Source organism: Dromiciops gliroides, chromosome 3 (genome assembly GCF_019393635.1).
Source record: "Dromiciops gliroides isolate mDroGli1 chromosome 3, mDroGli1.pri, whole genome shotgun sequence".
Lineage (NCBI taxonomy): Eukaryota > Metazoa > Chordata > Mammalia > Microbiotheria > Microbiotheriidae > Dromiciops > Dromiciops gliroides.
The window spans coordinates 385885354-386029532 of record NC_057863.1 but is presented as its reverse complement, the minus strand read 5'-3'; the positions used below and the strand labels follow the sequence as shown (position 1 = coordinate 386029532).

Below are 144179 nucleotides of genomic sequence, written 5' to 3'. Positions count from 1 at the left end.
TAAGTGTGCAGTAATCCCTTTTCCATCTGACAATCTTTCAATGATTTGAAGATAGCAATCATTGAGAATCATTGAATCATAAGAGATCATAGGTCTACAGGACAGGACCTCACAGAGCATCTAGACCAAAATCTCTCATTTTACAGATTAGGAAATTGAGGCTCAGGGAGGAAGAGTGATTTGCCTAGGGTTCCACAGGTAGCAAGTGGAAGCAATGGGACTGACCTGAGCTACAGAGGCTTCAAAGTTGGGCACCCTTTTCACAGTGTCATATTCTCCTTTATAGATATGTCCAGTTCCTTTAACTGATTTTCATATATTTGCATTCCTTATGTGACTTGTTTATAGGAGGTGCTTAATAAATGCTTGTTGATTGGTTTTGATATAAGAAGGTTTTGAGTCCCTTTGAGTCCCTGATTATCTACCTCTGTAAATGTACAGCCCAATATGTTGTGTCTAATACTGAACACATGAAATCCAACCAGTGAAGAATCTTGTGTGACTAACACTTGTTTTGTTCTATCAAGGAAGTCCAAGACTACGTTTCTCTTTTTGCTAGGCACTTAACACTAATTATTTATACTGAGCTTGGGATCAATTAAAGAACACTGGTCTCTCTCTCTCTCTCTCTCTCTCTCTCTCTCTCTCACACACACACACACACACACACACACACATGCTACCACACCCATGAACCACCAGACACATAAACTGCTTTCTAGTCATAATTCCCCAATTCTAGGCTTACATAGCCGATTTTTTGAACCTCGGCATAAGGCTTTACATTTTTTCCAGTGCTCTGTCAGGGTCAGTGGAGTTCTAATTCTTGTTTTTTTCTTTTGTTTTTGCGGGGCAATGAGGGTTAAGTGACTTGCCCAGGGTCACACAGCTAGTAAGTGTCAAGTGTCTGAGGCCAAATTTGAACTCAGGTCCTCCTGACTCCAGGGCTGGTGCTCTATCCACTGCACCACCTAGCTGCCCCCTAATAGAGTTCTAATTCTATTAGTCATGCTATACCAATAAGACTTTTATTTGAAGTCTAGAGAAATCCATACTCAACACTCAATTATTAAGGATATTTATTGTCAAGAATATTAGATTAGAACATGTGTATTTTTACTATAATCATCTCCAGGCTCCAAATTCCTGAACAAACTAACAATTTTCGGGAAAGTAGCAGAATGTTTTATTAGTCAATAAACATTTATTAAGTGCCTACCATGAGCTAAGCATTGTGCTAAACACCAGGGATTCAAATACAAATAAAAAAGATAGTCCTTGCCCTCAAGAAGTTTACAATCTAATTGAGGAAGACAACACACAAAGGGAAGTTGAAAAGAGAGGGGGCAGGAAGATGAGTCTTGGTATGGGGGCATGATGGAGAAATCCAAAAAAGTTCAAAGCAACATAAGGTGGTGGGAGATGGGAAGAAGATGGTACAGGGTCTCTTCCTTAAATGGAATTTTTGGAGCTCATAGCCCTGCCCTCTAGTTAGAGGGTCCAATCAGAGATTAATTAGATGGATGACCAACCATAGTATGATATCCATAAGCAATGTTTACAGTTCAATGGTGATTTAGAGTTCTAGGAAATGCTTCAGTTTGCTTTGAAGTGCCCTGCTCTTTTTTATACCCAGTTTGGGAATCTACTGTCTGGGTTTAATGAATGTAGTGGTTTAGCTAATTGTGCAGGATTTTATATAGTTTCTAATAGTATGAGTAAGGAAAGGTTATAGTCCTGAGTCAAACAGATCTTATCATTACAATGTTATTTCTTTGTGTGTGTGTGTGTGGGGGGGGACAATAAGGGTTAAGTGACTTGCCCAGGGTCACACAGTTAGTAAGTGTCAAGTGTCTGAGGCTGGATTTGAACTCAGGTCCTCCTGAATCCAGGGCTGGTGCTTTATTCACTGTACCACCTAGCTGCCCAATTAGAATGTTATTTCTAATAAAAGCATTATAGAAATTCTGATAAAGAGGCAAGTATTAGAGAATTAGTCAATGAGGTCATGCTATTATCATCATGTTACACACAAGCTAACCACGGTATAAAGAATATAGACCATTTAGTAGCACTTATCTACTGACATGTTGGATCTCTTAGACATAGTTACCACAGGCTCAAGGTACTTTATGAGTCTTTATTGTTGTACAGTCATTCAGTTGTATCCAATTCTTCATGACCCCATTGGGCCATACAGTCTTAGCAAAGATACTGGTGTAGTTTGCCATTTCCTTCTCCAGTGGATTAAGGCAAACAGAGGTTAAGTGACTTGCCCAGAGTCATATAGCTAGTAAGTATCTACAGCTGGATTTGAACTCAGGTCTTCCTGACTTAAGCCCATTGCTCTTTGCACTGAGCTGCCTAGTTTCCTCATCCACTCAAAAACATACCTCACAAGTGTGCACCAATGTGTTTATTTTTTACTTGTCCATCAGAAAGTAAAATTAATCCAAAGAAAAGGCATAGGAGCATAATAAGAAAAGTAGCAATAAAATATTTTTGCCATAAATTCAGGGCAGACACTATCAATAAGAACAAGAGAAGCACATAAAAAACATGTAGAGAGGCATACGTGTGTGGGACACCTCTGATGTTACAGGGTTGCTGATGTCTTCTGGTAAAGTCATGCTGCTCCTGCCAAATCTGTTCCTTATTGTCCTTGTATGGCACGTGGTTTCTTCTAGATGTATAGTATCTAGCAGGTAGGTGTATAGTGTGTGTGTGTGTGTGTGTGTGTGTGTGTGTGTATATATATATATATATATATATATATATATATATATATATATATATATATATACACACACACACACATATATGTATATATACCTATGTGTGTATGTGTGTGTGTGTGTGTATAGTCTCTGCCAGCATTGCTCCCTATTGATCTCATATTGCAGCTCTTCAGCTTTGCTGTGCTGGCTTCATAGTCACTTTCAGGTATAGCTCCATGGAGGTCAAGGTTGTGGAACTTCTCTCAGTTTCCAGTTTTTCGTTTCAGGTAAAGTCCCCAGATGAGAAGGATGAGTTAGCTCTATCATGCTCTTTTAGTTTAAAGCCCTAAAATTCCCTTGCTTCACATCTTTTAGAAAAAGACAAAAACCCTAATACCCAATCATTGGGCAAGGGGGAAACAACTTTTTGAGGGGGAAAAAACCTTCATGATTCCCCCCACCCCCACAAAGAGTAGACAAGTTTTCAGACCCTTGGATAGAAAGGGCTTTTCTCTCTAGGTGAGAGTCCTTTGTGCCAGATGCCAAGCTCTTTGAAACACAGAGCACTAGTGCACTGTAGGTGGAGCTATGAATCAGTACAGCCATTTCATTAAGCAATTTGGAATTGTGCAGATAAAGTGACTAAAATATCCATTCCCTTTGCCAAGAGCTTCCATTACTATAATTTTACAGCAAGGCAGCCACTGATAAGAAGAAAGTCCACATATACACCAAAATATCTCAACAGAATTTATTATGGTAACAAAGAATTAGAAACAAAGTAAATGCCCATCAATTGCGAAATGGCTAAACAAATTGTGGTACATGAATGTAATAGAATATTACCATGCTGTAAGAAATAATAGATGTAATGAATACAGAGAAGCATGGAAAGACATACATGAACTGATGTACAGTAAAGTTAGTAGAGGCAAGAAGACAACATACACAATAACTACAAGTAAATGGAAAGAACAACCACAGGAAAAAATCAAATGTGAAAAATCATAAAGAAAAAGCATGGCTTTAAAGAAGAAATATGAGAAAATACTCTCATCCTACCTCATTGCAGAAGTGGGAAGTCCATAAGTGTGGTGCATTGCATATGTTTTCCAAATGTCTGTTTTAGCATGTTTATCAGTTATACTGATTTTCCCCCTTTCTCTTCATTTTTGCCATTTTTATTTTAAAAATACCACCTGTTATATGGGAGGACTCTTTGGGAGGGAGAAGAGGGATAGTGAGGGAAATTATGGTGGTGTATAAAAACAAAACATCAATAAAAACTTATTTAAAACAAACAAAATAGCATATTACCAACATCTGCAATGGTATATTACCATGAACTACAAAATTTCTATAAAATCTTTTATCTAATTAGATTCAACTCATTATTCTAGCTATTAAGACCTTTTGGGATCTCATTACAATAAAATTTATTTGCTGATATCCAGTTTTGTGTCTACTACAAATTTGTTAAGTGTTATATAGACAGAAATATTAAGCGGGACGACAATTTTGTAGCATATCATTAGGAACCACCCTCCAAGTTGATAACAGCCCATCAACAAGTACTCCTTGGGATCACCATTTCAACAACCTTTGAATCTAACTATAATTATATCCAACCCAGATTTCTTTAGCTTATTCACAAAAAATACCACAAAAGACTTGGTCATATCCCCTCTGAAACATGTACTATGCCTGTGGCATTTCCTGATCTACCAGTTAGATAACTCAATCAAAAAGAGAAATGAGGTTACACTGCTGTGACTTTTTCTTTAGTGAATCCCTGCTGATTTCTAATGATTACCTTTTTCCTGTGTTCACAAATCATCTCTTTAATAACCCATAATAATAGTAAGCATTTATATAGTGCTTTAAGGTTGGCAAAGCGCTATTCATGTTATCTCATTTGATCCTGGCAACAACTCTGTGATATAGGTGCTATTAAGATCCTTATTTTATAGATGCAAAAACTGAGGCTGAGAGGGTAAGTGACTTGCCCAAGATCACACAGCTAGTAAGTATCTGAGGTAGGATTTGAATTCAGGTCTTCCTGATTCCAAGTTCATCAGCTGTATTAGTTGCCTATATTGGTGGTAGAGAATCAGTGTAAATTTCAACAGCTTGAAGAATTCACATTTATTTCAGAAAGTCATGTTAACTAGCCTATTTTCTATGATTCCTTAAAGGTCACCATTGATGGTTCATCAGTCATAATGGCTCTTTCAGCATCTTAGGAAGTAATTTATCTTGGCTATTTATCTTGAATTTACTCTGTGCAGTCAGGTGCTCTCCTTCCACTCCCTCACCCTTCTTGGGCTTCACTTCCCTCCTGACCATACTGATTTTACTTCTTTCTGTCATACACACAATATTGTACTAAGTGCTGGGACAATTGATTGTATCTGTGTACCTTTGGTGCCAGGGGAGGTTAAGGTGAGAGAAGAGGGAAACTTATTATCTAAAAGAGGGATGAGTGGCTATAAAGCAATAAAGTTTCCTCAAGCCATGTATACAAATCAGTTTATTCACTTTATAGTCACAGATCATCTCCACCATTCAGAATGAAATAGTTTTATTTCCATAAAATCTTCCCCATTGCCCTCACTCTCAGATCTCTCCATTCTCTGAATTTCATGAGCACATAGTCTATACCACACATAGCACTTGAGAGTAATGTGATCTTTAATTCTTCACATGTATGAGATCAGTCTTATCTTTATAAACTTGTAAGCTTCTTTAGGCTGGAGACTATGTCTTCTAATTATCCATATCTCTCATAGTACCTACTACAGTGCTAAAGTACAGACCACAATGAACACCTGTTAGGTGATTGAAAAAGAAAAGCAGCCTAGTGTGGTGGAAAGCATACTGAATTGGGAATCAGGAGCCTTGGGCTCTAGTCTCAGGTCTGCCATTACATTAGCTATGTGATTTTGGGTAAATGATTTCATGTCTCTGGACATCAACTTCCTTATCTGCAAAATGAGGCAGGTACACTTGATCATCTCTGAGGTCCCTCTGAGACCTAATAGTCTAGGAGAAGGGATTATATTATCAAAGAAAACTAATTTGAAAGCTACCTAGTACATAGCTATGAATATGGTAGGTATGCACTATGAAACTGTTGACTAATTGGTGAAAGATCTCCAAGTAGAAATATAGGTAAGTCCCCACTTTATTGTGGTGTTGCATTATGCTGGTGCTCTCATTTGGCATGCTTAATAAAGATCTATACTTCACTTCTCACTTTACCCATTCATTCAACCATTTCTGCTGATGTCCAAAAGCAACAGTGCATGTACAGTCAAGATACAGTGAGTGAGCACTCAGGATATAGATGTCAGTGTCCTACAATCTGAACACAAGGGTCCCACAACCTCTGACATAAGTGTAGAAGGTGTTGATTAGGAAAGTTCCATGATCAATTTGATCCCAAAAGAGTATGGACACATCTATTGGAACCTTGTAAAGAGGACAAAAGATAGCCCCTGAGTTCAGTTACTGGGGTTGCCTGCCATTTTTAGTGATGACTCTGAGAATGTTAAACTTCTATTACAGGAAGCTACTCTTCTACACTTGCCTGCAAAAAGAGTTGACAAACAGTTGTATTTTTCTTCCCTCTGAACAAGATGCCAGCAGAATGTCTATATGTTATGGCAAGAAAACCATGATCATCAAATTGATCAAGACCTCCCCATATCACCTCCATCACCTCGTTACATAGACGTGTGAAAGAACAGGGAATGGTTCAGAAGGTATGGTCAAGGCCACAGCTGCTACTGAATATGTAACACAGTCATCACTGCCCAAACCTTTTGGTATTCTCTGGGCTCAAATGAGAGCTCACACAGCGTTAATTAAAGCCCAATATACAAGATGAAAATCAACCAAGAGAAACACAGAAGCACACAACCAGGGACAATCGAACCCTACATTTAAATCTCGTTTCCCATAAGAATATCTCAATTAGCTCACTACTTCTTTTTCCTTCAAATATACGTTTCTATATAGCGATAGTAGGATGAGCATTCCAAATAGACAACATCCAAGAAATTTTTCTCCTTAATTTTCTCTGCTGCTAATAGGCAGTATTAGAGTTAGAGAGAACTTGGTGCAGTCATCAGGTCTACTGCCTGCACATGCTGTTTGGCACCTGAATAGCTCATCTGCTCTGGTCAGTGCTATAACAATAAGGAATGAGCAGTCAGGACATAGGGAGTACAAAGATAATAAGAAACCACTTAGTCATCTTAAATGAGCTCAAGTTAACAGGCCAAGACAAAGACAAACTACACTGGCTGATGTAAAGGATTTTTAAATATGGAGAATGGGAAAGACACTACTAGGAAGAACTAGAATCAGACAAAAATCTTCTCCAATTTTCAAAATAAGGAAAAGGTTGCTTCTTTAAACTATAGAGTCATGAGCTTACTTTTTTCTAGTGTAATGAGGGTCTGTCACATATAAGGACCCCATCGACTTGCTAGAATGGTGTGTTCACATGGAGTACACTAAGTAGCTCCTGCTTGCTAGAGAGAACTGTGATAACTGGGACATGCATGGACATTCAGTAATTGGTTCTTGTTGGCCTACCATGTGGTTTGGGAGGAGCTTTCATCCATTGACTGTGTAGCTGGAACTGTCACTGTTTTCAGAAGGGTCTGAGTCAGCTTCAACCTTCTCTTTACTATATTTGCACATGGGGCAATAACTCTTCTACATGGCTCCAGTGAGAGAAACATGCTATGATAAGGTAAAGGCTGTGGGGCCTTCCTTTCCTGAAGTCATATGGCCCCCAAGAAATGAACCTGGGTCCCAGCCTTTTCATTCATTTTTCCCCATTCTAGATGCTTTGGGAGTTCCAAAGACCAGAAAAGTGAACCACAGGAATCTGGATGTCAGAAACCAAGTTGAGTTTTTACAGTCAATGCAGCACTGATGCTGAGAAGCCAGCGTTTATAAGCCATCTATGCCAGCCCAACAGCAGCACTCATCTGGCATCTTTGGACAATAATTTGGTGAGCCCAAGCTGTATACAAACTGATCTAAACTGTGGTATAGGGGAAATTATTTGATATATTAGTTTGTTCTTGCTATGTGTGCAAAGTAAAAATCCCTATGTAAAAGCAACTCAGTATTAAATATAACTGGGGTGTTAGTCATTGTTCCCTCAAATTAGGTGAACATAACCAGTGGGAGCTGGAGGCAATGGCAGACGAAAGAGACACCTGACAATCCTCTCAAGAGACCCTAGAACCCTGAGAAGAAATGGAGCCTGCACAGCCCCTCCGAGATCCGGGCCAGAGCACACGTATTAGACTGGTATTTTCTGAGTCTTCATCCTCCTGGATCCTTCTGCAGTTTGCGGCCACCCTTCATAACTCTTCCAGTATTTCCAGTCTTCTTACACTTTACTCCCCCGCCATGAACTCTACAATCCATTTATACTGGTCTCCTTGCTGTTCCTCACACACAACACTCCTATCCCCACCTCCATTAATTCTCACTGGCTGTACCTCCTCATATCTGCCCACTGATTTCAAGATTCAGATAAATTCTATCTTTTGCAGGAAGTTTTTCCTGTTCTCCCCCCCACCTTGCCCTGTAGGTTCTTTCCAATATTATCTTCCATTTATACTTTTTTTTTTGGTGGGGTAATAGGGATTAAGTGACTTGCCCAGGGTCACACAGCTATTAAGTGTCAAGTGTCTGACGCTGAATTTCAGGTCTTCCTAAATCCACGGCCAGTGCTTTATCCACTGCACCACCTAGCTGCCCCCATTTATACTCTATATAACTTGTATGTACATATTATTTATATGTTGTCTTCCCCACTGGAATATAACCTCCTTGACTATGGTTGTTGACTCACTGACTGCCTGACTACATCACCCACCTAGACACTCTTCAGTTTCTTTGACCCTGCTTTCTTTCTGGTTTTCCTTCTATCTCTCTCGAATTCTCCACTCTTCTTTGTTGGTTCATCATCCATTTCTGACATTTTAAGTGTGGATTATCCCCCAAGGGTTTGTCCTGGGGCCAAACCTGGGTCTTCTCTACCTCTTAGTGGTCTCATAAGCACCCATGACTCATTCATCTCCTCCATGCAGAAGCCTCCCAAATCCAGATATCTGGACCTACTCTTCCCTTGAATCTTATCCTGCAACTTCTGGCTGCTAGAACATCACTTGAATATACTGCAAGAACACCAGCCACAACATGTCTAAAATTAAACTAATTATCTTTCTCACCTAAACCTGTCCTTCCTGCCAACTTCCCTATTTCTGTTGAGTACACCATTATCCTCTCATTCACCCAGGTTCAAAACCTCATAGTTATCTTTGAGCTTTCATTTTCCTTCATGCCCCTGCTTCCCTCCCCACATCCAATCAGTTGACATTTTCTGTCACCTACCTCTGTAACATCTCTTACAGGCTAGTCCAGGTCCATATCACTTCATTCATCCCGTCACCTGAATTTTTAATAGCTTCATAATTAGTTTTCCAGCTTCCATTTTCTCCCTTTCTTCCAGTCCATTCTCCATATGCCTACCAAAATAATCATAGAGTAAGAATTGGAAGCAACCATATAGGCCATCTTTTCCAAATCTTCATTTTACAGAACAAACTGACTGAGGTGGTTACTTGCTCACGGCTACATAGGTAATAATGAAGTGAAGATCTGACCTCAAGGCCTCTGACTCAAATCTAGTAGCTTTTCTATTATACTATGTCACACCCCTTTTCCTAAGTTGGGGGTTTAACCATATCACTGGACTGAAAAATCTTCAATGTCTCCCTATTACCCCTAGGATAAAATACAAACACCTTGGCCTGGTGTTTAAGGCCCTCCACAGTTTGGGTCCAATTTACCTTTAACAGCAAGTCCCATTTTACATTACTTCTTTTCAACCCCATTCGACTAATAACATCTGTTTCCTAAACTAAATATGCTATCTCCTACTTCCATGCATTTGCATAGCTCGCCCTCTGTAAAGAATTAATTTTGGTCCCCATACCTCCATGTCTGACACATACTGTCTTCCAATTTCTCCCCCTTCAGAATCCTTATCTTTCCTCAAAGCTCAACTTGGATGCTATCACTTCTATATATATATATTTCCTTCATCTCCTGAGATGTATTTCTAATAGCAATATGAATGGTCTCTTCTTTGACACTACTCTTGTATTATTCTTATCTGTACATGAACTGAACTGAAAATTCTAAAATACATCAATAAACAATAATTTATATTTAAATAATAATTTAATATGATAAAGGGATGGTTTGAGAGCATTTAGAAAGGAGAGTGATCAGTTAAAAAGGGCAAAAATTCATAAAGAACAGGTTATATCAGACAAATGTAATGAGGAAATTCTGCAGACCATGGTGTTCCTAGACTCCAGCATGACATCTGACAAGGTCAGTCCATGTCCATGTCCATTATCCAGTGACCATGATAGAGAGATGAGAGTGCCATAAGGGAATTTGGTACTAGATGACTGATTGAATTCAACCAGTAGTGATTAATGAAGTAGTAATAAATGTCAACCTGGATAGAGGTCTTTAGTGAAGTACCCCAGGAATTTGTCCTTGGCCCTGTTATGTTCAATCAATCAATGATTATATATAGATAGATCTGTATATAGATATAGATATGTTTATATGCAAATATACGTATATATGTATATATATACATATATAAAATCAATGTCTGGTAAATTCAAAGGCAGCATGCTTATCAAAGTTGCAAATGGCATAAAGCTGGGAGGGGGTAGCTAAGAGGTTGAATGACAAAATCAGAATACAAAAAGATCTTGACAGGATAGTAAGATGAACTGACTATTAAGATAAAATTCAAGGAGGCTATTAACTGCATAAGTACAAAATGAAGGAAGCATGTCTATATGACGATTCGGGTGAAAGAAATCTGGAGTTTTTAGTAGACTCCAACTTCGATGAATCAACAGTGTAACATTTTAGTTCTACAAAACGATTCAATTGTAACCTGCCTTAAGAAAAGCAAGAAAATAATATATACAATGACTACAAGATAAATGGAAAGAACAACATAAAAAGAAAGTGAATAGTCCAATTGTAATGACTTACAAAATTTGGCGTAGTAGAAAAATTGAAAAAGTATACCTCTTTTCCTTTGCGGGGGGAGAGGTGTGGATTATAAACTATTAGATTCAACAGATGTATCAGTTTATTTTGCTGATCTGCCTTTTTTTCTTTCTATTTTTATTTTCTGTTACCAAGGATGGCTAGCTAAGAAAGAGAGAGGAAAGGCATGTATTTGAAAATCAGAATAATGTCAAACCAAATAGCAATTATACTTTTTTTTTTAATAGAGACACAATGTTTAGACCGGAAGGCAATAGTCCTTTGTTCTCTACCCTGGTCAGATCAGATGTGGTGTACTGTTTTTGGTTCTAGCATGACACTTTAAGGACCATGGTAAATTGAAGACCTCAGAAAGGAGGGTGGACAAAATAGGGGGAGGGGCAGAGGCCATATGATATGAAAATAAGTTCTAAACAAATTATGATATAAAGATGTACTAGAATATCATTGTGCCATGAGAACTGATGAAAGAGATGGTTTGCAAAGATACCTGGGAAGATTTATCCGAATTGATAGAGTGAAGTGAGTGGAACCCGAACAACTTATTCTGTAAGAACAACATTGTAAAGATGATCAACTATGAAAGACCTGAGAGATCTGATCCAACATGGTGACCAACCACAATTCCAGAAGCATTTCTACCTACTTCCTGCTAGAGAGATAGTACATACCAGGTACAGTATAAGACATCTCTTTCTAAGAAATGGACAATATGGGGTATTTTTTTGCTTGACTATGCATATTTGTTATGTGTTTTATTTTTTATTTTTCAGTGGAGGGAAGGGTAAGGGGAGAAAGAAGATATTTAATAATTGAAAAACTTACTAAAAAATATAAGCCTGCCTTGGGAAAACAAAACTAGTTCAAAGAAATGGAGATGTTTAGCCAGAAGAAGAGACGTTTTAGGAGTAGAAGAACTTGATCACTGATTTCAAGTAAAGGAGAAGATTCATTCTTCCTTCTCCAGAGTAAATAACTAGGTATAATGAAGTCAATCTTTCAAAGAGGCAGATTTTAGTGAAGAAAACCCTTCCTCAACATTACAGTCTTTCATCAGTGTAAAGAAATCATTGTCATAGACAGTAGATTCCTTATCACTAGAGGTCTTTGAAGGAGGGACTAGATAATCACTCCCTAGATATATTTTAAAGGTATTCCTTTTTAGTTATTGTTCCTACTACTTGACCTCTGAGTGCACAGATAGGACACAGGGAGTGTGGTGTCATAATCTTGGAAGTAGATCATCACCAACTTTGGAGTCAGAAGTCTTGGATTGAAATTCTGGCTCTGCCACTTTACTATCCCATTTGACCTTGGGCAAGGCCCTTAATGGGGGCAGGTAGGTGGCACAGTGGATAGAGCACTGGATAGCGCCTGGAGTCAGGAAGACTCATCTTCCTAAATTCAAATCTAGCCTCAGAAAACTTACTAGCTATGTAACCCTGGACACTTAATCTCTGTTAGACTCTATTTCTTCATCTGCAAAAATGAACTAGAGAAGGAAATGGCAAACCACTACAGTATCTTTGCCAAGAAAACCCCAAATGGGGTCATGGAGAGTCAGACACGGCTGAAAACAACTGAACAATAAGAAGAAAAGACCCTTATCTCTATCTCTACACCTGTTTTCTCATCTGTAAAAGGAAAGGGTTGGACCTCTAAGAACTAGTTCAAAGATTCTATTTTGAACTCTTAAGTACATCCCCACCAAGATGTAGAGCCGTAAATCAATCAAATAATAAACAAACATTAAAATTCTAGACACTATATTAGGCTCAGGGAATTCACATTAAAAAGAATTTTATGTTCTATCAGGGGAAAAACATATATACATACATATATATACACACACATATATACATGCATATATATATACACACACATATACATACATACATATATACACACACATATACATGCATATATATATACACACACATATACATACATACATATATATACACACATACACACACTAAATACAAAATAGAAGCAGAAGAGTGGTGGGAGGCACTAGCAAATTAGTTGATTGATGATCTCAAGAAAGGCCTCATGTAAAAGGTGGCACTTGACCTGAGTGCTGAAGGAAACTAGAGATTCTGTGCAATTCTATCCCAAAAGTTGAGAATGCTTGATATTCTGTTAGTTAGGTCACCATCTTTTATCTTAAGTAAACTTGACCTAATTTTATGAGACAGTTCCATTTAATATTTCTATTAAATGCTTTTGGCTAGGATGATTTAATTACACTTACAGGATACATGGCATATGTAGTCAGGATTTTGCCCTAGAGTAATTTGCTTTAAGATGAAGTATTTAGAGGTACTATGACTAAAAATAGGGATAACAGTTGTATGTATACTTAGTTATTTAGTTTTGTCAATGTTTAAAATTAAGTGCACAATAAAGTATTTTTTAAATAAATAAACATTTAAAAATAAGAATCACTAACAATTTTTTTTTTTACTTTCACTGTAATTCTCTACTATCTAAAAGTAAAGTAGTACTTTAACAGTAAACTAGGTACTTTCTACAAGCAATTTTTTAAGCATAAAGAATAGAATTTTTGCCTTTACCTATCTTGTTTTTAGAATAAAAATGCAGATGCCATTTCTTCTTCCTAATATAGCACAATCAGCATTGAAGTATTAGAAACCAAATAAGATCATTTTACTGTCATCAGTCATGATAGTAGATCACAATAAAAATGCTAGTAGATCTGTACCATTTAACAGCTATCTGTTCTCCTTTCTTAATCCTTTGCAACCAGTGTGTTGCTCCTAAGCTTCAACTGTCTTTATAGTCTACTTGCCAATGTGTACCAACAATATTTAAAGGTATGCTTTTTAATATTGTTTTTAAACAATTTTAATATTGTTTTTAAAAGATGCTTCATAATGTTTCTTATTCTCCACAGGTATTTAAAGATTGATTTTCACCCATGAGAAAGGAAGAGGAAGGTTGTTTTCAACAATTCTCATCAGCATATTAAATGATTATGACAAATAATTTTGGCTAATATCTATCTCTCATCACTTTATCTGCATATAAATTACCATTAATCAAAATCCACCTCTGTTAATGTATCAGTAAATCTGAAGCAATGATTGCATATTCTTAGAAGGACACCTTGTGAAGAGAACCATTAAGACTATTTTTATAGCATCAATTTAAATGATTTTTTTAATCAATGTATAGGATATATCTTGTAGTCTTTGGTCAATTGGAAGATTGAGAAGATTTGGTGAAAAAGTATCTGTGAAAATGTGCCTGTATCCTCCATGTTTTTATCAAAGATATACTAGATACATGAATAGTCTGTTATAAATATTTTATAGAGATTAAAAAGTAGGTATATTGGTCAGTAATGCTGAAGTTTTTCTGGGTCACTTTTATTTGGCAATAAAACTATTCCTTTTTCTATTTTTATAGATTCTTCCCTTTCTGATATTTCTTGAAAAATCAGCCCCTGAGGACTTTTTAAATTAAGACACCTGCAATACAGATTCCCTCTCTAAGGATTTGGTTGGGCCCCAGCTATTTTTCCTGGTTTCTCCTTTGTAGATGTTTTGTTTACTCCCTTATATAGCAATTCCAAATGTAGTAGCCCTTGTTATTGAGGATAAGAACTGATCACTATTAATAAAAAACCTAACAAACCCATCCCATCTCATATCTATTTGTTGTACTTCTATTTTCCTCTATAAATGTTCTCACTTTGTAAGGTCTCACATCAAGTTTTCTGCAGGCTCATTTTCCTGGCCACTGCAGGTGATCCTGCTTTCGTTTCTCTGGAACACTCATCACCCTTGGTTGCTATATAGCCACTTGGCAAAAAAGATCTAACATTTGCTGGTTAAGATGATTTCTGGGCTCTTTTGGTCTCATTGTGGAATTGTTTTAGACTGGCTAAACTCCTCAGAGTAAGAGTTATGATTTAAATCAATATCTTTACTTTTTACTATTCAGTCAATTATCAAGTCCTGTCAATAACAACTCTTATAGCTATGCTTTCCTGTTCTTTCACACTACTGCAGTTGAGGCCATCATTACCTTTCACCTGAATTATGGTATGAGCCTCCTGGTCTCTCTGCCTCCTACTCTCACTTCTCTTTAATCTTTCCTTCACACAATTGCCAAATTAATATTTATGATGAAAAGTGACCATGTGATTCCCCTGCTTAAAAACTTTCAGTGGCATATCACATGATTAGCAATTTGGCAGACTCATTTTTCTGTATAATTTCTCAACCTAAAATATTTTTAATAGTATCTTATTTTTTCCCAGTTACAGGTAAAGATAGTTTTCAACATTCATTTTTGTACAATTTTGAGTTCCAAAATTTTCTCCTTCCTTCCTTTCCCTGCTTCCCCCCTCCCCAAGACAGAAAGCAATATGATATAGATTAAATGTGTACAATCGTGGTAACATTTCCACACTAGTCATGTTGTGAAAAAACAAAACAAAGGGAAAACCACAAGAAAGAAAAACAACAACAACAAATAAAGTGAAAATAACATATTTCAATCTGCATTCAGACTCATAGTTCTTTTTCTGGATGTGGAGAGCATTTTCCATCATAAGTCTTTTGGAATTGTCTTGGATCATTGTATTGCTGAGAAGAGCTAAGTCTATCATAGTTGATCATTGCACAGTGTTGCTGCTATTGTATACAATGTTCCCCTGGTTCTGCTTACTTCACTCAGCATCAGTTCATATAATTCTTTCCAGGTTTTTCTGAAATTTGCTCTGCTCATCACTTCTTATAGCAGAAAAGTATTCCATCACATTCATATACCACAACTTGTTCAGCCATTCCCAATTGATGGGCTCCTTTCGATTTTCAATTCTTTGACACCACAAAAAGAGCTGCTATAAATATTTTTGTACATGTGGGTCCCTTTTTATGATTTCTTTGGAATATAGACCTAGTAGTGGTATTGCTGAGTCAAAGGGTATACACAGTTTTCTAGTCCTTTGGGCACAGTTCCAAATTGCTCTCTAGAATGGTTGGATCTGTTCACAACTCCACCAACAACACATTAGTGTTCTAATTTTCTCACATATTCTCCAACATTTATCATTTTCCTTTATCATTTTGATCAATCTGATAGGTGTGGGGTGGTACTTCAGTGTTGTTTTAATTTTCATTTCTCTAATCAATAGTGATTTAGAACATTTTTTCATATGACTATAGCTTTAATTTCTTCTTCTGAATACAGAGATAGCTTTAATTTCTCCATCTGAAAACTGCCTGTTCATATCCTTCGACCATTTTGCAATTAGAGAATAAAAGGGTGTTTTTTTTAAAGAAGGAAATTTGTGCCAAATCTATAGCAACTAATGCTATAGATTATAAAAACACCACACAAGGAAAGAAAAGATACGTGAAATAACATAAGAGAACTTAAATACTCAATGCTTCCGTTTACCCCAAATGATGAGGGAAGCTGGAGTAAAATACTAGGGAAGAAGAAGAAGAAGGAGGAGGAGGAGGAGGAGAACAACAAGAACAACAAGAAGAGGAGGAGCCAAACATCTACACCCAAAAGACTGAGCATAAGACTGTTACAGTCAGATGAACCAATAGTGAGATTCATAAAGACAGAAGTGTAACCTGGGGTTCAAGCTTGGACATATGCACAAAACTTTCCTCACTAGTCAAGAGAATGATTACTTTGACACTTTGTGCCTGTGTGAGGAGCAGAGTTGATAAGAACTTGAGAGAGGTGAGCTCTTCTGGCTTCCTCCTTAGAGAAAAAAGAGAGGTTCTAGGGTGTTTTCAGGAAGAGACCCCCCGCCCCAGAGGGTGAGACATTGGGAAGGAGCTGATATGTAGAGGTGCTGCTGCCTCTAGCAGGTACCTGATATCTAACTAGCAAACCTAGAGACTTTGGAAAATGTTTCCTTGGGTGAAACTGGGAACTGTGTTTCTGAAATACCTCCCTCCTAGCGTGTGTGTGTGTGGGATCTCATTTACTCTGTACATTGCCGAGTAGATGCTTGTATGTATTCTTCTCTGATTTTCATTTAAGATTGGCTTGGATAAATGTTTTTCACTATTGTGATGGTCATTGTGAACTAGCATTTGGTGGGAAAGGAGTCAAGCCTGGGGATATAACTTAGGGCAATCATTTCCTATTAAGGGGAATCAACTTGAATATAAAAAATAATTTTCCCTAAACTAGGCATAAGGTGTGTGTGTTTGGGGGGGGGGTGTCAAGCAAGTGTGAGGGAAGCAGGGAAAGACAAATTAATCTAATCAGTGGTGTGCTGGAGCTAGCTTTTAACAGCTCCAGAGTCAATCATTAAATTTTAAGTATAAGAATTTAAACCTTGAAAATTGGTAAATGCTACAAATCAGGCATTGATTCATGATTTTGTTGATTGCCTAGACTTAAAGTGATAGTCAAAATGTTAATAATACAAATTTAAATTAAAGGTGGGTCATGCATACATTTTTTTAGAGAGCCAATTATCAAACATTTACAACATATCCCTAAATATAATTCTAGTGCAGTATTTTCTTCATGAAAGAGCAGAGCAGGCCAGACTCCTAGCCTCAATACCAACTCCCCTCAATGAAAGTTTAGATCTTTATTTAGGGAAGGGATCTTAGAAACCCATTGGCATATTCCTCCCCAAATCAATTGCCCAGTTATCTCTTCAAAATCATCAAACTAATATCAGTTAATATTTCCTCACTGACACCTCTAATTAGCACCCAATATAATTTTATCACTTAGCAATCAATTAGTTCATTATAAAGAAATATTTACTAGAAAGATATAGCAAGAACAGAAGTTACAAAGCATTTCCACTCAACATACTCTCACCTATGTCATCTTAGTACCTGTGTATATTGGGCTCCAACTTAAATGGGTTGCTACAAAACATTTGCTCCCACCAAGTTCACATCTGAATGTGGCATAGTCAATGGATGAGTCCCTTCCTCTTGGATGTCAGAGAGCCATTGTTTCACTGGGTCAAGCAGGTCAATCCTTGCCAGGCTTAATTCCTGACAGACTCTGGCACAGACTCCCATCCTGGAACTTTTGGAAGCTTGCTTTGGTGTGTGTGTGGGGGGCAATGAGGATTAAGCAACTTGCCCAGAGTCACACAGCTAGTAAGTGTCAAGTGTCTGAATTTGAACTCAGGATTTCCTGAATCCAAGGCCGGTGCTTTATCCACTGTGCCACCTAGCTGCCCCCTGGAAGCTTGCTTTTAAAGCAGGTCACGAGTACCTCTTCAGGCCTGGCTACTGGAAAATTCTAATATGGACTTCTATCCTTTTGAAGTTCACAAGGTCACGTGTTGTCTCCAATACTCCTTTACCAAGGACAGAGAAGAGTAGATCCAACAGAAAGAATCAACAGCAAGACCATGAGCTCATGGCTTCATGGTACCTCCAGGTGAGAAAGGGCAAGAGACTCCCACCACCACCCCTGTCCCACCCCCCCCAGCTCCCATGTGAAAGATTACAGCAGCTCATTTTTCTCACTCACTATCCAGAAAAAGTCCAAGTTGCCTCATTAGGGGTCTTTTGTATGGTCTCTCAGTTTCAGCTCAGCAGCCAACCAAAAGGCTCACAGTAAGTGAACTAGAAACAGTCATAAATCCTCCAAGTAGAGAACAAGCTACTCACACATACTCCCAGGACTGGACCGTGTTGCACAGAATCTAGTCTCTGTTACCAACTTTAAGAATGATTGTAGGGGCAGCTGGATGGCGCAGTGGATAAAGCACTGGCCCTGGATTCAGGAGGACCTGAGTTCAAATCTGGCCTCAGACACTTAACACTTACTAGCTGTGTGACCTTGGGCAAGTCACTTAACCCCCATTGCCTCACCAAAAAAAAAAAAAAAAAAAAAGAATGATTGTAGTTAGGACAGGAGATAGGACTGGACCACATTACTCCCAATGCAGAGTAATTCCCAGCACATTACTGCATCCTTCATATACTAATGTACTAAGCAATGAGGTACAGCAAAAATGCCTGATCATCAAAAAATAAACATAAATACATACATATGCATACATATATGGGGAAAGAGAAGTGTTATCTACACATGAACTAATATAGAAATGAGATAGAGGAAGGTAATAAATTCTATATGCTAGAAATTTTATTTCTTATAATATTCATAGAATAAACATATAAAAAGTGTTATCCATGAAGAGAACAGAATTAAGATTAGACTACAAGGGGAATTAAACTAAGGATGAAGACAAAATAAATGAAAAAAACTGGAAAATAATTCCACAAAATAATGTTAATTAAGCCAAGAGGTTTAGCAGAGGGAGAGGGAGGGAGGATTTTGAACCACACATTTATATGAGATAGGTATGGGGGATGGGGTAGTTAAAAATAAATATATTTTAGGAAGGGGAAAAAAGCTTTATAAGTGTTTGATGAGTTCAATTGAATTGAACCTTCTACATTTATTCTTGGAAACTCATCTGTCATGGTTGGCTATTGATTTCATTTCTTCTCTGGTAATGTTAATCTGTCTGATTTTACATCTTTAATTCAAAAGCAGGGAAGAAATCCATTGATCACATCATATCATTTGAGAAGACTTATAAAAATTTCTTCTTAGGAGTGAGAGTGAGAAGATTTAGCTCAATTCCTTTTCAGAATATTATTGTATCAACCATAAAATGTTTATCAGTGTTTTGAGTACAACATCATGTTAACCACTGTAGACAATTTTTTGGTGGAGCCAACGGAACTGACCATGGAGTCTAGGAATTCTAGACTAAATTCTCCTACATTTGACATTTTGGAGATTTTCAGTATGCAATCCAAGGTTTGCATTTTCTCACAATTTCCAAAATGCATGGCATCATGCTCCTTTCAGGGACTCTTGCATTATCTAGAAGCAATTACAAAGAAAAACGAATTACCTTTTCGTCATTCTGTCTATTCAGGGCCTTAGTAGTAAGGACTGACAATGAGCTGACAATTATTTGCAATCCATTCTCAGTTAATTTCACTATAAATTGAACTTTAAGACTGCTGACAAATAAAATATATTATTCATCCAAAGCTGTTCTCCTTGGGGCTAGAGATCTCTAATCTATTCCATTAGCATCCAAGATCAAGCTAAGAAGTTGGGAATTGATTTATGTAATAGTTACCCTGCTACAATAATTAATTAGACAAATAATACTTCAGTGGAGCTTTGAAAAGGAACAGTTTTCAGAGATATCTGATAAAATATAGATCTTGAAAAAGAAAATTGTGACTCAAAGTCCCAAAGGTATCCAAATATATATTCAACTTACTTATTTTCATATAAGCACTCAACTCAGGCATCTCATTATGTCTTAGATCCAGCACTTTCTTTTTAGAAAAAAAAGGCTCAGAAACATATCCTCAGCTCTTTAGCAATAGAGAGAAATGTCACGATTTTGAAATATCAAAGCCAGAAATATAATCATAGAGGGTTAGAATTGTAAGTGATATTAAGGATCACGAAATCCAAACCTTTGATTTGACAGAGGAAGAAACTGAAGCCAAGGAAGTTTGCCACCACTCATCTGGCAATATTTTCAGTTAACAGGAATTGTCAATGTCTTGACGTAGAGAAGTGAATAATGTAGACATTTCAATCCTGTGGATGAAATACTTTTGTAGCATTTCAGCCTCCTGCTTTGCTTTTGCAAAAAGTTGCCCCTCCTGTGTTTTGCCTCTTTTACTACACCTTCTCTGATGATATTAAGCCAGGTGAAGAGAATGGTGTTGAATTGTAGAGCTATTTTTGATTCTGTAGAGCATCCTAAGCAGCTAGGTGGTGCAATGGATAGAGTGCCAGGCCTGAAGTCAGGAAGACCTAAGTTCAAATCCAATCTTAGACACGTACTAGCTGTGTGACCCTGGGCAAGTCATTTAACTCTATTTGTCTCAGTTTCCTCCATTTGTAAAATGAGTTGGTGAAAGAAATAGCAAACTATTCCAGTATCTTTGTCCAGAAAATGTCAGATGGGGTCACAAAGAGTCAGACCCGACAGAACAACAGAGCATCCTAAGCATGCTTACTTTCCAGGTTTTTAATCCTCTCTGGCTCTGCCCCCTCGACCAGTTGCACTAGAAGAAACAGACTTTCCTATCAAACCCAAGTTAAATTGCCCATCAAGGACATGGGATGATTCTGGAATACTTGCCCTCTGTATGGGTCATCATCTTGGAATATAAAGGACAGACTCTTAATCACAGGATGCTAGAGTATTTAAGCTGAAAGAGACATTAGAGATCACACAGTCACAGAATCATAAAATGGTTCAGCTTTAAGGAGACTTAGAGGTTATCTAATCTAACTTCCTGATTTTTTTCCTTGTGAAAACTGGGGAGAAGTGACTTTCCCAACGTCACATAGCAAGAATATCTCTTAGTTTATAACTACATTTCATTATACCACATGGTATAATTTCTAGCATAATCTAGGCTAGTTTTTTCAAAGCATAGCATAGCCGGACTGACCATTTTACTTCTTCTAAGAATCCTTTAAAAAGCCATGTTCTAAATTAATTAATGCTATGGTGATACTGTGGGGGTGCCTCATACGCTAAAATGGTGTGTTTACAACCATGAATAAATCTGATGATGAAAAGGAAGAGTGGAAGGAAAAAACAAATAGGGGAAAAAAGAATCTGCTGAAGTTTTTGGAGATCATATTTTGAGGATGGTAGATGGGAAAATTTTTCTATAGAATCACATCTAGGGCTGGGAAAAGGACCTCAGATGCTATCTAGTTCAGCTCCCTCATTTAATAGATAAGGAAATTGAGGGCTAAGTGACCAAAGGTCCCATGGGTAGACTTGGGATTTAAACCCAGGTCTCTGACCCAAGAGACAAAGCTTGAAGTCTGTCATCTGGTAAGTTCCCCCTTGGGATCTTCATTTGAGGAAGGACCCATGTCAGTCATGCTCACTTCTAACCCAGCCCAGCTCCTGATTCTCTGGACTCTACCCCCTGCCCCAGCTAGGAACGCCTCCATCCTTGCAGCCTCCTCCCTGATTGTTGAGTTCCTCCCTGAAGAACTCCCTTTGAAGGAGTATTCCAGTCATGATTATTTATTTATTTATTTTTAAATTTTGTTTTGTTTTGGTTTTGGTGGGGCAATGGGGGTTAAGTGACTTGCCCAAAGTCACACAGCTAGTAAGTGTCAAGTGTCTGAGGCCTGATTTGAACTCAGGTCTTCCTGAATCCAGGGCCAGTGCTCTATCCACTGCTCCACCTAGCTGCCCCCAGTCATGTTTATTTCTAACCTGACTTAGCTCCTGACTTTTCTGCTTTGGCTTCCCCTTCCCTCCATCTTTTTTCAGCTTCCCCTACTAATGTATGTAAGAATCTTGAGGGTAGGGATTCTGTTTTTGCTTATACTTAAATTTTTTTTTTGGTGAGGCAATTGGGGTTAAGTGACTTGCCCAGGGTCACACAGCTAGTAAGTGTCAAGTGTCCGAGGTCACATTTGAACTCAGGTCCTTCTGAATCTAGGGCCAGTAGTACTCTATCCACTGCGCCACCTAGCTGCCCCTTGACTTAAATTCTTAATGCTTAGCACAGTGTGCCTGGCACATAGTAGGCCCTTAATAAATACCAGTTCCCTCCTGTTATTTTCATTTTCTTGATGTGGAATCATCATTATGGCCAAATGTTTATTGATCATATAATGTGAGCAGGACAGTGTATCTGACATCTGGTATATTAGATTGAAAGGCCTACCCTCAAAGTACTTACTACCCAGCTGGAGAGACAGGAAAAATATATAAAAGGGTGACTAACAATTAAATATAGCACAAGTTAAGGAGCGAATGAATAGGTCAGCTTCCTCCCCTGCCAAAAGGCTGGGGCAGTTAAAGAAGGCTTCATGGGGAAGGCAGGGTTTTATTGGAGGCCAGCACTCTCTTAGTTGAGGTTTAATTTTGGGACAAAATGAGGCATTGTTAGTCACCAAACATTTAACAAAGGAGATTTTCTTTCTATAAAATGAGGCAGTTGGATCAGGTGATTCCTAAGGTCTCTTCTAACTTTAAATGATGTGATGTAATGACAGCAAGGGTGTGCAGCGAGGATACAGTGGTGCTTATCTTCTGGTTTTGTAGGCAAGGCTGTTCAGTTGCATAGCATGGTGGGAAGAGCATTAGGCCTGAAATCAGGAAGATCTAAGCTCAGATCCAGCTACATTATTTAGTAGTTGTATGATCCTGGCCAAGTCACTTAATCTATTTGGCTCAGTTTCCTCTTCTGCAAAATGGGAGTAATAATAGCACCTACCTCCCAGGGTTGTGGGAATCAAATTCAACAATGGTTGTAAAGTGCTTAGCACTGTTCCCAGTATATAACAGGAGCTCTATAAATAACTATTATTATTATTATATATTCAGAATATAGTGACTCTCATGGTCTGAGAGGCCAAGACTCAAAGTGGCTGGGACTTCATTGAACCTCTAGATGACCAGGAAATTAGATCAGGGAAGTTAGGCTACCCAGATCGTTGGGGACAATTTTGTCTTTTAGTAATACCTCCCCATGTTGCAGGTGGGTGGAAAGAAGTTACATCAAGGAAATGCTGGTCCTATCACGGGCTTGAGTTGAGTCTTGAGGAGGGATGGAACTTTAAACTAAGCAGGGGCAGGGGCTATCTTGGGTAGAGGGAATATTCTAAGCAAATCATAAACTGCTTAGGGAGACATTAGACCGGTTTAGAAAAAGCAAAGTGAGAGAAGATACATTGGTATAGTGGAATGACTGGTGTTCAGGAGGGATGGATTTTAACCCTGTATCTATCAAAACCTCTTTGAACTTGGACAAATAATTCTCCTCTCCAGGCCTTTGTTTCTCCTATTTTGCAGAACAAAGGATGTCACCAGATTATCTTTAAGGCCCCTATTAGCTATAGCACTCTCAGGTTCTATGAGGTTGGAGACACAGAGAAAGGACAGATTATGGGCAGTGTTAATTATTTCCAGGCAATCTGACCCACTGGTTTTACTTCAATTTTTTCAATCCTAGAGACAGAGAGGATTAGACAGCTGTACCTAAATAGAAGAAGAAATTCAGATTCCCTTACAGGGAAAATGGGGGCTGATGGCTTTGGAAAAGGGTTCCCATTTTCTTAGTGCCATTAGATCACATAATTTACAGTTAGAAGAGACTGTGGTAATCATCTGATCCAAATGCTTCATTTTACAGATGAAGAAACTGCAGCCCAAAATGTGCAATGACTTACTCTGGATAACATGTATGGTAAGGGGTAGAGTCAGGATTTGAACCCAGATCAATTGACTGAAAACAGGGACTGTCTTTTTCCCTTTCTTTGTATATCCAGAGTTTTAGTATAATAAAAACCATATAAATATAATACATATAACGTATAAATAGCACATATGATAATAAATAAATTCTCAAGCACCCAAGAAGTATTTATTGGGCTGGACTGATTGACAAACACTTGAATGAAGTATTCAAACTTCTCTCAGTTCCAACAAATGTGTGCCACATTCTATTTCCATTGCTCTAGGCCGCCTAGAAATGACAAATTATGAGATAGTCTGAAATTTCCTTGGTACATTGTGGTTTTGTTCTTTTGGGGACTTACAACCTGGTCAAATATAAGATGTCCCAAAAATCTTAGTTGTTTTATGCCGTCAAAGCTTAAATACTCTGTATTCCTTCTAAAAGCAGTCAGGTCAGTTTGCCACCTAGTGGCCATTGTCATAAATAGCCAGATGTTAAAATGCTTGCACCTTTTGCTACATTTATTCATAGCCTCACATTTGTGAGAAGTCTCGAACCTCATCTGATCCCAAAACTGAAGGTCCAAGAGAATAATCTTACCTAACATTACACAAGTAGTATTGGTAGAGACTCGGATTTGAATGGAGGTTCCAACTCCAAATTCAGTGTTCTTTGTTTTATACCATGGCTTCTTAAACTTTTTCTACTTGCAACCCTTTTTTTACCTGAGAAACTTTTTGCGAGACCCCGAGTATATAAGCAAATAAAATACCTATCTTATATAGGTACTTCATATACCTTTTATTGTTGCCAAATTTTTTGCAACCCCACATTCAGTTACAGGACCCACAGTTTAAGAAGTTTTGGCCTATACCACTCTTTCACAGAGATGGGTACAGGATACATTTAGAAGACAGTGGTCTCGTCTGTCTAGAGCACAGGATGTATGGGAATGTCTCAGGTCCCACTGTATTTAGTAGCAATGGGCCTTATAATAGATAATCTATTCTGAGGAAGAATCAGGGCCAGAATCCAAGACTCCTAGCTCCTAGCCCTATCCACCTAAAGCTTTACCAAATTTCAGATAAACTGCAGGGGGTAAATAAATGTTTCCATGTTGCTAAATGAAACTCAGAAAGGAACAGAGAGTGTGGAGGGAGCCCAATTAGGCAGCCTCCCTCCATACTTCCTGCATGTACTCCATGAGATTTACTAGAAGAAAAGTAAGTGTCTCACTTATATTATAGTTTGCCTGCCTGGATATATTGCCACCTTGTTGAAGATGGGAACTGAGTATTATGTTTCTGAATGGTTAATTTGTTTAGTCTTTTTCAGTCCTGTCTGACTCCATGACTCCAGTTGGGGTTTTCTTAGCAAAGATACTGGGGAGTGGTTTTGCCATTTCTTGCTCTGGCTCATTTTACAGATGAGGAAACTGAAGCAAACAGGGTTAAGTGACTTGGCCTAGGGCACACAGCTAGTAAGTGTCCGAGGCCAAATTTGAACTTAGAAAGATGAGTCTGAATAATAGTCAAATTGAAAATTCTACATTGACACTAATTTGGAGACATATACAACATTCACTGATGATGGAGAAGATTGCCATAGCCATATTTCAGGGCAATTACTTAGCTTGTATTGCTAAGTAGGACAAGAATATGGGCTATATTACAGGAGAGAGGATACTATTGTCACAGGCTGGATGTCACTGGCCAAATGCTTTGCAAAGGCGTGCCAATATCAAATAGGAAAGGGTGTATGCCTGTATGGAGAAAATAGAGAGCCATTTGGGAATTTATGATATGGTTAGACTTCTAGAAAAATCACTTTGGTAGCTGAGTAGGATGGATTGGAGTAGGGATAGATTGGAGACAAGGAAACCAATTAGGAGTCAATTGCAACAGTTGTGGTGAGAGGGTGAAGAGGATCTGTACTGTGTAGTAGCTGTGTGTGAGTAGAGAGGTGACATATAAGAGAGATGAAGTGAAGGTAGGAACAAGACATCAGCCCTTTAGAATCATAGCTGGTCATTTCTTTGATCAGAATTCTTAAGTCTTTCAAAATTGTTTGACTTTACAATGTTGTTGTTACTGTATAAATGTTCTGATGTTGCTCATTTCATTCTGCATTAGTTCACATCTTCCCAGGTCTCTCTGAAACTATTCTTTCCATTATTTCTAGTGACACAATAATATTTCATCACATCCACATACAATCGTTTGTTCAGTCATTCCCTAAGTGATGGTCACCCTCTTAGTTTCCAGTTCTTTGCCATTATAAAAAGAGTTGCTGGGGCAGCTAGATGGCGCAGTGGTTAAAGCATCGGCCCTGGATTCAGGAGTACCTGAGTTCAAATCTGGCCTCAGACACTTGACACTTACTAGCTGTGTGACCCTGGGCAAGTCACTTAACCCCCATTGCCTGAAAAAAAGAAAAAAGAGTTGCTATAATATTTTGTAATATGGGTCCTTTTTCTCTTTCTTTGATCTCTTTGGAGTATAGCTCTATTAATGGTATTGCAAATTTGAACAGAACACTAAAAACCAGAGATATCACCTTGCCAACAAAGGTCTCTATAGTCAAAGCTATGGTTCTTCCAGTAGCAATATATGGCTGTGAAAATTGGACTATAAGGAAAGCTGAGTGCCACAGAATCTATACTTTCACATTGTGGGCCTGGAGAAAAATTTGGAGAGTCCCTTAGCAAGGAGATCAAATCAGTCAAAACTTAAAGAAATTAATTCAGGCTATTCAGTGGAAGGTCAATTGCTGAAGCTGAAGATTAAATACTTTGGCCACATAATGAGAAGATGGGACTCACTGGAAAGATCCTGATGTTGGAAAAGATTAGAGGCAAAAGGGAGAGCCGGGAATGAGATGGATAGACAGGGTCATGGAAACAATGGATATGAATGTGGACAGACTTGGAGAGATAGTGCAGGATGGAAGAGCCTGGTGTGCTATGGTCCATATATATGGTCCATGTGGATACACCTGAACAACAATGGTATTACCAGGTCTAAGGGTATGCACAGTGTAGTGACTTTGGAGGCATAGTTCCAAATTGCTTTCGAGAATGGCTGGAGCAATTCACAGTTCCACCATACTGCATTAATATCTCTGTTTTTCCACTGCCATTCTAACTTTTGTCATTTTTCCCTTTTTGCCAACTTTGCCAATCTGATGGGTGTGAAGTGGAACCTCAGAGTTGTTTTAATTTGCATTTATCTAATTATAAGTCAATCCTCTTATTTTACAGATGAGAAATCTAATTTCCCTTCCAGCTCTAACTCCTAAGACTCCCAAAACCTGTGTGGAAAGAAGAATTTACTTCTTATGATCTTAGTCCCAGCTTGGACAGAAGGAGCTAAGAGTAAAGAAGAGAAATGAGCAAACGAGATAGGAGAGAGCTAGCGGAACTATCTCTTTCTTGACATCCAGGCTGTTCCCGATAAGAACAAAATAGAATGTATTTCACCTCTTAGTATCCCTCTGCCATAAAGGCAGATAGATGCATACATGTTTTAAGGCAAAGAGGCACAGACATTAGAAAAATAGGCACATTCGTTAACTGATATTCTTTTGGAGACTGGACTCTCATTTGGAGACTAAAGATCTGTCTATCTACATGCTAACTTGTAACCCAAGAATACACAGTATAAATGTAAACTGGACAAAACATCCTAAATATATATATGATGCCAATTCTTCTGGTGTTCCCTACTCATGTGGAAGGCCCATGGTAAGGTAGGTGAGAAAAAAGGGAATGAGTGAACAGTAGCAAGCTATTATATCTTATCCCATTAGACAGACAGTCTCGATGGATAGAACACTAGATTTGGAGTCATCAGCCTCTACACACTCCGGGCCAACATCGGCCTACACCCAGGGACCTTCATTCTTACACTGTAAAAAGGAGACAGAGCTAAATGGGCATCTGTTTAGAACTAGAAGGGCTACCTTGGAGGCCAGTGGGTACAACCTCTTCTTTTTGCAGACAAAGAAACTGAGGCCCGGGGAAGTTAAGTGGTTTTGTCCACACACAGTTAGTGACTCGGGTCCCCTGACTCCAGCGCCAACACTCTTTCCAGTGCATCAGGCTTCTAGCATTCCAATCTAGGACACGTCCCGGGCACGGTTACTGCCGGCACTGGATGCCAGGTCTTCTTAACTCGATTTGATGGGAAGGGTCCCATCAAAAGTGCTTCCTCGTCAAATCAGAAAGCAGCCCTATTTTGCAAAGGGGGCAGAGGGAGGACGCTTGCTTTTTCCATGCAGTTGCCCTCTTGGACCGGGAAACCGACCCACTCCAGCAAACCCTTGGGGCCGGTGCAGCCGCCTCTTCCCGAACCCGAACTTGACGCTGGCGTTCGCCGCTCCTTCCCGGCTGCCTCGGAAACCCGGGACGGAGCGCGTTGTCCCGGGCCGCGGCTGGCGCCAACGCGCACGCGCAGGCCGGGACAGGCGGCGAGGAGGTTTGGCTGGGGGCGGAGGAAGTTTTCTCTTTGCACTCCACCCCGGTAGCAGCTCGGAACAAGGGACGACTTCCTCTGGTGGTTCCCCGCCTCGGCTTTGCTGCTGCTGCTTGCCCGGGACCTGGGTGGGTGGGTCATGGAGCCCCCCCGGGGGCAGGAGCCCCAGGCTCCGCAGGAGGTACGGAATGCGTCCCCCTCCCAGCTAGGAACCCTTCGGGGACAGTGTTTCCTGGGCGTGCCCCGTAGAGGGCTTGAGGGGGAAGGGGGGGCCCCCGGCGTGCTCGCACCCCCATGCCCAGGTGTGTTTGCAAGCGGGGGAGGGTTCTCGGGGGCAGAGGGGGGAGGCAGGCGAGAGAAGCGGGAGAGGCGGGCGCGCTGGCCCCCCTCCCCTCCTGGCGGCCCCGCCTCCGGGTTTTCTCCAAGTCTCTGGGGATCCCCCGGGCCAGTGGAAAGGTCTGGAGGGGGCTCTGGGGCTACGCTATATGCTCGGGGAAGCCCGGGCGCCAGCCCTGATCGCTGTCACGCGAGTCAGTGGTGCCGGAGCCTTGCCTTTCCTGCCCTTCTCCCTGCCTGCCGGGCCGGGTGCTTCTCCGACCCGAGGACCCGAGGCTCCTTCCCTTTATCTACGGATCACGAGACAGAACTTACTCCTCTGGGTGGCTGGGTTTAATGATTGTGCAAGGAGTGACCTTGCAGGGATCGCTGGTCTTTCTTCTCGGCTCCCGCTGCCTCTGTTGGGTGAGGGGTGGTGTCAGCCTCTCCTTTCCCCGTAGTAGATCAGAAATACCCAGATTTCCTGCTCGTGCTTGTGGCCAGGTGGGGAATTCGGCTTCACACCTGTCGTGGTGTTGTCATGAAAGGCACCTCGAATCTTGTCTTCTGTGTGCGAGGGCATCCTGTGTGCAGAGAGATAAGGATGTGGGTCTGGAGCCTGCTGAAAAGGTCTTGGGGGTAATTTGGGAGGGGAGGGAGGAGGGCGGGGAGCTTTGTTAATGGAGGCTTTATTCTTGAGATTTGGAGTCTTCTGTTTTGTTGACACAGGACTTTCTCTTGGAGGGGATGTTATTAGCTAAGGAGCTAAGTTTCTTGTTCTAGTAAGTTTCCTGTTGGCAAGCTGACACTGAGAAAAAGCAGACAGTGCCTTTAGGTCAGCCAATCAGTCAATAAACATTTAAGTGCCGGTCTAAGAGCTGGGAAGTACAAAAGAAAGGCAAAAGACAGCCCTTGCTCAATGAGCTCACAATTTAATGGGGAAAACAGGCAGGCAAACAGCTGTGTACAAACAAGCTTGCAAAACTATGTAAACTGGACGTGATCAGTGGAAGAAAGGTGGTGGTGGTTGTTTGTCCTTAGTTCTCCAGGAGGACCGTGGCAGATGTCATGACTTGCGCTGAATTGGATTTAAGTGAGGAAGGTCAGTGCAGTGACCAATCTCACTTTCACCCTGCTTCTGGAGAGAAGGCACTAGAATCATGGAGAATTAGGAAGGGCTTTTAGAAAGGGGGATTTCAGCTGGTATTTATAGAAGCCAGGAAAAGCCAGGAAGCAAAGATGAGGAGAAAAACGTTCCAGGTATGGGGACAGCCACTGAAAAGGTCTGGGATTGGGAGATCAAGTATCTTGTTCAGTGAACAGCAAGGAAGCCAGTGTCACTGAATTGAAGGATATTTGAGGGTATGGTAGCCAGTTTATAAAAGGGCTTTGAACACCAGAGATTTTATATTTAATCCTGGAGGTGATAGTGAGGCCACTGGAGTTTATTGAGTGAGGTGGTTAGATTTGTGCTTTAGGAAGGTTACTTTGACAGCTGAATGGTACTGAAGAGGGGAGAGATTTGGGGCAGGGAGACCAACCAGAAAGCAGTCTGTTGCAATAATCCAGGCCTGAGGTGATTGAGGACCTTCACTTTAGTTGGTATGTTTGAAAGCAGACCTGCTTTTTAGCAAGAGAATTGGCATAAACACAATGGCATATGCTTTTCCTTCTCATCTTGAAAGTGGTAGTTGGTGGGGTTGGGGGAGAAATATTACTCTCTGAGTTCTCAGTCAGGGAGCATTTATTAAGTGCCTACTTTGTGTCAGGAAATGTGTTAAGTGCTTTGGTTATAAATAATAATTATAATGACTAACATTTATGTAGTGCTTACTATGTGCCAGACACCGTGCTAAGAACTAGTGATTCAAAGAAAAGGCACAAAACAGTCCCTGCCCTCAAGGAGCTTACGATCTAAAAAGAAAGCCAACATGAAAACCACTTTGTGCAAGCAAAGTGCATACAAGATAAATTGGAGATAATCATCAGAAAGAAAGGTTTTGGGAAAAGCTTCTTGTAGAAGGCAGAATTTTAGCTGGGATTTGGAGGAAGCCAAGAAGTGGAAATGAGGAGGAAGAGAATTCTAGGACAGGTGTTGAAAATGCCCTCAATTTTCATTTTAATTAAGTATTCATTCTAAATCTTTAATCCATTTCTGGTATGCCTCTTTGTTTCTCTTTTGGTGTATGCTGGAGGAATCTAAACCCATTTCAGTTCTTCCATGTATCTGGTGATTGTCTTTTGGACAAGTCATTTTATCTCACTTCACCTGTGTTGCCTTATCTGTAAAATGAAGGTGTAGTATTAGATGACCTCTAAAATCCTTTTCAGCTCTCTGATTGTCTCTCTAACATATAGACTGCAAATCATCCATGCCTTTTCATCCTGTAAAAAACACTTTTTTTGTATATCCTTGCATTGGTCCCAATAAAACACAAAGATCTGGCCATTGATCATCCCTTATTGTCACTACATGACAAGGTCACCTCGTTTTCCTGTCATAGATTTCTCTGATAATATCTTTTCTGATCCTTCTCTTGTACAGTTCTCCTTTGGTAACATGCTACAAACCCATTCGTGCCTGTCTTGCCCATTGTCCTCTGGGTGACCTAAAACTTTAATTCTTTGAAAGCTGGTATCCCATATTTTACAGCCATAAAGCATCTCTGGAAGAATACTGGTATTTAAAAAAGCAAAAAAAAACCAAAAACACCAAGATGGGTTTTTGTTTTATGGAGAAGGTGGGAAGAGGGACCATTGAAAACAAACGTTGTTTAGAAAATATTTCTAAAATGCAGCTTACCCTACTGCTCTTATTCGGTTTGTTCATTTGAAGTATTTATCCAAGACCTGTATTTATGAACCAGATCAATTGGTTGTTTATCAAGAATGTCTCAGAGTATGGACTCAGGTACTTGGTTTTTTCCCAAGCCATGAGTTAGGATAAGCCCTTCTGAGTGATTATGGATCTCATTCTAGAAACTTTGCAATGACCCAGGGATTAATGCCTTCTGTAGACCCTTGCATATCTGGCAAGATATGACATGTCAGTGACAAATGCCTTATCCTAATATATATGGTCTTTGCAAGGCGGCATGTTAAAATGAAAAGGTTGCTGTATTTAGAGTTAGAGGACCCCAGCTTGGATCCTGGCTCTGCTACCTTCATGATCTTGGGCAAGTCCATGTCTCCTTCTCTCAATATTTGTCATTTCTGAAATGGAGGTGATGGATTGTATGGCCTGTAAGTTCTCTTCTAGCTCTAACTGTGTGATACTATGATTCTTGCTTTATTGCCTTAATGGATATTGATAATTAAAAGGTCATGTAAAAAGTGAGGAGTCTCATATAATTTTTTTTTTTAAGTTCACAAAAGATCAGATTTTATTACTTGGGAATTAATTAAAACAACAAAGGTGAAACTAATAAAAATCAAAGATAAGGAAATAGGAAAATAGAAATACAGGAGAAATGTTCTTAACTCTAAACTTAGCCTGTTAGGCTTTTCCGTAATTAACCTCACCAAACACCTGAACAGCCCGCCAGTCTAAGGTTGCTCCCCGAATCACTGGGACTACAGTTTGCCACACCAAGAGCATGAACACATACCGCCAGAGCACGGGCCCAGAAGGAAAAAGTCTCATATAATTTAATGTTCACAAGAGATAATTTTTGGAGAAAAACCTATAAGGCGGCATCGTCAACAAACTATAAGCAAAGTGGGATCCTACATTCTCTGCCTGTTAGTTTTGTGATTGTAATGATGTAGCTTAGTTTAGCATATCATTTGTCTCAGTCTGACAGTCACTTCTCATATCATCACTGAAGATGCTTTCAGGGTGTGGGTGACAAAAATACAGGTTTTTTCTCATAAAAGATTTCATAGAGATGAGTAAACAGCCACATAGATTATCAGTTAATAATATATTTTTAAGCACCCTCTTTTTCCTTTTTCTTTTTCTTTTTTGGTAATGAACTCGAAAGCCTTCCTTCGTATATCTTGGTAATTGATTCCTCTAGACTGAAGGCAGTAAACCATGTAGGGCATGCAACTGCAACATTCCTGAGGTGCTTGCACTGGACCAGAATAAAAGTGTAATTGGGAAGTATTTAACAAGATAAATAAAAATACAGTAGAATATGGTTGTTCAGTCATTTTTCAGTTGTGTCCAACTCTTTGGTTACCTCATTTAGAGTTTTCTTGGCAGATATAATTGAGTGGTTTGCCACTTCCTTTTCCAATTCATTTTACAGATGAGGAAACTGAGACAAACAGGGTTAAGTGAATTGTTCAGGGTCACACAACTAGGGAAGGGTCTGAGATTGGATTTGAACTAAGAAAAATGAGTCTTCCTGATTCCAGGCCAGGTACTCTATGTACTGAGCCACCTAGCTGCCCCCACGGTAGAATATAAATGTTATTGTGTCATTTTCTAAGTCAATATGTTGTAGGCAGGGAGATTCTTTTTGATTTTGGACACAAATGATTGTTGCTTCCAGCAGTGACCTCCTTTGTCTATACTTGGTCTAGCATAGCTAGAATCCAGTTGTTAGTGAGGTGAAACATAGTAGGGGCCCTTCCTAAAATAATGTTTCTAGGGATAGAGTCAATAAGCAGGAGAATGGGGCCTCAGGGTGGAGATTTCTCCTGGGGGAGGAAGCGTAAGGGGGAGGAAAAATCTGGAGAGTGAGTCAAGGCTTAAGTGAGGTATAGACAGTAACTGCTATGTGTAGGAGTTTCAAATAAGGGAGAGGTCACTGAATTGGAATGATCAGGGAAAGCCTCATTGAAAAGGGATGTTTAAGCTAAGCCTTAAAGGATTGATATCTTTTAATCAAAGCGGACTGCAAAGTCTATTCCAGACTCAACCAAGAGCGGATGAGCAAAGGTATGGTCAGGAATGAGGTAAGGCAGTCTAACTGGGACAAAGGACTCTGACAGAAGAATAGGAGATAATGACTCAATTATAAGGTATTTAGAGATTTACAAAGCAATTTCCTCAGTGGAAATATTATTCCCATTTCATATAAGAGGAAAATGAGGCTCAGGTAGGTTAAGTTGTGTCAGAGTTGGGATTTGCATCCACATCTTGTGTACTTTGCACTATAACAGAGCTAAACTGTATTCCACAGGCAGAAGGGAACCATCAGAAAATTTTGATAGAGAGTATTGAAATGATAATTTAGGAAGAGCAGTTTGGGGAACAGTATAGCTTCATTGGGAGAGGACTTGGAATCTAGGACACTAGTTAGAAGACTGTCACCATAATTTAAATATGAAGTAATCAGAGTTTCAGCTAGGGTCCTGTAGGGGAAGGAATGTAAAAGAATATTACAAAGGAATAATGAAAAATATATTAGTGACCTGCTGGATGTGGAGAGAAATGAGAGATCCAAAAGTGAGTGGACATTTGGGTGCTATATTTAAACATTCTTCTTTTTCTTCTTTTTTAAAAAATTGGATTGGAGAGGGAAAAGAGAGACAATATAATAATAATAATAAAAACAGTAAAAAATTATTTAGTGGCTTTGAACACATGGATCACGTTTTAGATACTGCACACCCATGCTTATGTTCTTGTCTCTCTGGTCCTTCTGTTCCTTGATTTCTCATTCTTCTCTGAATCCTAAGACTTAGAATGTCCCCACAAAAGTCCTTTGCTCCACATGGTGCCATGAACATAGGAGGTACTTAATGAGTGTTTATGGAATTGAATATATGTATTTCTTCCATTGTCTAGCACTGTACCTCACACATAGTAGGCACTGAGTTTATTGAGTTAATGAATAAGTTATTTGTCATTTAGATTTTTACTTATCATGTTGCCTGAAAGCAAAATACACCTTTTATATTTGCCTTAGAAATATGGAGGAAAGGGCAGCTAAGTGGCGCAACGGATAAAGCACTGGCCCTGGATTCAGGAGGACCTGAGTTCAAATTCGGCCTCAGACATTTGACACTTACTTTTGACCCTGGGCAAGTCACTTAACCCTCACCCCCCCCCCCCCAAAAAAAAATACGGAGGAAAGTACTATCAGACATGTTTTGACACATTTCTGGGTCTCAGCTCTCCTGGGACCAATCAAGCTAGTTGGTTCTGTTGTAGTCCTCTTGGTCTCCAGACATAATCAATCTCTCAAAAATTGAAAGTTAGCTATTCCTTCAAAGCCCATTTAAAAATTTGCCTCTTTTAAGAAATCATTCCTGACCAACCATACTCCATAAGGATCTTTCTCTTGCTCTGAATTCCTTAAGTATATAATCTTTGTCACTTCCATGGTTCCTTGGAATTTTTTTATAGTTGCTCCATATCTGTCTTGTTGCTCCAGCTATTGAAATTTTAAGTTCCTTGTGGACAGGTAGCAAAATCACCCATTGTATTTCTTATACCGAAGGTCTACCACTGTGCTGCATATACAATAAGAATTCAGCAAGTGGTCATTGAAGTAATTGTTAGCAAGAGTTCCATAAATAGAAGTGTCTTCTCCCTGGTTAAATCTTGACTTCAAATGAAAATAAATCATCCATCTGACTTTTTTTTTTTTTTTGGCTTCTTTAAGGTGGAGACAAGAGAAGATGAAGAACAAAATATCAAGTTGGCAGAAATTTTGGAGCTCTTGGTTGCCGCTGGATATTTCAGGGCAAGAATTAAAGGCTTGTCACCCTTTGACAAGGTAAGAAGAAAATCCTTTGGGTCAGGCTAGTGTAGTTGACATTAGGGTAGAAGATAATAGAAAGTCATTTTCCCTAAAGTTTCTTTGTTTTCTATCTGCTCCTCTGCCCCTGTCCCCCAGCACCCACCAACTGTCAGTTGTTATAGAAGTATTCAGATTGTTAATTTTCTTTACTTAACCCGATCCAGAAATATTTATTGAGCTGCTTCTGTTTTCACAGTAGTACTTAGCACTATGAAATATACAATGAATCACAAGTCATAGCTTTTTCTCTTACATAGATAAATTTGTAGACTGTTTCGACCTGGAAGAGATCTTAGTCATTGCCTAGTTCAGTGTTTCCCAACTTAAGTTATATAGTAGACTTGTAAAGGATTTAAGCTAACATTTCTGCCCTTCCTTTCCTTTCCTCTCTTCTTGGACTATCTTTCAATAAACATTTATCGAGTGCACTAAATATGTGATATTTGTGTAACTGTCCTAGTTATGTTATTGAAAATATAGATGTTTCAGTTAGATTATAACTAGCCTAAGGGACCAGCCGTGAAAAGCCAGCACTGGGAGGAGAGCCAAGGGGGAGAGTTGATTTAATAGGTGAAAGGGTACAATAGTTCTGTTGTAGGCAAACCCTTGATTGACTATTGTAGAGAGAGTAGGATGTGGCCCGTCTGTCCCACCCTCTAATTGATTGATCACACATTCCTTGGGTTTATGCTGTGGCTAACTCTGGGAGTGCATATCCCCAATTTTCAAGTCATTTGAGACAACTTGCATTTGATTTCTCCTTTTATATCATTCCCTTTTTCTTATGAACAAATCTCACCTCTGCACACAGGTTGTATGTATTCCTCCAGTGCAGACACCATGACATATATTCCTCTTTTATAGAAGTGTCCAATAATAGTTCCATAAATATATGTTGAGTGACTGATCTTAATCCATGTTTTGAATGAACTATAACTAAAGTAGTGGACTCATGTCTTCTTCAGATGCATACATAAATATACACACAGACCATATATAGGTTATACATAAATAGTTATTAATATTTCTGACTTCTCCCACCCCTGCCCTTTCCACCAAAACTGAAAAGGGAAAATTAATTTTTTTTTTTATGTTTTTCAGGTAGTAGGAGGAATGACTTGGTGTATCACTACTTGCAACTTTGATGTAGACGTTGACTTACTGTTTCAGGAAAACTCTACAATAGGGCAAAAAATGTAAGTTGCTAATTGGGTTAGCCATGAAGTTGATCTGTCCTGAATGATACTTCTTATTGATCAGAGGATGTGCAAAATTGTTTTGTGTAACTCAAAATAAAATGGGGCCTCAGATACTGAACCTTCCAAATCTTTGCGACCATCTACATAAATAACCAAGATCTCTTCAGCTGAGAGGTAAGAGACTCCTGTGGAGTTGGTTGGAGGTAATTAAGGGATTTAGACAGGACATGATTAGAAGAGTTATGAGGCAGGTATGGGGTATCTATCTCACACAGAAGATGGGAACTTTTTGTCTTCCCTGTTAGTGATCTTTGAAACGCTTTACTTTGTATTTTGACTTCCTTCTGCCCAAGAACACCTTCCCACTATCCTGCTAAGGACCTAGTTCGATCATCCTCAAATGACATAGTTGGGCCTCTGGCATTTATTGATCTGAAGACCTGGATTCTAGTCCTTTCTGTCACTTACTGTCTGTATTTCCTTAGGCAAGTCACTTCTTTCTGGGCCTCAATTTCTCCTACTGTAAAATGAGGTGCTTAAACATTGATCTATAAGGTCTCTTCCAACTCTGACATTCTATGGTTTTATTATCACTCGAAAGCTACAGATAATCCCAAAATAATCCAAAAATCAGCTCTATCTGGCTTTGGAATGCATTATGTGATTGATTAATTTATTCAACAGATTTACCTTCCTAATTATATACTGCTTAGGCTAATATTCATTCAGTCAACATTTATTAAATCTCTACAGTTCAGCTGGTAATCCTTGAGTTCATTCCCACTGATGTGAGGCTACCTTGTAAATACAGTGACTAGCATGGTGCCTCGTGTATGGTAGGCACTCAGGAAATACACTTGTCAGTTAGGCAGTGGGAAGTTAGCAAGAAGCTTATCTTGTGTGGTGACAGAAGAGCTGAGCCTGATAGTAAACATTTCCTTCTGGATCCCTCTTGGGATGGGCTTCTCACTTCCGCAATAACCTTTTCTTCCCTCCTCGCCTCCCAGCCATTTCCTGTGTGTGGGTCTGTGTTCCTTTCTACCAGGCTTTTGCCCTTTTCAGGATCAGAAAAGGATGAAGCAGTTTGTAGGTAGTATTGCTATTTAGGAATATAAAGGCCCTCCCTGTAATGCTCATATATTGGTGTTCACCTGGTAGAAGTCAGGACTCTTAGTTTTTCATCCTGGTTTTGCCATTTAGTTGTGGATAAATCATTTCTTTGGCCCTCATTTTGCTAATTTGTACAACAAAAGGGTTAGGTTAGGGAATAACTGTCTTCCAAGTATTTGGAAGGCTCTGCTATGGAAGTGGGATCAGGCTTATTCTGCTTTGTCCTAATGGGCAGAATTAAGAGCAATGGGACAATGGGAGGAATTATAGAAAAGGAAATTTAGGCACGGGTTAAGGAAACTTCATAATAATCAGACCCATCTACGTTTTTTCTTTGTTTTCATTTTAGGTTGCAGAATAAATGATGTATTATAAATGCAGTTGCTTATCTTGGTCAGACTAAGGAGCCTGCAGGCACTAGAGGGAGCTTTCCTCTTACTGAACTGCAGTGTGGTTTTTAACCAAAAATACAAAAAGAACCTACCCTACATGCATTATTATAGAAGCACACATTCAGTTGTTAAAGATGGATGTTGTCCAGTCACTGGAACCTAGAACCTCTGGTTCTAGAGATCACCCCTTTCAAAGGCTGAGAACATCTTTTCAAGGCTGCCTTTAAATTGTTGGAGAAAGACATGCATGCATACACTTCTATGCAAATATAGGTACATCTACATCTACATCTGCAAAGGTCTATATCTGTCCCACACAGGAGATGGGTGCCTATCTTTCTCCTGTCACTCACATCTGAAAAAGATCCACAAGCAGGAGATTCCTGATGTCTCATGACTCTGCCAGTATATTCTTCCCATAACTAGCTCCAAATCATCCTGCTGTAAAGTCCATTCTCCCCTATCCACTGTGGATATTACTCAGAAATTGTCTCTTCAGAGGTTTTTCAAAGGTCATTTGTTGCCTTTTCAGCCTTTTGTTGGTTTTTTTCTTCCATAGTGCCCTGACAGAAAAAATTGTGTCTGTCCTGCCAAGGATGAAGTGCCCACACCGGCTGGAGCCCCATCAGATCCAGGGGCTGGATTTCATTCATATATTTCCTGTTGTTCAGGTAGGAGCCTTCCTGTATATTAGGGGGTGGGTATGATTTCTTTGGCTTAGAAAATTACCTATATCAACAGAAGTTAGCTCCTTATCTGAAACTTATGAATGAGTATGTGAATGAATGAATTAATGAATGAAATGAGAAAGCGTTTATTAAGTTTTAACTATGTACTAAACTGCGCTGAACATTGAGGATACAAGTAGAAAAGCAAGACCATCCCTGCTCTCAAAGAGTTCAAATTCTAAAAGGGGGAGACAACACATAGAGAGGTTTCAGTTCCCAGTCAAATGAAAAGTCCCCATTGTCCTTAGGGCACAGTAGCAAAACCAATGGTAATACATCTTCTTTGATGTTATTTGAAATAATAAAAACCATATCCTTTTATGATGTTGAACCATTTGACCATGCCAAGGACTTTCATGGCATTATCTTTCTTTTCCACTGAAAGCTACAGCATCTGATGGGCCATGTCTCCACCGGGATCCCTGTTTCCTAGGGTGATGGAAGTGGGGACTGGGCTAGGAGCAGAGCACTGCTTTTCCAAGGCCTCTTGTGATTGGGGTCCTGGCCTAACTCCATCTGGGTCTGTGAGGAGGTAATGGCAGCGGTTTGATTTGTCTGGCAGATAAATCCTCTCTCTAGCTCAGGGTCCCTTGCTGCTTCACCTAAGCTGGTTTTCCTGCCCTGCAGGTAACAGTCAGTAGAGATGGTTGGCCTTTTCTACATGAGGATTGATCCTCTGGATGATGTTGGTGGGGGCTGGGCTGTCAGCAGAACTGGTGGTTTGGGGGTACTCTGATTCCCAGAGTTCTATAAACAGAGCTGTTGAGAGCATGAAGTTAAGTGACTTGTCCAGGGTGACTCAGCCATTATGTGTCAGAGGTGGGACTACAACCTAGGCTTTCCTGACTTTGAAGCTGGCTCTAGCTGCTGTGTTTCCTGAATCAGACCTATGGTGCACTGGGTGCATGATTCAGTATCTGATGGGAGCACTAAAGTCTTGTGTTAGGATGTCATGGATGTACTCCTTGATGTCGAATTTAAAAAGCTAGTGCAAACATTCTAGTAACTCTTAATAACCCGTTATGTATTTTGGGTGTTCCTGCTCAAGATGTTTGGTACATGTTGGTTTTTATTGATGATAAGGATGATGGAGATTAATGCTCCAGTTTTGAATGCTGAAAGAGTACAAAACACTTTAATAGCCTCTTAAGGAAGAGTATTGTCTGGATCAGACCTTTTCTTCTTCAAGGAGTCTCTAATCTTTTTTTTTTTTTATTAATAAAGTATTTTATTTTTTTCCGTTACATGTAAAGATAGTTCTCAACTTTTGTTTATACAAGCTTTACAATTTCAGATTTTTCTCCCTCCCTCCCCCCTCCCCCCCTCCCCTAGACAGCAGGTAATCTGATATAGGTTTTATATATATATACACATAATAACATTAATCCTATTTCTGCATTAGTCATGTTATAAGAGAAAAAAATCAGAGCAATGATGAAAAACCTCAAAATAGAAAAAAACAACAGCAAGGGAGTCTCTAATCTTACAAAAGTCAAGGTGGAGCTTTCTGCTGATGGGTTCAAGAGTGTCTTATAATCTGTGTCGTTTAAAATATCGGGGACTAGCCCCTTTCTGCCTAAATTATTGGGGAACTAGGCTGGGGTTTTTAAGATATTGCTACTTATAAATTAATGGCTATCGCACCCATTTAGGTAGTAAGCATTTATTAAATCATACTAAATGTTAGGAGAGCATTGACCGCATTTAACACAAGCCGAAAAACCCTCAGTACCATATTGTCTCTAAGAGAGAGAGAGCACATGGCTCCAAGCAGAGTTCAGGAGTCCTACATTACCTAGAGAGAGAGGAGAACTTGTGGCTCGTTCACAAGGGCCCCAGGCACAAGAGAGGGCAAGCTCTTGTGGTCCAGATGCCTCCTCCTTCGATAGAGGTGGCTCTTACACACTGCTCAAAGGGAATTGGCTAGAATCATTCAGTTCCATTGGTTGATGTGACCTGAGAGTGGTCCATATTAAAATGAACTATACTATGCTGACATCAGGGTGTGGTGCAAAGACAAATCCTCTGAGGGGAAAGGCGATTTCAAGAAGATGTGGATTTTATCTGTACTTTACCGAGTTAGTCTGATTTCTATTGTCTCTGGGCTGGCTTTGAGAAACCAGCCACAGTTCCTGGGGGAGGGGAGGTCCCTGGTCTCCCCAAAACACCATTATTAATAATTGTTTTCTCAAAATCCAAGGGAGCTTCCTGGGTATGGTGGACTTTGACTTAATTTTGAAGGAAGGAGGACCAGAGACTGATAAATGGAAATGAGTAGTTTGCATCTTTTGGAAAGTATAGGAAGAATCTCAGGGAGGAATGGAGAAAACTAGTGGTATCAGAAAACTGATAGGCTAGAATGGAAGAGTGAGAACTTATTGAACAAGCCCGTTCACCAGGTAGTTATCACCTTACCCTTGCATTGCTCTCCGAGGACAGTAAAAGCCAAGGCCTTACCAGGGATGATAAAGGAGGCCATGTAATTTTGTATGTGTACTATGGGCAGACCAGCCACTACTGAGTTTATAGAGACGAAGTTTTACATAGCTATCCATCTTTCTTTCAAGCAAATAGTAGCACAGGACCTTTCACATACTTGGTGCATAATAAATGTTTGGTGAGTGAATGAGTGTGTGTGTGTGTGTGTTCTACAGCTTATAGTTTTTAAGTATGGGAAACTGGGGGGCTCTACCATAGCACAGGAACCACTGCCAGACCTGAATCAAAGGGGCGCTCACTTGGACAGTGGGTCTTGTTCTTAACAGGAGCTACTGGTTATGCTTGACATGGGGGGGGAGGTTTCTAGTAATTTCATTCGTCAGACCAATGCACCTTGTGTTGGTCTTAGAGCCAGTATTAATGTGGTTTGTTGACTGATGCTTATTTGGCTCCAGGCACCACTCACAAAACAAAACAAAACAACAACAACAAAAAAAACAAGGAACAAATTGTTTCTTCCTCTCTTTGACCCTGGACAAGTCATTAACTCCCTTTCCACCTCCATTTCCTTATCTATAAAGTCAAGGGGTTGGACCATATGATCTCTAATGTCATTTTTAGCTGTAAGGTTCAGCAGTTTTGAATGTGCCCTAATGCCAACCTGTGTTGCCACCTGTAGTCGTAATAATAATAGTATAGTAGCAGCAGCAAGTATTTCTATTTCTCTTTAAGTTGTACAACATGGTTTGTATGTTATTTCGTTTGCAGAAAATTTCTTGCATTTTTTTTACTGTCACTCAGATAAGAAGAAACCCAAAAACTAAAGAGAAATTCTTTTATAAACCCCTAGCTCTATCCTAGAATTTATGCATTTTTTATTATTCTTCCCCACAAACAGTGGGTCATTGACCACAGTCCATCATAACTTGTGCCTGCTTCTGTGAATCCTTAAAACTATCGATGGATCAGAATTTGGCAGTTTTGCTGTTGTTTGTAACAGAACAGGTTCGTCTAGGAATTTGGAAACTCCTGTTATGGTCAAGCCAACAAGCATTTTGGGGGGGGGGTGAGGCAATTGGGGTTAAGTGACTTGCCCAGGGTCACACAGCTAGTAAGTGTTAAGTGTCTGAGGATGGATTTGAACTCAGGTCCTCCTGAATCCAGGGCCAGTGCTCTATCCACTGCGCCACCTAGCTGCCCCCCAACAAGCATTTCTTAAGGACTTAGTATATGTCAGGCTCTGTGCTCAGCACTAGTGATATAAAGAAAAACATAGTCCCTGTCCTCAGATAACTTACAATCTAATGGCTCTCTAGGGCACTTCTTCCTGTGCTGGTTTTTCCTCCCAGTTTCACTAAGATAAATAAATCTGGATATTGATGGAACTGGCCCAGCTTCTTACTAAGAAGAATATTCACAGGGAAATGCTTTTTAAAAAATGCATCTAACTAACATGTGACCTCATTAAACAGAGGGTTATTTTTCCTGGGGGTAGCTGAATACTGACCCTTGTTTTAATGAGAGAACATATAATGATTTCCTCTGACTCGGAAGTAGCGTGCAAATGGACGTCTGGCTAGCTCCACTGTGTCTGTGTTTTCCTGTTAGTGCTCAGGAGACTTGTTTCTTCAAAAGAGATTTCAGGTGATCTCTTCAAATGTTCTGGATAGATAGTCTAGACATAATAATAATGATTGATGCTTATGTAACACCATAAGGTGTCTGTTGTGCTTTGCCTATGTCATCTTTACAGCAACCCCATGAGGTGGGTGTGTGGCTCAGGTGCGTTTTCTTCATTTTGCAGGTGAGGAAGCTGGGGCCCAGAGAGGCTAATTTATTTGCTTGAGATCCCACAGGTAGTGAGTCACATAGCTGAGACTAGACCCTAGATCTTCTCCTAATTCAGTCCACTTTCGTCTGCACAATACCAAGTTAACCTAGCCTAGAGTAGAGATCTTGAGCCTTTTTTTTTTTTTTTTTTTTTTGGTGAGGCAGTTGGGGTTAAGTGACTTGCCCAGGGTCACACAGCTAGTAAGTGTTAAGTGTCTGAGGCTGGATTTAAACTCAGGTATTCCTGACTCCAGGGCCAGTGCTCTATCCACTGTGCCACCTGGCTGCCCTCTTGGGCCTTTTTTATGAGAATGTGCTAACAGTTCATTTTTCTGAGGCTTTGAGGTGATGGGAGGAACAGGATGAAAGCTAAGGATAAAGTTCCTGAGCAGGGAAGGACTTACTCTGGTGAATCCCAGCACATCTCCAAAAGTGGGACATGGTGGTCACAGTTCTCTGTGTACTCACTGACAGGTGCTGGCCAAAAGCTTGAATCTTTTGTATTGGAGTCACCAGTATTCTCTGTATTGGGGATTAGGGAGATACACATTGTAGCTCCTCCTATTTAAAATTGGCAGAAAAGGGGGCAGCTAGGTGGCGCAGTGGATAAAGCACCAGCCCTGGATTCAGGAGGACCTGAATTCAAATCTGGCCTCAGACACTTGACTCTCACTAGCTGTGTGACCCCGTGCAAGTCACTTAACCCCCATTGCTCTGGGAAAACAAAATCAAACAAACAAACAAACCAAAAAACTAAAATTGGCAGAAAAGATTGGTGTATGACCAGCTTCCTCTCTTACCACTCAATGTGAAGATAGTAAATTGCAGTATTTTCCTGGGGGAAATAGCAACCAAGTGTGTTATATGCATTTGTGCTAGAGAGTTGAGGGAGATTAAGTGAATGTTTTGAGTCTCATTGTCTCATAGACTTCATGTGAAGGGGCCTCAGGCTATCCTCTTCAATACCTTCGTGAAGGGTAGGGAAACTGAGTCCCAAGGAGGTAATTAATATGCACAAGGTCACACAGGTGGTGTGCCTCAGAAATGGAATTTAAACATGGGTGCTCTCGTTCCAGAAATCATGTTTTTCCCATGCTGTCTCACTTTCTTAAATATATATAGTGTTGATAACATTTTACAGAATTAAGTTCTTGAGTGTCTCAGAAAATCTTTGTACAGACATTCAGTCTAAGTGAACCCATCTCAGTGAATATCATGGAATGTCCAAATTGTTTTATTGTAGTGAAATGTTGTTTTGATAGGTACACTGCTAGAAATCTTGTTTCCTGTCAGACGGAAGACAAGAGATGAAACAGAGCTGATACTCAGTGTCTCTTTCAGAGAATTAGCAAGTGACAAGGAGTGCTCTAAACTCAGTGAGGGTGATGAGAGAGAACTGGCACATTGTCTCCATATTCCTTTTTATCTTCCAAGTTCCTGAATCTTTTTGTCTATTGTGTTATATATTGACCTGATGAGAAATAGTGTCATGTCATTGTAGGTGGAGAGCTGGCCTTGGAATAGGGAAGACATAGTTTCTGAAGCCCTGCCTCTGACACATACTGGCATTGGGACCCTGGGCAACCCTCTCATACCCAGACAGATGGGATGAAATGACTTGCCCATAGTCATAGAGCTAATGTAGCCTTAGAACTAGAACTCAGATCACCAATTCCCTACAACAGAACTTTGTTGTAGTGAATTAAATGTAACTGGGTCAACAAAGTTATTATTGGGGATCAACTTCAACAATATGGAAATAGCATTATTTTATAGAGGCCTTCTTTATAATGGCAACTGTTGTAATGAGATTTTAGCTGTATTGACACATTTAACACTATTTTTCTTTATTAGTGGTTGGTGAAACGTGCCATAGAAACCAGAGAAGAAATGGGTGACTACATCCGCTCCTATTCCATATCTCAGTTTCAGAAAACCTATAGTCTCCCTGAGGTCAGTGTCTGTTTTTTCCTCTCTTCTGTGTTGGAATTATAGCTCTTGAAGGAAGCAGGGAAACAGATAGAAAAGGGATGCTTAGTAACATTTAGTGAACACTTGCTTAAAGTACCATTCTTAGAGTCCTCTCCAGCTTTTTACTTTGCATGAATCTCAGACAGAAACTATATGTACATTGAATAAGTTACAGGTATATGGTATTCAATACCTTTCCCCCAAACTATTCAATCTTCATTGTCCAAACTGGGTCTCCTTGTACTTCTCTGGGTTCAGAATTCTTGAGGGTTTAGTAGACATGTAAAGCAAGGGTTTCTCAATTATTTTGTGAGAGATGCTCTGAGTTTTACCTGAAACCTTGTATCTGGGGGAGGAAGGAGAGGATAGTTTTGATGGGGGAAAGGGTAGGGAGCTGAAGAGCGTCATACTTCCCTCTTGTGAATGCCCTCACTGTACATAGAGTATAGCTGTTACGCTGGGGTGACTGGGAAGCGTCAGTACCTCCATACTAGGAGGGATCTAGCACATTCCAAAGGACTCAGCAGGAAAGCTGTCAAGTACAGGCAAGTATTAAGGGTCAGACAGGTGGAATAGGTCTAGGATCACAGGATTATGAATTTAGAGCTAGGAAGGACATTTGAGAATATTGGGCCAAGAACCATCTCATTTTATAAATGAGGAAACTCAGGCCCAAAGAGGTTAAACCAGGATCACACAGCTACTGTCTTATAGTAGATGGAATTTGGACCCAAGTCTTTGTGACAAAACAGACCAGCTGAGGCAGGGGAGGAGGTAAATAAATCTAGGTAGACAAGATGGAGACGTAAGAAGGCCAACAAGATGAGCAACAGCAGAAAGAATTAGCAGGTTTTAATCCTAGGACAGAGGCTTTCTTCTTTGGCCCGTTTTATAATGCGTGCTTAGTAGGGTGAGAAGGTGGGGTCAAATCAGGATCCACAGGTATCTCTCATGACACAAGACCTCCAGGTGACGCTTCCCCCATTATAGCAAGTTTACCTCACACTAGGGGTTCTTGACCGAACGTGTATGGCTGGATTTTGGGGAGTCTGTGAATTTAGGGTTTCCTTTGTAATCCTATGTATTTTATTTTATGCATTTAAAAACTGTTTTGAGAATGGATTCACAGACTTCACCAGGGGGTCTATGACCCATCTTCCCTCCCCCCCCCCCCAAAAAAAAAAGCTTAAAAACTTCTGCCCTACAGGATGTTGATGAATTTAAGGGTAGGTTTTAGGTAGTTACAAATGGAAAGGTAAACCTAGGGCCCAGATTAAAAAAATATATTTCCTTTCAGCTGAGCAAGGAGACTGCAAAAAGGGAATAGCATGACTTTAAACAAGAGGCTAAAATAAAGATAAAGAAATACAAGGAAGCCATTTCTCCTAACTAAAGAAAGAGCCAACGTAATTCTATCCCAACAGCTAATGACTAGTGGAGATTGAATAGTGCTTTAAACCAAGTAAAGTCAATTTAGTACCTTGAAGCCTATGTTCCTGTAACTTCCCTAATGTGTATAGGTTATACCTGAGATCCATGGACTGTATAGTTCTGTATAGAACTTTCAAGATAGGTAGATGTTTGGCAGATGTGACTACCAATCTCAAGCACACACTTCCCTGGGTGACTCATCCAGGTTGAGAACTGTTTGTGCAAATTAGCTTTTTCCCATGATGTTTTCATTTGCCATGGAAAATAGGCTTTCTTTATCAAAGGAGTAATTGGGAAGGCAGATTTATAACCTGATTTATCGGTTGAATTTTAATCATGACTTCGCATGTGTTTATTAACTATCAATTATCTTACAGGATGATGACTTCCTGCAAAGGAAAGAAAAGTCCATCAAGACAGTAACTGATATATTTGTAAGTTCTCTCTTATATGTTCTTCAGGTGATGTTTGGTTCAGAGCACTCTCTATTTCTTTAATTATAGAAAAAGAAAACCTATTTTTTATATCTTTTAGCATAAGGAAAAAATTATTTCTATTAAAAACCATATTTCTTGTTATTGAGTTTGTTCCAGAAGGGAGCCTCAGTTAGTGTGAAGACAGCTCCTGTTTTGGAAAGGGTCATAGGACTTGTGTTTCAGACACAAGGATGTACTGACTTTGTTTTTTATTTATCTCAGTTCTGGCTTTTGGGGAGAAAATGACAGCTAAAATTATTGTTTTTCTTACTGAATAGGATACTTCTTTTGCTAATAGCTGAATAGAGTGTACCCTGTCATATTGTGTATTTGAAGTTTTTATCATCTGCTTGCATTGCTAAAATTTAAGTATTTCTTTTCATAAAAAATATATTAATCTGATGAAATAGTCTTCTGAGCAAAGAGATATGAGCATGCGTAATGTGATTTGGCAGTGTACCGAATGAGACTTTATAAGATTATAGATACTGAGCTGGAAAGCACCTTAGAGATCATCTAGTCCAGTCCTCTGATTTTACAGGTGAGAAAACAGGCTCAGATAAGATGAGTTGCCTGTAGTTGCATAAATGTAACTATTAAAGATAAGATTGAAGCCCACTTCTTCCTGTCTAAGCCTCAAGCTTTTCCCACTACACCGTTCTACTGCTCTAAATGGCAGCTTCTCAGATCAACAGCTTGTCATGTCTTACATTCCTAACTAGAGTTAGCTGTGGTTAGAAATATATTCCCAATATGGAGGTCTTGGGTTGTATACTTCTATCAGTCCCTTCTGAGCTCTAGATTAAAGGGCAGGTGATTAAAAAAAAAATGCAAATTGTTCCTCTTTACACCTTCACTTTGCTTTTAGAGGAGGGTGTGCTGGCCAGATATTTTTGTAGGTTGGTACATTTGGTGTCTGCATTTTTTAGTTTCATGTAAGTTATGAACATAGCAATAACATAAAGGCATCTCCCCAGTTTTTATATATATTAGACTTTTTATTTTTACATGTTGATGCTTTTGTCTTTTCCTCTGTCTTTTTACCCTTGGCGATCCCTCTGGAAAAGCCTCTAGCTTTTTATCAAATGCCTGATACATTCTTTTTTTTTTTCTTTCTTTCTTTCTTTTTTTTTTTTAGTGAGGCAATTGGGGTTAAGTGACTTGCCCAAGGTCACACAGCTAGTAAGTGTTAAGTGTCTGAGGCTGGATTTGAACTCAGGTACTCCTGACTCCAGGGCCAGTGCTCTATCCACTGCGCCACCTAGCTGCCCCACCTGATACATTCTTACCCAAACTATTTAGCAACTCTAGAGAATTGAATAATAGAATATCCCTGCTACTTGTCATCATGGTGGCAAAAGTCAGGGCTAGTGTAAGGAGCTAAGATTCTAGCTAGTCTGTCTAAAATATCTAATAAGTGGTCGCCAATAAATTATAAGCTTTAGCAAGAGTTAAACTTTTAAGCATTTATGAAGGAGAATAAGAATTTGGTGAAGAGAGAGAGAAAGGCCTAGATTCAGCTGTCTATCTCAGGGAACCAATGTCTCCAGCGTCTCTTCCCCCTGAGGTCTTCCAAAAAGAGACCAAGAGAGCAAGCCTCACCTCTTTTATAGACAGTACCCACAAGCAAACATCACTTCCTGACGCCAAGGAAAACTGCATGGCTTGCCCTCAGATGCCTTCTCCTCATGGTGGAGCTTTCCTACTGTAGCTCTCCAGCAGGTAGTGTCATTCCAATTGTTACACTAGAAAAGTGTAGCCTGTCAGGAAGAATAGTTCGGCCATGTTGACCTAGAAGTGTATTTTTTCCCTCATTGAAAGTGACTTTAAAAAAAAATCCTGCCCGCTTAGTAATGTGATATTGAACAAAATCAGCTAGAAAGTAAAAAAGTTTTTTTTTTCTAGCTGATTAAGAAAATGAAAATAAGGTAAAGAGATAAAATTTGTTCTAGTTCATATAATTTTAGAGAGTGATTTTTGAAAATATTTATTAGTGTGAACTTAAGTCCATGTACAGACCTGGAGAGACTATTGAAAATCTTTTTGAATGTCGACTGGGGTAGATTTTCTGTTCATTTTTTCCTTCTCCTTTCCATTGAACACTTGCTTCTAGAAATCCATCTGTCTTTTGGAGCTTCTTTACTGAGTATTGGTACAGATTTTCCATGCAGTTTCTCAGTTTGTTGAAAGTAAAAGCTCCAGGGGCTTGTGTTTTATTATCTGGGCCTACTTTTGTGACATGATTAGAAGAAATGTAATTGTTCTTATTCTTTTCTTATTAATTTACTCTTCTTAGAAAGGAGGACCGGCAAGAATTTCTACTAAGCTGAATAGCCTTGGATTGAGGGGCTAATTCCAAGGACCAGAGAGGTGATCAGCCTCTTATTTATACCCCAGTATTTAGCAGCAAAGGTTCTCTAAATGGATAGATAGTATGTGGGAGGCATTATCATGGCATCATTAAAAGATGAAAGTATCTCAGATGAATAACCAATGTAGTGAAGGCAAAAACTGCCAAGGCTCCCTTGGGTACTTTCAAATGAAGAGCATGCTCTTAAATTTCTGGAAAGTTCTTGGTCCTATGCTAGCTATTGACATGATATGACAAACTCCATGATCTATGTGAGGATTGAAGGGTAAATCTCAATGAGCAATGGAATTTGAGACTGGATTGTTCTTGCTTGTATATACTACTTGTATAGACTACTTATATCAATAAAGTCTCTCTCTTTTTTTTAAATTAGCTTTGAAGTTTGGAGGTACTGCTTGGTCATTGGCTGAGCTGAGGGATAATCATTTTTGCACTCATAATGGTTCTTTCAGGAAACTTAGCCTTAGCACACATTTAGAACCCTCAGAGCTTTAGGTACAGGGAGTACTATTACTAGGCAGTTTCTCATAATTAGCCTGAAGATAACATACATTTAGTACCCTAGTAAAGCTTTAGGGCACATAGTCTGTCAAGTTAAGATACTAATAATTATCTTGAGTGCAACTTTGAGGAAGCCACCATCTAACATTTCTAGTTCCTTTAGTTATTCATAGGACATAGTTTCACTCCTCTCACCATCCTGTTCATGCTTCTCATATATCAGTGCCCCATGTAAAATGTGGTACCTCAAACTTACTGAACACAGTATTCCTAATGTCATCTGACAAACCATGGACTTATTCTCTTTGTGCTTCTATTGATTTACCCTCAATTTGTATTTTTCAGCAATTTTTTCACACATATTCAGTATGTGGCAAACCAGCTATATTAAATTTCACCTCCTTGCTTATATTAGCTGTTCCAGTTTGTGCCCTCAACAGATTGAAAAGCATGTCATCTATGTCTTCATATATGTGGTGTATAAAAATCTTACTTGGACCAGGATCAAGCAGAGCCCCACAGGATATTGCTGGAACCTCCACTTCCCATTTTCCCCTCAAGATTGACATCAAGCCATTAACTAGTTGTCTTTGGATATGGTTGTTTGACAAGTTAGTATCCATTTAACCGTCTTATCATCCAGCCCACATTTCTCTATGATCTTTGCAAGGATGTCATGGTATACTTGTACATATGTCATCTCTCTGATGTAGCCACAGGCCTAAAAACAGCATTATGGAGTGAGAGTGTAGTGGACTTAGAGTCAGGAGTCTTGACTTTAAGTAATTCCTCACTGGCACTTAATAGCTGTGTAACTGTGCACAAGTCATTTAGTTTCTCAGTACTGCAGTTTCCTAATTCATGATATAAATTCTTGGGCTGTTGTGAGCATAGCACTTGGTGGATTTTTAAGTGCTAGACATCATTATATCCTTGTAAAATCTGAGCTTTGTAGAGAGCTCCCTGTGCAGCCACATTGATTTCTTCCCTTTTTTTCTCCTCAGGAATAATTACTCACTGTTTTACCTCTCTAAAATCTCTCCTTAAACCCTATATTACTTCCCTGTGAGGCCGTATCTAGGCTCTCATTTTCCACACATTTTTCCCCTTTGGCTTCATTTTTCACAGAATAATCATCAGAGTAAGCATGGTGGAAGGTGATGTTTCAAAGGGCATAATAAAATGAAATCTGTCACCTCAGGGCAGCTTTCCCTTCATTGCTGAAGATCTTCCCTTTGTAATTATTTCCTAATCCCAGCTAGTGTACAGCCTGCCAGACAGGAACCTCCTTTCTTGAGCTGTCATCTCTAAGGAAGAATGAGGCAACTCTCTTATACTAGATATTATTTAATTCACCTGGAGTTTTCTTCCAACTGATCCCTCAACTTCCATCACTTTTTTTTTTTTTTTTTTTTTTAGTGAGGCAATTGGGGTTAAGTGACTTGCCCAGGGTCACACAGCTAGTAAGTGTTAAGTGTCTGAGGCCGGATTTGAACTCAGGTACTCCTGACTCCAGGGCCGGTGCTCTATCCACTGCGCCACCTAGCCGCCCCAACTTCCATCACTTTTAACCTTTGAATTGGAACATGTGTGAGAAATGTTACCCTGAAGGTCAGAGAATTCATCTATTCAGCAATTAGGGAATGATTATGTCATTCATAACCCTAGGATATGATCCTCTATTTCAAAGAGCCTTCAACCCACTTGGGGAAAGAGAACAATCCCAGAGCAGTAAGATAGAGAAATGATTAAGTACTTGTGTCTTTTAAGCTCATCACTTAGTATCTACCCTGTCTCATCATTGTGCTAGATGGGATGCCAAAGTTGCACAAGACAAGGTCCCAGCCTTCTAAGGGTTTGTATTCAAATTGGGAAGATGAGATGACTGTTGTTAACAAAACTGTGCAGCACAAGACAGGATATATATTATGAATCAGTGATATTTTGTGTGGCACAAACTGATAGGTCTGTAGAGTTCAGAGAGACATCCATTAGTTCTTGACTAGCTTGGATGGCCTTAAAGGAGGAGGTGGCACTTTGAAGGATAAGTAACATTGGCATTGACCTTTTTACTGCTTCATCAGTGGAGATAGGTAGCAGTAAATAAGGGTGGGAAGAAAAAGATTTGGTGACATCTGGTCATAATTCCCCCACACTGGGCAGCTTTTCTGCTGATGGATATGTTTCTTCTTGTAGAAATGACCATTACCTCCCACCTACCTTTCTCTGGTTATTTAAGGAGATTTCTTACCTAAGCACTGCTCTGACCATATGCTCCTCTATTCAAAAATTATCAGTGGCTCGCCACTGCGTACCAAGATAAAGTGGCTCCAGTCTGTTCCTAGCTTCTCACACTGCTGTCATTGACAAACTGTGTTCTAGCAAAATTAGACTAATCCTCATTCTTCTTCTATCTTACCCTTTTCCATCTACATGCCTGCCATTTTGTGGGGCCTTTTTTAAAAATGTCATTTGATATTGAAAATTTCCACTTTACTTTCAAAAAGAAAAATTTCCACCCTCAACCCTGAGCACTTATGCTTCCTCCATTAAAAAAAATACACACGCATATACACTTCAGAACCAGGAGATAGGCAGATATTATTCATGTGACTAATAGGCTGTAGATAGGCATGTATATTAGAATTATAACGTTCTTTTACCTAATGACTCTTTGGTTTCTCCAGGATAAACTCAGACTTAGATTCAACAATGAGAATGAGCCATGAAGATATATAGAGCCAGATAATAGAACATCTTCCACTTTCACACTGACTTGTTTCTGACACGAACAGGTGTCTGGGTAGGTTATGAAAAATCCAGCTTATCAGAGCATCTGTGTGTAAAATACCAAATTGATATGGGCCATTTCACTGCCTCTTGAGAGGGCTATGAAATAGATTATTAGTTAAGCCTTTTTGGATTCTTTGGAGAAAGGTGGTACATAGGTTGAAAATTGTTCCTGTGGTTATTAGAATTGTTTTTCCCCATGTAGGATCTTGAACTTTAAAGAGCTTACCTTAAAGTGAGGTTGATTCAAGTGAGGCCAGGTTTAATAAAACTGTACATTCCCAGGCAAGGAACTGATAAATTAGAGATTAATTTACTCATCAAAAAGATATTCTGTCCTTTAACAAAGGGGTCCCTTGAACTACTGATCATCCCTAGTGCTCTTTGAATTTTTCACAGATAATATTAGTTATTAGATAGAGACAGAACAACTTAAAGCCAAAATATTAGGAGTCACTGCCACAAAAATATCAATCAGAAATGGAAATAATAAAGTGTCTTAGAAAAAAAATGTTAAGTCAATAGAAAAAATAGGATTCAGTTTTTGAAAACCTATGCATGTTGAAGCTGCCAGGTCCTGAGCAATCGCCTTTTTCAAAGCACACTTTTTGAATAAAGTGATACATTTTTATATTCTCATTATGGCTTTTTGACTTTTTAAAGGCACTTGTTTTATATAACCCTATTGCTACATCATCATCTGCTTATTGAACATCTACTCTATGGCCAGAACTATGGAGAATATTTTTAAAGTACCCTCCCCCAGAAGCCCAAAACCTTGTTTTCAAGAAGCCAACAATCTGATGGAGAGATAGGACTTATTCATTAGAAACAATTAGAGGGTAATAGGAGAATGCACAGAATCTAGTTGTAGTTTGTGCAGTCCAGAAAATAAAGGCTGTAAATTCTGAAGAGAGATTACTACAGGGAAAAAATGGCTGGAAAATTCTTCATGACAAAAATGAGACTTCAGCAAGGGCTGGAAAGACAGGAAGGAATTATGTGGGTAGAGAGAAGGTGGTAGATATTCTGGATTAGGGGAATAGCATCGGAAAAGTAATAGAGGTAAAAAAGCACACACTTCAAGGCCAGAGAGAACCAACCTAGCTGGAACACAGTCACAAAGGAGTAGGAGACAGTTGTTGCTGCAGTTTTTCATTCTTTGGGTTTTTTATCCCCAGCACCAAACACAGCTCCTTATATATGGCAGGGGCTTGATAAATGTTGATTGAATTGAATTGATTTTACAAATGAGAAAATTGGCTTTTACTCATCCCAAAATATTTTTCTTTTCCCAAAATAAAGGTCACAACTTTTCAAGAATTTTTTTTTTCATTTGGCTAAGAAATCTTTGACATCTGTTTTCCAGTGGTGGATTCTTTGCCGTCAGATACTGAATTTTGCCATATTGTTGCCTCAAATGATGTAATGGCTGTTATAAATCAGTTCACCTGAAATTGCTAATGCCAGTTGGCTAGAGTAGAGTCCATGAGATCCAGGATTATAAGTTTAATGACTGTACATGCCATTGAGCCCCTTTCCCTTTCATATTTTTAGATTTCACTTTTAAAACTAACCATATATCTAATAAGTGGTGCTCATCTCATCACAAAGTGGGGCTCTTGGTTGATCACAAGGGGAAATGGGTAAAAATATAGAAATAGTTCTGAGTAGCTTTACCTTCCTTCCCCAGTCCCATGGAACAACTCAAAGCCCACTCCCTCCTGAGAGTAGATTGCTAAGATCATCATTATATAGAAAGGACAGCATTTTTACAATATGTGGTATTTTTAGGATGAAAGTTTTTGTATTGTTTTATTTTTTTTTAAAGTGATTATGCCAGTGAGTCATTGTTTTGTTGGCTCTCTTTCTTTTTTTAGAATAAAATCCAATTTCTTTTCTTGGGTGTTTGACTGCATCATTAGTAATTCAAAAGATGGCAATTTAAATTCAGTTATAAAAGAATGACCTAACATTGGGACCCAGTGGAAATTAAATCATGCACATTGGCTAAATGTCATGCATTATCTTTCTTTTAAATATACTTTTAATATACTTTAAAAAATATACTTTTAATATATTTTTAATATTTCATGAAATATTTCCTAATTACATGTAAACATTTTTTAATAATCATTTAAAAAACTTTTGAGTTTTACATTTTCTTCTTCCCTCCTTCCTCTCTCACCGCCTTAAGAAGACAAACAATCTGATAAGGATTATACATGTGAAGCCATATAAAACATTTCTATATTATTTATGTTGCTAAAGAAAACATGAACAAAATAAAACAAGAAAAATAAAGTTGGAAAAAAGTATGCTTCAATCTGCATTGAGTTAATCAATTCTCTCTTTGGAAATAGATAGCATTTTTCATCATGGGTCCTTTGTAATTGTCTTGAATCATGGTCTTCCTCAGAGTAGCCAAGACATTAACGGTGTTGTAGACACCCTTAAACAGTTGATCATCCTTAGAATATTGCTGTTAGTATGTACATTGTTCTCCTGGTTCTCCTCACTTCATTTTGCATGAGTTCATGTAAGTTTTCCCAGGTTTTTCCGAAACCATTCACCCCTCATAATTTCCTAAAGCACAATAGTATTCATCACAATCATATGCTACAATTTGTTCAGCTATTCCACAATTGATGGGCAGCCTTTAGGATTTCCAATTCTTTGCCAACACACACACACACACACACACACACACACACACACAAAACTGATATAAATATTTTGGTACAAATAGGTTCTTTTCTCATTTTCTTTGCTCTCTTTGTGCTACAGATCTAGTAGTGGTATTTCTGGGTCAAAGGGTACACGCAATTTTTGGTCATAGTTCCAAATTGTTCTCCAGAATACTTGGAGTAGTTCGCAACTCTACCAATAGCACATTAGCTGCCAATTTTTCCATATCCTTTCCAGCATTTGTCATTTCCCTTTTCTGTCATGTTAGCCAGTCTGCTAGATGTGAGGCATTATCTCAGAATTGTTTTAATTTGCATTTCTCTAAATGGTAGGGATTAAGAGCTGCTTTTTTTTTTTTTTTTAAATGAGGCAGTTGGGGTTAAGTGACTTGCCCAGGGTCACACAGCTAGTAAGTGCTAAGTGTCTGAGGCTGGATTTGAAGTCAGGTACTCCTGACTCCAGGGCCAGTGCTCTATCCACTGTGCCACCTAGCTGCCCCAAGAGCATTTGTTAATGTGATGTGATAGCTTTGATTTCTTTTGAAAACTGCCTGTTCACATCTTTTGACCATTTTATTTTTTTTTTTAATTTTTTTGTTTTGGTGAGGCAGTTCGGGTTAAGTGACTTGCCCAGGGTCACACAGCTAGTGTTGTGTCTGAGGCTGGATTTGAACTCAGGTCCTCCTGAATCCATGGCCAATGCTCTATCCACTGCGCCACCTAGCTGCCCCAGTGGCTTTTATTTTTATAAATTTGGCTTAGTTCTCAATATATTTGAGAACTGAGGTCTTCATTAGAGAAACTTGTAAAACAATTTCCCCCATTTTCCTGTTTTCCTTCTAATTTTGGCAGCATTAATTTTGTTTGTACAAAAGCTTTTTCATATTTTATTCTCTGTGATCTTCTCTATCTCTTGTTTGGTCATAAACTCTTCCTTTATTCATAGATCTGACAGGTACATTTTGCCAGGCTCCCCTAGTTTATTTATAAAATCACCTTCAATGTCTAAATCATTTATCCATTTTGACCTCATCTTAGTGTAGAGAAGGAAATGTTGTTCTATACCTAGTTTCTGCCAAACTTGTTTTCAGTTTTCCCAGCACTTTTTGTCAGATGTGTTTTTAGTTCCCAAAACTTGGATCTTTGGGTTTATAAAACACCAGATTACCATGATAAATTACTACTGTGTATTATGTACCTAATCTGTTCTGCTGATCCACCACTCTTATTTCTTAGCCAGTACAAGATTGTATTGATGATTACTGCTTTGTAATATAGTTTGAAATCTGGTACTCTTTGGCTACTTTCCTTCATGTTCTTTTTTTAAAAAAATTGATTTTTGACCTTTTGTTCTTCCAGATGAATTTTTTTGTTATTTTTTTCTAGCTGTCTATGAAATAATTCTTTGGTAGGTTGTTTGGTATGATACTAAATAAGTAAATTAATTTATATATAATTGTAATTTGTTATATTGGCTCAGCTTACCCATGAACAATGAATCTTCCTCTAGTTGTTTAGATCTCTCTTTATTTGTGTGAAAAGTATTTTGTAATGTATTCATATACTCCATGGGTTTTTCTTGACAGATAGACTCCTAATATTTTATAATGTCTGTAGTTATTTTAAGTGGAATTTCTCTTTCTATTTCTTCCTGCTGGGTTTTGTTGGAAATATATGGAAATTCTGGCAATTTCTGTAGGTTTATTTTAAATCCTGGAACTTTACTAAAGTTGTTCATTGTTTCAGCTAGTTTTTTGGTGGGTTGTCTAAGCATACCATTATATCATCTGCAGAGTGATAGTTTTGTTTCTTCATTGCTTGTTTTTATTCATTCAATTACTTTTTCTTACTTTATTGATATAGTTAGTGTTTCTAATATAGTATTGAATAATAGTGGTGATAATGGACATCCTCGCTTTTCCCCTTATCTTATTGAAAAAGTTTCTAGCTCATCCCCATTACAGGAAATGGCCTTTGGTTTTAGATAGCTACAACTTACCATTTTAAGAAAGGTTGCATATCATTCTTATACTTTGTAATTTTTTTCATGGGAATGATTGTTATATTTTGTCAAAATCTTTTTCTGCATCTATTGAGATAATCATATGATTTTTATTGTTTTAATTATTTATATGGATGATTATGCTGATAATTTTCCTAATACTGAACCAGCCCTGAATTCCTGGTATAAATCCCATTTTGTCATAGTATATGATCTTTGTGATACAATGCTGTAATCTCCTTGCTAGTAATTTCATTTAAAATTTTTGCATTGATACTCATTACAGAAATTGGCTTATAGTCTTCTTTCTCCATTTTTGCTCTCCTTGGTTTAGGTATAAGCATCATATTTGTGTCATTAAAGGAATTTGGTAGGACTTTTTCTTTTCCTGGTTTTTTTTTTTTCCAGATAGTTTATATAGTATTGGGATTAGACTAATTGTTCCTTAAATGTTTAGTAGAATTACCTTGTAAATCCATCTGGTCCTGGGGATTTTTTCTTAGGGAACTCATTGATGGCTTATTTAATTTCTTTTTCTAAGATAGGGTTATTAAGCATTGTTTTTCCTTTTTTGTTAATCTGGGCAGTTTATATTTTTGTAAATATTTATGTATATAGCATAGATCGCCAGCTTTACTGGCAAATAATTCAGCAAAACAATTCCTGATAATTGCTTTTATTTCATCTTCATTTGGTAGTATATTTGCCCTCTTCTGATACTGGTAATTTGGTTTTCTTCTTTCTTTTTTTAATTAATGATTTTATCTATTTTATTGAACTTTTACCCCATAAAAAAGCTCCTAGATTTATATAGTAGTAGTTTTTTTTTAACTTTTAATTTTATTAATCTCTCCTTTAATTTTCAGGATTTCCATTTTTGGGTTTAGCAATTTTAAATTTGTTCGTTTTCTAGCTTTTTTCTTGGTTGCATGTCCAGTTCACTGATCTGTTCATTTTCTCTTTTATTCATGTATGTGTTTAGAGATATAAATTTTCCCCTAAGTCATGATGGCCCCATCCCACAAATTTTGGAATATTTTCTCATTGTTGTCTTGTTTCTAATGATTTCATTACTGATTGTTTCTATGACTAATTCTTTGACCCACTCATTCCTTAGTATTAGATTGCTTAGTTTCCAATTAATTTTTAATATATGCTTCCACAGCCCTTTATTAAATGTTATTTTTATTGCATTATGGTCTGAAAAGAGTGCATTTAATATTTCTGCTTTTCTGCATTTGGTTGTGAGGTTTCTATGTCCTAACACATGATTGGTTTTTGTGAAAGTTCCATGTACAGCTGAGACAAAAATGTGTTTCTTTCAATTCCCACTCAGTTTGCTCTAGAGGTCTATCATATCTTTTCTAAGATTCTATTAATCTCCTTGGCTTCTTTCTTACTTATTTTATCATTAGATTTATCTAGCTCTGATAGTGGAAGGTTGAGGTCTTCTACCAGTATAGTTTAAAGTTTATTTCCTCCTGTAATTGATTTAACTTTTCCTTTAAGAATTTGGGTGCTATACCATTCAATGTCTATTTGTTTAGTATTGTTATTACTTCATTGTCTGCATCTGAGGCCATTTCCTGTCATCTTGATCTGTGTCTTGCCACTGGACTCTGATGATTCTGGAGGAGAGATTAGGCTTTGCACAGGCCTGCTTCACTTAAATTCAATTCACTTGTAAGTCAAGACATCGTTTCCTGATTTCATTGGTCCTCTTTGAGAACAAAGGACAAACAATAATACTTTATTATCTATGGCAATTTTTACCAAGATGTAGTTTCTCTGCTTATCCCTTTAAATTAGTTCTCTTTTTCCTTTGTCTGAGATCATGATAGCTATTCCTGGCTTTTTTACTTCAGCTGAAAAATAATAGATTTTGCTCCAGTATTTGTTTTTAACTTTGTAAGTGTCTCTCTGTTTCAAGTGTGTTTCTTGTAAACAATATATTGTTGCATTCTGGTTTCTAATCCAGTCATCTGTCTGCTTCCATTTTATGGGTGAGTTTATCCCATTGACAATTACAGCTATGCTTACTAACTGTGAATTTCTCTCCATCCTATTTTCTTCTGTTTATCCTTCTCTCTTTTTATCCTGTCCCTTCTCTAATGTCTGTTTTGTGCCTCTTTTATGTGAGATAATTTTCCCTAGTCTTCCTCTCCCTTCCCCTTTCTCCCTTCTTCCAAGGCATCCCTCTTTCTCCACTATTTTTTTCATCATCCCCAACATACTTGACTCACTCCCACACCATTTTTTAAATGTAGACTCTATCTAACTGCCCTAATAATGATGTTCTTGGAAGTTAGATATATTTTCTTCCCATATGGAAAGGTAGACAGTACATACACACACACACACACACACACACACGTCCTACTCACACACAGTACAAATGGGAGATAATTGCTAGCAACGGAGAGGACGGAGGTAGGGGAGGATGAGATTAGGAAAGGCCTCCTAGAAAAGGTAGAATTTGAACTGAATTTTAGCAGAAACCTTGGAAGCCAGGAGATGGAGGTGAGGAGAAAGAGAATATTCCAGGCCTGAGGGATGATAGTCAGTAGAAAGGCACAGAGTGTCATGTTCCAGGAATAGCAAAAAGGCCAGTGTTGCTGGATTGTAGGATGTAGAGAGGGGAGTAAAATCTAAGAATACTGCAACAGTAGGAAAGGACCAGGTTGTTAAAAGCTTTAAAAACCAAACAAGAGAATTTTATATTTGATCCTAGAAGTGATAGATGGGCCCTGGAGTTTTATTGAGTAAGGAAGTGACACAGCCAGAGGAAATTCACTTTGGCAGCTGAGCGGAGAGAGACTTAAACCAGAGGGACTAACCAAAATGTTATTACAGTAGTCTGGGTTTTAACTGATATGGGTCGGTACCAGATTGGTAGCTCTGTGAGTGGAGAGAAAAGGGCCAAGTTGGGCGACATTCTGAAAACAAGATTTGACAATAGATTGACTATATGGGTGAATGGGAATGAGGTGTTGAGGGTGAATGACCCTGAGATTGAGAGTCAGTGACTGGGAAAATGGTGGTGAGACCCTTGACAGTTACAGGATAGTTGGGAAGAGGGGAGAATCTCAGGGGTAAAAATAATACGTTCTGTTTTGGACACGTTAAAGTTGAGGTTTCCATGGGACATCAAATTCAAAATGTCCAAAAGGCAGTTAGTGATGAAGTCATTCCTCCCTTCTCACCTCCCTCTTTAGCTTCCTTTTTATGTATTGTTTTTCCACATTAGAATATAATGCTTGTTTTATGCCATGAATTAAAAAAAAAAAAGAGTAAAAACTCTTCAAAGGCAGGGGGTATCTTTCTTTTTGCTTGTATTTTTATCTCTAGTATTTAGCACAGTGCCTGGCAATGCCTAATGTTTAATAAATGCTTGTTGACGGACTAATGTGAGACTGTCAGACTCACATGTAGAGATGGCTACTGAACTCAAAGAAGTTGCTGAGATTACCAAGTTAAATAGTATAGAAGGAGAATAGAAAAGAATCCAGGACACAGTCTTCAAGGGGAAGGGGAGTAGGGGAAATCATGGTTTGTGGGCTGAATGAAAATTTAACAAAGGAGACAGAGAGAGAGAATATGGTGATACATAGGGGGAGAGTCAGAAGAGAGCCATGTAATGAAAATCTAGAGATTAGAGAGTATTGAGGAGATCAACAGTGTCAAAGGCCAAAAAAAGATCAAGGCAAATGAAAACTGAGAAAAAGCCATTAGATTTGGCCATTAAGAGATCATCTATTACTTTGGAGAGAGCATTCTGGGTGGACTGATGAAGTAGGAAGCCAGATTGCAGAGGGTTTAGAAGTGCCCAAGAGGTAAAGAAGTGGAGTTATCGAGCATAGAGAGCTTCTCAAGTTTAGCTGAGAAGGAGAGGAGAGATATAGGATGTTAGTGATGAATGGAGATGGCCAAGTCAAGTGCAGGTTTTTTAAGGATGAGCGAAATACCAATGTGTATAGGCATTAGGGAAGCAGAGATGGAAGATGAGTAAGAATGGAGATGACCAAAGGTATCTGCTGGAGAAGATAAAATAGAATAGGATCTAGGTAGCATGTTGAGGATGAAGATCTAAGTGGCAAGGAGAAGAATCACCTCTTCATTTGAGATGGGTGAAGGAGGAGAAAGTGGAAGAAACATCTGCAAGATGTGAAAGGGGGGCTCTTGGGGAATTACCTCAGTTTTTTCAAAGATATATGAGGCAAGGTCCTCAGCTATGAGGGTAAGGGAAGGAGGACTGTGAGAATCTTTTTTTTTTTTTTTTTTTTGCGTGGGGCAGTGGGGGTTAAGTGACTTGCCCAGGGTCACACACAGCTAGTAAATGTCAAGTGTCTGAGGCCGGATTTGAACTCAGGTACTCCTGAATCCAGGGCTGGTGCTTTATCCACTGAGCCACCTAGCTGCCCCCGGCTGTGAGAATCTTGAATGGGTATGAAAGGGTTTTGAACAGCCATAGTGGTGAGTGGCAGTGTGAATTGATTAGGGAGGTATAAAAGGATTCCTTTGTTGCAGTGAGAACCCAGCTGATATTACATAACATACATTTGTAGTAGTCCCAGTCAGCAAAGTTTTGTGATTTTTCTCCAGCTCTCTTCAAAGTCCATGAATAGGAAAAAAAAAAGGTTGTAGGTAGTTGGAATAATCCAGGGCTGGAATTTGGCAAGGCATAATCAGCAACAGGACAAGGGGGCAAGGAATTTGAATGTAGAGAGTAGCATAGATTTAAAGGGGTTCACCAAGAAGCCTCTACTATAAGGGCAGAAGTTGCAGTGGAGAAAAGGGCATTCATAGAGGAAGGAAGGAGAATGCCCTTAGGTTGAGAGGTAAATGACCAACAGGGTCTGGATTGGATGACAAATTTAAATAGAGTAAACCTCAAAGGAAGAGAAGCAGATGAGACTGCTAACTGATAATGGTAGAGGGAAAGTCTAACAGGTCAGTGGGGAACTAGGAGGATTCCAACTCTCCCCTAGTGAGTCAGGGGGCATTAGTGAAGCTGGAAAGAGTGGCCAGGGATGCAGTGTCATCTGGAGGGACCGAAGTCTCAGTGAGTTGCCAGAAGGTGGAAAGAGTGAGAAAGGAAGAGGTAAGTTTGTTTATTATGGAATTGTCCTATCCTTGTTATGCTCCAACTCTGTTCCATTTGATGTCAAGTTTTTGGTCTTTTATTTTTCAATTTCCACCTCTGTAAATTAGGGGTTGATTTAAATGATCTCTAAGGTATTTTCTGACTTGCATTGTGAGGGATCAAACAACTACCTGTTCCTCAGGTCTGTCGACCCTATAGACAGAGACGTCAGGAATATCTCCCATGCCCCTTGTGTGGCGGTTGTTGAGAGGGATGATTTATTTGGCAAACAGCCATCTGCCTTCGGTAGTCCACAAGATTAGTATGTGTGCTGTGCTGCGGGTACTTCAGCCTGTACAGTTCACCATTCTGGAGGAGTGAGCAGTCCTCAAATACAGTAACACAGTGACAAGCTCAGTCACTCATCCTTATCTCCCACACCATCGATAACCACAGCTACAGGACAGTACATTAATTTTAAAAGACAAGAAAGTACAGAGAAAGATTCCCTTCAGAAATTTAAATATTAAGAGTGACAACATGTACCACAGCTTTTCAAAATGACTCATTTTTCTAACAGTTTTAGGTGGCCAAGGAATTTTCCATAATTGGATTTTCAGGTTACCAGAAAGTTTCAAGTTACATGAAAACTTTCCTGTTTCAAGCTTTGTTCTTGGAAATCTTTCTGAAGTGTCTGAATCTTTTCTGCTACATTTATTAATAAAGTCTAATTAATATAATTGAATTTTCTTTTATTCAATGAGGATCTTAAGGCTTTAGAGTCATTGTGCTGATGATAATTGGTGCTTCTCTATTAGACTGGGAGTGTAAGATACTGGGCCAAATATGGAAGAAATTCTATGCAACACCACCCTGTCCCAATCCCTTATAACAGCTTTTTTCCCCTTGTGATTTGTCTCCTAGATTTACCTTGTTTTCACTTTTCATGCATTATACTGTCATTATATTTGTATCAATGGTTTATTAGACTGTAAGCTCCATGAGGACAAGGACTATGAACTACCCACATATTTTGAATCTCACCCAGCACCTAGTATATAGTTCTACATACCATATAGGATCAATAAATATTTTTTGTTTGTTGACATGGACCATGGGAAAGCAACCCTTGATAACTGAGGGTTTTGTTTAGCTGAATTTTGTCTGATTATTATTTTGCCATACACACTTACCTGTATTTTATACTTGCCTACATTCTTCCTCTATTAGACTTAAAACTCCTACCGGCAAGAACTTTGTAAAATCATTATTCATGGTCCACATCCTTGCCTCACAGATATATAATAACAGTGTATCCACAGCCAGATGACCAGAAAATTCACATAATTAGGATTAGATTCCCCAAAGCAAAAATCATAACATATACCATGTTTGACTTGAGAAAGAATGGGGATATATTAAAAAAAAAACCTTCTGTTTTTTTTTTTAAATGATTTCTTCATTTGTATATATGTAAGGTCAAGAAAATGAGGGCAAGGTCCCTAGCACAGAAGGTGACCAGTTTGTGGCAGACATAGAGAGAGACATGGTCAATAGTCAGCCAGGATAGGAAGGCATGGATAGGCTGTGAACTGCACTTGGGAGGGGATGCCACATCTGTGAGATCACAGACCTTTTTGTATTATTGGACTATTCTTTTTTTTTTTTTTCCCCTTGAGCAGGCTATGGGGGTTAAGTGACTTGCCCAGGGTCACACAGCTAGTAAGTGTTAAGTGTCTGAGGCTGGATTTGAACTCAGGTACTCCTGAATCCAGCGCCGGTGCTTTATCCACTGTACCACCTAGCTGCTCCCTATTGGACTATTCTTAAAGCTCAGACTTGGCCTTTTCTCTGCTTGACAGCTTGAATTTCTGATTGGCTTTTCAGGATGTTTACAAACCTCGTCGGAAATATAGACGTCAGAAGGGAGCCGAAGAGCTGCTAGATGAAGAATCTCGAGTCCATACTACACTTTTGGAATATGGCAGGTAATAAAATATACTGGCCAGACTGTTTGCTCCTTTATTAAAAGTTTCCAATTTAAACTCCTCAATTGGAAGCTTGACATTAAACTGCTCTTTAGTTGGATGGGTTGACTGTGTTCAGTTTCTAGTTTTATGTCATGAAGTTTCCTGGCATTGGAATTTTTCTTTCTGGTGTCAAATTTTGTATGTGTTCTGTGGTCCTAATTGAACCAGATGTTGTAGGATTCATAATTGAGAATTCTGTCCAGAAATAAGAATCATAAATGTGGAACAACAAATTGTGTCTCCTATAACAGTTTTTGGTCATTTCTCCTCCCCCCCCCCCCTTTAGGGAATGAGTTGGGTTGCCATTTTTAGAGCTTCCTGATGATTTTGGATTTCATGCTTCTGTCATTTGTTATTGTACTTCTTCTCTAAGGAGTTGAGAGAAGACAAATTAAAATCTAGTATTCTAAATGTACTGTAACATTAGGAAAAAGAAAAAAATTCAATTTCCTTTAAGTGTTCTATTTATTTATTTATTTATTTATTTTGGTTTGTTTGTTTGTTTTTTGGCGGGGCAATGGGGGTTAAGTGACTTGCCCAGGGTCACACAGCTAGTAAGTGTTAAGTGTCTGAGGCCGGATTTGAACTCAGGTACTCCTGAATCCAGGGCCGGTGCTTTATCCACTGCGCCACCTAGCTGCCCCTTTAAGTATTGTTTTAAATGAAAAGGAAGAATTAGGAAAAAGAAAATATGGCTTCCTCACTATTTTAGACTTGTTTTTTTTTTTTTTTAAGCTAAGTCCATCAATTCCAGTTGATCAACCTCTAATTCTCTGTAAGATGATTCTCTGCTTTTACATCTTTCTGTTGACACTAGGTCTTTACCTTCAGTTTTCCTTTGTGCCTTATGTGTGTTTTCTTCTTAGATTTACTGATTCTGCAATGTGAGTATTTCTCTTTGCTCCTCTTGATCTGTTTTGGCAACACTAATGGCTTCCTTTTTTGTGGCCTGCTCCCCCCTAACCTGACCCTCAGTGTGGTAACCTGCACTAACAGCCCTTTTTGACTAACATCTCGTGAAGGGATCAGAAGACTTATTGTTCTCCCTGCCAACAAATCTTCCTGGACCTGGGATGAAATTGGACTTATTTTTGTAACTTTCCACCAGAATTAAAACATTTATTTTCTTTAGTGGTTGCTATTGACAAGTGAAACCAAATTGGTTTGAAGGCAGTTGGCTCTCTTTCCAAGCTGTTATCCGTATCTTATAAAGAACATTTCTTCACTAGTCAGCTCCTGGTTATTGCTTTGTAGACTATCCATGGTGGATGTCTACATGTCCAACTGGGCCTTAAACTGACTCACTTGCAAATGGGATCTTTAGGTTGGAGGCTGGATTTCAGACATTGAATTAGGTGGTATGACAAATTAGCTAAATTCAAGACTAATCCTATAAGTAGTTAATATAATAAGAAGCCAAGAAAGGGGCTTCTTCCCCAGAAGAATGTATCTTGGTTTCTGAAATCTTGCCTTTGTAGTCATTCCTTTCCATTAAGACATCCTGTTTCTTAGAGTACTCCAAGGACAAAATTTGCCAACTTACTGTGGGCAAGCCCAGGTTGAATCTGAGAACAGTGGATTAATGTGCCTCTGAAATAGTGTGTTTTGAGTTTCTATTTTTCCTGTCATTTTACAGAGGAAAAACATATTTTGCTGTCAGTGCCACTGATGTCAGATGATGTAGGCTGCCAATATATCAGGCCACAGAGCTGTGTGAGTACCCAGAAACTCCCAGCAATCTGCACCTTTTTAAAAACTTTAACCCCTGGTAGTACAAACCCCATGGAAATCTTACCACATATCATACATGACTTAAAAGGATGAAAAATTGTAGGGCAGGAATTTATATTCTTTTGGGGGGGGCGGGGCGCAGGGCAATGAGTGTTAAGTGACTTGCCCAGGGTCACACAGATAGTAAGTATCAAATATTTGAGGTCAGATCTGAACCCAGGTCCTCCTGAATCCAGTGCCAGTGCTTTGTCCACTGCACTACCTAGCTGCCTACCAAGTTTTTATATTCCTTGGAAGAGCTTACAGTGAGTAAGAACTAAAAATGTTTAAATAATGTTAATCCCTCATGTCCTTTTTCTCTGCTGAGTTCCAAACATAATAGATTGACTGAGTAACTGAAATATTCAGCAAATCTTATGCGATCTTGGAGAATTTGGGCAATTTGCATTTTACCTGGGAGAGGGAGGAGGCGGGTGGGACCAAGTATCCAGAAAGAGCCCTTCTTGGTCTAATTCGGAGTGGGACAACAGTGTCTGAAAAGTCCCTCTGTACATTCCCTGGTCTCCAGGAAAACATGAATTCCGATCATATTGTTATTAGTAAACATATTGCTCCTCCTTAGAAGTATATTACTAAGTTGTTTGATACAGAAGGAAAATATGCCTGTTATTTGCTGTTTTAACCTACATCCTAAGCAAAAGAGATTGCTCAAGAATCTAGACAACATGTCATTTTGAAGAAATAATAAGACAAAAAAAGTTTATTTTTCTTCCACTTCTTTTCCTGCAATTCTTTTCCTTTCTTCACTGCCAGTTCAAATGTTACCCTTCTTGTAAGATTGACTTTTCCAATATTCCTTCCCCAAATAGCCCTGCTTTTTACTCACCCTTTATGTCTAAATCATGTACTCATTTTGAGCTTTTCTTGGAATCAGGCATCATCTTACTTTTTTGATGCAGTATTATTTATATTTATATCACAAATAGTTGGAAATTGTGAACTAACTTTAGATATCTAGTATGGCAACATTGGCTTTAAGGAAAGTGGTGGGTCTTTTGGTTTGTTTGTTTTGTTATATGTTTCTACGTAAGCTCTACTTAAAATGTAATATTAAATTTTTATTGTTGTTGTTCTTTTTCTAGTCTTTGCCTAACATGATTTTTTAAAAAAAATACTGGTATAGAAATTAAAGTATATTGGTGAATTTTTCTTAACTAGAGCTTTCCTAAAATAAATCACTGGTATGACAGATTGCGTATAAAGACTCAACTGGACATTGAGTAGAATATAGAATTAGTAAGTTACACATCTTGTGTGAACAAACACAGAGGATTGTTTAAGTAAGACAGTTTCCCTTCCTTTTCTTTTTTCTTTATTCTAACCTAACGCCTTCCCTACAGACAGCAATCTCTAACCATATGATTCTATGCCCCCAGTGATTGAAGCAATGGGTTGGCCTTGTTAAAAGAGTAGAAGCAATAAACATATGATTTAACTACAACGCCCATCTTCTCATTTGTCAATAAAGCATATTTAGCCTAAAAGGCATTTAGATCCTCATTCTGTATATTCATTGTTGTTTGGATTTCTATTTATTTATCTATTTTTGGTGGTGATCACATTTTAAGAAAGGCTTGTTCTTTACCCAAATTAGAGATTAAGATATTTGTTTTGCTAGCATACAAGGTTCTTTTTTCATTAGGATGTTAGGAAGGCCAAAGTGTTTCAGAAACAAAGGCATTTGTGTTGGTTTGATGTGTCAATCTTGGAAAATCTTTCCAAAGTGAGTTTTTCATGGTTGAAATCTAGAGACAAACATGAATTTTTAAAAAATCATTTAACCAATATCTTTTTTCTTTTTCTTTGCCTGTAGGCGATATGGATTAAGTAGGCAGAGCAAAACAGAGAAGGTAAGAAATGAAATAATTACTAATTAAAAACAAAATATTCTATACAAAATGAAACTGGAGAGAAGGTAAAGCAATTTAAAATAATTCATGGATTATAGAAGATCTTTGTGTCATAGTAGAACAATGGTTGCTTTTAGAGTCAAAGGACCTGAGTTCAAATTTCAGTCTTGCCACTTAATACCTGTATGGATATAGTTACTTAACTTCTCTGGGCCTCAGTTTTCTCCTTTGGAAAATGAAGGGGCTGTATTAAATAGCCTTTCAGGTCCCTTCCAGTTTGAATTTTATAATCTTAGGATCTTTTTTTTTCCTTTCTTCTTTTCTTATTTCTTATTTTTTCTTCTCCTTTTTTAAAAAGAGAAGAAAAGAGTACAGCTGCCTTTCAAAGTTTAATTGGTGCTTTTTTTATGCCACAGTTACTTCCCAGGATACCCAACCTTCATTTCACCCTTCCATGAACAAATTTGTTCAAGAAAATTAACCAATAAGAAGACCAAGTCTGAAAAAGTATTTAACAGTCTATCCCTCTAGCACTTCTTTAATGAGATGAATAAAAAGAGAGAGGGAATGAGCTTTTAATAATTGCAGGAACAAAATTTTTAATCACCAGTTACTTGTTTAGCATCCACCATGGTGGAATAGGCCAGAGCTTCCTTATTTTTTATAATGAGCAACCAGTTTGTTGTCCATGTAACAGTAGCTGATATATATATATATATATATACTTATATTATAATTAATATATTATAATATAACAATAAAATATATTATAATATAATATTACAATTAATTATAACATATAATTATATATATATAATTTTACTGTTAGTTTATTGAAAAGGGAGAGAAGCTGTCTTTACCATAACTCCATAAGGGAAATAATATAGGTAGTACTATCCTGATTTTATTGATGAGGAAAATGAATCTCAAAGGCTTAAGTGACTTGCCTGACTGTCTCACAGCTATTAAGGGCAGGATCCATGCTTGGATTGAGGTTTCCCAGTTACATGTTCAGTGCTTCCTGCACAACAGCCTGCTGCCTCTGAAGTCTTCACATAACTTAGAGTTGAGTGATAGTACTGACAGGCAAGGCCATTGACTGCTGGCAGGGAAGTCAATCTTTCCATTAAAATGAAGGGAAAGAGACATACCAGCAGCTTTTAACTCTGCTTTCCTCACTACCTACAGGCACTTCAGACCCACATTGCATCTTTCAAGGCAATATTTCAAGCCTGGTGGCTCTTAGATATGGTCATTACCTTCTGAAAATGCCCTGCAGTCAAAGGGAAGGGGTGGGTTCAGGCAGCCTGTTTCCTGTGAGTATTTCCTTCAGGGAGAGACTCTGCTAGAGGCTTTAGCTGTCTTTCTTTTGGTAACCCCTATATTAGGCATGTGGAATACAAAAGAAGAATTAGAAATAGTCCCTGTTCTCAGTTTAATGCACCTAAGATAGAGATAAAGGTAAAAATAATGAGAGGGATTAAATAAAATAGTGACCTGGGATACAGTTATTTTACAAAATAAAGTAAAATAGATGATTTCTACTTTCCTAAGAAAATAAAAAAAAGATTATCTTTGAGTCTAGAGCTTCTGTAGCTTATTGAATTATGTATCATAATCTATTCAGGACAGTGTGGTATAAAAGGATAGAGAGCTGACCTCCAAGTCTGGAAAACTTGGGTCTTTTCTTCTGATACATTGACTGTGTGGACCCTAAGCAAGTCACAACCTTTCAGTGTCCCAGGCAACTCTCTTAAGACTGTAAATTGTAGGGGCAGCTAGGTGGTACAGTGGATAGAGCACCGGCCCTGGAGTCAGGAGGACCTGAGTTCAGATCCAGCCTCAGACACTTAACACTTACTAGCTGTGTGACCCAGGGCAAGTCACTTGACCCCAATTGCCTCACTAAAAAAAAAAAAAAAGACTGTAAATTGTAGTCCATTTGTTGAATTGTATTGGTAAAGGGAATTTCCTCACTCAGAGTTTCCTACATCAATTTAATCATTGGTCCATTCAAAAAACCAACCCACCCCTCCCCCAAAAAAGACACCATCCCCCTCAAAAAAACCCCAACAAATTAACTAGGTCAGGAATAAGTTTGCCAACCAGTTGGTATTTCAATAGATTGGTATGTATTTTATTATAGAAGCCTCCCCCGCTTTCTTACAGATGTGTCATCGTAGAGCTTTTTGTTGTTTTAAGAGATTTGATTTTGGTCACCCTAGCTTGACAAAACAAAAAAACTTAAAACTAAAATCTTAGCAAAATTGGTCAGTGATTCTTAAGTTTGAAAACCACTGTTCCAAGATATGTTCTAGTATTGAGGGGATAAAGGGATCAACCCCCTTTGCTCATTACCTCCTAAAACTGCTTGCCCTTTCCTGCCCATGAACTTTTCTTCTACCTTTTTGGCAGGTAACAAAACATCATTCTCCCCTCCTCTTCATATTCTCCCTATCCTCCAAGACCCATTGGCCCCAAAGTGATTTCTCACTCTTCTGAGTTCCCCTTTGACACTTAATCCCTGGACAATCCCTGTCCTCAAGGAGATTATATTTTGTTGTAATATTGTTTGTGCCCTTGTCTCTTAACATCATATTTTTATCAGTCAACAAGTCTTTATTGAGTTCTTGCTATATTTGAGGAGTTGTGGTAAGCAGTATAGGACGATATGCAAAAATAAAGGCACTTTAAGTAGCTTATGATGGATTTGGGGAGACATACGGGAGTAGATAATTTAGCAATATAAGGCAATATTTGTTTCCAGTTGAATTATGACTTTTTCACCCTCACAATCAGTACTTTGACACTAACAGATCTTCCTTATGATTTTCACAGACTGAGGACAAGAAAATGGTGTTGCCTACAGGGTTCTCAGGGTCAGGAATATCCCTTGATGAAGATGAGCTTCAAGCTGCCGAAGAGGTGTGTGGCCCATGTAGAAAGAAAGCTTAGGGTTGAATTTGAGCCAGCGTGGAAGAAATTTGACTTTCATCTCTAGCTTACTAAAATGGTTAGTCCCTTCCTGTAGCCAGAAGGTGCAAGGTGGTCATTTCATTATAGTCATATCTCCAACTTAGCTCATTCTCCATCATTAAAAAATTGAATTGACCAGAGGGGAAGAAAGTTCCCAAATTTCATCATAAAGAGTCACTTTGCATTCTTCCAGTATAATAGTTTATAGTTTTAAAAGTTTATGGGCTGCTCACTTTTTCTGTTATTTTTCTTTCCATCAGCGCCACATTGAAACCCTGATGACTAAAATGGCTGCTATGGCAACAGAAGAGGTAAGTGACAATGGGAATGTTTCTGCACTTCCTGTGATTAAGGTACTAAGTATCTCTATCTCTTTGTGCACTTTCTCCCATAGAAGCATCTCTTATATCCCCCTAGCACCTTATTTCGTCTATCTTCCTATTACCCCTACTGGCCTTCCACATTGAAGAGTCCATATGAATTTATATTTCCATTCAGTACAATCCCTATTGTAAAATGTGTGCCATGACACTTGAAAAAATAGCTTTTGATGTAGTGTTGGTTTCCATCTGAAGTATTGATATTTGTAGACTGGGAGTCCTACCTGTGACAACCTCACATACTTGTATCAAAAGATTAATGAAGTCTTTTACTCTTTTATCTTTATAATAAGTGCTTGCTTTTATATATACTTTTAATATAGTACTTTAAAGTTTGCAAAATCTTTATATGTTGTCTAATTTGGTCCTGACAACAGCCCTGCGAGGTAGGTTCTGTTATTATCCCTATTTACAGATGAGAAAACTGAGACTCTGAGGTTAAGTGACTTGCCCAGGATCACACAGGATTTGGACTTAGGTTTTCCTGCCTCCTGGATGATGCCACCCTAACATCCTTTTAAATTGAAAATGAAGCACTTGTTTTACTGTTTTTTATTCTTCCCCAAACCCAAATTCCTTCCCTATCTGTTCCTAAGTGGGATTTTGTTTGTAGGCATTTTACAGATGTGGAAATTGAGGCCCAGGGATGAGAAATGGCTTGATCAAAGTCACACAGCCAGTAAGAAGCAGAGCTAGACTCAAATACAGATGCAAAATAGTGTCCCTGTCTCTCAGAGACTCTGAGGCAATTGTTAGTGACCTTTATTTTTCCTTATCACACACATATTTATACATAAATACACATATACGTGTTTATACATCTATACAGCTGCATACAGACATGCATATCTGTATATATGTGTATGTATGCTAATGCTGATATATTTCTTTATTTTCTCTTCCACACCTCTTTATCCCTCCCAATACCCTGCCTTCTCCCATTTTCTTTGTTCTTTCTTCCAAAATACATCGTAAGTCTTCCAACTACCCCTCTGAGGACTAACGTAAAGTACTGTATTTGGAGTTAGAGGACCTGTCACTTATCACCAGTGTAACATTGAGCCTTCTCAGGGACTCAGTGTCCTCATCTGCAAAATGGATGATTTGAATAAGTTAATCTCTAAGGTCACTTTCAGCTACAAAAGCTTTCTGCTTAGCCCCACAGGTAGCCCTTAAGGTGAGAGATTGCCCAGACTGGATTTTTTCTTTCCAGGGAGGTACAAGTCTGGTTCATTAAGAGTTCCAGTCTTGAACTCAGGGCAGAGCTGGGTTCATACTCTGCTTCTGACCCTTAATTAGCTATGTCACTTTGGGCAAGTCTGTTTCCTTACCTGTAAAATAGAGATAATAACCTACTTCTTGGGGTTGTTGTGAGGCTCAAATAAAATAACAAGTTTTCTTTACTCTGTTCCTGTCATTAAGTTTGGTGATAAATAAGAGCATCAATAGAATTACTTTCTGTGTTGAACAAAAAGGTCTTGACTTGCCTTTGAACTCATTATGATTCTGTGAAAGTTGCTTCTAAAAGAATGCCCCTTGCTATGATTCCAGAGCCGACTGACAGCGAGTGCAGTAGGCCAGATTGTGGGTCTTCGCTCCGAAGAGATCAAGCAGATTGTCTCAGAGTACGCCGAGAAGGTACGTGGGGGGAGCCAAGTGGAGGCCTTTTCCTCAGGTAACACCCAGAGGTGGCGTTTATCTCACCAGCTGTGATTGGGGATGAGCTGTGATTCATTAGCCTCAGTTGTCAAAAACAAATAAACCATGTCTTGCCACGCAGAGCAATGAGGTTTTGCTGATTAGCTAAATTAATTTTGTTCTTTAGCGGCTGTGTTTATAGAAATACAAAAAGAAAACCTGTCTCTCTGAGCAATTAATCCATATGATAAATCGTTGCCTGCTGTGAGATCTGAGCATTTGTCCTCCTCCACCAGGCTCCTTGTAGCTGTGTTTGGTCTTGGTTTGGTGACAGTGCTGAGGAATGAAGCCTTGCCACTGAGGAGATAAACTCCATAACTCAGCTGAGCCCATGGCAAGATTTCTTCCGCTGCTTTATTAAAAAGGCATGGAAAGAACAAAAACCCAAGAGTCATATTTCAATGTTAGATTTCTTGTGTTCTAAGAATAGGCAACAGGACCTTGAATGTCTCCGGGGGAGACAGTGATTAATCACCTTGCAAACAACTGATTCGAGTCAGGCTGAGATTACGGTATGTCTAAGAATCAGATATACAGGGCAATGCACTGCATTCTTTCTTGCACAGGCAATTTGTCCTCTCTGACCCCCAAACACACACTCAGTCAACAGGCATTTATTAAGCTCTTGCTATGTCCCAGTTACTTTTCTTAGTCTTAGGGGCAGCTAAGTGGCACAGTGGATAGAGCACCAGCCCTGGAGTCAGGAGTACCTGAGTTCAAATCTGGCCTCAGACACTTAGCACTTACTAGCTGTGTGACCCTGGGCAAGTCACTTAACCCCAATTGCCTAAAAACCAAACCAAACTAAGTCTTAAGGATATAAAGGTGAAAGTTTTCAGGGACCTTGCATTCTAAAGGAGACTGCTCTCTGTCTCTGTCTTTGTCTGTCTGTCTGTCTATCTCACATAAACACACACACACATATTGTATCCTCCAACTTTCCTTCCCTTTTCTAGAAGCTGTTAGAACGAATGAGCAGTGTTCCTCAGTTTATGTGTCATACTCTTCTGATGTGATTACACCAGCTGGTATGTGCAGAGAGCGAATGCCCACTTTCATTCAGAGGTATAATCTGCCATTGAGACAGCAGGTGCCATCTCCATGCTTTACCATCAAGTGTGGCCCTTTCTGAAGGTGACAGCTGATAAAATTACTAGGAGCTTTTCTTTGGCAGGTGGTAGGTAACATTTTGGTTTGTCTCCACTATCTTCTTTGGCATCCTCTCCGAAGCTAATGCTAAGACACAATTTATACTCTTGTGTGCACAAGTAAGTGTGTTTTCTGAAATGGCTGTATGAACTGAATTGTCTGGGGCCCAGTGTCATCTGAGATTTGACAAGGAAAATAGATTTGGGTCACACTTGAAAAACTGTTAATTTTCAAACATTACAAAATATAACCTCAGCACAGATAATATGTAGGCTTTTAAAGGAGGTTTTGACTGATAAGTGTGTGCATTGTGTTAGCAAGACTCATTTCAGGGACAATAAGCTTCTTTTATGCACGTTCCATAAGTCTTATGAACTTGTGATCTTTTAGTTTAATGTATTAAGCACCTACTGTGTGCAAGGCAGTGTGCTAAGTGCTTCACTGGTATTTGATCCTTTGACCACAGTTTCTCTTGACAGATTGCCCAACAACTCACACTTTCAGAAATCTTTCTTTGAAAATGAGAGCATACATTTATTAAGTATATTAAAATTTAAATATTTATTAAACTTACTGGGGAAATACTGTTTTAAAGGCAAGTGTAGAAATCATTCATAATCAAAATAAGAATTCATCTAGTCAAACAGAACTACTTTGTATGGAAAACTTAGCTTTAACAACTTCTGACAGTAAATCACACAGGCAGAGAGGACACACAGACCAAAGGGAAATGAATAAGACTAAGGCTCATGAAAAGAAAACATACATCTACTCAAATTATTTAGAATAGAGGAGAGGCCTACAACTTGCAATAAAATTAACTCCAGGAAAATAAGTGAGAGCAATAAAGAGAGCTTTCCCAGGGTCCCGTTGGACTACTCTTTTTGCATGTACTGGGACTCCTGATTAGGCTGAAAAAGTAAGAGAGCTGCTGTTTTGGCATTATACAGAATTTTGTTTCTCAAAATTATCTTTTTTACTGCTATTATCTCCAGGGCAAATAAACCCAGTTTCCCTTAAGTTGTCCTCTTAATGTCTACTGATCTTTTCTGAACTCACCCTCCAGTTTTTCTATGTTCTTTTAAAAATGAAATTAAATCCCAAATGAGGATTATATAATTTTGTGGTAATATTTGTACTGTATTTTGGCCAGGAAGGCTTTAAAAGCTGAAGTAGGTCTCACTTTAAGAAAACAGAGTATACAAAAAGCCTATTTTTATAAGAGAAATAAGAAGTGATTTTTTTTTTTTTGGATAAATGGTTCCTCATTTTGTATAAGGATTCATTGGGAATGGAGCTCTTTTAAATCTTAGCCACCCTGGTGCAGATAAGTATTTGTTTACAAATGGTGAGTTATCTTTTGAATGTGTGGCATAGTAGGAGGCCAGGCATGGAGTCAAGAAGACTTGGGTTATGTTATTCTTACCAGCTGTGTGGTCATGGACAAGTTACTTCAAATCTCAGGAACTCAGGCAGCTTTCTGAGAGTATAAGCTATAGATGAGTTGCTCATTTCATTGTTAGAGGAAATTTCCTCACCAAAAACTACCTCCTCACTAAATGAGGAAGTCATAGGGTACCCTGCCAATCACAGAAGCTGAGAATATGTAGATATCAAAGCAAAAATGTTAGGAGCCAGTACCAGCAGATAAGATGCCACCATCACCACCCCATTTTCCTAATTTTGCCTCTGTTCTCCTTTACTTTAGACCCATGAAGTGTTGGAAATTATGTAGTATAATGTCTTTCCATTGCAGTCAGGGGAATTGTAGTATGAAGATCCCTGAGATCTCAGATTTAAATCATATAAGTGAAGTTTTGTGAGGAGAGGTCTGGAACAGAGAACAGAGGTCTCATGGTAATAATTTCAGGAGACCTGCCTTTGTTATCCATGAAGTGAGATGATATCCCAGGAGTGCTCTTCTGTGATCAGAAAATGGTATACTACAACTCCAGTTGACTTGAATTTTAGTACAGTACTGGTGAATCTTTCTTGGATCCCAAGAAACCTCTTTTAGAAGGGAACTTCTTTTCCTGGCACTGTGTTTTAGGGCTCCTGATGTTCTGAGATGAAAACATATTTCTTCCTTCTCTTAGAGTAGAAGTTATTCACCTTCAAGTCCTGTACCTTTTTGGAGCGGATTGGTGAAGCCTATGGACTGCTTAGAATAATGTTTCTAAATGCATAAAATAAAATACATAGAATTACAAAGGAAACCAGTTATATTGAAATACAGCTATTAGACTGTTCTCAGGTTAAAAACTTAAGGAATATCTTATCTTAATTTTTCTCTTAATGATTCTGGGAAACAAAGATCATAGATTCTTAGTAGCATAGAAAAAACTCTACTGGGAATCTGGAGACTTGGGTTCTAGGCCCAGTTCTGCCACCAGCAACCTTGGGCTGGTAATTTCTACTGTATTTATTATTGTTATATTTATTCTTTATATACTTAAACAAGGTTCCCCAAAAGTCTTAACATGGTTTTAAGTTTAGATAGCTTTAATAGCTTAAAACAGCACTTGGTTTTTTGGGATACTCCACATACATACTTATCTCCCTTTTAAAAAGTGAGTTCTTCATGAGTATTTTTTTTGAGGTTTACTTATTTATTGTTTATATTTAAACAGCAGCAATCACTTCTCAAATGCAAAAAAAATTACAGTATTTCAAATAAAATTAAAATGCAAATCAGAAAGAACTGAAAGTACACCTGAGAGAAATTAAACATGAGTATTTTGACCCCTCAGGTCCTAAGCAGTGGCTGGTTCACTTCGGACTTCCTCTGTAATGTCCACCTCTTCATCCTGAAGCCCCATTCCAACACTGGAATTCACACATTGGAATTGTTCTCTGTTCCTGTGACTGCCTCTCCCTCTAATTGAATGACTTCTCTCAGACCCTCTTATTAAGGAGGGTACCCCGGTCAGCCATGTCTCATTCCTCTATAGGCTGGACTTTGCCTACTATGCCCCTGAGGAGAGCATTTGTATTCTCAGCATTTAGCAAACACAGAGCCTAGCACATAGTAAGTGCTTATTAAATATTTATTCACTGACAGTTCATAGTAGGGATTTAATAAATTCTTGTTGATTGATTGATTTATTATGCCCCTTGGGCCTGTTACCTTATTTGTAAACTGAGAAGGTTGAACTTCTCAGTTCAGTTCTTTTAGTTAACACTGATTACAGGTCCTATTTTATTGATTTAATTAAAATTTCAAGTTATATTTAAGGACAAGATGAAGAGATGTGAACTAGATCCTAGTAACATTAGGTAGATTCTGACTTATTCAAATGGCAAGTCCCAAAGAGTAATCATTAATGGCTTGGGCAGCTAGGTGGCACAGTGGATAGAGCACCAGCCCTGAAGTCAAGAGGACCTGAGTTCAAATCCGGCCTCAGACACTTAACACTTACTAGCTGTGTGACCCTGGGCAAGTCACTTAACCCCAATTGCTTCACAAAACAAACAAAAAAACAAATCATTAATGGCTTAATATTGACCTTAAGGGAGACATCTAGAATAGTGACCCATGACCATTTCCTTGTGTTATTTAACAGTTTTATCAGTAACTGAGTTGTAGGCAAAAATAGCTTGGCTCCTAGAATTATAGATGATGCAGAGGAGAGAGGGATAATCTGTACACTGAATGACAGAGACCATAATCTAAAGAGTCTCAACAAGCCAAATATTGGACCAAGTCTAATAAGCTGGATTTAAATAGGAATAAATGTAAACTTTAAGTTGGGCATCAAAAAATCAGTGTCAGAAGTATACCATGGGTTAGATAACATGGTTACATAATAATTCATTTAAAAACATTTGGGGATTTTAGCAAACTGAAAGCTCAGGGTAAATCAGTAATGTCAATCTTGTCTAAACCTGTGATGTTATCAATATGATGAACTCCACTCATGCAGTTTTACAACTCCTCTGTAACTTAAAGACTGATAGGTGATTTACACATAATCACACAGTCGGTATGGGTCAGGGGAACACTTTAAGATAGGTCTTCTTGACTCCGAGGCCACCATGTTTCCTTTCATCAGTCTGATATGATACCTTAAAAACTAATGTAATTTCAGGTCGCTTTAAGAGATTACTGTCTAGGGCAGCGAGGTGGTGCAGTGGATAGAGCACTGGCCCTGGATTCAGGAGGACCTGAGTTCAAATCCGACCTCAGATACTTAACACTGTAAAAAAAATTTAATTATTAGCTAATCTAATCTGGAAAATTATATAATTGGATTTACATGAAAAATTATGATTATATGAAAAATTATAAGTTTAGAAAAATTATAATTGGGCCGTAAATCCCACCTGGGTTGCCATTCAAATGTACAAATATTTTGATTTACTGGCCTAATTTGTGGGGACTAATCTGACTGGAGGACTAATCTGTGGCCTCTTGACTCACTGGCTATCTGACTGCTATTAACTTAATATGGGCTGTTTAAAAATTTCTCCACACTACTCTACTCCCAAAATTGATAAGCAAAAGATTAAGAAGCCTCTTAATTAAACAATCAAAGCAGAATTTATTTATAAAAATAAATGCAAGAGATAAGGGTTAAGAAATGCAAATTATACAACCTGTCTGCTTTTAATACAGTAAGGGCCTTTGCTGCCTCTTGCCTTAGGGTATGCTCCAGTTTTCTCCAACTTTCTGGTTTATATATCTTCATTCTCTCCACTCAAACCTCGGGGCTCCCTGCGCCCCCACACACATCAAGCTAATCTGCCAGTGGCACTAGGGCTGCGGCTGGGGGGGACTCTTGAGTGTCTCGTGTGTACCACACCCAGGGCTCCAGGGGCCTGTGCCCAATGCTGTGCGCCCAGGGACCTTTGCACGGGCTATGCCAGAGGCCCGCCCGGATGAGCCTGGGATCTCTCAGATAGATCCACCCAGGGCGGAGGGAGCTGGCGCTTTTTTCCCCCAGCTGTCTGACCTGGCATCTTGTACAGCCCACCTGGCTTTTTTGGCTCAGCTGAAGCAGAGGGGGAGGGGCACCAGCCCCTCCCACACAGAGAAGAAAAACCTGAGGGCCTAAGGCTTTCTAATCTCAGCCCAAAGGTAGGGTTCCCAAATCAAAATAAATTTCCACAACACTTACTAGCTGTGTGACCCTGGGCAAGTCACTTAACCCCAATCGCCTCACACACACACAAAAAGAGAGAGAGATTACTGTCTAGAATTAGGAATGGTCCCATTATACTGTGGACAGTGGTCATCTGGAGAGTGTCCAGAGGACAACGAGCAGGATGGTAATGTCTTTGAAATCATGCCATCTGAGCTAAAGGAACCAAGGAAATGGGTACAATAGAATTTGTATTAGCTTTGGTGTGGGAGGACTTAGATTTGTGTCCTGATTGCACCATTTGCTACCCGTGTGACTTTGGGGAAGTCACTTAACTTCTCCATGCTTTGGTCGATGCATCATAAAATGAAGGAGCAGGACTAGATGGTCTTTGAGAGTCCAGTTTGAAATCTTACATTCTATGAGCTGGAGATGTTTAGTCTTGGAAAGTGAAGATGTGTGGAGAACCAGAACCTGTGTACAAGTAGTGGAAGGGCGAGCCTGGGAGCTGAAGGAGGTGTGCTTGGGCTTGTGGGGAAGCTGCTCAGATGTGGAGTGGGCTCTGGAGGTATTTAGTTCCCTCACTTGAGATCTTCAAGCAAAGACTGAGTAGTTACTTGTAGCAAATTTTAAAGAAGCGGTCCTCAGGCAGCAAGCCTTTATTAAGGCTGCTGTGTGCCAGGCATTGAGCCAAGTGCTAGGGTTCCAAAGAAAAGCAGGGCAAATTGGGCTAAATGGTCCTTTCCAACTGTGTACTGTCTGTTTAGCATAGTACCTGGCACATAGTAGGTGCTTAATAATTGTTTATTGATTGTATGTAAAGCACTATGCCGACAGATGAACAGAGTTTATGTAAACAGTGAGCAAACATTTATTAAGCATCTACCATATGCTGGGCACTGTAGCTGTATAGAAATAACTTTTTTGTTCAGTTATTTTTCAGTTGTATCCAACTTTTCATGACACCATTTGGGATTTTCTTGTTAAAGATACTGTTTCAGGGCAGCTAGGTGGCACAATGGATAAAGCACTGACCCTGGATTCAGGAGGACCTGAGTTCAAATCTGGCCTCAGACACTTGACATTTACTAACTGTGTGACCCTGGGCAAGTCACTTAACTTTCATTGCCCCACAAAAAAAGAAAAAAAAAAAGTTACTGTTTCCCTCTACAGCTCATTTTACAGTTGAAGAAACTTAGGCAGACAGGGTTAAGGGACTTGCCCAGGAGCTAGTAAGTGTCTGAGGCCAGATTTGAATTCAGAAAGAATAATCTTCCTGACTTCAGGCCTAGCTCTCCATCCACTGTGCCACCCAGCTGCCCATTGATAAAAATGCAAGAAATTTTAAACAATGCCTCCTCTCAGGTAACTTATAGTTTATCAGAAGTGACAACATGGACACATAGAAGTATATAGAGAATAAATATACAGTTGTTAACAGGGAAAGCATTGTCATTTGGGGGGATTTGGAAAGACTTTGTATAGGGATGTCACTTGTGCTATGTCTTGAAGGAAGTGAGGGATTCTGTGAGTCAGAGGGGAAGAGGGATGCATTTCAGGCATGAAAGATGACCATTGCAGACGCAGAGAGATGGGAGATGCAGAACATTGTGCCAGGAATAGAATCAATGCTTTCTTTTTTCTTTTTTTCTTTTTTTTTGGGGGGGGGTGTGAGGCAATGGAATTAAGTGATTTACCCAAGGTCACACAGCTAGTAAGTGTCAGGTGTCTAAGGCCAGATTTGAACTCAGGTCCTCCTGAATCCAGGGCTGATGCTTTATCTACTGCGCCACCTAACTGCCCTCAATGCTTTCTTAGATAACAGAATCTGGGAAGGGGAGACTGGAAAGATAATCTGGGGCCAGATTGTAAAGAGACTTAAAAGCTAAATGCTGGGCTTCATATGTTATCCTGGAGGCAATAGGGATCCACTGAAATATAGTAAGGAGGAAAGTAGTTATAGTCAAATCTGCACCTAAGGAAAATCACTTTGGCAGTTTATGGAAAATGTATTGAAGAAGGGAGATACTTGAGGCAGGGAGACCATTTAGGACAGCATTGCCATGGTGTAGGTGAGTGGTAGTGAGGTCCAGAATTAAGGCTGTTGCTATGAAAGTAGACTGATTAGATTGGATATGAGAGGCTGGAGGTAGAAATGGCATCTTTGGATATGGGGGATGGTGTTTGGGGAAAGGGAGGGAGGGAGGGGGGGGAGAGAGAGAGAGAGAGAGAGAGAGAGAGAGAGAGAGAGAGAGAGAGAGAGAGAGAGAGTTTAGCATGATGACAAGGTTACACACCCAAGAGACTGAAAGAACAGTAGTACCTTCAACAGAAATAGGGAGGTTTGGTAGAGATTTGTGTTGGGGTAAAAGATGAGTATTTCTCTTTTGGATAAGTTGAGTTTGCAATATCTATAGGCCATCTAGTTTTAAATGTATAGTATGTAGCTGGTGATGTGGTACCGAAGCTCAGAAGAGAGACTGGAGCTCTGATTCATTGGCACAGAGGCGATAATCAAACCCATGGGAGATGATAAAGGAGGAGGAGAGAGTTCAGAGAGAGAAGAAAAGAAAGTCCAGGACAGAACCTTGGAGAACATGCATGGTTAGGAGGTATGATAGCGTGCCAGGAGTTGCAAAGAATGGGGATGAGTTTTGGGTTTTGAGTTGTAAAGAAGTCCTTGGTGGTTTTTTTCAGAAGGATTTTATGAAATTGAGAAGATGAAAACTGAGATATAGTGGGTCAGGAAAGGTGGCAATGAAAAAAAATATTGGAAGGAGCAGATATACTCAACCTAATTGAGGGTTTTACAGGGGGAAATTTGGGGATGAAAAAAAGACAGGTTGATTATTGTTGGTCCTATATGTCGCTGTCTCTCCCAAATTCTCCATAATACCATGTATTTAGTAGATATTAAAGAGAATTTTCTTTCTGGAAAATATAGTGAATTACACTTTCCACTTCTCATGGCGGGGCCAGGCCTACTCTTGTGGATAGCTGCATTCTCTGTCAGACAAGGTTGCTTTGTTGATCAATATTACTTACCTGTTTTTTGGTTGCAATGAAGTGATGGTGGTGGAAGTATATATTGAAAAATGGTTGTGGTGCAAAAACAAGACATTAAGACAAGAAAAATAATATTCATTTGTTGACATTTTTAGCCTAGGGAAAAATTGACATGGATAAGTATTGAAAGAACAGTTGAAGGTGAAGGAAGATGAATATGGTAATGAGGCCCCTTTGGATGCAGAAGAAGGGAGGAGAATGGTGTTAAAAGAGTGAATGATGTTGAAGTTAGATTTTGGTACAGCATGAAAGGTTGAGTTATTGACCTGACACTGTGGAAAGAGAGGATGATAATTGGCCAGTATTTTTGACCTTCCCAAGATTTAAACAGGTCCCAGAGCAGAGGTGGTAAATTTTGGCTGCCTCACCAAATTCCTTTTTATTAATGTGTTTCATTTCTGACTTAGTTAGACAGATCATTTAGAAGAGAAGAATAGGGGAATTAGATTACTGAATTTTTTTTGTTTTCACTTGTCTCTGTAATTGTTTTAGCAGCTGACTGCAGTCCACATGTTTCAGGAGGAGGAGGAAGCGCCACCCTCCAGCTGTGTGTGGCTATAATAAACAAGGAGCATCTGTGTCTTTGGGCCAAAATTTTCTGACAGAAAAAAACTATGCAAAAGGTGGTAGTGGAAGAGAAGGAATCAAAAAAATAGGGAAAGAAAAAACACATTGGAGGATGGCAAAATGTACCATTGAACTGACTTCTTTGTTTAACGTCCATTTTCTTATTTACTTATTAGAAGAATAATTAATTTGCTAATTGCTAAAAGCTCTGAGTCTTCCCACATTCCCTGAACCTGGATTAGTCTTCCCATTCAGTTTCTTCCTCTTTAATCTCAAATCATGTCCCTACCTTGCTTGAGAATTCATTTCAAAACTTAACATACTCCTTCAGTTTCATCAAGACTAATCCACCTCAGTTCAGTCACTTAGACTACCCTGATATACTTACTTACTGCTTCTCCTTCCTCCACCGAACCTATTTATCTTTTCTGTTTATCCCAGATTATGATTTCTTTGTTTCCACCTCTTCCCTTAATAACTTGACCCTGACATCTGATTGCTCCCTTTGTTTGATATGCATTGGGCTTTCTTGACCCTGGACTGTCCCTTCATTCTGATTAACAAGGCTGTTAGGGCTTAGTCACCCAGTCTCCTTTTTTGGACAAAGATGATGTATTGTAAACTGGCTAAATAAGTGTTGAGGGTATATGGAATAGAGGAGAGAGCAAAGTAGTAAATTTAGAAAAGGGACTAGTCCTAAATCTTACCACCAAGGTGAGATTTTTTTTTTTAATAATCCTTAACTATTTATAGAACTCATAGAGAATTTGAGAAAATGATTTATTTCTTCCTTCAGAGTACTATAGTTCTTATTGTGTCCTAGGGCTGGACTAAAAGAGGACCCTGAGAGTTCACCTAATCCAATCCCTGAGTTAGTGGGATTTACTGAGTGGGGTAATATGAAAGGCCTCAAAAAAAAATAGACATTATTCACCTTTTTGAGTTAGAAACACAAAACAAACCCCTTTGGCTGTCTAGTCTGGTGAAGCTTATGGACCCCTTCTCCATAAGCATGCTTGTTGCTTTTATTCATGGTTGAAAGAAATGTTAAATTCCACTTAGAGGTTAGTGAAGATAAAGATGTAATTTTTTTTTCCCATACAAGTTCGTGGATTCCCAGAAGTCCACTGCTGATCTGAGGACCTCAGGTTAAGAACCCCTGTTGGGGCAGCTAGGTGGCCCAGTAGATAGAGCACCGGCCCTGGATTCAGGAAGACCTGAGTTGAAATCTGGCCTCAAACACTTAACAATTACTAGCTGTGTGACCCTGGGCAAGTCACTTAACCCCAATTGCCTCACTCCCCCCCTCCCAAAAAAAGCTAAAGAATATGTTCAGATTTACAGCTTTTTATAACCACTTGAAATGATAATTCACATATTTGTAAATGAAGGCTCTGAAATAGGCAACTTTATTAAAACAGTACCTTTAATGCAGATTAGAAGGGGAATATTGATGATGCTGCATGCTATACAAGTCTGTCGATGTAGCTCTGGGCCAAGAGCCCAAGCAGAGCAGGATACCCAGGTGGAATGGTATTCTCAGTCACTGATGGACAGATCCCTACAGGCCTGGAAATACCAACCCACTCTCAGCCTTAGCAGTACTTGGATATTCCTAGACCATGAACTCAGAGAGGTACCAAAAGGTCTCCTTGCCCATAAATAGCCCCACCACTCTTCCATAGTATGAAGTAAGTATCAGAAAGTGTTGTGTTAAGTATATTGACAACAGAAAATTCCTCCAAGAAAATGGTAAAAAACAGAGGTAGCCCCAAACAGATTAAACTGTAATTGAAAAATATTTAATAAAAGAAAAGAAAAATATAATAAAACATAAATGATATTATAATTTTTAAATAAGTCAGTATGCTGCCAGCAGGGATTTAGTTTCCATTTGTGTTTGACCTCACTGGTATAAAAGCTAGTAAAGAAATATATGGGGACAGCTAAGTGGTGCAGTAGATAAAGCACCAGCCCTGAATTCAGGAAGACCTGAGTTCAAATCTGGCCTCAGACACTTGACACTTACTAGCTTTGTGACCCTGGGCAAGTCACTTAACCATCATTGCCCTGCCCCCCCCATGTGTGTGTGTGTGTGTGTGTGTGTGTGTGTGTGTGTATGTATACACACACATACATACATACATACACACACATATATATATATATGAGACAAGAAAAGTGTCTAGGGGCCAGCCTGGCGGCTAGCTGCTCTCTGTACAGGTATGTAGCCCATTATTGAGCTTCTGCTTAAGCAGAATTTGTTGTTTGATAAAATTTGCTAGAACTGGTGCTTTAGTGGTATATATAGCCTTTTGGGACCCTGGGACCCCACTGTGTTCTGGCAAAGGCATTGCTTGTTGTAGAATCTAAATAAGCCATATGGATTTGGAATGAATGAATATGACCACCTAACTTGGACTAAATAGAAACAAGTAGCAGGAGTTTCCAGTGAATTAGCCAAAGAAATCAATAAAAATAACATAGCACCCAAGGCACAAACCTGGGTGCTCTCAATGACAAAGCATCTAAAAAGAAAAAGTTTCCATTTGGAGTATATAAAATACCAAAAGATCATTTAGAGAAGTCTCTAACAAGATTTTCTTGGGATTCTAGATCAATAAAACCTACAATACTATCTAGATAGAAGAAAGAAATTATCTTTACCAGAGCAGGAAAAAGTCTATGTTCATGTCCTTTCTCAGCACAGAGATTTTCTTGTAGAAGGAATGGGTTTTCCTTAACAAATGATGGAAAAATACCTCCCCTTAATTAAGAAATCCTAGCAGCCTTGCTTCTCACCTTTAGATTTTAAGTGTCATCCTTTGCAAATTAATCAGGAGCTTAAAGAAGCCAGGAATGAAAGATTGCTTCAAGGGCAGCAGAGTCTCTTCAGGTACCTTAGATAATTAGGGATTAAATGAGTCGACCTAAAGAAAAAATAAGTAGGACCCAAGGCCCAATGAGAATATTGTCTTGTACACACTGGAAAAAAGTTTAGCTGGGCAGTCTCTTCTAGGATTTTACCTCAAATTACTTTTTTTTTTTTTTTGGTGGGGCAGTGAGGGTTAAGTGACTTGCCCAGGGTCACACAGCTCGTGTCAAGTGTCTGAGACTGGATTTGAATTCAGGTCCTCCTGAATCCAGGGCCATTGCTTTGTTCACTGCGCCACCTAGCTGCCCCTCAAATTACTCTTAATAAAAAAAATTTTCCCTTTACTAATATGCTGGTTTTTATTTTGTTATGTGGTCTGACATATCTGTTGCCCTTTCCTTTTGGGTGCTCATGTATATATTACCTAAATTGGGACTGGGATCAAGAATAAAGTTGGCTGCCTACTGTTCATTATTGCTGTTTTCAGGTTGGCAATTCCTAACCTACGTGTGGTTTGCCAGTCAGGCCTAATTATGTTATAAAAAATTATTGAAAGAAAATTAATTCTGATCTTAAAATATGGAGCACGTCTTCTTCTTGGAGAAGAAAGGACTTAGACTTTTGGGGAAATGGATTTTTTTGAGTAAGAAAGAATTAACTATTTTGTTAACATACTAATTCTGTGGCTTTACACAAGTCATTTGCCAATGCAAGGCCTCCATTCCTTCACCTGCAAAGTGAAAAGGTTAAATGCAGTGATCATTTCATCAGAAAACTGTTTATATATCTTTCGATCATTTATCAATTGGGAAATGTCTCTTATTTTTATAAATATGACTCAGTTCTCTATAAGTTTGAGAAATGAGGCCTTTGTCGGAGAAACTTGCTTCAAATTTTTTTTCACAGTACTTGTAATTGTATTTCCCTCCATCTTATTCACTCCCCCCATTTATTCTATTCTCTCTCTCCTTTCACCCTATCCCTCCTCAAAAGTGTTTTGCTTCTGACTACCCTCCCCCAATCTGCCCTCCCTTCTATCATCCACCCCCACCTCTTATCCCCTTCCCCACCTACTTTCCTGCTGGGTAAGATAGATTTCTGTACCCAATAGAGTGTGTATGTTATTCCCTCTTTGAGCCAATTCTGATAAGAGTAAGGTTCACTCACTCCCCTTCATCTCCTCCATCTTCCCCTCCACTGTATAATATTTTTCTTGCTTCTTTCATGTGAGTTAATTTACCTTATTTTACCTCTCTCTTTCCCTTTCTCCCAATGCATTCCTCTCTCACCCCTTTATTTTTTTTTAGATACCATTCCTTTATATTCAACTCACATCTGTGCCCTCTGTCTATATATACTCCTTCCAGCTGTCCTAGTAATGAAAAAGTTCTTATGAGTTATAAGTTATAAGTATTATCTTCCCATGTAGGAATGTAAACAGTTTAACCTTTTTTTTTTTTTTTTTTGGTGGGGCAATGGGAGTTAAGTGATTTGCCCAGGGTCACACAGCTAGTAAGTATTAAGTGTCTAAGGCCAGATTTCAACTCAGGTAATCCTGAATCCAGGGCCAGTGCTTTATCTACTGCACCACCTAGCTGCCCCTAGTTTAACCTTTTTAAATCCCTTATGATTTCCTTTTCCTGTTTATCTTTTTTTGCTTTTCTTGGGTATTATATTTGAAAGTCAGATTTTCTATTTAGCTTTGGTCTTTTCATCAAAAATGCCTGAAAGTCCTCTTTCTCATTGAATGCCCATTTTTTTTCCCTAAAGGATCATTCTGTTTTGCTGGATAGGTGATTCTTGGTTGTAATCTCAGTTCCTTTGCCCTCTAGAACATCATATTCCAAGCCCTCTGATCCTTTAATATAAAAGGTACTAAATTTTGTTTGATCCAGACTGGCTCCATGGTGCTTGAATTGCTTCTGTCTGGCTGCTTACAATATTTTCTTCTTGACCTGGGAGCCCTGGAAGTTGGCTACAATATTCCATGTAGTTTTAATTTTGGAATGTATTTCAGGAGGTGATTACTGGATTCTTTAAATTTCTATTTTACCCTCTGGTTCTAGAATATCAGGGCAGTTTTCCCTGGTAATTTCTTGGAAGGTAATGTCTGGGCTGCTTTTTTTTTTTATCATGGCTTTCAGGTAGGCCAATAATTTTTAAATTATCTTTCCTAGATCTATTTTCCAGGTCAGTTGTTTTGCCAATGAGGTATTTCATATTGTCTTCTATTTTTCATTCTTTTAGTTTTGTTTTATTGTTTTTTGATTTCTCACAAAGTCATTAGCTTCCATTTGTTCCGTTCTAATTTTTAAGGAATTCTTTTCTTCAGTGAGCTTTTGTACCTCCTTTTCCATTTGGCAAATTCTACTTTTTAAGGAGTTTTTTTTTTTCTTCAGTGAATTTTTGTGTCTCTTTTTCCATTTGGCCTAGTCTGTTTTTTAAGGTGTTATTTTCTTCAGTATATTTTTGTCTCCTTTACCAAGCTGTTGACTCTTTATTTTCAAAGTCCTTTTTGAGCTTTTCCATGGCCTGAGACCAATTCATATTTTTCTTGGAGGCTTTGGATATAGGAGCTTTGACCTTGTTATCTTCTTCTGAGAGTGTGTTTTGACCTTCCATGTCACTATAGTAACTTTCTATGGCTAGAATTTTCTCCTGTTATTTGCACATTCTCCCTGCCTATTTCTCTTTGTTAAAAAAAAAAAAAAGGCTCTGCTTTCAGAATGGAAGTCATACTGTCTAAGCTTCAGGGGTTTTGTGCAGAGATACTTCCAGGGGCTTGTAAGTTTTCAGTTCATCCAAGATGGTATGATCTAAGGAAAGGTGTTACTACTCTCCTGGCTCTCTTAGTGCTAACAAAGAGACCCCTGTAATCTCCTTATGACCAATTGTTCAACCCCCTTACTGTCTGTGGGCTGAGAGTTCCATAAGCAGTCAATGCTGCTGCTAATTCAGTGGCTCCCAAGACCTGCTCCTGGTTTCTTGGGGCCTGATCTGTGCTGGTGTAGTCTGTGCTGGACTGTGCTCCACTCTCCCTCTACAACAGAGATTTCCTACTGACCTTCTAAGTTGTCTTTGGCTTGAAAATTATTTCACCCTTTCCTTTTGTGGATTCTGCTCCTCCAGGAATTGTTTTATGGCATTATTTAAAGGGTATTTGGAGAAGTTTTGGGGAGAGCTTAGGAGAGTCACTGCCTTTCCTCCACCATCTTGGCTCTGCCCCAGTTTTGTGGCTTTGTACAAATAACTTCCCTAATCATGGGCACTTCCAACTCTTAAGAGTCTATAGTTCATAATGTATGTAGATTTTTACATGTGCCTTATTTGACAATGCTTTTGTTTTGCCTGTTTTAACTCGGTGATACTGTTTTTATATTAACTTAGTCAAATAAAACTGTATAGATTATTTTAAAAAAAAAAGGTCTATAGTTCAGTGTTTCAAGCCCAGTTCTCTTGTTCTCTTGCATAGGATAGGCAGTTAACATACTCGATACATTCAATCAAGATTAAGATTATTGACAAATAAAGAAAGTTTAAATAAAATGAAGGTTATAGAGTGTAATCTTAAGTGACTCAAGTCTGAGCACCCCAAGAACCTGATGTCACATACTGTCCGTGAATATGAAGACAGCTTTAATTCCTAGACTGCTCTGCAAGTTATAATTTGGGATATGAATAGTACTTTCCTGTCTCGAAACTGTTGAGCCACAAGAGAAATGCTTTAAAAGTCCCTGTTCACAACATACTTCATAGTGCAAGATGGAGACTTTTTTGGACATGGACAGTGAGGGAATTTGTTTTCCTTGACTATACATGGTTTGTAACAGGGTTTGTATGGTTCCTTCCCCCCCCCTCCCCCAATGCAGGGGAAAGGAGAGGAAAAAGTGTGACTGAGAGAAGGCAGATTTTTGTTGATTGAAAAAAATATTTTAAGAACATATTTAGAGACAGCATTTAGTTCTTGTGGGAAGCACAAATTGAAAGGAGATCAGTGTGATACGTCCCAATAGATTTGTGTTGTAGTTTGTTTTTGAAGTCTGGGGTAGTTAGTGTCTTTGTTTACCCCTTCTCCATCCATCCCTCTCCTGCCACCCCTTCCCATTTCCCCTTTTCTGTGGACACAGAAGACTGGCAGGATTAGTTGCAGCTGCTTCAAGGGTATGTTTCTATGTGCTGATTTCATTTTCAGTGCAGCCCAGAGCTTTCTGAATACATGTGAATGGCTCCTGGCTTTGGGGACAGTGTTTAGAATGCATAATGAGAATCACTTGACGTATTGTATGTTTGACCAATAGAGCAGTCAGCTTTGGCCAACAGAGGGGGGGAAACTGTCTTCATTTCAGCCGCTGAAGGAGTTATTTTAGCTGTTGAAAAATAGCTTCCCATTACACAAAGGTCCCTATAGCACCATCTGCAAACATAAAGGCAAATGGAGAAACATACGATTTAAATGTAACTTATGCTCACTCATCTGAAAATTATTCATTTTAATTAGACTAAAGGAATACTAAATATGGAAATAAGATACTTAATGCTCTGGGATTAATGTTGTTGCTGCTTTGCTAGTGCATATTGTATGTTAAGCAAATCTACATTGTAAGGAAAAAACACTTCTTTAGCAACAAACAAACCTCTCTTCACCAAGTTCTCTTCGGCTTGTAAATTTGTTGTAATAGAGGAGTTCAAGTTTATATAGATTTCCCCATTAAACATTAGCCATGCCCCAAAATATATCTCTTATTCTTCATCTCTAGTCTATTATCCCTCTTTCATGAGTGTTCCATCACAGTCTTGATCCAAGATATCAATAAAAATGCTATACAAATATAACAATACCATCATTATCAACATCATCAAAACTATTAAGACACAGCCCCTGTAATCTAAAACAAACAACGTTATGGAAACTTAACTCATCAAAGATGAATACCTTAGAAAATGGAGCTGGGAAAACCCGGCCTGCCTCAGCCCATACATGTTGGGGATTTTTTTGTTTTTTTTTGGGGGGGGGGCGAGGGGGGTGGTTCCTTTAATAGTCATCCCTCTATCTTTAAACAAAGTTTGTGGCATGAAAAATTTATCCCCTAAGGGAATGAATCTTGTTCCTGAGATCTCCCAAACCAATACCCAATTTTCCTGTTTCTAGTAACGAGAGCATCATAAAACACTAGTCAATTCTTTGTCTGCAGGTGGATTATATATAGCCTATTTTAAGTCTCACAGCAATTTTGCCCCACTGGTCAGCACATTCCCAAGCTACTTTTTTGTTCATTGTACATCCAAAGAATGAATATTAACTCTAACATTACGGATGATGAAAACATAATTAGTAAATTTGCTTTCTGCCTTAACCTCCTCTTCCCACCACCACAAACAATGTATTCTAAGTAAATCTAAAAATAACTTGAGTATTTTCTGTTCTAGGTTATCCATTACTATTTTCTACCCCCCATTAGGTGAGGCTAAAAGCTCACTGTATTTTTTTTTTTACTTATAAGGTATTTTATTTTTTCTGTTACATGTAAAGATAGTTCTCAACTTTTGTTTATACAAGCTTTACAATTTCAGATTTTTCTCCCTCCCTCCCCTCCCTCTCCCCTCCCCTAGACAGCAGGTAATCTGATATAGGTTATAGCTATATATCTATATACATATACATATATATACACACACACACATATATATATCCATAATAACATTAATCCTATTTCTGCATTAATCCTGTTATAAGAGAAAAAATCAGGGCAGTAATGCAAAACCTCAAAATAGAAAAAAAAAAACCAGCACCCAAAACAAAAGAAATAGTATGGTTCAAGCAGCATCTATACTCCACAGTTCTTTTTTTTTTTTTTTCTTGGATTTGGAGGTCCTCTTCTATCATGAGTTCCCTGGAACTCTTCTGTACCATTGCATTGGTGAGAAGAATATAGTCCATCACAGTAGGTCAACACTCAATGTTGATGATACTGTGTACAATGTTCTTCTGGTTCTGCTCATCTCACTCATCATCAGCTCACGTAAGACCCTCCAGGTTTCTCTGAACTCCTCCTGCTCATCATTTCTTACAGCACAATAGTATTCCATTGTATTCATATACCACAACTTGTCCAGCCATTCCCCAATTGATGGGCACCCCCTCAACTTCCAATTCCTTGCTACCACGTAAAGAGCAGCTATAAATATTTTTGTACATGTGGGTCCCTTTCCCCTTTCCATGATTTCTTTGGGAAAAAGACCTAAAAGTGGAATTGCCGGGTCAAAGGGTATGCATATCTTTATCGCCCTTTGGGCATAATTCCAAATTGCTCTCCAGAATGGTTAGATCAGTTCACAGCTCCCCCAACAATGAATTAGTGTTCCAATTTTCCCACAGCTTCTCCAACATTTATTATCTTCTTTTTTTCCATTTTAGCCAATCTGATAGCATACATGTTGGTTTTAAAACTCTAGGGGCGGCTAGGTGGCACAGTGGATAAAGCACCGGCCCTGGATTCAGGAGTACGTGAGTTCAAATCCGGCCTCAGATACTTAACACTTACTAGCTGTGTGACCCTGGGAAAGTCACTTAACCTCCATTGCCTTGCAAAAAAACCCAACTATATATGGGGCAGCTAAGTGGCACAGTGGATAGAGCACTGGCCTCAGAGCCGGGAGGACCTGAGTTCAAATCCGACCTCAGACACTTAACACTTACTAGCTGTGTGACCCTAGGCAAGTCACTTAACCCCAATTGCCTCACCAAAAACCAAAACAAAACAAAAAAACCCCTCTATATATGGTTGTCTTTGGTTTTAGGGAAAAAAAATGAATCATTGTTCTCATGTTTTTCCACCTTGTCAAAAATTCTTTCTCTTATATTTAAAATGATATGCAATGTACCTGATATCTTTCTGGTGCTTATGGATCCAAAGAGAAAAGAACTTTGTTGTGATGCCACCCATATAAATATGTGGTGTAAGCGACTGAGTAGGAGCCACAGTTCATCTAGTTGAACAGTCACTTTGTGCATGGCAACCTAGAGCAAAGGTGTCAGACACAGCCATGGGCCACTCACAAGTGCAGCAGAACCAGATATATAATTGGGAAATGCTTAACAAAATAAATAAAAATACAATAAAAGATAACATTACATTTTAAAACTAAGTCAGTGTGTCTTTACAGGGATCCTTATGTATGGATTAGTAGTCTCAGTTGCTATTTGAGTTTGAAATCATTGACACTGATGATATCATCGTGATTATATTATTTTTTTACTGGATTTGATTTCACATGTGTAGGGATCTCGTAGTGAGAAAAATTCCTCTATCAATGCAGAGAGTCACCAGCTCTGCAATTTCTATGTTAGAGCGTTGGCTGGGACATGAAGAATTAAGTGATGTAACCATTGTCACACAGCCAGTATGTGTTGGATGCAGGCTTTCAAACTAGGTCTGTCCTGATTCCGAGTGCAGCTTTCCATACATGATATCACATTGCCTCTCAATTTCTGTGTTTAAAGAAAACCAGACTTGGTAGCTAAAAACCCAGCCATAGTTACGTTCTCAATTCCACATTCTAAAGTGTTCTTCCTGGGTGAGTGAGTGTTAGTTTTGTTGTGTATTTGAAATACCAGGGACTGTGTCTCCATAGATTATTTTAATAATATTGGCACTACTTAACATCATTAAGGCAGTCTTAAGTTTTCAGAGCATTCATATAATGCTTTATTTTTTTTCCTTTTTAACATACTTGTTGTATAATAATATTGTGGGTTGTAGCCATCTATGTTGATGTTTTATCCTTTCCCCTCCCCCACTAGACTGTAAGCTTCATGAAGGCAAAAAGCAAGTCTCATCCAAATTTTGATTCTACCTAGTTCCCAGCTTAGTACAATGTACAAGGAATGTTTGTTATTTTCAAAAAGACAGGCTCTCCAGCTATAAGAAGTTGGCAGCCTAGTTGGAAAAACCAAATAAAAATTACTTGAAACACAATAAAAACAAGTCACATTTTTACCGTGCTTTTAAACATCCAAATGCATGCAAGTTTATATTATTATGATTACTGGATGAGGGGAGAGAAAAGGAATCTTAATGGGGAGGATGGGAATTGGGGAGGTTTCCTGGCTTTCCAGATTTTTCCTTTCCCATTGGTGACATTTGGATGATTAGTGTTTCTATTCGATGTTCTTGCCATCTCCTCAGTGTCAGTACATTTGGGGAATCCTTTGGGTGAAAAGGCAGCTTTTGGTGGGGGGGACCCAAATGAAAGCATTTTGCCTCTGGCTTTCTCTCTTCTGAAACCCAGATGGCTACTAGTGGGGAGAAGGCTCCCTTTGTTGTAAAAGAAAATTCCTTTCCAAACCTGGTGGTGTAGCCTGAGGGCCTTTGTCTTAAATCAAAGTCCTGGACCATGGTGTGTTTGCTGGAAAGGCTGTGATGTGCAGAGCGCTGCTTGTATTTTCTTGGTACTTTGCCCTGAACTGCTTTCTGATCCAATGGGCAGACTAAGAATTAGTGATATAATGATAGTATCCTTCAGAACTGAAATGAATGAAAATTGAGCAAGAAGGGCAGGATGGAAAGGATCAGAAAAGGAGATAATTCTAATGAAACAACTGTCCCTGCCTGGCAAAACTCAGTGTAGTCTAAAGTTAGACAAACAAATAACACAAATAGAGCAATAAATCCAAGGCTAAATCCTGAACTCAAATATGGGGACATATTGTGTGTAGGAGTAAGCCCAATGAATTGGAAATTCTGTTCCAAGTATTAATGAATCATGAGTTATGAGGCTTATATAATTCTGTTTGTAGAGTCCAATGCAGTAAGGATACTCCAAGGGCTTTGGAAATCGGAGTCAGTGAATATAAATCAGATATTAAAGGCAAAAGCTGAAACAAACTACAAGGAAACAAAGTATTCAACATATGGCCATCAAAAACAAATGAATCAAAAATTTTGGTTCAGAGCAACATGGCCAAAAATGATGATGATATAATGAATGATGAATTTTAATTGACGTTGTTGACAATTGGTATGAAGGCCTGGTGGGACTTTTTCCTCCCCAATTTTATTTTCATTTTCAGAATCTGTCTCTCTTAACTCTCCCTCCCTCCTCCGAACCCAGCCCCGTGTTCTATGAATATTTTGTTGTGTCCAGAATTAACCATATTTTGACAAGCTCCATGAACAGTTGTTACGCAGAGCCAACTTTAGCTGCCCCAGAGGAGTTGATAGGCAAGCATAAGCTGGCATTTCCCAGAGTCCCAAGTTTGAAGGATAAAACTTGTGGAATACCAGATGGTTTGTTTTTCTGTTTTCTTTACCATGCATTATCCCAGGAGATAGAGAAACAATGTTCCTGACAGCTTTATGTAGTCATGCCCTGCTGATTATTTCCCACCTCTGGAGTTATTAGGCCATGATAATTCATCATCTACTAATGATGCTGCTAAATTATTCAAGAAATAATGAATAATTGGTTGACCAAAATAGATGGTGAAAATAATCTCAGCAACCCCTTGCTTCCTTTCTCATCCTGTCATCTCCCTATAGAAAAAGCTGTATTTTTTTTTAAATGAACGTGCAGCATAAAGTACATTGCAATATTTTTTATTCTCTTTGCATTTCAGAAATTTTAACTTAATAGATACTTAAATCATATAGAATGTAAAAACTCTATTGGGCCTAACAAGCCATCTGGTCTGATCTTCATCTTCCCTCTCATTTCTTTCTTTTTTTTTCTTCCTTCCTTCCTTCCTTCCTTTTTTTTTAAACAAATGAAACCGAGTTCTAGAAAGGTAAATGACTTACTTAAGGTCATACAACTCGTTAGTGGCAGAGCTGGGACTAGATCTAGTATTTTTCATGGTGTAGAATTAAATATCTTTGGTGTGATGGGGCAGCATTGGTAGAGTAGAGGATTGACTTTGGAGTCTGGATGCTGGATTAATAACTGTGTAACCTTGGGAAATTTATAATCAACCTGTCAGCTCTCAATTTCATCATTGGTCAAATGGCAATCATTATACTATCTACTTTACGAGTAGTTGTGATTATCAAATGAATAGTGTATATAAACGTACATTGCAACTGTAAATCACTAAATATAGCAGCTGCCCTTTTAACTGATATTATCATTATTAATAAGAATTGAACAAATATTTCTGTCCTTTACTTTGATGTTAATGCCAACCTTTTTTTTTAAATTTGAGCTCTGTTGCCTTTTAAAGTTGTCTTTATTTAATTATACTTATTTTGTTCACTAACTGTGCTTTTCTTTAATTCATATGTATCTTTTCATAAATTTGCTTAGAGATGGGTGCTTCTTATCTGGAGCACTTTAAAATGAAAAGGGAGAGGGAAGAAAGAAAGGAGAAAGGCAACTGCATAGAATGACTAATACTTGTGCCACAGAGACTTACAAGCCCAATGTAGAATGAAAAATAGCAATGGAGGGACTCCATGGTTCACATGAAATATTCCAAGAAGAATAGTAATAGTACTCATGGTCTAAAGTATCTATACACAAATTCAAAAACTATTGGTAATAAATAAATTGAACTAAAGGTTTTAATGCAAAGAGATAAATTCAACTTCATAGGTATCGTTGAGATCAAGGTGTAATACTCTCAAGACAATTGTGAGGGGGAAGAAAATGGGAGAACTATTTAAGTAGACTTCCTTGGATTTTTCAAAGACACATATAGAAGATAAAAAGTAATGGCACAAGTAGCTCTGACAATGTAAATCTACATAAATTGTCAGCATTACTATATATCACAAACAAAACCCTGCAATTCTACTTATGGGTAAATTTTGTGTCTCCTGATAGAATATGTTTCTTAAGGGCAGGGACTGTTTCATTTTAGCTTTTGTAATCCCCATCACTTAGCACAGTGCCTAGTGAGTTGTAAGATCTTAATTAATAAATGCTTCTTGATTGAATGGTTAATTTTGGCAAAATTTTGTATACTAAATAAGAATGTCAATATATACTTTCAGTTGGATTTTTGACTTATTCATTCTGTCATGTAGAAGCCAAATGGTGACAAGGAATTTTCAAGAAAGTATTTATCTTGCATAATTTAAAATGCATTTCTATGAAATTTGACAGGTAAAAGTGACTGAGATAGGTGGTTTTGAGGGCAAGGAAGGATGGACTGGACCCATGAGATATGTAATTATACCAAGTGAAGTTGATATGTCACAGAATCACTGTTACTAAAGTTGAACTTTGCTGTGCCTTACTTGTGTGTTTTCTTCTAAGGCTTTTGAGATACCTCATGGAAAGATGAGGTTAGTGGTTCTGTCTCCAGAGCATTTAATTCCATATTGAATAATCATATGCATGTATATGTTGTATATTAATTCTTCCCTTCCCCCAATAAAATTTGCATAAGCTTCCTTGAGAGCAGAGACTGTTTATTTTTATCTTTGGGTTCCCAACACCCAGCACAGTTCCTGGCATTTGGTGCGTAAATGCTTGATTGATTGATCTGAATTTTACAAAGGAAACTAATGTGGCTGCTCTCCCTGTGCTCAGACCCACAGGCCAGAAGTTCTCTACCTTCACTAATAACAGTAGAATGTGTATTGCACAACTGAGCTTTGGAGAATGTCTTAGCCTCTGTGTCTTTTCCCTTTACCAACAGCAATCAGAGCTTTTGGCTGAATCAAGTCCGGAAAAATTAGGAGTGACCCAGCAACATCGCCGAAAAGTCGCTTCTTTGAACAAGCAAATTCAACAGAAGACCAAACTTCTAGAAGAGGTTAGTCTATTTACAATTTTATTTGCTTAAAATGAAACCATATCTTAAAAGAGGTGGGAGAAGGGTCAAGGAGTCTGTCATCAAAAAAGAGAGAGAAGAAAGCAGGAAGATGATAGGGTAGGAACAGGTGAGAGAGAAGATGATAGAAGGGGGAGTATGGGACACGGATGGAAAGAAGGAGGATCTTGTGGTTAGGTAGTGGCACACAGGATCCTATCAGAGGAGTTAGTTATTGGAAAGTAATAAATATGTAAGGGTATGAAGAAGCTTATGCTTGTTAGTTGCTGATTTCATGAAAATGCATCTGACTGTAGGAAAGAGAACATTTCACTTCTGGAAACAAAAACAAGAATGCATCAATTGTTTCTGTAACAATTAATTTTACCAAAACGCGCTCCCATTTGTATTTCAGGCTCATACATTTCTCATTGTGACTCACCCAGCATGTTTAAAAGGTATAATTACAGCAATTGGTCCAAACTCAGCCATGCCTTTATTCAAACTTCTCTTTAACTGCTAAGATTTTTCTGTTTAAAGAGGTTTTCATTGCCATACTCCAAATGAAAGGAATGTGACAGTTCCCTCAGAATGTTATAGAGAAGGAATGGATTAAGATGAAAGGATTATCAGTATGTCATTTCCCATTTGGTAATATATTTAGACAGGGAGTCAGCTCTCAGCTTGGAGAAAATCTCATTCCCATTACTGACCAGTTATCCTGTCAAGGATAAATATGTGTGCACAAGTGATTCATTCAAAAAATACTTAACACACAAGCAGGATAAGATAAACCAGGTTTCAGAATTAATTTTCAAACTAGTTTTGAATATTAACTGGGCTATTCTATTATGAAAGATAGCTTCCAAAAAAAATCTTTGCAGAAGTTATTAATATATATGGATGTTTGCTTTTAAGTCAAACACAGCAGACTCTCAAAATTATTTGCATTTCTTGAGGGCCGAGATTTGATTTAAGTAGCAGCATGTCATAACCCTAAATTTTTATAAGAGAGACAAATCCTGTATTTCTTTAGGGTGTTGCCATTGAGTTTAGAAATAATTGTTTGTTTTTTAAAGGCTATTTCTTTGATCTTCATGTGATTTTGTAGACCAGAGGTTTTAATCTTTGTTGTGTGTCATAGACCCCTTCTTGGAATAATGTTTTTAAATGCATAAAATACATAGGATTCTAAAGGAAACTATATTGCAATGTAGTTATCAAAACAGCCTTAAAATGAGTATAGATCCTTGGTTTAAAAACCTTGAAAACCTTTCGTAATCATAACCAGGGCAGACCTTTGGCAGTAATCTCTTCAGAGTATGTAGGCTCCTTGCTTTATAACCTTAGTATCCAAGACATCCTATCATACCCAACTGCCAGTCAGTACTGGGAGTTTACCCTATGGTGGAGTGTACAGGTATTTAGGGAAGACTAGTATCTCTTCTGTGAGGGTGCCAATCTCTTTTAGAGCTGCTTTCCACTTTTGGTGTCCACCGAATTCACCCAGCCCTCACGCATGGCTCCAAAAATCAGTAGTATGAGCAACGGCCATATGCTGGTAAACCATTTTGGCAGATGGGCTAAACCAGGTGGACAGTAGTTAAGGGGTTTCAAACCCATTGGTGAGTTATGGGGGGTGTCTGCCCTAAGCATGTGAAGACTTACCCCTGTGGAATGGGTGGATGAGAACAATTTGTCCCAGTGGCTATGAAGGCAGCTGAAACAGGTGCTGTGGAAATCTTAGAGTTTGGTTAGACATCAAAGACAACAGAGTCATCCCCTGCGTCCCAAGCCATCACCAGTCATCTTGTCTTTGTCTTGCCACTGGACTCTGATGACTCTGAAAGAGAGAGGCCGATGATTTTATGCAATTCTGTATCACTTAAGTCTAATTTATGCATGAGTCAAAAGTCATCAGCCCTATCATTTTATCCTTTATACCTACCCCAAAGTCCTTTGGCCAAAGGCAAGTGATGAAGCAACAGGTGCAGACACAGTGGTAGCTGTAGTCACAATCCTGCACACAGGTGGCCCAGGCCATAGAGTTGTCTTCTAACTGGACTAAAGCAGCAGTGGGATTTGGTAGCCTCCGGTTGACTGAGCAGCAGCCTTTTTTTAAAAAATTAAATTAATTGCTGGGGGCGGGGGTGGGGGGGTGGGGAACAAGCCATTTGGGATTAAGTGACTTGCCCAGGGTCACACAGCTAGTAGGTGTCAAATGTCTGAGGCTGGATTTGAACTCAGATCCTCCTGATTCTAGGACCTCTATCCACTGCACCACCTACCTGCCCCTGACAATCCTTTTTTAAGGACCACACTGATTACCTTCTGGAATGAGAAATGAACTAGAAAAGATTCTCTAAAAACTGTCTGCTTCATCCAGCCTTGGCCTGCTTACTGTGGCAGGTAGGGATTTTACCCTGTGGTCAAAATACAAAAACAAATGTACAAAAACTTTTGCAAAGATGATTCCACTCACCATTGGTACATGGAATGTGCACACACTTATAGACAACACAACATCCAGTAGACATGAAAGACAAACTGCTTTTGTTGTGAGAGACCTCAGCAGGTATCACATCCAAATAGCTCTGAGTGAAACAAGGCTGGTAAATGAAGGCCAGCTTTCTGATGTCAGAGCTGGAAACACATTTTTCTGGAGTGGCCACAGTGAAGAGGATTGCCGTGAAATTCATCTAGTTGGCAAACTTATGTGCCTCCCAAAAGGTATGAATGACAGGCTCATGACAATGCTATTGCCACTTGTAGGAAAGTGCCACACCACCTTTATCAGTGTATGTGCTCCCACCATGACAAACCCTGATGAGATCAAGAAAAAATTTTATGAAGATCTGGAAACCTTTGTCATCTGTGTGCCAAAAGAGGACAAGCTTATAATTCTAACTGACTTTAACACCAAAAGTAGGTACAGACTACCAGACATGGCAAGGAGTCCTTAGGAGGAATGGAGACTGAAAAAGAAACGGTAACTGTCACTTACTCCTAAAGACTTGTGCATCTCATGACCTTCTCATCACCAACACTGGCTTCTGTTTATATAGATACAATAAGACTTAGTGGATACACCCTCGCAGCAAATATTGGCATTTAATACACTATGTTGTAAGGAAAAAAGACAGGATGTAAGAATGACAAAGGCTCTGTGTGGCACAGAGTGCTGGACCAATCATAGACTTATCCTCTCTAAGCCAAACATTCACATCCAACAAAAGCAGCGGCCACAAGACAAGATGACTACCAGAAGACTTAATGTCAACAGATTAGAACACTTTTACATGCCCTAATAGTTCATTCCTAAATTGGAGGGAAATCTGGGCCAAGACATGGTTGGTAACAGTGAAGCAGAAAAGGACTGGGTAGTGTTCAGAGATTTGTTATTCAGCACCACATTTACTCATCTGGGCCAGAACACTTGCAAACAACAAAATTTGTTTGGTGAAAATGATGGAGAAATGCAAAATCTGCTAAACCAAAAACAAGAACTCCACAGAGTTTGCAGGATAGTTCACCCATCTCTAAGAAGGCCGTGTTTAATTCCATTAAAGTATAAACAAAACTTAGAGAGATGCAGGATTCTTGGCTCAGTAAGAAGGCAACTGAAATTCAGTTTTATACCGATCATAACAATCCAAGTATTTTTACGATGACCTGAAGGCTATTTATGGGCTAAAAACCTATGGTGCATCTCAGCTTCTCAGTGCCGATGGAGCCATATTGATTAACGATAAGGACATGATCCTGGAGAGATGGGCTGAATACTTCCATAGTGTTCTCTACAGATCATCATCAACCAGTGCTGAAGCCATTGACTGCATACTTCAGGTTGAAGTCAATCCCTTTCTAGTTGAACTTCCAACTGAAGAAGAGGTTTTGAATACAATTGCTTTTCTCTCATGTTGGCAGAATGCCTGGTGCTGATTCTATTCCTACTGATATTTACAAGGTAGGGGGTCCACTGTTCATACAAAAGCTGACCAAAATAGTTTGGATTTTATGGCAAGAGGAGATTATCTCCCAGGAGTTCAAGGTTGCCTTCATTGTTCATCTCTATAAAGAAAAGGGTAACAGGTTATCCTGTGACAATCACAGTGGGGGCGGGGGGGGGGGGGGCAGTGTCTCTCTCTTAGTCATTTCTGGCAAAATTCTTGCCAGAGTCCTCCTTAATAGGTTGATCCTTCACCTGGAAGATGGTCATCTCCTTGAAAGCCAGTGTGGCTTCAGAAAGGGCTGAGGAATGGTCATTATGGTATTTGCTGTCCAATAACTCCAGGAGAAATTCCAGGAACAGAACAGAGATCTGTACCCAATGTTCTTCAATCTGACCAAGGCCTTTGATACTGTCAGTTGTGAGAGCTTGTGGAAGATGATGGCTAAATTCATTTGCTCTCAGAGAAGTTCAATATTGTACGTCAATTTCACAGTGTCTTGTTTGCGTGGGTTCTGGACAATACTCTTGTGTTTTCCCAGTCACTAATGGTGTGAACCAGGGCTGTGCACTTGCTCCCATGCATTTTAGCATAATGTTTTCAGTGATGTTGGACACCTTCAGTGAGGACCAAAAATGGCATCAAGGTTAGCTACCACACTGACAGTAAATTATTTAACTTGAAAAGGGCATAAGCCAAAACTAAAGTTGAGGGAGAGTTGAGATGCTACTTTTTATTCACAGATAATTGTGCATTCATTGCAGTCTCTGAGGCTTAGATGCAACAGAGCATGGATTGATTGATTCTCTGCCACTTCTGCTAATTTTGGCTTGACAACACCAAGAAAACAGAGGTTTTCACCAGCCAGTGTTGCACCATCCATACATGGAACCATCAGTTACAGCAAATGGAGAAATTTTGAATGCTGTGAATAAGTTCACTTAACCTTGGCAGTTTACTTTCCATGGATGTACATGTAGATAATGAGGTAGACACATGCATTTCCAGAGCTAGCTCAGTGTTTGGGAGGCTCCAAAGGAAAGTGTGGGAGAGAAGAGGTATTAGGCTGCCTACCAAACTGAAGCTCTACAGAGCCTGTATGCTGACCTCATTTTTATATGCCTGTGAAACCTGGACAGTCTACCAGGGTCATGCCAAGAAATGAAATTGCTTCCATTTGAATTGTCTTTGAAAGATTCTGAAGATCACCCAGCAAGATAAGGTACCAGACACTGAAGTTCTTTCTCAAGCTGAACTGCCAAGCATTCAAACTCTACTACACAAGGCAAGCACTCATACGGAAGTCAGAAGAAGTGGTACAAGGACACTCTTGAGGCCTCCGTTAAGAACTTTGGAATTGATTGTGAGACATGGGAGACACTGGCACAGAACTGTCCAGCATGGTGTGCTTACATCAAAGAAGGCTCTGTGTTTTATGAGCAGTACAGAATTGCAGTAGTTCAAAAGAAATGTGAGATGTTAAAATTTAGAGACTTCTCCATTCCAGATGTTCACGTGGACTATTTATGCCTGACCTGTGGTAGAGCCTTCTGAGCTCCTATTGGTCTGATTAGCCACAGTTGGACACATGGCACTTTGACCCTGACATAGTGATGTCATTTTGGTCCTCTTTAAGCATGAAGTACAATAATCACCCAGTGGTAGATGTTTGAAAAAGTCTGTATCGTCTAAAATGTATGTGATCTACGTGCATTTTTGTTTTGAAGAAGTGGTTTTTGTCTCCACTCCCCATCTAGTTTTTAAAACACTTCAAGACAGAAAATTTCTAGTCAGTATCTTTTAAATCAGCAGAACTCCTAGAAAATTCCCAGGCATTGAGTGGTCTCTTTGGTTTTGATGTTAATGTGGGCAGATCCTGGGAGAAGAAACTGCAAGATGAAAAAGGAAGAACAGTGAGAAGCCCTAGGTTTTGTGAAATATTAGAATAACCCTGAAAGATATTGCAAAGGACTTTGATTAGTAAAGAGGGTAGTGAAGAATGAAGCACCAGCAGATACGGGCTTTGTTGTTGCTCAGTCATTTCAGTTGTGTCCAACTCTTTGTGTGACCCCATTTGTGGTTTTCTTGGCAAAGATACTGGAGTGATTTACCATTTCTTGCCCCAACTCATTTTACAGATGAGGAAACTGAGGCAAGCAGGGTTAAGTGACTTTCCATGGGTCATACAACTAATAAGTGTCTGAGGCTGGATTTTACCTCAGGTCTTCCAGACTCCTGGCCCAGCTCTCTATTTACTGCCCCAGATTAGGGGATGGAAAAGAAGGAAGTTAAGGGAATTTCTAAGGAATAAAGACCATAAAGGGGCAAACCAAAATAATGGGAGTATTAGAAGACAAGGGGTTGATGGTAAGTGTGGAAAAACAAGAACAGAGTGTAAAGTAGTTAATGAAACAGCCTAGGAAAGGTGTTGCTGAGCACAGACGACTAGTCATCTCCTAATCTTCCCTTCACATCTCCCACTCTTTCTGTTTCTCTCTATATCTCTCTCCACTGGAATGAGAAAATTAAAGGAAATTCCCCAATATAGTAATAGATCATGAGTGATTGGGTTGGAATGAAAGAAGTAGGATGGAAAATGGGCAGTGACATGCTCATGTGTTATTCCTTCCTGGATCCCTGAAATCTTACCTCATAGGCAGTAACCCATTCTACTTAAAAGTAAGGTCAGTACCTGAGACCTTCATAGCATCTCAGAATTCTTCTATCTCTCTAAAGTGCCTGAAGTCTACCAATTTTATGAACACTGTAACAAAAATATCTTATAATGTTGATTTAAAAAAAATACACACACACTGGAATTACCTACTTCTCTTCCTATATCACTAACACTTTTGTTTAGCTGGACATGGTTTCTGATAATTTTGCTCTCATTGGAAAAGTTTTTCACACACAAACACTGTTCTCCTGGAAAGTAACAGTTCTCAGGAGGAGATTTGGCTTTTAATAGGTTGTCTATAGGAGTGATGTCAGACTCAAATAGAAATAGGGGCACCGAACCATACATAATGATCTGTGCGGCCACATATTGACCTAGTTTTAAAAATGTAACATCATCTATGTTTTATTGTATTTTTGTTTATTTTGTTAAGTGTTTCCCGATTACACTTTATTCTGGTTTGGCCACAATTGGGAGTGCTGCAGGATCTCTGATCTACAGCACTAAAGTCACCTAAATGGGACTAGCCACATGAAGTAATAATTGAGGTATGGAAGAAAACATTCTTGTTAACCCAGCTTTTATAGCTGAAAATTCTGACTCCCTTTTTTCTCACTAATAATAATAACAATAGTAACAATACTCAGCATATGTTGCTTTACGGTTTGCAAAGAGCTTTCCAAATATTATTTCATATGATCCTCACAATAGCCATGGGAGTTAGGTGGTATTGTTATCCCCATTTTATAGAAACTGAGGCAGACAGAGGTTAAATGACTTGTTTAGAGGCCCACAACTAGTAGGTGCCTAAAAATAGATTTGAATTCCAGGTCCAGTGCTCTATCTGCTTGACCACCTTCCTGCCTATTTCCTAGCTGCCCAATTCACCTTTTCAGGAGAGTAAATACTTAAATTGAAAATATCAGTCTAGTCAACAAATATTTATCAAGCACTCGCTATGTGCCAGGCAGCCCTGTGGATACAAAGAAAGGCAAAAAACAGCCCCTATTTTTAAGAAGCTCACAGTTTAATGGAGGAGACAACATACAAAACTCTGTGTACAAACAAGATATATACTGGACAAATTGGAGTTAATCAACAAAGAAGGGATTATCATTAAGGTGATGGGGAAAGGCTGCTTAGAGAAATTCAGATCTTAGCCAGTACTTGAAGGGTTTTAAAGGGCAAACAGCATTTTATAGTTGATTCTGGGGGTAAGGGGAAGTTTATTGAATAGAGGGAAGCATGTGACATGGTCAGACCTGCAATTTAGGATGATCAGTTTGACAGCAACTGAGTCTACAGAATCATCTTTTAAAGGATTTTTTCCCATTTCATAAAAACATTTTGTGAAGAGCTTCCTCTTTTGTGCAGAGGGTATTCTCTTAATGAAGAAGGTAAAGATGATGTCCTCGTAGTCATTTAAGATATTGGTCCATAAAAATTACTTAACTTGAAAAAATATTAGACAGAATTAATTATCTTTTTCTTGGATTTGATAAAATTCTGCATCTTTTTCACCATCTGGTCTAGCCCATCTGTCATAAGTAATTAACCAGTAACATTTTTTTCCCCAAATATACTAAAACTGTGGTTTCATGATCAGTGTAGATGAAGTCAGTTCAGAGACAGTGTGGTATAGTGGAGAGAACCCTGTCATTAAAAAACTCTACTTCAGAGCCTGCCTCTGACCTTGATGGCCCAAGTGACCTTAGGAAGTTTACTGGGTCCTTCTCTAAAATGAGGTGGCTGGATGGTATGGCCTCTGAGGTCCTGTCTGACTCCAGATCCATGATCTTATGATCTGTATTTTGTACCTTGTTGTTCAGCTGTTTTCTGTTGTGCCCAACTCTTCATGACTGTCTCTTGATCGACTTTAAAAGCCTTAATTAACACCTGAAGTACTTGGATTCAATTTTCTTTACCATTCTCTCTGAGGCAGTGCAGTGCCCAGGAATGAACACTGACCTGGGAACCATGAAATCTAGGTTCTAGACTCAGATTTATCACTAAATTGTTGTGTGTCTTTGATCAAGTTAAGTCTCCATTTCTTTATCCATAAAAAGAAAGGGTTAGATTAGACTTTCCCTAAAATCTCTTTTAGTGCTAATGTTCTGTGACTTTATCAGTTGGTGTGGCAAAAAGAAGCAGGTTTTAAAAAAAAAGTCATCTGTGGGGGTCAAATTTTGTGTTATTTTCTTTTCTAAGTATCCTCTTGGAGCATAGCCCCAACAGCCCTAACACTGTCTTCTTGGGGATATCCTTCAAAACTAGCTCAAAATAATATGTATTCACCTACAGACACATTCATTAACTTCATTACAGCACAACTGATTCTAAAATCTAATTTTTTCCCTTCTGTTTGTTTATAAGGAGACATAATGACATTGTAGGAAAAAAAACCACTGTCTGTCCTGAGAATCTAGAGACTCTGGGCCTGCGTCTCAGCTCTTTTAATAATTTTTTGAATGACTTTGGACTCTCTGCCACAGTGTCATCTTCTGCCAAATGGGTACAATAATGCAATCCTGCCCTACCTACTAGAAAGGATACTGTGAATATCATTTGTAATGAGATTGTTATAGTGCTTTGGAAAGTATATAACACTATGCAAATGCAAGGTGTTGTTATTGTGCAAACCACTCTGTGGCTTTTTCTTACCTCTGTATCCTTTACAGTTACAGGCCAAGTGTGCAGACTTACAAGCCAAATATGATGAAGCAAAGACAAAACTGTCAGAAGTAAGTTTCTATCCTTCTTTGTCATTTGAAAAAAAAAAGTTCAGCCCCAAATTTGGAGCCAGAGACTATCAGTGAATTTTGATCCGTCAGTATTTGTTGAGTTTATATTCTGCAGAGCATTGGGTTACATATCTACAAAATAGTAGATATGGTTCCTGCCCCAAGGAGCTTACAATCTAGATGGAGAGATATAATGATCCTATATGAATTATCTATGAAAATTAAATAATTGAAGAAAAATGTATAACAAATGCCAGAAGTAGTATAGATAGTGGATGCTCTGGTGAATCATAGTGGGGAGTCACTAGAGGCTGGAGAGGTGTCATAGAAGTGGTATTTCAGCTGAACCTTGAAGGATGGATAGTGGGGTTTAGAGAGAAATGTAAGCAGCTGGGCTAGAGAACCTCATAATATACACATGGCTGATGATCCAAGGGAGGCAGAGAACATAGACCTTTCTCTTAAGAGGTTTATTGTCCAACGAATTCATTAAGAGAAAAAAGTTGTTTACTTTTGGAGATGTCAGACTTTAAGTGTGTGTGTGAGAAGTAGAATCACTGAATATGCTAACTGGTTGTTAAAAGTGGGATAGAACATTGTGACCTATAACCTTAGTTTCTATTAGATTAAGTGACCTTTTGGGTTACAAATATCCTGAGATGACCACCCAGAATTCGAATCCCACGGATCTCTACTTTCTTTCATTATGTTCCCCAGGAGAAGAAAACGGAGGGGTGGGAGGGTAGAATCAGTTTATAGCACATCTATTTACCTATAAAAATAGTCCAACTTCAACGAAATGATACTTGGTGGTTCTCATCAGATCCCCTTTTTTCCTTCCATGTGCCATAAACAAATGATACTTGTCCCTGAAGTTTTGAAAGAAATGTGAACTAAAATGTTCAACTCTATTTCTATTCTATGAACAGATTGAAGTAACTCTCAGTCTTTGATTGAGAGCATTTAATCCTACATGTAATCTCCTTTCAGAACATCGGTAGGTATTTTGGAGGCTTGGTTAGTTCTCCTAGGAGCTTGAGTGAAGATATTTCAACATTTTTCAGGCTTACTTACTGGTGATGAGCCTCTCTTCTCCATATCCACTGAGGACCAAATGAGAGAACATTTATTTTGATTTACAGCAGAAAGGTTTTAGGTTGATCATAAGGGAAAATGTTCTGACTATGAGTTGAAAACTATTAGAACCTGTAGTTAAATGAGACTTCAACATCACCTTTCCTAGGGCTTTTAAAATGAACACATCTTGGAAAGTTTAGAGCATTCTTGCCCAGAGCCCGAGGATTGTACCTGATAACTTTTGGAGGGTTTTTCAGCCCCTGGGCCTTGGGATTAGAATCCAGGGTCCATGAGGAAGTATGTAACTTAAACCATACAAAAAGCTTAATGATAAAGCTAAAATAAAGAAAAGTGGTTTCTGGATTGGGGAGGGGATGAGGGAGGTGGGGTGGGAAGCTTGACATCAAAAATAATGTATTAATGATAACCCTGCTAACATCTGGGAATGCCCCCCCCACCCCCCCAAGAAGTAGTCTGTGGTTTAGAAAGGGATCAGGTGAATGGCTCATTCATTTCAGGGTGATTTATACTCTCTAGCCTATGCCTTTGAGTCAGTTACTTTCACTTAGTATCTGATTTGGCCTGCTTTTAGAAGTGCTTCCTTCTTTCAGTGTTTGTAGCCTTGTCTCACATGCTTTTGAGAGAATGCAGAATTCAAGGAGTCCACATGTTCTGACCGAGTCAATTTGAAGAACATCAGAGAACATGTAATCTGGGATGGAATTCCCCATGTGGCAATAGCTGGAGAGTATGAATCTTTGTAGTCAGTCCTGCCCATGTTACCTCCCAGGAGTCTCTCCAATATGGGCAAGATAGCTCCAAGCCACCACCACCACCACCACCATAGAGTAGGTATGGGTAACCACTTCCTCCAACACATATGATCTAAATTCTACTTTCCTTTAGTTCCCGACCTAGATAGTGAAGTCTACAAAAGAAACAGTGTAAAGAAGCTAAGATTAAATAAATAAGATTAGAAGTCAGTTCAGTCAACAAGCATTTGTTAATTACCTTCCATGTGCTTTGCTAAGTGCTGGGGATACAAAGACGGCAAACAGTCCCTCCTCCCAAGGAGCTCATGCTTTAGAAGAAAAGTGGCAGGGTGCAGGCTTCTCAATTAAAGTAAATGCTAAATGAAGCTAATCTAAACTCTAGTCTATGGGAGATCTTCACTCCCTATCTCTGCCTCAGCTCCCAGATCTAGTGGGAGCTTCTGAGCCTGCTTCATGGTTCTCGAGTGTCCTGGTCACTGGACTGCCACCTGAAGAGTGCTCTTCTGTCCCTTGACCTCCTTCATCTTCCACAAATTAAGGAAATTTGTTAGCCGAAGGCCTGGCTCATGCAGCCTGAAAAATAGTGGTCTCCATTCTGCTATTTGTTTTGCTTCAGTGGATGCCCCAGCCATATATAAAAACACAAGGGGAAACTCTCTGCCCCGGTGTTTCAGAGCAGCAAATAGACAACTTGGCAACTGCCTAACAAGTTGTTGTACACCCTTGTGAAGACTAGAAGGGTTATCCTTAAAAATAAATAACTCAGTTTATATTCCTGAAGTTTACCAGATACATTCCTGACAGTAAACCTGGGACATAGAGTGCAAAGAATGCTGGATTTGGAATCTGATATGATTATGATACTTACTACCTCTATGACCCTGGGCAAATTACACTACTTCTCAGAATTTCATCTTCCCCATCTGTAAAATAAGGGTGTCACATCAGAGACCTCTAAGATGCCTTCTAGCTCTGAGTATGTGGTTCCCGGGTAGGCAGTACAGTTATTATCAACCCCATTTTACAAATGAGAAAACTAAGATCCTGAGAGAGTGACATCGTGTCCATGTCTAGCTAATACATGTCAGAGGTGGAATTCAGATTCAAATATGATTCCAAATTCAAAACAAGTCTTTGTCTCTTAATTCCAGTGTTTTATATGCCACACTATCTCTCATAATAATTTTTTCTACATAAGCTGGGAAAAAGATAAGGTGCTCTTAACCTTCATATTTGGTTCACTACCCATTAGTTATTATGCTATATATAAATTATGCTATAATATTAGCTATATAAATATGCTATATAAAAGTTGTAGCAATTGCTACAACTTTTCAGTCTTAACAGAATGAGCTAGAAGTAGTCTGGATTGGAGTTTTCAGTGTTATTCTATCATCTTTCCTTCTTTTATGGCCTGGCATTTCCAAAGTCACCCTGTAAAATGGTATCTGAAGCCAAATTTGGTGTCACCCACATGAAGATGAGACAAGTTTTATTAGTTCCACAGTGCCAAAGTGAGAAGGGAATGTGGTAGGGTCCCCTCACTCCCTGAAGCCCATGCAAATCACCTGGCCATTTTCTCCCACAGGTAAAGAGTTACAGTGAGAAACTGGACCAGGAGTTGGCAGCCCTTGAGAAAATAGAATCCCAGGCTGATCCAAGGCAAGTTTCCTCCTAGCTTAATTAGGAACCCAGTTGAGTTTTTCTGCAAGCTGATTGTAGGATTGTCAGTGGCTGGTTCACTTAGTTATTGGTACTAATAATACCATGTCCATGGTTTTTATTTCACATGACACTGTTAGCTTGATTCCACTTCATTGACCCAGACTGGGCCCCTTCTCCTTTTTTTCCCCTCCCTATCTAGAACCATTCCAGCAGTTTCTCAGGGATAATTTTAATATTTTCTGATTCTAAGAGACAGCATGGCACAGAAGATGGAGGGCCAGCCTTAAAGTCAGAAAGACCTGGGGTTGAGTCACACTTCTCACAGATCTGGCTGTGTGACCTCTTAGTTCCCCTGGCAACCCTGAGAGACTAAGAGCTACAAAGCAAATGTTCATTCACATCAGTGGAAGTTTCCTTACACCAGTGGGAATAGGAAACTGGGAGTGCCCTATGCCAGTAAAATCACACTTGGCACTGGTTGCTTCAGAATTGAAGAGCTAAAGCTGTTTTAAATTGGATAAAAACATTTCCATTAACGTCCTTCTCCAATATGACCCTGGGCTCTCCAAAACTAGGCCAATGGAGTACAGAATTTTTGAGGTCTTTGAAAGTAAAGATTTTGGAGGCAGCTAGGTGGCACAGTGGATAAAGCACCAGCCCTGGATTCAGGAGGACCTAAGTTCAAATCCGGCCTCAGACACTTGACACTTACTAGCTGTGTGACCCTGGGCAAATCACTTAACCCTCATTGCCCTGTGAAAGAAAAATAAAATAAGATTTTGACTGTGGTACCACTGACACTTTGCCATCCACTGACCAGTCTGGCTAAGTGCAGAGGAGCTTATCACCAAAAGGTTGGGTACCAGCCGAAGAATATTCCTTCACTAAGGAAGCAAGCTTCTTAACCATTTTTATGTCATGGACTTTCTTGGCAGTCTAGTGAAGCCTATGGACATCTTCTCATGATAATAGTTTTAAATGCACAAAACAAAATACATGAGATAACAAATGAGCCCAATTATGTTGCAATATAGTTTTCAACATATATTTTTTTAATTTCATAAAACCCTAGGTTAAGAACCCCTAAGAATCAAGGTGTAAAAGGATCAGGACTTACATGCGTCTATTGAGTGTCACAAAATCAAGAAATCTTTTGAAGTGCCTTCATGACTTCTTTTGGGAAGGTTACTCTAAAGTGCTTCATATTTTTTTTTTTGCTTCATATTTTTAAACTCAGAAATTCACCATTGTTTGATTTTTCTAATGTATTTTAAAATCACGCTGTACCTGTTCTCTGCCCTGTAAGCTTGCAATGGTCTTTGATCAAAAAATGAAACCAGCCTGACTTCATTATCCCACTCTGCCCCTAACAGCTTTCAGTAGGAGGTTGACAGACCTATTCAAGCTAGAGAAAAAACAGTTTGCTGTGACCCAACTAATGTTGGATCCTTTTTTGCATGTGAAAGGCAGAATTTTTTAAGTATAAGATTAGCCCCAGTATGGAAAGGCATATACATGTGTACCTTTGGCAGGAGGTGTACAATAGTTCCAAGATTTGATTTTAAATGAAGGGAGGATCTTTCATGATTCTTATGTTTTGCTTATTGTTGACATCTCTTGTTATTTATTAAGATGACTCAGTGTGTTAAATATCAGTTCATTTTTTCTACATGGCAGTGACACCTACATTACAAAAGTTATAAAAATTGTATGTAAATCCTGGTCTGGAAACAAAGAGCCCAGGATTTTAATGGCTTTTTTTCTTCAATGGAATATTCAGCAGGCACATAATGTAATTCGTAAGAATAATTAACACATTTCTAATTTCTAACACACTTTGAAGTTTATAATTGCACTTTCCTCACAATTCGACGGTATTAGTATTATTAGCCTCTTTTTGCAGATGAGGAGATCGAGGTTCAGATATATTACATGACTTACCTTTGGCCATAGGCAGTATGAGTTGGAGTCAAAATTTGAACTTAATTCATCTGACTCCCAAGTCCAGTCCATTATACTATTCTGCTACAGCATGGGCCAGAAGTCACAATGTTTTAAAAATGTTTTAAAAATTATTTTTTCTTTACTTTTCACCATTTATGAGATTTGATTTTCCACATGTAATGTATATTCATTATATATATATATATATATATATATGTGTGTGTGTGTGTGTGGTATATGATGCTATAATGTAAATTTAAAACAATAAAAGGAGTTACTAAATATTTAAATCCTTTCATGACTTTTGGCCCACCCAAGTACTAGTCCATTTACATTCTGGGACAAATATTGTCAGAGAATTGACATTTTTATTTCCAAATCAGAATTTTTAATGATCTTTGGAAAACCTATTTCCTCTTCAGAATAGATTTTTCATTCTTTTTTATACTCTGTATATAATTGAATAGCTGGTATGATTAAAAATCCCACAGTACTAAAACTCCTTGATGTCCTCCTGTTTATGATTTAAGTTCTTGAATTCACAATGTTTGGATGCAATATGATAAGCTATAGTTATCAGAAAATAGGGATATAAATTAGGTTTTTGCCAAAATAAAAGTCGGTTATCAGTATAGAAAGCTCAATGCAAAACATTCTTTGGAGAATTGAATGAAATATAAAAGATATGGTTCTTGTATCTGGGGAAGCTGCTTTTAGTTATTTTTCAGAAAGAAACAATTTTAGTTCCTCTGTTATTTTCTTGGGCTTCTTTTTCAGCATTCTGCAGAACTTAAGAGCACTTGTAGCTATGAATGAAAATCTGAAAAGTCAGGAACAAGAATTCAAAGCACACTGTAGAGTAAGTGTTGTGCCTGTCCTCCCCCCTTCTCCCCAATACTGCATACCTTACCTTCCCCCCATTTTCTCCTGTCACAGCCACTTACTCTAAACATTATTTCATTTGTTTGTTTGTTCATCCCTTCAGTCAACATTTATTAAAAGCTTCATGTCTGAGACTATGATGGCGGCCATGGAAAAACAAACCCAAACATGTGTACCTTACAGGTGCTTACAATGTAATAAGGGAAGTAAGATAGGTCCACAAGTAACAACAGGATTAGGCCCTGTGTCCCAAGGACACATTAATAACTGGTGCAAGAATTCATAAAATCAGAGATTCTCAGAATGGAAAGAACTCTTGGAGGACAGCTAGTCCAGCCAACCTCTGAATGGGATGGGTTGATTTGGAAAGCCTTCATATAGAGGGGAGGGTTCAACCCTACAAGAGAGCTAAGATTGGAAGCAATACTGCTTCCATCCAAGTATTTTAATGATTTTTACTGATAATGTACTAGTAGAGCATGGATAGATGGCTTTTGTGTCAGTCATTTCCATAATTACATATAGATGTTCATGGTTCATAAACAATTGTATTGCTTTCAAAGGAAGAGATGGCCCGTCTTCAGCAGGATATTGAAACTTTAAAAGCTGAAGCATCAGAAGATGGAGACGAAAAGGTAATGGTTTTGGATTAGAATTCAGAACTCTTCATTTTCTCAGTTTTCTGTTACCAAGACACCTCTGCTTTCTTGGCCAGTTTGTATAATAGCTCTGAAGTTGAGTTTTAATGCTTTCCTCCCATGTTGTATTGAGGTCTCCCACAGACTCTGTACCCCTAGGTTTTTTTGCCTTCTCTTATGACCAAAAAATAAAACCAAGCATCTTTTTCCCTGAGGAGCCTTATTTGCCAATACAGAACAGATATAGAGTGTTCAAGGTGGACAGAGCCTTAGGGGTCATCTAGTCCTACTTTAGATATGAAGATCGAGGCTCAAATATGGGGAATGTCATTTATGTCACTGTAGTGGAAGAGCTGGGATTAAAACCTGTGTTTCTTGACTTTTCACTAGCCCAGTGTTCTTTCTCTTGTGCTGTATTGTCATACTTTCCTTTTGAATTGTTAATGACTGAGTTACACATTTGATGTATTGACCTTCATAAATCAAGACCCACCACTCACCACCATCATCCACTTTGAATTCTTTCTTCTGTAATCGTGTTGGGCTCTGTAACATTGGCTCCACAGGTAGCAGTACAAAGTCTTTTATTTAAATATCATAGTATCTTTTATAGCAGTGATCAGCAGAATACAGCAGACAAACTTTAGTTGGTTCTTTAGTAGTTTGGCAGAATCTAGCAGTAACTTATACTTAAAAGAATGTTGTCTGGAGTTTAAGGTATAGGCTATGTCCATGAGAAAAGTCTGAATTTTAATACTAATTCAAAGCCACGGGAAATTAAGAATAGTGTCCTAACATAATGAGAATATATCTCTTCCCGATATGCCAGAAGTATTCTCTCATGAGAATTTAGAAGTCTGTAGCTATGAAGTAAAACAAAATTAACTAGACCACACAGTAATAGAACCCACAGCCTTAGTCTCATTAGTTCTAGACTCTGAGTTATCCAATCTAAACTTAGTGATGTTAAGGGCTAAAATTCTAGCCAAACTGTCTAAAATATCTAATGAGTGGTCGCCAATGAATTATAAGCTTTAGCAAGAGTTAGACTTTTAAGCATTTATTAAGGAGAATAAGAATTTGGTAAAGAGAGAGAAAAAGGCCTAGATTCCTATCTATTAAAGGGAGAGCACATTTCTAGGTCCGCTCTCCACCGGAGTCCAGAGGAAAGAGCGTCAGACTGAGTGCTACTCTCTTCCTTCTTCCTCCCACTACCCAACGTCACTTCCTGATGCCAAAGAAAAGACTCCTGGTCTTGCCCTCAAAGACCTTCACTTCATGGGTGGAACTCTTCTACAGTAAGTCTCCAGCAGGTGGCGTCATTCCAATTGTTACAGTGACAAATTACCACCAGTCTACTCTACACCCTACCAGTCTCAACAGCTCAAAGTCCCATATTATTTCCTTTTCACTTCTATGTGCTAATGTGCCTTTTGTTTCCAGCTAAAGTTTATTAATCTTTTCTCAAAGAGAGCAACAGTTTGTCAAATGTTGTAATGCATTTCTTAAAATGTTTAATTTTTTTCTGAGAGGAATTTTTTTTTCAAATTACTGTTGGATTCTCCATTTTAGGAACCCACCAGAATTATAGAACAACAGTATAAAACTGAGAAAGAAAAGCTTCAGAAAATCCGTCTGTTGCTGGTAAGTAGAAAACTATTGACTAGATATGATTTCCTGCGTTGGAGTTAGAAAGTCACATTATTTAAGAATTGGTCGGGGGCAGCTAGGTGGCGCAGTGGCTAGAGCACCAGCCCTGGATTCAGGAGTACCTGAGTTCAAATCCGGTCTCAGACACTTGACACTTACTAGCTGTGTGACCCTGGGCAAGTCACTTAACCCCCATTGCCCCGCAAAAAAAAAAAAAAAAAAAAAGAATTGGATAACTCCTGTAGACAAGACTTCTGTTTTTAAACTTGTCAGTTTCTATCAGGAGTCACAGAGTAAAGCATGTGAATTTTTTTAAAAACGTTTTTAAGGCATAAATTTTATGCCATATCTTAATTTTTTTAACACTAATGGTTTTAATAATTTAAAAGGAACATAGAATTTAGCTTTAGCTGCAGAAACTCATATACACAGAAACAACTTAGAGAGACATCAAATATCAGTCATCAAAACCACCTGGTATTGGTTAAAGAATAGAGTTAAGTCAGTGGAACAGACTAGACAAGGGAGATTCAGAAACAATAGAACTCAATAACCCAATGTTTGATAAAGTGGAAAATATAATTATCAAGAGTAAAACTGGGGGCAGCTAGGTGGCTCGTTGGATAGAGCACTGGTCCTGGATTCAGGAGTACCTGAGTTCAAATCCGGCCTCAGACACTTGACACTTACTAGCTGCGTGACCCTGGGCAAATCACTTAACCCCAATTGTCTCACCAAAAAAAGAGTAAAACTGCCTGTTTTATTTTTTTAAAAAAGTCTGTTGTGAAAAATGGAAAACAGTCTGGCAGAAATTAGGGCTAGATTAACACCGTATACCATACTCTACAATACATTCTAAATGGAATTAAGAATGGATTAAGAGCTAAACTGTAAAGGGCTTTGAATTGCTCTTGAGCAGGGGATCTTATCCTCTTCTATCATTGATCTCTTTGGCAGTCTGGTCCGTGAAGTCTGTGAACCCCTTCTTAGACTAATGTTTGCAAGTGCTTAAAACACATAGGATTACAAAGGAAACTATATTGAAATACAGTAATTAAAATATTAAAAACAAAAAAACAAATCCATAGGGCCATGGTTAAAAACCCCTGCTCTATAGCATTTCTAGTAATGTGAAAGAGTTTCAGAAACCCATCTTCCCTATCCCTTACAAAAAGAAATAACTTGAATATATTTTTTTCAAATTAACAATCACTTTCCCTCTGTCCCAACTCCTTTCCCCACTTACAAAAAAAGAAAAATTCCTTTATTGGCCCTGTTAAAAATTGTATATCTCATACATGTTGAGTCTTTTACCTCTCTGCCAAAAGGTGGGTAATGTTGACCTTCTATAATCATGGTCGGTCACTGAGAAGGATTAATTTCTATCTGTAATGCACTTTAATTTAAAACATAAAAAGCAGGCTCCTTAAGTCTGGAAGTAAGAGGAGATCAAGGTTTAGAAAATAATGAAGGATGTGGATTGAATGAATTCACACATTATCATATTGTGGGATATTAGAACCAGAGCTCCCTTTAAAATTTAAAAGTGATCATTTTAGGAAAAATAAATGGAAATCCAAGAAGTGACACAGGGTGAAAGTATCAATAGTTTAAGAGAGCCTTAGATAAGTTTATGGATGATACATCTGTAATGACTTAGATGATTTTAGGAGTTTTGGGGTTACATTTCTAACCTTGTAAAGTTGATATCATGTCATGATGCCATGCCCTCTCACACACCATGTCCCTTGGTGCCACTTTTAGAGACAGACTTCTGTACTATTTTTAGGGCTGACTCATGTGGTACTAACTTTCGTATTTGTCAAATAGCACTTATTTTAGAGGAGGTAGAGCTGTAGGAGCTGTATAAGTTGAGAAAACAAGAAAAAATCAACATAACTCTAAAAAGGTTAAGAAATATTTGTCTCACTCCTTCCTAGTCTAAATTAAGCTGATTCCTTCGAGGCATTCATTATGCTAAGTACTATTGAGATGCCAAAAATAAAAAGTAAGGCATGATTCCTGCCTTTAAGATATGGTTGGGGAAGGAAAACATAGTTATAAAGAGACAACACACAAGAGTATGCAATATGCTGGAAGTATCCAATATGTGCCAGACAAGTGCTGTAGACATTAAATGTTATGAGGCTTTGGAATGAGGTGGTGAGAAGCACTTAGCACAGTGTCTAGCCCGTAGTAGATGTTTAATAAATGCTTCTTTGACTGAGTGACTGACTTGAGCTGAGCTTTAAAGGATATATAAGATTTATTTGGATGGAGAGGATGATGGAGGGGAGTTTCAAGCAGAGCAAGAGACATAAGCAAACATGTAGAAGCAAGAAAACATTTGGCTAGAAGCAGAAAGCTGATGAAAGGAAGACAAACCTAGAAAGGTACATTGTGGGTCTTGAAGGTCAGGCCAAGAACTGTTTCCTGTCTCTTTTGGCACTCAAGAGCACCTAAAAAAAATAATAAGAACTGACACACATAGAGCCCTTTATATATAGCATTCAATCCAACTGTCTCTGTATGCCACACTGTACTAGGCAATAAGAATATAAAGACAATGAAAAATAGTCCCTACCCTAAAGGAGTTTACTTTCCATGGAGTGGCTATAGTATATAACAGTCAAGTAAATACTTGATAATTTGAGAAGGGTTTGAGCACAAACAACTAGGGGAATGGTAAGAGAATTCCCATAGAAGCTGACCTTGAAGGGAATTTGGGATTTTAAAGGCCAAAGGTGAGAAGGGAGCTCATTGCAGGCATGGGAAGACAGCCTGTGCAAAGCCCCAGGGGCGAGAGATGGAATGTCTGATTCAAGCTATAACAAGAAGGTAGCCATCATGGTTGGGAATATAGAGTTTATGCATGGGAATGATGTGAGATAAACTGGAATCCACTTTTCACACAGATGTTAACATTTCTCTATAGTCACTATCTGCTTGCCCTCACTACTGTGGCATCCTTCATTTGCTTACTGAGGCCTTATGTGCCAAGCAGACGTAAGTCTGTTCTGTTAGGGCCTCCCTGAGGAAACTCCACCATCACAGCTTCCTCTAATCTAGTGAAACTGAACTTGAAGAACCAGATCTTCGTGTGAGAATACAGAGGGCTTGTTGGATTAAAGTCAAAAGGCAAGAGCTTACATTCAGGTCTGTCTCCTGGTCACACAGTTTAACATATTATCTGTAAGTGTGCTAGTAGAGTACCCTTCAAGGGATTCAACAGGACTTCGTTCTGACATTCTGTAGGTCACGTAAGAGCAATTACAAAATGGTGTTTTTCCTCCCTTGCCTTTAGGCTCGAAGAAACCGAGAAATAGCAATTTTGCAACGCAAGATTGATGAAGTACCCAGCAGAGCTGAGTTAACACAGTATCAGAAGAGATTTATTGAACTCTACAGTCAGGGTAGGTGTATCGACCAAGAATATACTCCCAAAGCTCGGCATAATGGAAGGGAGGGCTTCATCATGTTTTTAAACGATGGTACATGAATCACAGCAAATTCTTTTAATGCCACTGAGGGTAAGGATTTCATTTAATCACATTCATGCTCACTTTGCACACATTCCATGTAACCTCCCAGTGGAGTGGCCCATAAATCCAAATAACAATGCCTTGGCATTCTCTATTGACAGATTCTTTTCTTCTAATTGAGCTCTTGGTGTTGGGCTCTGGGACCAGACCTTATCTTGAACAGCCAGCCAACATACATGAACAGAGAGCCTGTTGTTGTAGTACATGGAGCTCTGTCCAAAGTGCTATGTCATCTCTGGTGAGGAGTGGAGGAGAAATGACCATGAGAACTATGGTTCAGTCCTTCCCTTTCAAAGGTTCACAGCCTCATTTGAGAAGAAGATACACACACTCACTCTTGTGACCTGGCATATCTAGTGCAGATTAAAATGGGAGGAGAGAATGTGGAATAGAGTTTTGTGGGGCCTATCTAAGAATATTCATTAATATGTGCAAGAAACATTTAGGAAAGTTCATTTCTCAAGTTTAGATCATGGCCATAACTACACTAGCTCAGTTCTGTTAAACCCAGGTTCCAGCTGGAATATATTTTTGTTGTTGTTTTGTCCTTCATTCTCAAAGAGGACCATGACAGATGTCTTGACTTGTAGTGAATTGGATTTAAATGAGGGAGGGCTGTGCGAAGTCACCATCCTCACTTTCTCCTCCAGAACCATCTGGGTCCAGTGGCAAGATATACATCCGGGCAACTGGAGATGACCCTGGAAGATCTTGACCCTTTTAAACTAAGGCCTTTCACTGGTATCAGTTTGCCTGAGGCAATGCCCATTCAGTGATTAAGGCTAGGGAAGAAGGGAGGCCAAGAAAGGCCTCTTTTACCTGGTCAAAAAGAAAAAAAAAATAGATAAAAGGGCAGGAGGGGTGGAGAAAGGCCCTCAGGATTTTTGATCTAGAGAGGTGGAGATAGAGACAGAAAGAAAAGCTGGCTGGGAAGCACTAATCAATCCTGAAGAAATCATTAAGTACCTCCCCTGTGCCTGGCACTGTTAGGCCCTGGGGATACAAAAGACAAAAAGGAGTTTGCATTGTATTAGAGGAAAACTAATGGCTGGTTTAGGATTTAGTGTTCTCTGCAGATGCCTCTGTATTCCTGGAGCCCCATTAGTACAAAATACCTGCATAGAATTGTAATGTAGGAAAGCTGTGGCATAGAAACCTTGTTCTGCTCATCAGTTAAATAATGATCACTATGGCCTTTTACAAAAATATTCTTAAAGCCTTGTACTGGCCCAGTGTTTAGTTTGACTGTGTCTCGTGCCCTTTTCTACATTGGTTCTTGTCTGCTGTGAATTAGACTGAGAGCTCCCAAAAGAGGCTATGGTATGTTTAATAAAACAATGCATTGAATAGCACTTAATGGGGGGGGGGGGCGTAGCTGTGAAGAAATTTGACTCCAAAGAGGTGGTTGCATGAGCAGAGAACTTCTTTCCTGCAAGGCCAGTGGGTGTTAGCAATGCTCTAAAAGGGTGAATCATTTATGTAATGACTTAATATGAAGATCATTCAGAAATAAGTGTTACTGGTGAAAATTTCATACCATAAGCCAGCTGGGGCCAATGTTGTTGTTATTGTTGTTACTGCTACTCTCACCATTGCCAGCACCATCATTTTCTAGATGATAATATCGAAACACCAGAGAGGTTAAATAACTTTTGCAAGGTTACACAGGTAGTGAGTAGAAGAGCCAGACCTAGAATGAGCCCTAGTCTTCTGACTCCATACTATTTATATTACACCATGATGTAATATAGTCGTCCTGCACTCATGGGATAAATCATAATGCTTTTTTAACAACACTAAAGGTGACTCATGCTCTAAGTAGAGCCACCATGCTCTGAGCATCTTCCAGTCTTTTGCATGCATGAAGAAGAGCATATGTTGAATACATTGGCGTAATAATAGAACAGAGATCCCTCTTGTCTGTGAAGAATATTCCATGTTAAGGAGAGTTAGCCATACAGTAAGAGCCTTTTATAATTCAGGCCATCATTGAATTTATTCAGTTATGTCTTGGGATCAAATGATGGTTTCCCAAAACATAAAAGCACAGATTATGAAGGCTTGCTAACTCATATCATATACAATGATCATGATCAGTTCATTAGGGAAAAGGAAGGGAATAAGCATTGTTAGAAATGGGTAAACTGAGGCATGACTCACAGACTGGTGCAAAGAAGGGAGGCCATTTTATTATGATCTTGCAAGAAAGGGCACACACTTTCAAAGAAGGCGTGCAAAGCATACTTGTTTCAGCGAGTTTATATAGGTCTGTCCCTAAAGCAAGGATTCCTTCCTCTTGTTTCACCTTTGCCTATCTGGATACTCTGGATGCACATTCTTCATGACACTTCTTTTTTTTTTTTTTTTTTGTGGGGCAGTGGGGGTTAAGTGACTTGCCCAGGGTCACACAGCTAGTAAGTGTTAGGTGTCTGAGGCCAAATTTGAACTCAGGTACTCCTGAATCCAGGGCCGGTGCTCTATCCACTGCACCACCTAGCTGCCCCTTTCATGACACTTCTAAACCTGTACACACACACCCTCCCCCCACACCCCTAACTTAGAGAACTACTGCTACCTCATCAGAGAAAGGAAGGGAAATTTGGGGGAGGAGATAAGCCCCTGGGGCTTGAATAATGTAATCTGCTCTTATCTGAGAGGAGCATCCTCTCCTGGTTAAATGATAACTCAGCAGGGAAAGGACTGGAATGGTGGGGGAAGGGGAAGGGGAAGGAGTCCCTGGGACTTGAACAATGTGGAGAGCACATTTGATTCTCTCAAGCATTTATTTAGCACCTGCTGTGTTCCAGGCACTATGCTAAGAACTTTACAATTACTCTCTTCTTTGATTCTCTCAACAACCCCTTGATGTAGGTACTATTATCCACATTTCACAGTTAAGGAAACTGAGGCAAACAGTGATTAACTGAGTTTCCCAGGGTCACACAGCTAAAAAATATCTGAGGCTTGATTTGAATTCAAGCCTTTCTGACTCCAGGGCTAGCATTCTATCCACTGTACTACCTAGCTGTCTCTTTTTCTGTAATATCTATGCATTCGAGAAGTGCATACAAATGCCCCATGAGGCCTGAGTGGGAAATGTTGTTATTGACTGGGTGGATCAGGGCCTTCCTTCTTACCTACTTAAAAGCAGCAGTACTGTGCTCTCTCCATACATATTAAACCCAGAACTGCCCTAGAGACTGAACCAGAAACAACAGCCCCCACCATGCCAGCCTCAGCCTCACCAGAAATGTATTGACAGTGTTGTCTGAATCCTTTTTGACTCTTCTTCCTCTTCCTCTCCCTTCTTTGTCATCAACTAAAAGAAGCTTATTTGAGTTACTAACTCTCCCCTTACTTTCTCAGTGTCAGCCCCATAGTCCCATGCTCATATAAATGCTGACAATGGTTAAGGACCTCCTGCAGAAGCGATGATTTTTGCATGATGTGTTTACAGCCTCTTAGGTGACTAAAGAGGCCTTATAAATTTTGCCAAAGAGGCAGATGTTTCCACATGGGGAAACATCATGAGTTTTTATTTTCTATTCCTTGTTTTCATTATTTCCTCTCGATGTATTCTAAATGCTGTGGCCCCTAGTTTTAAGTCTCCTTGTGACATGGTCTTCCCTCCTTTCATAATTTTTCTTTATTTGTACTTGAGTCATCAAAATTTCTTTTCAAGTAATAACAACAACACACACTCAGATTTCACTTTAAAAGTTTATAAAACACTTCCCACGTGACAGTTGTGAGGTATAAATAATACAAATACAAATTTTATAGATGAGAAAAATAAGAAGGAAAGAGGTGAAGTTACTTGCTCATGTTTACACAGCTAATAAAAATAAGAACCAGGATTTGAACCTGGGTCTCCTGACTCCTGTTCTAGATTTCTTTCTGTATTACTGCCTTGCCTTATCTCCATTGACTCAACTCAGAAACTAGTACATTTTGGGAATCCAAGAGTCAAGCTTTCTTGCCTTTTGCTGATAGATGTACATAAGAGAGATCATCAGCATCAACTTGTAAGTCCATGTGCTTCATAAGTCCTCTTCCTCCTTTTTTTTTTCAGGGCAATGAGGGTTAAGTGACTTGCCCAGGGTCATACAGCTAATAAATGTCAAGTGTCTGAGGCCAGATTTGAACTCAGGTCTTCCTGAATCCAGGGCTGGTACTTTATCCACTGTACCACCTAGCTGCCCCGAGATCTTTTTTTAAATTAAAATTTTATTTTCACAAATAGCTACCTTCTATCCTTCCCACCTTCCCCACCCTCATTGAGAAAACAAAAACAAAAACCACCAAAAAAAAACCATGAATCAGTCCACACCCTTTGAGTGTTCCACCTCTCTGATTGGAGGTAGGAAGCATGTTTCATCAAGATCCCATTGGAATTGTGGCTGATCAAAGTCCACTTTATAGATGTTGTAAAGAACCTTGCAGGTCATTTAGTCCATAATACTGGCTCTTCTTTAATTCCCCTTTATAATGTCCCTTACAAGTATATATCCAGCTTCAACTTTACTGCTCCTAATAATGGGAAATTCATGACTTCATGTGTCAGCCCATTCCATTTTCAAGGAACACTGAGATTCTTTTAAAGGAAATGTTTTTTTCCTCTTTATTTTGAGTAGAACCATGCCTCCTTAGATTCTGATAATCTTAGGCAGCAGTGTTGGTGGCCGTAGATCCTCAGTTTTTAATCATATCCACCCCACATTAACACTTTCCCCCTTCACTCTTAAATTTTTTAGTTTCTTTCTCCCTGCTTGGATGTTTATTGTCTACTGGACGCCATACACCCTTTGCCTCTTTTTCTGGGACTTAATTTGGTAGATTGTCAATGACTAGAAAATCTTGCCAATTAAACTCCTTTGTTAGTGTCATCTTACAGTTTTGTAAGGAACAAGGGGCCATGAAGAGCTTTGAAGTGTTTAGTGTAGAGTCAGGCTGCTCAAATGGTAGCCTGTCGGTCTGACGTTTTATATGACCTGGAGCATTGGCTTTATTCACAGAGTCACATAAGTGACCACACCAAAGCCTGTTTTTCCTTTGGTGCCCATGGCTTTGGTCCTAATGACAGTTTGTCGTAAACACAGAAAAATCTACAAGTCTATAAGGTGTACCTTTCAGATTATTGGAAAAGAAAAAAAAATGGCTTCCGTGAAGCATTTCTCATAGTTCACTGATTTTTTTGTTTGTTTATTTTATGCAGTGTCAGCAACCCACAAAGAAACCAAGCAGTTTTTCACTCTATATAATACACTGGATGACAAGAAGGTTTACTTGGAAAAAGAGGTAAGAAATTTAAGGGAGAATGATAATTTAGTAACCAATTAATGATGGAATCAGGCACACACTCACACTCACACACACACACACACACACACCCTCAAAAGAATTTCCTGTTTAGGATATCCCTTTGGGTATACAGGTATGTGCAAATGCACCTACACTCTCTCTGTGTCTGTCTTTGTGTGTGTGTGTGTGTGTGTGTGTGTGTGTGTGTCTTTCTCTCACATACACACACACACACACATAATCTCATGCATACATTTACATTAAGAATTCAGAGTAGATGGATGAGAAGGCAAATTAAAGTGGAGACAGTGACTTCAGAATTGCTTCAGAAATACTCCATGTAAAAACTTTTGACCTTTAGTTTATTCCTCACCCTTTGCTCACGTGTACAAGGGAACATCAGGCCCTGTAGAAAGAGGAGATTCAGCGCTGCCCTGGGAGAGGCCCTAGCCTCCTAGAGGTGATCACATACACAGATGCTATAACTTAAGAACACTTTCAGTGTCCTTAAGGAGGACAGGGTTCTGGCCCTTGTTCTGCTACTGTCTGTGTGACCTGGCTAAGTCACTTGTTCTCAATGAATCTGTTTCCTCATTTGTAAAACAGTCTGAAAATCCCTTTCTAACTATAATTCTAAGCTAAATTGAACATTGGACTGATTGAGTGAGGGGTCACTAAGGGAAAAGAGAGAGATTTTTGTATAGTTATTAAGTTTCTAGAAGACTCCAGGATTTAGACACTTCTTACAAAAACTATCCTAACTTAGTCCAGTGAAACAGGGAAAAACCATTAGGTGAAGTCAGGGAGGGCAAAGAGGTCTAAAGAAAGGAATTTTTTGCCATGGAGGAAAAATAAGACTTCTCTTTGAAAGATTGAGAGCTTTTCATGGAAATTGCTTTTCACTGCAGAGAAAGCCTTGATATATAGTAACTCCTTGTCCGGCTTTTGCTTTCTTACTAGTTATGTAATTGGGGTAATAAGGTTCTTAGTGCAGTGTCCTGCACATTTAAAAGATGTTATTGAATGAGAATTTGGAGAGAAAAAAAGTAGCCTCCTAGGGACCTTTGAGGCCATCAAGCAACATATACATGCCAGTCCCCTAACCCCATTTTAAAAAATAAGGAAACGGAGGCTGAGAGAGGTTAAGTGACAAGAGTCTGCTTTATAAGATCTTACTGAGCATTTCCAGTATACAGAACACATCTGTAGGCACTCTGTTTTAGAATCATTGTGTTTATGAAAACATAGTTTATCTTTATCATGTAGCTCCAACCCTAGATTTACAAGTTCTCTGTAAAAAATTTGAAATATCCAATTTACTACCTAGCAGGAGTGCTCTTCTTTCACAGTCCTACTGTCCCATATTCATCACCTCCTATAAAAGCTGACTTGATAATCACCTCCAGGAAACCTTTTGGGGTATCATACACTGATCTTACCTTTCTGCATCATCCCCTTAGCAAATTGGTGGGACCCTTTCAAGATCGTCTAATTCAGCCAGTTTTACAGATGAGGAAACTGAGCTAGAGAGTTGAAATGACTTCTCCAAAGTCACACAGCTAACTACAGATAAAGTTGGGATTAGAACTCAAGTCTTCTGACTCGCTGTCCACTGTTCTTTCCATTGTGATATATAGCTCACTTTTAGTCTGTACTTTCATTTTGTACTTGTTGGAGTAAAAAAATCCCTATATATTGTTTTGCACACATAGCATTTATGTTGTTGTAATCATTCGGGGGTCTTTATTTACTTTGTGTCAGTTCATATTAGTCTTCCCATGTTTCCCTGTATATTCATCATTTCTTCTGGCATAATAAATTTCATTACATTCATGTAGCCTAGTTAGTTTTTGTTGTTCAGTCTTATTCAACTCTTTGTAACTGTGGTAAAAATTATTTGTGGTAAAAATTTATTGGAGTTTCTAAAGGTCCCTCATTATTTCCAGGACCCCAATATTTCAGTGAATCACCCAATGAATACTCCATATATTAAATTTCAGCTCATACATAACCCCATTTGGGATTTTCTTGGCAGAGATACTGCAGTGGTTTGTCATCTCCTTCTCCAGCTTCTTTTACAGATGAGGAAATGAAGGCAAACAGGGTTAACTAATGACTTGCCTAGGGTCACACAGCTAGTAAGTGTTTGAGGCCAGAACTCAGGAGGATGAGTCTTCCTAACCCCAGGCCCCCAGCTGAACCTGGGATTCAGATTTCCTTTGGTAAATGATTACTTCTCCATTTGTGAATTGACTTTTCTGGCTTTTATGATTGTTATTTTCCTTTACATAAGTACAAAAATCCCTTTTAAAATGTATTTTTTGGGGGGCAGCTAGGTGGCGCAGTGGATAAACCACCGGTCCTGGATTCAGGAGGACCTGAGTTCAAATCTGGATTCAGACACTTGACACTTACTAGCTGTGTGACCCTGGGCAAGTCACTTAACCCTCATTGCCCTGCCCCCCCTCCCCAAAAAAGGTATCTTTTTGTAATAGGAAGCTTCACGTATAGGAGTGATAACATAATTTCCTTAGGTACCTCTTAGTTGGAAAGTGTATGTTCCTTAGCAAGCATAAGCAAGGCATGAGCTTCCTAGCAATGTCGAGAGAAAAGGCGGCTTCCTAACATTCAGATCAATTTACCTTTAAATTCCAAATCAGTTAACCTTCTGCTTACAGAATTTTTCTTCCCCAGATTTCTTTGCTGAATTCAATTCATGAAAACTTCCAACAGTAAGTAAACATTACCACTTGGTCTCCCTTTCTATACAATGCTGCACACACTGTACTTTGAAATGAACTATCTTTGTATTGTGCATGGATAAGATGATGTGGTTTTTAAAAGTATACATAATCATCTGAGGGTGTTGGGGGAGGATGCTATTCTTAGACACCCAGTCCCTGCTTGCTGCTAAGTATAAATATATCTTGATTTATACAGTTTGTTCCTGTAAGAAATTATATATAAATCAAACCTTCTTTAGAATGTACTAGATATCTCACTATTTAAATGAATTTTGTGGTGCATGCTTTTAAGTCAATAAACATTTGCTAATTTATATTTAAAAATGGATCTGTGATCTCGTCAATATGGGCACACTTTTCAACATTTGCAGCTGACAACCCACCCTTGCCTTCTCATCTAGTGTAATTCTCTTCCATATTCTCCCATAAATCTTCCAGAGATTTTCCATGCATGGGAATCCTTTCTTTAGGGCTTTGCACATTCACTAAATACTAGTTTAATACTAAGCAACCGTCTTCTATCCCTCAGTAGTGTTGCCTAGCCAGCTTACCTGCTTTTCCAGGCTCATAATTTCAAAACTATAATTATTCTAATACACTCCACCCACCATTCTTTCCACTGTCCTTTGAGTCACCCACATTTTTAATTCTTTGTTCCTTTTATTGTTATTGTTGTTCTTTAATTAAATCTTGGGTGTTATTTTTTTCTTGGTTTTATGGATACTTTGGGTTTTTAAGTTAGAGTCATTTCTATACCCTTCCTCCCCTACCCATGTCTCCATTTTAAAGAGGGGAGTGTAATACTTAAAGTGTTCTCTAAGTACAAAATTAAACATTATAATTTTACGTCATTTCTGTTTTATTTTACTCTTTGTTTACCTTGTATTATCCAGATCTCTTGGGGTATCGCAAAATCATAAAAAACAAGAATTTCAATTCCAGTATGCTTTTTACTTGTCCTTTAAAAAAATCAATGCCACATTTAATAATTTAAAAAATTAAAAATCATCAGGTTTTTAATACCTAGCATTTATGAAAAAGTAGAGGGAGGATACTTAACAAATCAAAGATAACGTATGATTATGATAATATTAGCTAGCATTTACATTGCAAAAGTGCTAAGTGTTTCACATATAGTCATCTCATTTGATCCACACAACAGCCAGAGGTGATTATTATGAAGAAACAGAGACTAAAACAGTTTAAGTGAATTACCCAGGGTCATACAGCTAGCTGGTAACTGTTTGAGACAGGCAGGATTTGAATTGATTCATGCCAAGACTCAGGTCTCTCTGACTTGAATCCCAGCACCATGTCTTCTGTTTCTAGTGTGTTCATTTCTCAGGGCTGGAAATCACCATTGGTGTCCCTCCAGGAGGGAGTTAATGTAACTTTCAAGTTACCAGATTTGATCTGGTGGCTTGGGTCCCCAGAGATCTCACAGAGTGACATCTACTGGCTTTTCTTCCAGAGCAATGGCCTCCTCTGCTGCCCGTGACCAGTTTTTGCGACAGATGGAACAGATTGTAGATGGAATTAAACAAAATCGGATGAAGGTCAGCTGGGTTGCTCTTCTTTTCCCTCTAAACTTGAAACTTCATTTGTAAAAAGAAAAAAATAAATCACTCAAGAAAAGCAATTCACCTTTTTAATGAATAAGTGGATAATGTTATAATTATAATAATTATAATAAAATGAGTTATAATGAGCATACCACTCACTCCCCTAGTACAGAAGGCCCTGAAAATGATGCATGAGGTGAAACCTCATCTCTCCACAGAGAATTGCAGCGCCTTTTCCAGATTCCTCCATGGGCAGAGTGCACTGGTGAAGTTGGGACTTCTTTATATGCTGTGATTTGAGTGTCACTAGGAAGGTCCCTTGGCCCAAAGTAACTTCCCTCATCGAGCTGTCACAATACTTGAAATTCTGACATAATAAATTACTTCCTTTGGGTCTCAAAAGCTTTGGGGTTTTTTAGGAAATCTCTATTTAATCAATTTAAATACTAGCAGTCTTCAGATGGTTAACGGGCCCCGGGATGAGAAAGGATTGGAGAGAGGGCATGGCAGAGCACCACAGATAATCACTACCTGCTTCACTGTTTGGCTAAGGGCTCATACCACCTGTGGATCAGGATGGTAGGTTGCCTGTGTTAATATGAAAGACATTGTCGTATTTTGTCAGTTGTGAAATAGGTTCACTGAATTTGTAGGAAACTGACTTATAACTACCTACTTCCTCCACACGGGACCTAGCTAATCTTTCACTTTTAGGCCTATTAGAAACATACCAGCAATGCCTACTTATGCTTTCAATAGATTTTGCCTTAAAAATGAGTATAAAGTTTCAGTTAGTCTCTACTCTAAAAAGATAAAAGTTTGACTACCACAGGTTTCCCCATCCCTAGATAGTGAAATGTTGGCAGTTATCAATTATTTGTCATCTTAGCAGGGACCTGCATAATTGGGATTTGGGAGTTGTTGATGGATTTTGGTTTATCCATTCATTCCCTTCTAGCCCCAACCTCCTCTTGCAAGTGAGCTTCTGCTAATAATAAGCAAATGTGGAAGCTTTAGGAATGCAGATTTCAGCTCCATATAAGGAATTTTTTTTTTGACAGCAGTTTAGAAATGGAATGGATTATTATCTCAGTAGGTAGAAAGCTCCTTATTATTGGAGATATTTAAGCAATTCATGCTCCTGGAAAGATGTGAACTAGATGGCCTCTAAATTCCTCCTAAGTCCAGGAGTCTGTGGTTCAGAAGGTACTTGTTGAGGTTTCTGCAATTTGGAGCTGCTTATTTCCTAATGGAATTATTCATAAAGAGGGAAATGGTCCGGGCCCCTTTAATTCTTCACCTTTCTCTATCAGGCTTTTTGGCTTTCAGGCCATTACTCTCAGCAAGGACTTCACCTTTTATGGGGAAAGAAACATGATATATGGCCAAGTCCTCATCAAAAACATTTATTGTACCTCCATTGATCTAGATATAGATATGTAAAGAGATCTGTAGATATTTTAGATAGATAGATAGATAGATAGGAAGGAAGGAAGGAAGGAAGGAAGGAAGGAAGGAAGGAAGGAAGGAAGGAAGGAAGGAAGGAAGGAAGGAAGGAAGGAAGGAAGGAAGGAAGGACAATAGTGATAAAATGAAACTGGATTTTTTTTGTTTGTTATCCCAACACTTATATATTTAAAGTTAATGTTTCCCTTTCAAATTACAGTGATACTGCCATGACTCAAAACATTTTTAGAATTCATCTTGGATCATAGGATTATAGATTTAGTGCTGCAAGGGACTACCATGATTGTGATGGGCCAGTGTCACAAGAACCCATGGAGGCGAGAATATCTATAAGGATAGGGGTGACAGCAGTATGTTATACACTTCCAAGAGCTCAAAAAGAAGTGCAAAAAGGTCATTGGATTTAGCAATGGAGTGGTTTCAGTTGAGTATTGAGGATGACCAAAGCTAGATTGCAAAGGGCTGAAGAGAAAATGGAGGCAATGTGTATAGGTAATTTATTCTTGGAATTTGCCTCTGAAAGGGAATATGACCTGTGATGTATGGTAGTGCTAATTTAAAGATGGGAAAGACCTGGGCATGTTTGTGGGCAACAGGGAAGGAGCCAATGAATAAGGTCATCTTTATAGGCAACAGAGAAGGGTCCAGTTAGAGATTAAGGAGAAAGGTAGAATTGACTGATGGGATGAGCTCCTACAAGAGACGGTAGGGGATGAGATCAAAGAAACAAGCCTCTAGAAGGGTTGACCTTGGAAAGGACAAAAGGCATCTCATTAAATACAAGAGTGAAGTAGGAGAGGGTCAAGGATGATCCTGAGGTCATTTCAGAGACAGGTTGCTACAGACAGTTGGTATTAATTTTTTTAATGAAGAATGAAGCAAGACGCTGTGCTGAAGGGGTGGTAGGGAGAGTGTCATGAGTGGTTTGAGAATAGGTTTGGAAGAGCAGTTCTGGTAAGTTTGATAGAATTGATCAGGAGAGTGTAAGATTGCCATGCATCAATGAGGTTCCATTTGAGGTTAGATAACTTAAATTTTGAGTGGACCTAGACTACAGTTAAAACATTTCCTAGAAATGTCCAGTAATGTAGAAGAAAAGTCAGGTGGTAGGAGTATTTCAGAGTTCTGCGCTCAGAAAGGGATGAGGGATGATAGGACATAAGGGTAAGAGATTTAAGGATAGAGGGCAGGATAAACTAGAACAAGCTAAATAAAGGATCAAACTTTCCAAGAGAAGAAATTGAGGCCAGAGCAAAGGTGGTAGTCTGGGAAAGCAGGGGAAGGTGAAGTGACTGGAAGTTGAAGCGAGGGCAGTTGATTAACAAACATTTAATTAAGTGCCTATTCTTTGCCAAGTATTATTCCAGTTATTGGAAATACAAATCTGAAAAATGAAACTTACATTTTATCCAAGAAGACAACTGGCGTGTGTGTGTGTGTGTGTGTGTGTGTGTGTGTGTGTGTGTGTGTGTTGCATATGGATGAAGTTTATTTCAAAGGACAACTGGTCACTAGGGGATGGTAGGTTATAGGGGTAAGGATTGGAAATGACAGGAGCAAGAAGCATACCTTCTTTCCCTGGCCCAGTATGTTGGGAGGTATGAGAGAAAAGGCAGTCACTTCTCTTCAGCCAAGCTACCTGATCTCTGAGGGACCTTTCAGCTCTTAAATGCTGTTTCTAGAACTATGAATCAATATTCACAAGGTTCCTGTCTTTGTTAGCAGACCTGATACAGGACATCTCTTTTCACTATCCTTTCTTACAATTTTTCAACAGCTAGAAAAAAAGAAGCAAGAGAACAAAATGAGAAGAGACCAGTTAAATGACGAATACCTGGAACTATTAGAAAAACAGAGGCTGTACTTTAAGACCGTGAAAGAATTCAAGGAGGTAAGAGCAAGGTTTTGACCACGTTGTCTGTGGGTGCCACATTTTGGGAAGAACCTTGATAAGCTAAAGGACATCCAGGGAACGGCAAACAGGATGAAAAAGACCTTGAGGTCAAACCATATAAGAATCAGTTGAAGAAGTTGGAAACATTTAGCCTAGAGAAGAGATTACCAATGCAATGTGACGTCTGTTTTCCAGTATCCTAAGGGATCATCATGTAACAGGGATTGAACTTGTTCCTCTTTGTTCCTAAAGAACAGAACTAGGAGCAATGGTTAGAAGTTACAAAGAGGCAGTGAAAAACATCCTAAGAATCCAAACTATTCAGAAGTTCAGTGGGCTGTCAGGAGAGTTAGGGGATTCCTTCCAAGTAAAGGTCATCACACAAAGGCTGGGAGAGCCCTTGTCTGATGTGTCATCTGAAGGAATTCTTGTGTAGCTGCAGGTTGGATGAGATGGCCTCACCTCTGAATTCCCTTCCATCTCTAAGGTTCTGTGACTAACACTGTGGATGAGATATAGATTGCCTCCACTTTGGCCCCCCTCGAAGTGTTTCTTCTTCAAAGATAAGAGTGGGTTTTTTTTTTCCTAGTGATTTTGTCAAGAATCGTAGCATAGGGGGCAGCTAGGTGGTGCAGTGGATAAAGCACCAGCCCTGGATTCAGGAGTACCTGAGTTCAAATCCGGCCTCAGACACTTCACACTTACTAGTTGTGTGACCCTGGGCAAGTCACTTAACCCCCATTGCCCTAAAAAAAGGGGGGAAAAAAAAGCTGCTAGAAAGAATCGTAGCATGACATAGTTTGGATGTGAAATATAGTCATTGGCTGTCATCTGTCTGTGTTTCCCCAAGCTTCATGAGTATAACTAAGGTGTTAGGAGATATTACAGTATTAGCAGCTTTAGTTATAATAATAGTGCGTGTTTACATGGCACTTTAAGGTTTGGAAAGTGCTTTAGGTATGTTATCTCTTCACAGCCTCAGGGCCACCGTATAAAGGAAGAGCTATTATTATTATCTCTATTTTGTAGATGAGAGAACTGAAACATATAAATGACTTTCCTAGGGTCACATGACTGGGAAGCATCTGAGGGTGGGATTTGAACCTCAGGTCTTCCTCTATTACATCATGCTGCCTTTATGATCAAGGGTTAGTTGAGCTCTGTGACCTTGAGTAAGCACATTAACTTAAAATTCCATTCAAATGTCAAGTGGCATCAGCCCACATAGATACTCTCATAAAAACTAAAATTGAAATGTCATCCAGATCACACAGCCTATATTTATGTGTCTAGGCAAATCTCTATGCCTGTTTTTCCAGAAATAAAACTTGTCTGACAAATTCTTCTAAAAAGAACCCTCCACAGCTCCTAATAACATTCCAAGGTCTCATCAGCCTTAATATCAGGACATTTTCCCCTGTCCAGCCTAATTCTAGACCGGGCTTATGTTTTGTTTAGAGACTTAACTAAAGATCACAATTTAAAGTTTGTAAGTGACCTGAGAAGCCACCTAGTCTTACCTGAACAAGAATTTCTTTTAGATGCAAAATCTGCCTTGCTATAACTTCTGTCTACCTCTGGACCTAGTTCTGACCTTTTGGGGAAAGCAGAATTGATGAGTTATCAAAGGACGCTTTGGTTTACCAAGCAATTTAAAATTAATTGTGAAATTTTCATTGATTTTAAAAAACTGAGAGGTCACTTTTTTACCCACTGCTGGCAACAGCCTAATAGGTAAAGTAGATCTAAGGTGAGATAAGAGCCATTGGAACCAAAGGAGTGATGTTCAGTCTCCTCCTTGGAAAATGAAGAGTTGACAGTGGTAACTGAAAAGAGAGAAGGTGGTCAGCTCCTATGGAATAGTCACTATCCACTCCCGTTGAGAGTTCTTCTTGCCTTGAAACCTTTTGCAATTGGCCTGGCTAGCTTTCTGTTCCCCAAGCATCACTGGCTCTTGGTTAGAAACCAGTGAGGGCAAGGACCACGTCTTATTCTTCTTTGCATCCTTCACATCACCCCAGCACATTATCTTATGCATAGTAGACATTCAGTAAATACTTGTTGAATTCAAAAAGGATTTCTTTATCAGAATCAGCAATCAAAAAACATTTATTAAATACCTGCTATATGTCAGGTACTGTGCTAAATGCTGGGGATACAAAGAAAGGCATAAGCTAGTTCCTGCCCTCAAGGAACTAACAATCTAATGAGAGAAAACAACACATAAAAAGTTGAGAATCAGTGAGGGCGGAGTGAAGGAAGTTACCCAGCATGGAGCAAGATGAAGCCCAGTAGCCAAGGTGGGAAATGATCTGAGGAAGTGACTTTTAGAGTTGATTTCATTTTGCAGGATGATGATTTTCTAGAGGTCATGCAGCCAGGTGGGAAATGGTGAGGTGAATTCTCAGGATGCCCTCCTCAAGCTGAGGAGCTCCCAGGTTTCTCCTACCTAGGGAGGGCCCCCCTGGGATCAAGGGGCACCAAAGAGCTGTGAGTTTCAGAGTTGATGACATCTTGGAGAATGATGAGCCATGGTGGGAAATGAGCTGAGGAAGTGAATTTTACAATTGCAGAATGATGATTTTTGGGATACCATGAAGTCCAAGATAATTGTCTGGTGGGAAATGATGAGGTAGAGTGTCTGGATGCCCTTCTTAAATGGATAGAAAATATTTATGAGCTGGAATCCCTCTAAAGACTGACAAGGATAGGGAGGTCACTCAGAAGCATGCCACACAGGAAAAAGAAAGATTCGGCATAGACATGACAGCAATCTTCAGTTCTGCTTTAACCCAAAGAGCTGAACCTAAACCAATGGGAAGAAATTACATGGAGAGAGATTTTTGTCTCAATATAATGGAAAACTTCTTAACAGTTAAATTTGTCCCAAAATTTGAGGGATGGTATTTCCCCCTTACCAGAGATCCTTAAGCAGAGACTTGATGACGCTTGGGTAGGAGTTGGGCTGGATGACTTCCGAGGTTACGTCAGGTTCTGGAAGTGTATGCTTCCGTACTGTTTTCCAAAACTCATTATTCAAGACTAAACAATGCCTTTACTGCCCAGGAGCTCCTTCTCTTCTTTTAACCTGAAGGAACTAAAATAAGCCGAGACAAAAATGAGAAACGTTCATACACTTCACTGCTCATTTGAGGATGCTCACATTTCCTGAGACAGGAGCAACACCTTCCAAGTGCTAGACTGTCATCTCCAGGAAAAGTAAAATGTTTATTTTATGCTTGAGTACTGAGAGATTTCTTAAACCTCTTTAAAGATGCTGGGTTTTACTTTCTCACTGTGTATTCAAGCAGTAAGCATTTATTACTGGCATTGTGGTAAACACTGAGGATTCAAAGACAAATGAAATAATCCCTGCCCTCAAGGAACTTCCATTCTAACATACACACTACCTATGTGATTTTATACAGAATATATATAAAATGAATGCAATGCAATTTTAGGAGAAAGGGTAATAGAGGCCAGGGTGATAAAGAAATATGTATTCTGCCCTGTTAGCTGGATTGAATGCACAATATGCACATTTTAGAAATTAAACATAGGGTAGGGCAGCTAGGTGGCACGGGTGGATAAAGCACTGGCCCTGGATTCAGGAGGACCTGAGTTCAAATCCGGTCTCAGACACTTGACACTTACTAGCTGTGTGACCCTGGGCAAGTCACTTAACCCTCATTGCCCTGAAAAAAAAAAGGAAATTAAATGCAAGACTGCAAATCTACTATCTTCCAGCTTAGCATTGGCAGCTTGTTGACTGCTTATGTGTTTAGTCTAGGGGATATTATAAGAGAAGTACTAAAGTCCTTGACTTCCAAAAATGATGGGCTTGTTGGGAAAACAAGACATGCACACATGAAACTTCTGGCAGACAATGCAATCCTCAAATGTCATTAAAGTGTCTCTCTGAAGGGTGCTAGAAAAGGCCTGAAAGGAGCGCATTCACCAGCACTCTGGTCGCCTCGATTTGGCTGCCAGTGCAGATCCCATCCTATCTATGCCTGTCCATCCTGTGCATCTCTCGTCCACATCCTCTCGAGTTCACCAGGGGAGGGCCTCCCAGTGTGCAGGGACTCTTCCTTGTGTTCTCTTCACTCAGTGAGGATACTACAAAGCACGCAGCCTGTCGATTGGTTATCCCTCACTCTTGTCATGTGACCATTTATTTCATAACAAATATATTTTAATTAAATAACAAATGTAAAGTAACAATATTCTCCCCCATTGTCTTTAGGAATTAAGTGGTAGAGCCTCTGTGCATGGGGAATGCACGGGCCCAGAGCAGCTTTGCAAAGGAGGCACATACAGGGAATATACATGTGAGACGGGCACTTGCAGAGAGGGACGGCTCATGGCTGCCAGTGGCTTCTATTAACGCATCACTTTATATAACTTCTCCTGTGTCTTTCCTCGTTTGTAATGCATTGCTGCCTATTCATGCCCACCATATTTTCTGCCAGGCCCATTCCCCACCAGGAACAGGTGCTTCTCTTTACTACAACTAACCGTCAACTGTGGCTCCTTTCAGGCTCCCCCACTACCCTGAAGGAAGATTCACTAGAGGGGGGAGGGAGAATGTTATGGTTAATCATTCTCTCTCCTTCAAAGGTCTGCTCTGTCAGCCTGTTCCTTATGCCTCCTTCAGTGCCACAGCTCTAGCCCTCAGCTGATGTGCTATTTTCAGACCCACCTCCAAGTCTGTCCTCCATCTTCTAAAGATGCTGTGATTAATAAGCCTTTCCCTTCAGAGGTGGCTACAGCACTCTACTCACTCAGCATTCTCAGCTAATAGCCATGACACTTCCTTTAGTTCTCTCTTTCCTCTCATCCAGGATCTCAGAGGTTCTCTCCATCTTTCTCAGTCAGCTGTCTTACCCAATGACTTTGAAATTCTCTTCTCAGAAATACTGCATCAGAATGTACCAAGGCCTAGGATATTATCAGCTCTGCCCTTTGGCCTCTACTGCTGGGCCTGGGGTCAGGAAGACTGGAGTTCAAATCCAGCCTCAGACACTTAACTAGCTGTGTGACCCTGGGCAAGTCACTTAACCCTTTACTATATCAGTTTCCTCATCTATAAAAGTGATCCAGAGAAGGAAATGGGAAACCACTCCACTATCTTTGCCAAGAAAACCCCAAATAGGGTCATCAAGAGTCAGACATGACTGAAAAATGACTAAGCAACAACTACCTACACTGAATTGCCTTGACTTGTTCTCTTTCTTGAGTCTCTCAGTTCACTTGTCATCTTGTTTATGATCAGAAACTCAGCTTAGTTTTTCTAGGTCTTTCTGATGTACCCTGGCTGAGATAGATCTCTCTAGGGCATTAGTCCTCAAATAGAAAAGGGGCTGAGAGACACTGTGGTAAGGAAATGGGTTTTGACTCAACCTATCAGCAAAATAGCAGTGGCTACACTGCCTCTTGTCCACCTTCACCAGCCTCTCATGCTAGCTTCCTCTTCTGTCTTCTCTATGCCACTTAAAATCTTCATTCCCCTAAAATAATTTATAGATGTTACTAACTATGAAGTTGGTGCTTTTTCCCAGCTATGTTCTTTTTTTTTTTTTTTTTTTGGTGAGGCAATTGGGGTTAAGTGACTTGCCAAGGGTCACACAGCTAATAAGTGTTAAGTGTCTGAGGCTGGATTTGAACTCAGGTCCTCCTGACTCCAGGGCCAGTTATCTACCCACTGTTCCACCTAGCTGCCCTGCCCCCCAGCTGTGTTCTTAAGAAAAATTTCTTAAGGACTAGAACAAACACCCACCTCAGAAAGTAGGCCTTATCACAGCAGTTTTCACTGTTCTTAGAAGGCTTTTTCTTTCCCTGCAACCTCAATGAAAGGACACCCAGTCTTTCTTAGTCATGGCAGGACAGGCAATATCAGGTCCTCCTGAATCCAGTGCCGGTGCGCCACCTAGCTGCCCCGCCCCCCCCAATGTTTGATAAAGTGGAAAATATAATTATCAAGAGTAAAACTGGGGGCAGCTAGGTGGCTCAGTGGATAAAGCACCGGCCCTGGATTCAGGAGGACCCGAGTTCAAATCCAGTCTCAGACATTTGACACTTACTAGCTGTGTGACCCTGGGCAAGTCACTTAACCCCAATTGCCTCACCAAAAAATACCAGAGAGAATTGGGGAAATATGAACACAGATAGAGTATTTTATGCTTCTTCAGCTGCATTGACCAATAAAAATTTTGAAGTAGGAAAGAAAAAGATCTGGGTACAGTAGCACACACCTGTGAAACCTGCTACTGAGGGAGGCTGGAACATCACTTGAGTTTGGAGTTTCTGAGCTACAGTAGGGCTATAGCCATTCAGATCTCCACAATGAGTTGGCCTCAGTAAATTGAGCCCCCATTGTCCATCCCAGGTCAGAAAAATAACAGAGTAGGTTAAAACTTCTGGGCTAGGGAAGAAGAGGAAGGGAAGGGGGAAAGGGAGGGAGGGAGGGAGAAAAAGAGGGGAGGAGGAGAAAGAAAGAGAATGTCAAACAACAAACAGTGATGGAGCAGCTAGCTGCTTTGTTTAAGGCTAGAGACTAGCCCCATGACAGTAGAAAGAAGTGTTAGACAGTATCCCAACCATTGTGGAATTAGTGTTAGTGGGTAAGCAGTTTGATAATATTAGAATTTTTAAATTATATAAGAAATGTCATATGATAAATGGTACTGACAAGACAATAACTTCTCTTGAGTTCAGAGGAGGGACAGATAACCATAGAAAGACTTTAGTGGAGACACATTTTACTCTGTCATAGTTGACATATGACTTCATTGCTCCTGGATTTAGCTGAACAGCTGTAGGAAAAAGACCCTGTGTCATCGTGCACAGGCAATCTGTTGGGAGTCCCTGTTGTTCATTTACTTCTTAAAAATGTGACAATCACAGTTGCTGATTTGACTCGGTCCCCTAACCTTCAGTGGATGTTTCTGAGATGCCAGTTACTATGACTGCTGAAAGAGAAAAAAATAAATAAAAAAGACCATAGAGTAATAGGAAGTGTATGAAAGGAGCTCAAGAAATAATACGAAATTGGTTTAGAAGGCCTTTGATTCAGAAAATGCAAGGCTTTGTGAGGATTTTTCACTAAGTGGATCCCTAGAGCCTTCGGGGAAGGTATCCTTATTCTGGTGCTAGATTCTGGCAGGCCTGGGGTCTTATTAGCTGAGCACATTAACTCACTTCTAATAAGCTTCTTCCCTTACACTTTGAAAAGCTGAAATCTTTGTAGACAGCCATGGGGAACAAGTGTGGAAGCCAAGCTACCCTGTTCACTGAAGTTCATAAAGCCCAGAGTCCTCAAGGGAAGAGGAAGGATGATCAGGTGTTGGCAGGCCTTGAAAGATCCTATAAGAAATGAGGTGGGGAAAGGGCCTTTAATCTCAGAACCAGGAATCAAGAGCTTGGGATCAGAGTTCTGGGGCCCAGGAGAATGATGATAATAAAAAGAATAGCTGTTATTTTTATTACATCTTTTGAGGGAGTTAGCACTTTTCATTTTTTTTCTTCAAACAATCCTATGATTTGATGTATGCAAGTGAATAGTAAAGTTGGACCTCGACCTCAGTTCTTGACTCCAGATCCAGTGCTTTTCCCTCATAGCTGCAGAAGCAGGATCTATATACCCTTGTGCTGTGAGATATCATAAACACCAATCACTCTTCCTTGGGCCTGGCTCCAGGTTCTTTATATATAATTTTCCCTTGTGAGCCAACAATGATTCTCTCTGTTGTCCTTCTTACTTGGGGGGTCGTGACCATAGTTTTGTTTGTTTGTTTGTTCAATGAGTCTGTTATTCTTTAATTTACCAGAATCTTTCTCAAAGATATTTTATCTTTGTAGCCTATACTATTTCTTAGAGTAACGAGTTGCTCCCAACCATGTTAAGTAGAACTCCATTTTATTTGTCTTAAAACCATAGCCTTCCAGCCTCAAGGAGTAGGGTATGGAGCCCTTTATAGTATTTTGGAGCTTAGTGAGCGAGTCTTTGTTCCCTCTTTCATGATTTTTGTACTTTGTTCCTATCTCCCCTCTTTTTCCAGACTGATAACAACTTGACCTTTTTGTCTTGACCTTGGCTTGACAGGCTGGGACAAGGAAGAGGCTGGCAGGGCGTTTAACCTAAGAGCACAATATAATTAATACCAAGAAGAATTTGGATGGCAGTTTTACCCAATTAAGACAAAGCTGCCCAGACAGAATGGGTAGAATATCTGTAAAGAGATCAGGAAGGCTAGAGATTTGCACAAGAAAACAGACAGGAGACACTAAAGCAATTTGGGAGACCCAATCTCATGCCTAAGTATAAGGACATCACCAGACATTGAAAGTGTAACATCTTGGGGCAGCTAGATGGTGCAGTGGTTAAAGCACCGGCCCTGGATTCAGGAGTACCTGAGTTCAGATCCGGCCTCAGACACTTAACACTTGCTGGCTGTGTGACCCTGGGCCAGTCACTTAACCCCCATTGTCCCGCAAAAAAAAAAAAAAAAAAGAAAGAAAGTATAACATCTTGAGGAGGTTTAATGAAGATAAGACAATAGCCTGAATGGACATTCAGTATTAATTAGGGATATTAACTTAGTGACCAGTATGGGAAGATAAGCCAGATCTAATAAAATGTCATTGATAAGAGATCAGTATCCTCCATTTGGGTTCAAGAACCAAGCTGTTCAAGTACAGCTTTGTGGAGAATGCGTGTGTGTGTGTGTGTGTGTGTGTGTGTGTGTGTGTGTGTGTGTGTGTGTGTGTGTGTGTGTCTGTGACCTGAGTGCTCCACTGGTGTGATTTGCCAACCCCAAAGCCAGATGTCCTCTTAGGCTTCATTTTAATATCCAGAAGGAGGGTAGAATCGCACCATTCGGTACAGTTCTAGACAGTGCATTTTAGAAGGACATTGGCAAGCTAGAGCACATCCAGAAGAGGGGAGTGATCTCCAAATGATGTGCACTAAGAATCAGTTAAAGGATATTTACCCTAAAGAAAAGAGCCATCCAGAAGATGGAGAGAGGAGAGACATTATTATGTATTCATTATTTGAAGGCATATTACCTGGAAGATGAATGAATTTTTAAAAATTATTTAGTAAGCATGTGAACAATATACCAATAAGTGTTAATTTGGGGGGATAGAAATGTCAAAAGGAAGACAGTCCCTAACCTCAAGGAACTTACAATCTAATAGAGGAAGTAAGGCCCAGAGAGGCCTTGTGGAATCATTAGGCAGTTCATTGACATGTGCTTTCTAGGAAAGGTAGTGTTGATTTGATGACTGTTTGTAGAACAAGAAGTGGGAGGGAAAAAAAGATGTCTACATTGTGTGGCATGGCAGGAAGATGGTGGGGTGCAGTATTGGCAATGTCCAGGGGCTAGCTAGATATGGTGAACTCTCACCAATTAGACTTGTTTCACTTGGCTCCAGAAAGTTATAGCATCTTTAAGGAAAAAACTTCCTAAAGATATGTTCAGAACTGTGCAGTGGCCCACCTTGTGAGGTAATGAGATTCCCATCACTGGATAACCATTTGTGAATTAAATAATTGATTGAATTGGTTTGAATTAGACAGCCTCTCACTTCTGAGATTCTAAGCACTGTGGAGGATATATAAAAGCTACAGCATCTACTCTTAGTGAATTTCTTTCTTTTTTTTTTTGGTGAGGCAATTGGGGTTAAGTGACTTGCCCAGGGTCACACAGCTAGTAAGTGTCAAGTATCTGAGGCTGGATTTGAACTCAGGTACTCCTTATTCCAGTGCCGGTGCTCTATCCACTGTGCCACCTAGCTGCCCCCCCCTTTTTTTTGGTGACTCTTAGTGAATTTCTAATCCAGGGATTCTTGACCTAGGATTCACATGACCCCCGGGGGGGGGGGGGTCTATGGACAGATTTCAAGGGTCTCTTGCACTTGGAAGAGGGAAAAGGAACTAACCTCTAAATGAAATTTTGTATTTCCTTCAAATATTTTAAATGATTAATATTGTAAGAAGGGGTCCATAATATTATCAAGAAGGTCTGTAACACAAAAAAGGTTACAAATCCCTATTTTAGTTTAATGGAGAGATGTAGGCCAACACACCATCAAGGATATGTTGTTATCTGGTGCCTGTGGGGCCTGTCCATTTCAATGATGGAGGTCAGAATACAAAGATAAAAGGCCATGCTCACTGAGACAAGAATATAAAAGTAGCAGGTATGGACCACTATCAACACACTATAGAAAGAATACTGGAACAAGTGAAATACCTTCATCCAGGAGGTCTTAGGGAAGGTTTCATGAACGGAGATGAGTGTCTGGAGAACCTAAATAGTGTGGTTTGGCTCAGAAAGGACAATAGGCATAAGATTACAAAATGATTCACCACGTTTAAGAAAGCTTACTCTAGAAAGTGACGTCAGTGGCTTGAGTAGTGAAGGTTCGTCTGCATTATGTAAAGTTTAATTTCCAGGTTAGTTGTACGGGGTTTTCATTTTCTCTTTGTTCAGCTCTCCACAGAGCCATCAGAGGTGGGGAAAAGGGATGGGGGAAATAGCTCAGGTCTATTACATGGAAAAAGAGGTTGGTGTGTCACCATCCACCTTCACAAGATAGTTGTGAGAGAAGTCATTTGTAAACCATGTAGCATCATAAAAATTTGAGCTGTTCTAATTAATCTCTCATTGAACTTTCTCATCAGGAATGCCGCAAGAATGAAATACTGCTGTCCAAGGTGAAATCCCATATTTCCTGAGAAAACTCATCAGCTGGAAACCTTAATTGTTTTTTCTAGCCTGGAGATGGATTACCACGTTATGAAACATGATAGTTGCAGCCCAGAGGTGCCGGCGCGGACTGCTTAAGATACTCTGGATTTTTTTTTTTCTATTTCACTTCCTTTCATTCCCATGCCAGGTGTTAATGACAGTCCATTCAACACAAAGGGTATAACTAGAGTAAAAGCCCTTCCCCAGAGTAAGATGTAATGTGGCCAATATTTCTTTTCTGTATAGATTTTTCTTTTACATCCAAAATAGCATTACACATAATTAAGATATCAGGAAAAAATATTTGCATAAAGTCTCTATAAAATAAAAATTAACTCATTCATTCCATAGATATTTATTGTCCACCCTCCCTATTCTAGGCACAATTTAGACATGGTGGGGTAGAGGGAAAGGGAAAGCAGTGAATGCTACAAAGACTTAGCAGAAACGGGTTCTGTGCTGTGATTGCTTATAGCCCCAGTGGGAAAGTAATATGATAAACACAGAAACTACAAGGCAAGTAAGTAAGTGCTCCCTACTCTGAGAAAGGTATAGTTAGCATTATAAGGATTTATAGGATGGAAAGATGAATTCTGCCTAGATAGTCATTTAGTCCTCATCCCCTTTAGTTAGGGGAAGCCCACCTGGGATTTCATAGGAACCTTGAGTGGCCTGCCCAGCCTTGACCTCAAGGGAATAGTGCGGTGGAAAGAATACAGTTTCTAGAGTCAAAGGACCTTGGTTCAAATCCCACTTCTGCCATTACTTGCATGACCTTGCATGAAGTCATTTAATCTTCCATGCCCCCAGTTATCTAATCTATAAAATGAGAGTGCAGATTGGATGGCCTCTGCAGTCCTTCCAGCTCTCACTCTGAGATCCTGTGAGCCAACTGTAAAATGTGATTGCCTTCTGACTCCTTGGGGCAGAGTTCTCAGCCCTTCGCACAACCTCGGCACTTTGTTCACCTGGTGCAGGTTTGCCTGTTTTTTTCCAACGTGGCCTGACTTCCACCTTGACCCCTACCCCTTGCCTTGGAATTTTCACCACTGATCTGCCCACTTGAAGTGTCCCTGCCCAGCTTCTCTTCCTGCTCTGCAGATGCTCA

The 144179-nt window shown here is 39.1% G+C and overlaps 1 protein-coding gene across 2 annotated transcripts; it reads left to right on the top strand.

Annotated features, from left to right (window-relative positions):
• The first annotated feature begins 28595 nt into the window (after positions 1-28595).
• Positions 28596-143414, top strand: CCDC93 (coiled-coil domain containing 93). 2 transcript variants are annotated; one of them, XM_043998079.1, is made up of 24 exons: positions 28596-28750; positions 35445-35558; positions 36684-36778; positions 38843-38954; positions 45135-45233; positions 47060-47116; positions 64480-64580; positions 65489-65506; positions 68227-68263; positions 71102-71188; positions 71500-71550; positions 73171-73257; positions 97694-97810; positions 107113-107175; positions 110614-110687; positions 113412-113493; positions 114080-114151; positions 115727-115798; positions 119109-119217; positions 124562-124644; positions 127342-127379; positions 128863-128947; positions 132198-132311; positions 143005-143414. In XM_043998079.1, exons 1-24 carry the CDS (start codon positions 28709-28711, stop codon positions 143056-143058), a joined length of 1863 nt encoding a protein of 620 aa, XP_043854014.1. In that variant the 5' UTR covers positions 28596-28708; the 3' UTR covers positions 143059-143414. The 2 variants fall into 2 exon arrangements, with proteins under 2 accessions (XP_043854014.1, XP_043854015.1); XM_043998080.1 differs by lacking the exon at positions 65489-65506.
• The last annotated feature ends 765 nt before the right edge of the window (positions 143415-144179 follow it).

What these genes read in the sequence shown, in the direction of transcription:
- CCDC93 (XM_043998079.1), top strand. Translation starts at nt 28,709, where the DNA reads ATGGAGCCCCCCCGGGGGCAGGAGCCCCAGGCTCCGCAGGAG. An exon ending in AGCCCCAGGCTCCGCAGGAG is followed by an intron (nt 28,751 to 35,444) that starts GTACGGAATGCG and finishes GGCTTCTTTAAG; the next exon opens with GTGGAGACAAGAGAAGATGA. An exon ending in AGGTTTACTTGGAAAAAGAG is followed by an intron (nt 124,645 to 127,341) that starts GTAAGAAATTTA and finishes TTTCTTCCCCAG; the next exon opens with ATTTCTTTGCTGAATTCAAT.